The 144179-nt window shown below is 42.5% G+C and overlaps 1 protein-coding gene across 3 annotated transcripts; it reads right to left on the bottom strand.

The window, feature by feature from the left end:
- Positions 1-78915: 78915 nt before the first annotated feature.
- Positions 78916-143875, bottom strand: MPPED1 (metallophosphoesterase domain containing 1). 3 transcript variants are annotated; one of them, XM_074825577.1, is made up of 7 exons: positions 143739-143875; positions 129300-129565; positions 123893-124074; positions 108200-108425; positions 89967-90082; positions 85225-85338; positions 78916-81676 (listed from the first exon to the last, which is right to left on the bottom strand). In XM_074825577.1, the coding sequence occupies exons 2-7, from the start codon at positions 129449-129451 to the stop codon at positions 81558-81560; spliced, it is 909 nt and encodes a 302-aa protein (XP_074681678.1). In that variant the 5' UTR covers positions 129452-129565; positions 143739-143875; the 3' UTR covers positions 78916-81557. The 3 variants fall into 3 exon arrangements, with proteins under 3 accessions (XP_074681678.1, XP_074681681.1, XP_074681680.1); XM_074825580.1 differs by lacking the exons at positions 85225-85338; positions 89967-90082; XM_074825579.1 differs by lacking the exons at positions 78916-81676; positions 85225-85338; positions 89967-90082 and adding an exon at positions 107654-107728.
- Positions 143876-144179: the final 304 nt, after the last annotated feature.

Below are 144179 nucleotides of genomic sequence, written 5' to 3'. Positions count from 1 at the left end.
TCCTAATTTTTTTGTTATTGTTCCAAAGCCTTTATTCCACTCTTTTTTTCTTCCCCCCTACCCCCCCATTATATTTCCTAGGGCTTCTTTAGAGAAAAGAAACAATTAAAAAAGAAAGCAAAAGTTCAGGAACAAATGTAAAACTATAAAATGCAATAGACAGTCGTAGAAGAGTTGGTACAAACCCGTATTTAAAACTCTCCTACATAAATTATGGATATTACTTGTCATGGGAACAGAGAGAAAAACTATGCCTTAAGTGTAGCAAAATAAGAGTATTCTGAATCTGTCGCTTGAAGACATCCCTTGCCTCTTACCTTACAGTCCAGGTGAGTATTCACTGGCATGACAATGTGACTGGGCATCAGGCCCTGGATAAAGACTCTCCCTGAGAGCTGACTCACCCTCAGTAGCCAGGTCAAGAATGCCAGTAGACCCAGCCCAGCAACACAGCTGATTTAAAGGATGCAGAAAAAGATGCAAAGGAAGCCTGAGAAAAGAAAGAGAAGATCCAGCAGCAGTAGGTCTCAAATGCTTTGGATTAACGCACCACTGTCAACAGTCAGAATTTCTCAAGATTCACCATGTACTTATAATTTCATCTTTAACTGAAATATCTGTAATGACCCAAGTGTTTGCATTTACTCTGGCCTTACGGACCATCATGGCCATGGACAACATCTGGAAACTGCAGCCCTAGAAAAATCTGTGCTCAAACAGAAAATGTTTAGTTGAGTTTTTGGTGGTTGTTCTGAAGATAATCATGAAGAAAATCTGCCACAGATGAGTGAGCACTGATAAATTTAGGCTCACGTGCTGTCTGTGAATATGCTGAGAGCTCTATTAGGGTCTAATAACAGGCATCGCTTGATGGACTTTTGTGTGGACTCAAGGCAATGGTTGGGGTACGTGGTAACAGCAACTTAGACTCAACTGAGTCAAGTTCACTCAGATCCAACAACTATTCGGTCAGATGCAACTTTGTGTGGCTGTTGATTCCAGAGCAGCTAAGGCATGAAATGCAGCTGATAAACTACCTGAATGTGAGCTGCTCTGTGCAAAGCAAGTTTGCATTTCCATTTGCTTGTGGCACAGTTTACCAGCAACCTAAATAATCTACCCCAAGGTAATGGAAACGTCACTGTAGTTTCATTCCCATAGCTTTAGTCTTCCATCCAGTGAAAATTCCAGTTGTATGTTCACTGGGAACTGGAGTATATGCAGGCTACTGAAACAGCTACAGAGCTCTCCATTACTGTAGGTCAGGATTATCTAGCAGTGCCGAATGGCCTGTTTGCATCAGCATTGCTTTAGTAAATGTTTGCATCTTTTTATTTCTTTTTTTTTTTTTTTTTTGTCTCAGAAACAAATGGAAAGAACACAAGAAATGACCTTCGTCGTGTTTTACATAACTTGGTATTTCAGCTGAGAGATAAAGACTCCCAGGAGATAATTGAGATAATTGATCCAGAACAGACTGGATACCTTGACTACCATGAATTTTTAGACTTGTTTGAAGAAAAAGAATCAGTAATAAGTGTTTACTTTTAGTTCTCTAGTCATAACCTCTTTTATAACGGCTGTGGCAAAATGCTGGATTGTGTTTTGGTAAAATTTTATGCTCTGCATACAGTGTTTATCTTAGTATGTTTGCATTCATTCCAGCAATGGAATGATCATAATCAGTACTTCCAGACTGTTTTTTTCTGAAGCATCAATTGGAAAGCTGTCTCATGGTTACTGGAGGTTTTTGAAAACTCCATCAGAATCCCTAGCTCATGCATGTGTGTACAGCAGCGGAGGAGCAGTAGTAGTAGTACTTCTTCACTTTCACTTGTCAGATCTTTTTGCTGATATTTTGCTGTTTCTTGTTTTATCTACTATTCTCTATAATATACACTGGGTACAGGTTTGACACCTCCTGAATTTGCAGTCATTTTATAACATTTTCCTTTAGAACCATTCACCGAAAGTACAGAGGTTATATGCTGAAACCCACAGTCAATACTTCTGTGCACTATGTCTGTTCCCTTCAACAGAAATAAGTCACTATTTTTTTGCTTACTGAATTATTCTAAGAAATATCCTAAACTGCAGTTTGCAAATCTACTTCCTAATATTAAGAAGCTGTTAATAATTTTCAACACCCATTCTCTTTTAGGTTTGCATTAATATGTCAACTGACTTAACTCCATATTTAGCTTTCTCTGGGGTAGTCTGGACAGTGGTTTTGAGAGGTGTCAAAGGAGCACAGTAGCGTCAAGATAGGTACAAGAAGCACAAAAAGAAGGTCCCATTGAAGGGCCCTGAATGGTGTGCATTGCTTTGAAACGCTTTGATGTTAGGAGCTGAAACAGGCTGCCTTTCCACTCCGATGGCTCCAACAATAGCAACATTTGATGCAGCAGCTCAAGTCCCTTCCAGCTGGTTTTGAGTAGAATAATGGTCTGGCTGAAATTCTGGGGCAAACTTTTTAGTAGCTGTAAAACTAGCATGCTGGGGAAAATGCAAATGCTGACAGTGCCTACAAGCGCAACTGATGCGCACACTACGTGGGATTTACCAACTAAGCTGGATAGACTCAAATTAGAGACGTACACAGACAACTACCCATTTTTTGTCATTTAAAATAAGCATTCCAAATGAAGTACATGCCAGCATGAGGGCAGGCAGGTGAAGGAAATGTTAAACATCATAGAACATTGTCACCTTGGGATGAAATGCCACCAGGGGTATCGCAGTAGCCACGCGTGACCCTGGCAGCTGTGGTTTCACACTCGGAGGGTGATTCTGCCCAGAGGAGTAGGTCTGTTCTGCACTCTGGGGCTGGGTTTGAACCCAGCTCTTGGTGAAGAGCAGCTGCAAGGAAGCCCGAGTGTTTGAGAATCTTTTGTTTTGTGTCCTGAGTGGTGATGCCAGCTCCATCAATATGGCTCATCCTGTAGAAAAGGCAGATTACAGGATGTACAAATAAAAGAGGACAGCTTTTTCAAGAAATCTTAGTTTTTATCATTCCTCTAGGAAATAATTTTGTCAGAGGAATCTTAAAAGCAGCAATGGGCAGAACCAGAACCTAGAACCAGTCTAGGTCCTCAGCCAGCTAAGACAAGCCAAGGGCCATCTCACCCTCCTTCCTTTCACCTGAAATTTTGCATAGTACAGTGTGTGGTCAGATCTGCAATTATGCTGAGATTTTTTGTCAAAATGTGATTCTGGTTTTGTTTCTTCTCAGAACTTTCTGTTTTTAATGTACTCAGTTTAGAAGTGAAAAACACTTTTATTCTAACTGCTAGTGCTACAGACAGATCATAAAGCAGGTTCAGTAAGCCAGATTTTGTCATTATTTTCCCATGTGCAAGCCCATTTTCTTCAAACTATGCCATAAGTTGAGTGCCACTTGCAATTCGTTCAGTCCTAGTGGATTTTGGTTTACAGGACTGAGGGGAGAACAGACAGCAAAAGCTCGGTGGTGTTGTCACTCAGTAGGCATGTCTCTTCGGACACCTAAAGAAGCAGACCTGTGAAGTGAGAGATACGCTTTCTTGTAGTCCCTTTTCAGTCAGTTTTCAGAACAAACATTTTCAAGGGTAAATTTTGGACCTGATGTTGCATCGTGCTTTGAAATTAGTACACTAAAATTGTTTTAGTTGAACATAACTTTGTTTTAAATTAGATGGTTCGTGAATAGCTTAATGGAACAAACCAGATAAAGAAGCCTGCTCTTCATGTTTTAGCTTGTAATACTGTAACTGATAACACAGTTGATTTTCAGTATGAGTTGGTCTTCCAACAACAGATTTGTCATTTTAGGACATTTTTTCATGTGGTAACACTATCATAGTTTAACCTCAGGGACACTTTTTTTTAAATTTCCTGCATTGCTAATTAATTCAGTTGTTAGGTGGAGGAGATCCTTTCAGATAAAATCGCAGAAAATTGAAAATATTTTCATAAGGTTTTGCAGTCCTGTGATCCTAAGGGTACTGGCACTGTTACTAAAAGTCATCTAAGAAAAGTCCTACAGCTGTGTTGTCCGTCTTTGTCAGATGAACAATTTATGAAGTAAGTTGATGATGTGTGAGTTGTAACAGATTTAATGTAATTTTTTTTCTTACCATATCTTTCTTCGTGTCTTTTCATATGACAGCTATAGCTGGAGGCATTAAGTATTTTGGATTCCCTTAACCCTAATGAAAAGTTCGGTGGAAGAGATGCCCCATTCCTCATGGGATCGGCTTGTAAATCCCTTATTTATTTTCATAACAATTCCATGTTGGAAACTCTTCTGAGTTTGACATTATTTCAGCATTTCAAAGGTAAGACAATCCTTTTTGACAAAGGAACAACTGATGTGCTGGAAATCCAAGACATTATCGGACATTATTTAGTATTTCCAAACACAGTGTAATGCAAAATTAATTAAATTAATGTTATGTCTTCCCTCAGTAGACTATTGTTGTAAAGAATGAGGAATTGAAATTTAATATTGTCAACATGAAATCTCATTTTCAATACAAGCAGGCTCCCGAAAGTGGGGAGTCAAAAGACCTACAAGCATGGGGAGCATGGGGTCAAAATATCTACGTCCAAAGAAGAGGGAATTGTATGAGGCATTTTATTGCAGTAACATTTCAGTCAGGTTATAATCGGGTCTAATCTACTCTCTCAGGAGCTCTAGTTTTCTCTGCTTACAGCCAGTGACTTTCAGAAAGATGTGGAATTCTTTCCTACCTTTGAAAACATAATAGGAAAATCAAAGAAATCAGTTCCAGTCTGACCCTTACAACCCAGTGTCCTGCTGATCATTGTGTGTGAGGAGCAAACACAACAGCATCAATAGGAAATGGCTTTTGGAAAATAATCTTTGATCCTGAAATATGAATGAGCATGAGCGTGATCAGTAAAACCAATTCTACTGTATGCATTTTCCTTTCTATAAACGTCTTAGAGAAAACTTTGGGTGCTATGCATTCGGTTCATAAAAGTCATGTTCCCAGAACAGTGTGCTATAACTATATGCTTTCATCATCTGTCAGTTTTATAGCTCTGTGTTGTGTAGTATATAATTAGTGGTCATTGATCATGAACAAGTAATTATCCTTTGAATTACCTGGGACTCAGCAGTTATACAATTTTCTGAATAATGTTTCTACCATTATTTGTGTCAATGAGAGAGATTTGTACTATAAGAAATGTCAGGAATTACAGCTACTTTGAATTGGAAAGTGGTCTTTACTTGAAATTCTAAACATTCCCTATAAGAAAATAATATAGAGTAAGGGAATGGGAGGCAAACTGTTAAGGTTTAATTCATTCATCATTGTGGTCAATGGCTGTTTTGCTTTTGTTTTAAAAGGATGCAAGATGAGCCTTGTGAGACCAGCCTAGCAAAATGCTGAACACTGAGGTTGTGTTCTAGCAAGGCCCAGGAAGAAGCAGGTACAATACTTTTAGGGGTTCTGTTACGGTGAACATGAGCACATTTGCGTATTTGCATTACTGAACTGTGGCACTCTTGAAAAGTGAGGTATCTGTGATTAGCAAAACGAGGTGTGCAACACCATAAATGGGGTGAGTTTGGATTCTTTTTATAGGAATAGCATCTGAAACACATCTAAAAGAGAAGGTTTGGATTCCATTGTCGAGACATTCAGGGACATGCAGTCTTGCACTGGCCATGTTCAGTCCATGAAAACAGGGTGTCATTCACCCCATATTATTAGTTCTTCTCTAGTAAACGTTTCTAAAGGCACCTGTTCTTAGCAGCATCATTCATCAGGTTGATGTTCTAGAGTTGATGACTGCACTGGAGAAGAAATACAATTCTTCTAAAAAGATGAAGAGAGAAATTGTACTCAGCAATGCAATAGATGGCCTACTCGATTGGAGAAGTATTTGGCTTTAGGATAAATGAGTAACAATATAGCTAATGAATTTAAAATGGCTCATCCACAGGTGAGGAGATATTTTGAAAAATTCCCTTTGTTTTAATCTACTGTTCGAGTTGTCATTCTATGATTTAGCCTGATCCCTTAAAAATACGTTCTGACTCGCATCTTTTTACCAATCTATGTTTCTTTGTTTCAAATGTGTCATTAATCTTTATGTTAAATCTTATTTAAGACTATCCTAGGAAAATGTTGTGGATTATGCAGAGAAACAGTGGATGGCACTGTTCATTCGCTGCTCTAAAGTGGTAAGAAATGCCAGGTTTTAAAAGGCTGTATTTTAAAATAATAAGCAAAAAAAAAAAAGTAATTGACTCCTCTAAATGCATACACACTGGTCTTAAGACTCTCACATCTGTGCTGGGAATGTCATAACCAGATTGGGGATTTAGCACGGGTGCTTTAAGGGATGCGGGGTTTTTGAGCGAAAGGTGATGAAGTGACTGAATTACATTCTGAATTCCAGTGGTTCAGCTACATCAGTCTTATTTATTTGAAATGGTACTTCTGCTTTGGGGGGCTTCTACTATAATTGGACTTTTGCATTGATGTGACTCATCCTGAGGCACTTGAGGACAATACTGCTATCGCTGCAGCAGAATAGCTGGCATGCTTGTCCCAGATGGCTTCCTGTGAGATGACATTCAGACTGGGGAAAAGAGGGAACAATTTTTAAGGGCATTTGGAAGCCTTTTATGGATTACACTCACAAAGCAGATGTTGCTCTGTTGTGTTCACAGCCATTTTCTGTGTGAAGGCTACACTTGTTTTAGCTGAGCAGAGCTTCACAATTACTAGAAAATGGAGACTCTTTCCCCTCCCTCTCACCCCCCTGACACTTTCTCCCCTGCAGTGTATATGGTGTGGATTAGGTTTCTCAAAAGAAATGAAAGCCTTGATTTCTTCTTTTGTTTTTTCTTTTTTTTTTTTTTTTTTTTTCCCCAGAAGGCAGGCATTGAGTCACTTACTATGTTAAGTTACAAGTGTTTTTTGCCACAGGTATTTTTTTTTTTTAGTGTCATTCTAGATAGGACGGGCACTTGGAATAAGAGGAGTGCAGGGAATGCCATGCGTCCCCAGTGCAAGGACAGGAGCCTTCTGCTTTCATCCAGGAATGCCCCAAAGCTTTATGAACATGAATGAAATCCTGGAAGGCTGAACTGCTCGGTGAAGCAGCGACACAGTGATGACAAGGGCTCTGATTCATGAGCTCTGCTAATTTATACAGGAATGATTTAAGAGGGTAATTTAACAGTCCCAGGGAACTACCGACTCGACCTCTTCACTGGAAGTTACCCTCAGAATAACAGAAGGGGCTGAACAAACAGTGTGTCTGCTCCTGGGCTGCTAAGGTTCACATCCAGCAGTATTAACTTAGGCCACTAGTGATTTCATTTCATATTCATGTGCCAGGCTGCAAGTTAAGGTAAACAAGGGCTTTCATTCATGACTTCTGACAGATTTAGCTGTGCAGTGGCTGTGATCTTAGCTCCCTCTTCCACCAGTGCAGGTGAATTTGACAGGTCAGTGTCGGGTGAGCTGAGTTACTTCCAAGTGTCCACCATATAATCCAAGCATTAATTACACGGGGTATTCACGAAGGGTGACTGTAGGTAGGGAAGGCTTGTGTCCTTAGGCTCCTTCTAGAGTTGATGGAGCTCTTCCAGGCAATGACGCAATGTTTAAGGTGGGTTCTTGCTTTCTCTGTAGGCTACAGAAGGAGCCTGGGAAGGCTAGTTCCCAGTGCCTGAGGAGAGCCTTCTGAGTAATGCCCTTAACTCTAGATGGAAAGGAAATGTGTTACTTTGATCATCTTTGCCTTAAGATATTTGTATTATGCATTGTTCTCAACCTCCCAAATTATTTTAAATTCTTATTTTATCCAGGTTATGCTATAAATACAAGGATAACTCTTCTGATGGAATCTTTTACAAGATGCTTTTGGATAACTTAAAAGTTGCTATTCTTTCTGGTGACTTAAATGGTATCAGCCCACATATTTCAAAGGAAAAACAACAGAGAGAAGAAAAAAGGCAAACAGAGCTTTCAAAAAGGTACTGTTATTACAGACAATTTTCTATTTAATGTAAAGAAAAAATATGTATAGAAAGGAGACTTTCAGATAGACTCAGGATACATGCTGTTTTTCTAATGGTAAGTACTGTCCTGGGCTGATCTCTCATTTCAGAGATATATTCAAAATTGTACAACACTCAAAGCATTGCATCAGGAGAGCAAACACACGTGGATCAGTCATCAAAGACTCTAGGATTCAGGTAAAAATGGCTGAGCTCACTTTACAGGGTCCACAAGGATTATATCTCACTGCATCATTCAAAAATTGGGGTTTTGCCCTCTAGATAACATCTGAAGGGTAAGCCTGTGATTTTCTGTAGAATCAGTGCAGCTCATTATTCAGGAACTGGATTTGAACATCCTCAGAGGATCAGGAACTCTGGCACGCAGCTGTGACTACTGCAGCCCATGGCTACAGCCTCCAGCTGAACCAGCATCACTGATATTGGCATCCAGGTTGCAAAGATGTATCAGCTATTGATTCTCCTCTTTCTTACTTGTGAATGTATGTGAATGTCTGCATAATCGGGGGGGCGGGGAACAACAAACTTTCCATTGTAATGGGATGAGCTTCTCTTAAAAATATTTTTTTTCTTATATTTGCATGATCTACATGTACGGTCAGACCTGGAACACATCACTTGAACCCAGATGTCGCTTTACTCTGATATGTCCATGGAGGCCTGCTCGCTGCCTCTCTTCCCTCATTGTTAGGCTGGTATTCCATAAAACAGAATGCCCTATGCATTGCCCTAGATTCTCCTCAGACTTCTTTGTTTCCTGTTCAACAATCTGACCTTTTTGTGTTTAAGCCCCCATCTGAATCCCCTTCAGAGCAGCTTTATGGATTGCCTTGTCTGTGCATTCACATGTCGGAACTGGCAGCTTATTCCTATGGCTCAAAAAGTGCATTTCTGTTGTCTCAGAGCTTTGCCACAGGATCTCCACACACTTTTCAAAGGAGGCCAAACGTTGCAGAGACACCAAACACAGGTATAAACAACGGTCTCCGAGCTCTGACCCTGAATACCAGTTTCGGTGCCACTCGGTGCAACCTGCAGCAAAGCTCTCCCAAAATGGCTTGGAGGCCCACCAGGACCTTCATGTTTCTGTCATGAACATAGAGAAATTTGCAGAGGATATTTGGCATTCGAATCAGCAATATGAGGAATCAAATGCTTGCCAAAGGACCCTGCTGAAGGACAGCTTGCACTCACCAGAATTCACTTACCGCTCTTTGCCAAGCCCTGCTGCAGAAAGGCAGAGCAGAGGAGGAGCATGCTATCCATCTTCTGAAGGCCTCTCAGGCACTGGGACAGCCTTCTGTCTCTCCTAGAAAGGTCTTGGGATGATACAAGCCTTCTGGGATATTTTTAAAAAGACAACAATCTCCTTTACCTTCTTGCCAAAGTGACTGTTGGCTGTGAGGCCTCTGAGCTGCTTTGTGCAGTGCAGCCATCACTAGCTCTTGGGAGGATGTCAACTGTTCGGAAGAGTTACCTGGCTACCTGCCAGCAGTTCATGTGAGACGAGTTCTCAGGTACATGGCTTGAGTCATTTCACTGTGCCAGGCCCGCACAGGAGCGAGTCAATCCCTTGCGCAGAAAGCTGGGACCATGCGGCAAACGTGCCAAGTCTGACCTTTTATTTATGATGTTGACAAGAACTGTTGGTTTAGGCATTCTGACAAGTTTAAAATGGAACCTTTGGATGTTCGGTTCCTGAATTGGTCAGTGTCTTGGAGCTATGTCAGATGAGTTGCTCCCTCTGTAAGTATAAGCAGTGGTTTGCATCTTCCCTTCAGTTCCTCTTGTCCCAGTGATGTTCTGTGGTGGCCAAGTTAATTCTGGTACCAACACCTTCTAAGCTTTCTAGACTGGAGTTCAAGGCTTCTGTCCTTCCTCCTAATCGCTGAACTGAAACTTCAGTATCCTTATGAATCTTAATGTTACCTCCTTCCTTGTTATATAATGGGCACTATTTGCCAGTTGATGTCTGCTCCTCTCTCTAGTGACAGTTCACAACCAGGAATGGAAAAGAAATATTACATGAATAGGAAAGCAAGTCTGGCCTCTTTCCTACCAAAATGGTGATTTTTTGGACCAATGGTCTGCAATGGGTAGAATCTTGATATTTCCACATCTTTCCACCTATAAGTGCTTTAACACACTAGGGTGGTTAAGGTGTCCCTATCTGTTAAAGATCCTGTTCCACAATGGCCTTTGTCTTAATCCTCAGGACTTTTAGCAGACTGCCTCTGTCTCTGAAATTCTTTCCTAATTTGCTTTTGCGAGACATTAGGAAATATCCAAGACCTTATGGTTGGCTCCTTCTATGTAATATTTTTGGTAACAGAGCGTTCCTGCAGACGCATTCCAAGATTGTCCCCAAAGCAGAATATGAGCTGTACTTCAATGAAGAAATCAACCGGCTTGTTTTCTTCAAGCTGAGTTTGTCCCTCCTGTTCTCGAGGTCAAAAAATCTTTCAGAGATTCCCCAAAGTTATTTTTACTGAGGTCCAATGCCATTTCTACTGAAAGGCTGTCAAAGCAGAGAGCTGGCAAGATAAGAAAAATGCAGATGACTCACCAACATGGAATACGGTTCTGTCAATAGGACACAGTACGCTAAACTCAAGATAAATCAGTGGCCTCACTAATAAATATCTCTGTCCCTAACTTCTGCTGAGCCACCATCTGGAGCCTTACCCATACCTTCAGCAAGCATTCTGGCACCCAGAACTGAGTAGAGGAATAGTAGAGAACCATTAGAGTAGACGGTTAGGTTGGGTTTTTCAGGCCTGACTGAAGAACTTTGAGACCCAGCCCCAGTGAGACGGGAATGTGCAGGGAGTAGGGTTTGGTGTCTCACACAGCTGGTGAACGTACTTGTGGCTTACCACTTGAAGGTAGAAAAAGAATAGACTCCTCGCTGAGTGCTTCAGGCTGGCAGCTGGGCAAGAGGCAGTACGTGGCTAGCCCAGAGAAGCACATATGCTGATTGCTTGGCTAGCTGCTAACAAATGGAAGAGAGAACGTCCCTGCCTTCCAAACTAGGAGGCTGAAGAGTGTCTCTTTTTCATGACCATCAATTTCACAAAACTTGTAACCGTGCTATCTGAAGACCCATGCACCCCTCAAGTCTGACTGAAATAGGTAGATGGACTCCAAATTTAGGGAAAAGGCTGACAGATGTGGATGAAAAGGCTGATTGCATTATTCTTATTTCCTGAGGAAACCGAGGTAAAAGTGGTGCTGGTTGGAGGAGAGTAAAATTTAAAATATAAGCTTGCCTGAAATCAGGGTAGATCTCAAGGATCCCTAGTGACTCTTGTGTCTCTTAACAGGCTTTGAACTCTTTGTGACTTTGTAATTATTGCCTGAAAGCAGGAATAGATTTCTTAGAAATATGTCAGTAACTCTTCACTTCTTCTCCTTCCCTGTTTTTTAAACCTAGGTAGCGTGTTTGCTTTTCTGCATAAATTTGGGAGACAATTTTAGCCAGTTCTTTAAGAACCAATATGAATACACGGCAATATTCTGTAATTTGTTCTTTCCTTATTTGTTATTTAGTATTGATTGTTCAAGCAGCCTGCTTGTATTTGACTCTTTATTGAAGACTGATACAAAAAGAGGCTTTAAGTGCTTCATCCCCTTAATGCAATCTGTTGGTAGTTTTCTTTCTGTGTTGAATAGAAAGACATTTTTTTTTTTTCTTGATCCCTCTTATATTACTGAAGCATTTATGGAGTGAGTTCTCATTACTCTTGATATTTTTGATATTGAATCTCACATTGTGTTGTGGCCTTTCAGATTTTGTTCGTATGTACTCATGCTTCTCTCCTATACTGTGATGGCATGTTTCACTGATGCCCTGCCAGCTCTCCTTAAATTATTTTCCCTTTAGACCCATTTCCCATGAGACTTCACTTCCTTGAAAAGGTAGAAATCTACTTTTTTTTCCGCTATTCTTCTGCCTTCCTTTTACAAGTGTCATAAACTCTGTCATTCCACCATCATTCTTGCCTAAGCTGTATTTCACCTTTTCAAGCAGTTTGTCTGTGTTAATTAGGATAAAATTTAGAAATACTTTCCCGCCACTAGATTTTGCAGCACCAACAGGATGTCACTGACACATTCTGATAATCTGCTGGACAACCTGTGTTCTGCTGTAATCATTGCCCAACCAATTACAACCAGCTCTTTTAACCTGGATGATTTTTGCCCTTTTTTTTTTTTTTTTCCTCAGAAAAAAAATCTCTAAGAGCTTCAAATCCAAATCCTGTTTTCCCTGTTGGTGATGTATAGTAGACATCCTACCACTGTAGCACTCATATTCTCATAGGTTTTTATCAGTAGAACTCTAAATGAGGTTTAATTTAATGAGCTGTAGATTAGGTTAATGGTTGGACCAGATGATCTTCAAGGTCTCTTCCAACCTAGATGCTTCTGTGGTTCTAGGATCTTCCACGAACCATAAGGACTTTCAGGTCCCTTTCTTTATACCACATTTCTTATGTTCATGTACTGACCACCAGCATGCTTGAGCCATTCTGTCTGGTTTTGTCTCTTCTATGACCCTGTAATGTATAACCCTACTGCAAGCAATTTTAGGTCCTCAGCTAAGTGGCTGTGGTTAATACCTTCCTGTGAGCTTTTATGTCCGCTCCTTTCTTCAATCTAGTCTAAAGCTTCCCTACTAGGTCATAAAGCTAGTAGATAAAGAGAGCTCTTTGTGAATAAGCCCTTTTAGATGACATTCTGGAAGTAATCATTCATTTATTTCCAGGACACATCCAGCCTCTGCCTCAGTCTTGAACTTCAGTAAGGAGGAAGGGTATAAAGAACGTTGGAGTTTACCTTCATCACCTGTCCTGTAATTACTTTTTAATTTTCTCAGGGTCTTTCACGGCAAGGCCTATGCTGATAGGCAGGAGAATATAATAATCAGAGGGATGGGTCAGGTAACGTTCATAATGTTTTGGCAACCTCTTGGATTCAGGCAAGATAGCAGATATCTTGGCAGACTAGGTGCCTTCAGCAGATGAGTCCATCTAAGATCCTCATGAGGGAGCCACCAGTCACTGTCATCTTTTGATCCCTTTTGGGAGGCTTAGAGTTAATCTTCTGCGTGCTGCTTAGATCAAAGTAAAACTCTTTTCATTAGCATATTTTTAGAATAAGAGTTAAAATGTTAAGATTATCTTCAAGTTTAGGGAATACTATAAAACACAGTTAATAAATCTGTAAAATAAGACTGCTGAATATTTCTGCATTTTGCTTATATGGAAATACATGCTCTAAAATTCAACAAAAATAATTGTTCTAACTTTCCTTTTCATGGGTTATAGTAAATCCATAATGGATGTAAAATAAGTACAAGTGGGACACATTACATACCCTTTAATTTAATTTCTTTTCTGTCTTTAAAAGTTATTAAATATTTAATTGTTATTTATTTTAATGGCTTATTGATGAAGGTTGTGGTATTTCAGCAAGGAGAGTATATAGTCCATATCTATGGACTTTCTATGGGGCTTGAGAAAGAAAGGTGTTCTGGCCATTCCTCCAAAGGGAAAAAGCTTGGAAGTGATTTACTTGGGATCCAGGAAGACAGAAAATGTCAAAAGAGATATATTTTTCCTTTTAAAACCAATGGAAAGATTTTCATTAACTTCTTTCATGTTAGCTTAGCCATCTCACGTTAACTGAAGAGGTATTAAAGGATAAAGGTGGCTCCTTAGTTGATGTGGAAACTTGGGCTCATTGGAAGCCTGTGATTTGCAGGTCTAGGATCTCCATTTGCAAAAGAAATACTTCAGAGCAGCATCAGTCAATGTTTGTTTTGATTTTTTTTTTTTCTTTTCTGTAAAGCAAGCTATACGTAAGAAATATTTGCACAATATAGGCCTTGGAATCAATGTGTGCTCTAACTTGATCAACCTATAATTTCATTTTGCATCAAAGAAGCTTCTTCCATGGCTATGTCTTGTCATTAAAGCTGTCTTGTTCATTATTGCTGAATCAAATGTTTGAAACTACAAAAAATAGGCGACTCGTCTTCACGCACAATCTTTCACTTTTAGAATCAAGCAGATTGAAGATCAAGCTAACAAAAATGCCCAGAATAGAGCTGTTGATGAAGTAATTAAAAGGCTGAAGGACAGAGAGATACAACAGGCAGCAACTATTAATGGCAGCTTTTCTGCCTGCAACAAGCTATCACATGGGAAAACTAATAAAGCTGGCTTGTGGAAGGTAGGAAAAATGTTAGCTATTTTTTTCTCTCTCCTGTGCTTCTCCCAGAAAGATACTGTCTTAGCAATGTGCCTGCTCACGCAGCTAGAGTTAAATCCTCCAGGACTGTTTCAGTTACTGATGAGCTAAACGGGTCTCATGCAGGTTACTGTGTGAGAAAGAATCTCAACTTGTCTTTAAAGACATAAAATTGTCATCCTGTAGCAGCACTACACCTTGAAAGCTTCAACTGCTGCCAGCTGTCAAAAAGAACATGTATGGATTGGGACTGGCAAGACACAGTTGGGACCTGGAGGTCTAATGTCAACTAACACCACGCTTGCGCAAAGTGAGTGGGCACACCTTAATCACCGAAGGCTTCACTCAGAGTCCTCGAGCCATCTGCAGCTCCACACTGGTAGCTGGCAGGAACTGGATATAGGTAGGTGAAGAATAAGAATCTTAACAGATATGGCATGACACTTCAGGGAGAATGACCTAAGCTAATTTTATACCATCGTTCAGATTTCTGGGCCTCAGCTTCCTCTGAACCATCTTGGTCTGTGATGTGGCTTGGAACCGTGCTGGGACAAGGGGGCACCCCCTGGGGTCCCCAGCTCTCTTCCTTGCTCGCTCTTGGTCTACTTTCAAAGGAGCTTGCAGTGACTGTGTCAGGGAAATCTCCTCCAGACCTCTAGTAGCATTTTGGGGCATAGACTGGTCCCCAGCAGGAGAGGAGAACCTTTCTGTAGCTCCTATTTGAATTCAGCAGATTTGATCATGTTGTAAATTTCCAATGTGATTATTTGATGTCGGGTGGCTCTCGATACTGGGTTAGCTGGTTGGGATAGAGCATCTCAGCACTGTGAGAATCCACAATAATACAAATGTATTGAAATTGTATAGTTTTTACTTGCCAAGACTTCCAGGTGAATTTTGTAGGAGTCTTTTTGAGGTGGGGTTTTCTCTGGTGTTCCCAGGGCCCACGGCAGCCTCGATGGCTTTATCTGACTGCATGTTGTGCTCTGGACAGACTTGTGAGGTCGTGGATTTGGGATGTAGCTGTGATGCTGATGGCACCCAGCTGTACAGCTCTTTCTCTTTGCATTTCAGAGCAAAATGCTTTGCTGAAAGTTGAGACTGGGGAGGAAAAGAGACATCATAGCAATAATGTTCCCCTAGTCTTACCTAAGTTTAAGCAAGACCTGCTGAATAGTGTTATGACAGAAATGCATGCTCTGCCCTTTGTCCAGTTCAGTAATATGCATCATCTTCCCATGGACTCTACGCGCTTTCACCAGCTGCTGTTGCAGGGCCAAAGGTACTGACTGACTGTGAGGGGGTGACAAGCTGATGCTTCCCTTCCTCCCCTTCTCAACACAGACCCATGAGGCGTGTGCTCCACGTCACAGGGCAGGGTGAGGGCTCTTACTGTCGAGCCTTCCCCTGTGAAGCTGCATTCAGCTGCACATCTTCTTACCCTCAGGTGGATATCCTCCTGCAATTGCATGCAGGAAGTGACTTTGCTTTGAAATGAAGGGGAGGGAAAGAGGGAGGACAAAACACGTAACATTTTTTCCACTTTTCTCAATATTTTCTTGTTAATAATACACTTATTAAAAACCTGTTAAGCTGTAACCCTTCCTCCCAAATCTGACATCTGTGGCACATACCTTTGGGACATTGGCTTTGGTTGTTGTGATTTACGCTACAATGTGATACCTTAGAGGCTTATACATTGCCTGCAGCTAATGCAGCGACGTGGGTTTTGTTACTGTTAGGCAGAACAAACTCATTCTACCTGCTGCTTTTTCTTCTGTGCTGGCTGTCTGTGTACAACTCACATTTAAGGTATTTGTGTAGCACCAGAAGCTATTGAACAGTTAGTCTTTGTGACTTCATTGTTCTTTTATTACACTATGGGTGATGCATTTCTCAAGTTCTGGCAATGTGCAAAGGATAAAAAATCACTGTCTACCTGCAGCCAGGTGTACACATCATCCAGGTGGACCCTGGAAGCTCAGCAGAGTCCAGCTGGGTGGAATAGTGCCCAGGAGCTCTGCTTCCCTGCTGCTGCTTATGACCATTCAGAAGGGACACGTTTACCTGCAGTGGTCCTGTTCTGCCCTGCCCTGTGCTGAGAGAAATAAGCCCACCCTGGAATGAATGGGGATGAGAGCTCTGTGCAAATAAGGGTGACTAAAAAGGACTCCTCATCAGGACTGAAGTGAGAGACAACCTTCTATCTCTGGGAACTGCCTGGGCACAGGTGTTTTCAGGTGAAATGCAGACTGAAACCGATTATCCGTTACTTGTGGTCTTTAAAGATCTCTGCACCTTTTGCAAAAGAAAAGGTTTTTCCACCTCATTGTCTAGGTAGAATTCCAACTGGGAGTTTTTGCTTTCTTCCTGCTTTAATTTCCCTGCCAGTTCTCCCAAGATGTTCAATCCCTGCCCTGGGAGCACAGCTGCTTTTCATCCCAGAGCTCGTGGAGTTTCAGTGGTAGGTAAAGAACATCTAGAAACGGGTGTCTAGCACCATTGTAGATGTTGTGGGGAATCGCCCCTGGCCTCCCACTGCTGCTTCAGAAGGATGTAGGACTCCCAGTATCCCATCTGCCAGCTGCGTGTAGATGTTTTGGACACATTAGGGTATTGCAGATGGTGTAGGCAATACAACATGTCCCAGGGGCATTTAGGTGGGTAGGTTGTGAGGCATTTTGGGGTGCCACTGAAGTTAGTGATCTACAGTGGTGTGCTGTTCTTTGACCGGATCCTGACTCTGTAGCTGGGCAGGAGTGCCAACGCCGTTGCCCACCTTATCAGCACGTTTGGAACTGCTCCTCTGATCTACAGCTCCACGCAGAGCAGCCAGGCAGCTGGTACAGCTGGGCAGCATTGCTTGTCCTCAGAGCTGGAACAGGTTACTCAAACAGTCGTAGTGTAGTGTGGCCGTGGTACGCATAAAAGCATACTTGTTTTCTGAGTTGTTATTCCAGGCCAAGCCATAGAAGTGGGCAAAAGCTGTCTGTCCAACTTGGAAGTGGATAAGCTCTGTTTATTTGTATAACATTATGCTACAGCGGCATTAAGGGAGTGGGCAGAATGTACCCTTACATTCCTCTGAGGGGTAATTGATCTTGGTATGCCTGAACAACCCAAAAATGCAGACATAGAATCACCAGTTAACCTCTGCAGGGTTATACCAACATTGTCAGTTTTCTGTGGTTTTCTTTATAGCTGACAGCACAAGGACACATTTAGTTGCTTGCCTGTGGAGTATGAAAGTTGTGAGGTGGGTTAGTGAAGGGAGATGCTGAGTTCCACCTCCTTTACCAAAGAGGAGAATAGCACCTCTGGCTTTACTGGCCCGGGTCTCCTAGGAACTGGGCAAGTAGGCACAGAACGTGCCTTTGCACCTTTGGACTTGTCCAATTTTTAATACAGCTCAAAATCAGGAAGATGGTAACAAGCTCTGTCAGGGGTCCTGGGGTAACATCCACAATTTGTGTGACTCCTTCTGTGAAGGATTACAGTATCTCCTCCCCATAAGTTTGTCATCAAACATCTTCCTTTAAATAAAACTTAGAAAATATGTCTTTTGTGAGCCATTCGGCACAGGACAATGACCTAGTCGTGCAATTTCATATAACTTAATGTTGTATGCTGTTTTGGCAGAGTTTTATCACTTTTTTCCCTCTAGATGAAAGTGCTAATAGTTGAGGCTGTAGTCACCAACATTACTATTGTGACTGATTCTCTCCAGCTTTGATTGGATTTGTGCCGCCAGATTTCCTTATCGCTACTATTAAGCATTTGATCTGATGGTAAATACTTGTTCAACTGAACATAAAATGTGCTTGCTTATCCAGAAGCTTTACATTCACAGAATGGAATGATAATTTGCTAATTATTCTCACTTTTTTAACACTTCTTATGCTGTTCAGCTATTTAATGAATTTTTTCTTTTAATCTGTACAATTAAATATAATGGCAAGAGTAATCACTGTAGGAACACTTGGAAAGTCAGGACAGAGTTGTGCAGGATAGTTATAAAGAAATACACCCAAATCAGGAGTTACAAAGCAGCTGAAGAAAATAAAAGGTTTTGGAGAAAGCCCTCACCAGCAGCAGGGGCTGCAACTACAACTTTTCAGGGAAACAGGAGGTGGGAGTGGGAAAAGCAGAAGAAAACCAGGGACCCCTCCACAGTTACCTGCCAGGTAACATTGAGGGGCGCAGTGGGAGACTGCTGCACCTCTTAAATGCAGACAGGTAGAGGGTCTGCAAAAAAAAAAGAAGGGACATGGGAGGAACATAGGAAGATCGGAAAGTTCCTTGCCAAAATAGATCACCTAAAATGGATCCCCAAATCTGCTTTGAAGAGCAGCAATACAGAAGGAAATGTGCCTTCCACCTCACTGCAGCTGTATGTGGTTCAGGGCCCTGAATCCATCCTGCAGCATTTCTTGCCCAGGAGGTAGTTGTGGCAGGCTTGTGGGGAAAAGTGGTAGCAGCAAATTCTGCAAATGACAGTTTTCCTCCAGTCTGCTCAATGAGCTAACGTCATTTTTTCTGGCACTTTTTACTTTCCAGGTGAAGTTTAATCTTAGCCTGTCACTCGGTGCTTTTGCTTAAAATGCCATCTCAAAAAATATAGTCAGATTTTGCTTTCTGTCTCTTTCTGTATAGAATTGAAGTTGTACAGAATTGATCTGTATTTAAATGGCTTTGTAAATGTAAGGAAGAGATCAATTTTCAGAGTAATTTCAAGTTGAGCCATAGGATAAAACACCCAGATATTTAGTATTCAATATGGCATATTAAGCAAGAAAATAGGCCATTATATAACTTTATTTCTCTTCTAACAGGTGTTGGAAGATCATGGCCTGCCAATGGATGACAGTCAATTCAATCTACTAACAGAAAAGCTAGGGTTACCAGATGGAGGGTTGAGTTATCTGGATTTTGTGGCAATACTGGAAGGTAAAGGAATTTTAACAGCAATCAAGCATGAAACAAACCTTTCCTGGAAGATCTAGAATTTTTCTCTTTTGAGGAAAGGCTATTGGTGCAATTAGGAAGAGACCAGTGGTATGAATTTTTAGCACACAGATGACCTTCCTGTCTGTAGTTCTTTGACTCCTGATCCAGCTAAGCTGCTGAGTACCTAACTCAGGACAAGAGGGAAACTGGAACACGTGGGATGTGAACTAACTACAGGCCTGCAGCTAGATGCCACGGAGTGGTCACTAACAGATTGCAAACAGTAGCAGACCGATTGCTCTGCCTTGAGGAGATCCTTGTCCTCAGCATTTCTAACTCTTATTCCCAGTCTTGGAATTACATTGCATCCTAAATTACAGGAGATGATTTTATAGTAGTGATGTCCACGAACTTTTTCTATTCTGTGTAAAAAGCCAGAAGACAGTAACTAGTTCTTTCAGGCAAGAAAGATCTGTTAGCAGGCCATTAGTGATGAGTTTTAGTGGCAGTATATACAACTGGAGCTCTGTGGTGTGATCTGGTTACTTGCTGGTTTATGGGTTTAATTTAAAATGCTGGTTTTGAATGTTAAAGCTGTTAAGGAATGTTGCTACTAGAGAATGCTGAAATGGTAGGGAATGCTGAAATGGGGTTATCTGTAACGTAATTGATAGTTTTATTAGAGTATCAAGAATCCCAGTGAGAGGGCAAGGTTTAGTGTTTGGGTAGGTACAGATGTACTGCCCACCCATATAATGAAGATGTGTCAGTGTATGTAAATCTTTCAAAAAGAAAATAAATATTTCTTTAGAACAGACCATTAACAGCATTTTTCTTATCAATCAGGAGTAGGGTGTAGAGAAATGTCAGTGTGTACACTTTTCTTTGCAAGTTTTTCCCATTTTTAAGTCTGACTTAAATTACTTTCCTCTATATGGCTCATATGTTGCAGAAAAATTCTAAAATGCCCAAGCGGCTACAAAAGATGCTTAGTCTTTTTTTCCCCCAAAACAAGGCAAAAATAGGTTCCTAGAGTATCACTGCACAATGAGCAGAAGGAATCAGATCTGAAACGGTGACCCAAATAGCTTTTCTATGGCCTTAGAGTGCCTTAGCCCTTCAGGACTGGAAGCACATGGGTGCCCTGCTGGGAAGCTGGCGCTTTCCTGAGCCTGCTGGGTGCAGGATTATAAACGTGTGACAATATGAAGCTGCTGCTTGTGCAGGACTGAGTCTTGCCAGAACAGAACATCAGGTGAAATAGTTTCAGGAGTGATGCTCTGTAAAGTCAGGAGTGTTTTGATGGCAGATCTCCTGAAATAGCTCACGTCGGTTCAAACCAGAGGAGGCTTAGCTAGGATGGAATTGCTCCGGGGGAGATGCTCTAGCGTGCAGCCGTTGTGCTACACAGTCACAGATGTAACAAATGACTTTCTCTGACACTGTCTGAGCTCCCGTGTTCCCTCACTGAGACAGAGAGGCGGTATGACAGCAAGTCATGGCTTTCACAGGGCTCCTTTTCTCCTCCTCCAGTCTGATACTTCTCTGCCTCAAAGCAGCTGGGCACCAGAGAAAGCAAAAGAAAAAGACCCGGTCTCAGCTGTGCTTTCTTCAGCTGAGATCATCTTCTTCACCTTGTGCTGGGAAAGCTGTAGCAGCCGAGGCCAGTAAATCGGGTGAACACCACTAACACTGCATACAGCTATTGGACTTGGTCATTCTTGGGCTGTAAAGAATGAGATTGCAGGGTTTCTTGGTTTGTTTATGTTATATTACTGTGGTATTTATCCGATGTGTTTAACACCATCTTTTCAATGTTTGCTGTACTTTGATTTCATTATTGCAGATGCCAGATTGAATGGGCCAGGAGCTGTGTTATGTAACAGCCCAAACCACAGAGTAAATGATGCTAAATATCACTACATGACTGCTGAAGAATGTCCCAATCAACTTAATGATAAGCTGAGGGAAGTCTATGGGGTAAATACATGAAGCCATGGTTTACTTTTGGCAGTGAAGCTGGTTGTTATTCTGATACAAACATTTGTTTTAAAAGTTGGTTTGGAGGAGCTGTCAGGAAAGTGACTCTAAAAATTACGTTGGATTTCATGTCTTCTGTGTTCTCAGAAACTTCAGTTCAAATACATTCAGTTTTCAAGGCAAAAACTTTTCTTTTTCCCCCCCCTAATTGTCTTCTCTGCAGCCTCTCCCAGGAAAAGAAGATCTGAGTTATTTTTTCCCATCCTTTTGTGAACATAGCTATTAAAGATTCTGCAGTTAGAAAATAATAACTCTGTACTACTCATTCACGGAACAGTCCATCTATTCATGAGAATGATCTTTCAAGAAGATGTTCTTAGTCCCTAAAGTTTGCAACACAGTGATCTTAATCAAGAATTGTTTTCCTTCTTTTCTGCATTTGTTTATTTTCTGTAATTACTATTAGAATGTACTCCTTGAATTCCCACCATGGACATGCACAGAGCACGAGAGAGCACATTTTGCAAAGGAGAGAAGCTGTAGTCATTACCCTTTTGCTGAGCCCATCCCATCCCATCCCATCCCATCCCATCCCATCCCTGTTCCCTTGGGAAAGATCAGCATTCAGAAAAGGGATCCTCTGTTCCAACCAACTTGGACACACCTAGCAAAGCTGATCATATTGATCAACACTATTTCAGATTTCTGAAAAACTGCACCATTTTAAAGGTGTTGGAACATTTTACATCTATTTTAATGGGAGAAGCTGTTAAGCTGGTAGATAAATTGCTGTAAAGTCTCTCTTCGTTACAGGTTTTCTAAGGGTGTGCCTGGGTACAAATGAGGTACCTGTCAGTACAGGTGGAAAGTGGAGGTTAATTAGTAAATTTGTAGGGGGGTGGCTTTTTGCTGCTCCCTACTTTTGCTCAGTTCTGTACATGCTGGATATGAAAGCAGTGAGGCTGCAGCTTACTGCAGACTATCCCGAGTGTTTAGTAAGGCACTACTATAAATGCTTCGTATTCTCAAACTGCGTTAAAATATTTGCCTGTTGTCAAAACAAATCTAGAGCAAACATTTGTTATTTATGTTTAAAAATATGTAGTTGAGGTGTTAAATACATTTAGTTAAATATTCCTTGTCAGGACACCTATTCTGCCTTCCGTGAAACAGACAGTAACCACGACAGTATCATCAACATGCTTGACTTTCGGCTGTTCTTGGACAGCTTTCTGCTTTGTCTTAGAGATGAGGAAATCCTGCGCCTGCTTGCTTTATTGGGAATGAACCTGACCTCCGCTTTAAAATACCAAGAATTCTGTCAACTGTTCCACACCCAGGAAGCTAGGGAGGTACCTCCTCGGCTCATGCCATCTCACAAGTAAGAAAGAAAAAGTTGTGTAGTACCTACAGTAATCTGATGTGTTTACAGAAATGAATATGCTGTGTGAAAAATCGTATTAAGTATAATTGAAAAAAAGATAATATTAAAATAGGTCTTTATCAAGCTGAAGTTGGGTAGCTTTACCAAATTCTCAGTGATTTGTGACTCCATTAAATCAGATATTGAATCCACCGCTACGTTAAAATGCCAGAACTACCCCGGGGACTGCTTAAATCTGTAGGGTCAAACATATGTACTGGTGCCTGAGTTGGAGCCTTAGAGCTGAGCCAGCCTCCAAACTGGGCAGCTGTGCTGCAGCTTCCAAGCATGCAGCACGGGGATGTGGTTTGGGAATCAGATGTTGGTTTGGATTGAGGAGCAGCCAGGGTGTTATTACCTGTCTGGCACAGTGTCTGTCAGTGCTGAGACTAACGCTGTTGTCAGTGTGTGTTACAGCAGCCCGAAGCCTCGTGCTCCAGACCTTGCCAGGGCACTGAGAGTAGGAAAGATCAGGTGAGGTGCACGGAAGCGCTGAGGCCCCGTGGAGTGGGTGGAGAAGAGTGCTGGGGCCTCCCTTCCTGCGAGAAGTGGTGCTGCTTACAATGTCTGGAATTTCCATGTTTGAGTCTTAACAAATAAAGTCTGAGCTTAACTTTAATGATAAATAGCATTTAGGCACTAAAAAAATCCATTCTAAAAACTCAGTGTGAAACTCTGTTTAACCATGCAAACAGAGATAAATTCATAAAAATAATGACAAGATAAAGCAGGACTGAAAAAGCTCCTGATCAGCAACTCATCTCCGCGGTGGCAGTGAAGATGTGATATATACACATAGGCTTATTTCCCAGTTTTTATTTGTCTCTTACAGCATTACTGTTGGCTCTGATGTTAGTAATATTTATCTGCTTGGTTTGTTTTTCTTTTTTCCTGAATTGGACAACTGAGTGAATCAAGGGTATCAGTCTAAAACAAGGAAGGAAACTGATGATGGTTGAGTCTCGCTAACAGTCGGAGTCTGAGACCATTTACTCTCGTGCTCTCATTTCTGTTTCAGTTTGGACTTAGCTAGAAATTGAAACATTTTGAATTTAGCTCTGGCATTTCCTTGTTTCAAATACTGTTTCACAAGTCCAGCAAAGAAAATCCAGTGATTGAAAGCCTTCGGGCACTTGCGCTTTCCCAGCTGAGTTTTTAGACTATTTTTGTTGGATGATTGTTCAACAGGCTGATGGAATCTTCGCTCAAGCAATGGCAGTAGGGAGAACCCAGAAGGTTCCCAGGCACCTAAAATCGATTAATGTGGCATTGCTGTTTCTAAACCCAAAGGGAGCTCTCAGCAAAGGCTGTCAAGGCCCAGAGTCCCGGGAGCTCAGAAGTGGCTGAGTGTGCAGAGCTGCACTTCTCCAGGACCTGTGTTCGGGTCTGCACGTGCTGTGGGTGGTGGAGGAACGTCGTGGTAGGTCAGATGTAGTTACCACATCTCGCCTGGTCTGCAGAGCCGATATTCCTCTGCCTCTCCTTTGAGAACCTTGGTGCAGGGAGCGGATGGCTGGAGCGCGGCTCTGAAGCCACGTGTCTGCAGCGTTTCCTTACACAGCGATAGCCGGAGGAGGGACGGGTGCTAGGACAGAGCATGAGGCAGGCAGCTGTGTGTTAAGAGAAGGGACCAGCCTTTCCTTGGTTTTCTAACTGCAAGTGCTTAGAAAAGCTAAAGAGAATTGGGCACCGAAAGAGGGGCTGCTCTTCTCAGGCGAAGGAAGGCGCACGATTTCAAAGCATGGTGAGACGTAGGGTCCCCTCAATTCTCGGGTAGGTGTGTCCTCGTGTAGCACGCGGATTCGATCCATGTGTAGTGAGACAGCTGTGCTGGATCCTGGTCTGAGGCTCCCATATTCCTCTGCACGCTGGGATTCAACCAGGAGCAGCAGGCCCCAGAAGTCGGGCACTTGTAACAGCAGCTGCATTTGCAAATGTGGGTCTTACTCCCTAGACTTACTAGCCATGCCTGGGTGACTCACAAAGATAGTTTTGATCTATGTTATTGATGTAAATCAAGGATAATCTTCCTGGAGTCACTCCAGGATATAATTGTTTCTGAGATAATTAACATTTCCTTCTATGTGTATAAATGATCCATGCTGGCTCCTGAGTTTGTGGGAGAATTGAACAACATTGATTTGAAAATAAATAGGGAATTACAAAATTTAAAACATCTTCGCTAACCTGCAGCTAGGGAAATAAGGCAGTATTTAAAGAATTAAGTTTACACAGATGTGAAGTAACGGTCTTTAATGGGTATCTTAGAAACTAGGAGACAAAACCACTACCGTGAAGAACAACAAAAGGAAAGGAAACTGGTGGGGATTAAAGATCCCACTAATGTAAAACATAGCTAGTTGTTATTTTATTTTTTTTCTTTTCTGAGAAAAAAAACAGATGATAACGGATGCAGAGCTAGCTTGTGATCACGCTCATTACTACCTTGTTATCAAAGCAAGAACCAGATGGCATGACCTAGCAAGGGTAAGAAGAATGTTTTCTTTAAATAAATAAGCAGCACTAATAGATTTCAGAACATTATGCAATGTTGATCTTCAGATTCTATAAATATTCAAAGAGCCCCTTGCAAAATAGCTCACTAATGATAAAAACTTACTATGCGATTAAAAGAAAAAATCAACAGCTGAATAATATTCGATTTTTGTAACATTATTTAGTAGATGCTATTACAGTTATTTCTAAAAATTTCTTCATATTTCACTATTTTTGGTTTAATTTAATGTTTCTGTTGTAAGAGTAGTAATGGGCTTCATCTGAGGCTGCGTGCTGTACAGAAACACAGCCCTACTCCTGTGCTGACACCCAGTGTTGCCCAGCACGTTGGCTTACACCATCCAAAGAGACTCTCACAAAACTGTCCTAGAAAAACTATATCCACCTTTTTACCTTTTAAAACTTGTTGAATAGTTGCAATATTCGGACAACGGTGTATCACCAGGAAAAATGAATATAATTTTTTCATTAAATTTTTGTATAAATCAGACAACAGTACTAGTAGTCTCAGTTGGCAAGATGAATGATAAAAACCCAACCAACCAAAACCCAAAGCAAAATCTAATTCATATTTGGTGGAACAAACTGGGGAAAAAATCTGCAGGTCTGCCATTTTCCAGTGCCTTCATCTTCCACTGGTGTGCTTCACAGTGGGCATACCCACAGCTGCCTGCGTGCTTCTCGTGCTCATATCCCCTGTGTTTGCCATCAGTAAGAAACTTTCCACACAGCGTACATCACCTAAACACCTGCGATGTCAATCCTCATTCAAGCTTTTGAGAGTTGCACATCCATAGCAGAAAGTACAAAACAGTAAAAATCAAATGCAAAAGCACTAAAAGATTAAATTCAGATGTGCATAATTTTCCATTTCTTTCTCAATTCCCATTATTCATTAAGCTTATAGAGAGATCAAACATTTCGTCAAGCTTGTTGGTTCTTGTTAGTGTTGATTTCTTTTACATTCCGGAATTTTCAGGAATTTGACAGTGAAGGAAATGGTATTATACAGCCAAGGGACTTGAAGAAAGTCTTGTTCAGTTTTGGCATTCCAATCACCCCAGAAGAATTTAAGCAGCTTTGGGCAAGGTGTGACAACTCTAAATGATTAGTCGTTGCAATAATGCATCTTCTATAGGCTTCCAGAGCCTTTGGTAGCACAGGGAATGACCATAGATTACGCTGCACAGGAAATCTCTGATTTTGTTCCGATTGTGACCTCAGATCATGACACTGCATTACAGGAGGCTACGGCTTAGCATCCTGAGCTCAACAATACAATTAGATCCACCAGTTTCCAAAGAATTCAAAGACAGGACTTTCTCTTGGCTTTGATATTACTGATCCCTTTAATTTAACATGCATTTTCTTCTTGGGCGACACCTTAGATCACTGGTTAAATTAACCGGGTTTTCATCAATGTTGTTTATGCACACGGATGCCTCCCTCAGTTTGTGACGGGTGAGTCAGTCCCAGGTGTCTGAGGCCGGGTGGGAGCTGCAGACAAAGCGTCTTCCCTCGGGGAGGTCTGTGGAGTCTGCAGGGCTGACGGCAGCACTCGCAGCCTCTCCTCTGCAGAGCACTAGATTTACTCACAGTATTTCAACCCAAATAAAAGTGACTCTGTCAAAAGAAAAAAATGCTACATACCAAATACGTAACAAAAGAAAGTAAGGTAATTTCATGCTGTGTAAAGTTGGCAAGTAATATCACGAAATGTTTTTATAGACAAGTAATTTGTTGTGGGGGGAAATACTTGTCTGCCTTCAACAAAGAGAAGCTGTGCTATAAACTGGGTTTGAAACGGCGTTGGTGTCAGCTCTATGTGACGTTATATTAAAAGCTACCTTCATTACAGGTCTATTTAAAAAAATAATCACTTTCTCTAACATATAGAACCTGAGTGTATTGCATTTTGGTTACAAACTGCATTAACTATATAGATTTTTCTTAGCACTGATTCATCTCTGAATTATTTTCTACTCCATTAGATTTTACTTTCCATTCTTATTCCTTACGGATGCCATGGCACATTGAAGAGTATCCTTTTCATGCAGTTATCTGCTGCACAACTTCACTCCCATCAGCCACTCCTTTTATAGAATAGCTGAAATCTCTTACGTGCCTGATATGTCTGTAACTTGAATAAAGGAATTAGAGTGAAGCTGAGGCTAAATGAGGCATTACCACGCATCGGAGCACTAGCAGGGGGAGACACTGCAGGGGAAAAAGCCTGTGGAAGGGTTTATACCTAAGAAAATATGAAAAGTGTTTATGAAGCCAAACCTATGTTTCTGAAGGATGATTACAATTCTGAGCATCTCAGACTTGTGTGACCAGTTTGAGACAGTCGAGACTGGGTTTTCAGGAGCCCAGCTCTCTGCGTCACAAGCCAGACACTGAAAGGCCACAGTTCTGAGAGCTGGAGAGCACTCCTGGCAATTTAGTCCTTGGGGTAGTATTTTCAGCATTGACTCTGTGATTACAATGCATAAGCTCTACCTTTTGGGTCTCACTCTCGGTGTGGTATGGCACCGCCATAAGGAAGGGAAGTCAGTGAGATTTCAGCTGTTAAGTCACTTAAGGACATCTGTAATGCCTTTCTATGAGGAACCCATGAATATTTAAAAAGAAAATCTCTTTTCCAAGGTATGATACAGATGCAAAAGGATATCTTGCTCACCAAGAATTTTTACAGAAACTGGGGATAGAGTTTGCACCCACTGACACAGGGCTCAGCAGACCCATCATGGAAGACAGCTATGCACATATACAAGCACATTATAATAATCAACAAAAGAAGCATTCAAAGCTGGAAGAGCAACAGAAACAGCAAAGTAAAGCTCTGCATGTAAGAGAAATTAAAAAGCAGATCAAGTTAGTTATTTATGAGCTTAGCATACAACTTTCTATGTTTGTGTTTAGTTTGTTAAGATGACACTGTGCACAATATAAATGTAATTTTACCAAAAAAGAACTGAAAAGAAGTCTCAAAAGGTACAGGACCAAGCTTATCCATAGTGTTATTCCCTTGATTTGCTGGAGATCAGCGTAGCTCAGAGTCCACTGAGGCCTTTTAATAGATATTCTCCATGGCTTATATTACTTATTTTACAGACTTTATGGCAGCATCTCTACTGACAAATCAGAATGTCCAGAGACATTCCCAGACTCTGTTGTCCACGCTGCCAGACTGCCAAACCAGCCCTCATCATGCTTTGGCCTGTGTCAGCTGAGGTTTTCCCTGATGGCTCCCAGCACCGTTTGGGAGGAAGATGCTTCGAGGACCATTCCTAACAGGCAGTTTGCAGGCAGCTGCTCCCTCTCGGCGGCTGAGAAGGTTCACTAGCAGAGATGTGCCAGCTGGCCTCTGTGCCCAGAGCACTCCCTGGCCTGTTTATTGGTATCATCTCAGCTTGCAATGCCAGTCTTAACACTGCTGTCAGCTCAGATGGAGGGAAAAGAGCAAGTGCTCTCACCCTGCAGGTCTCTTCTCAGACTGCTTCAGCCTCAACAGGGGCTTTTCTTGCAGCTGGACTGGGTGGGCGTGTAGGACACTGTGGTCCCATATCCTGCCCTGTCCCTTGGGTGAGAGCCAAGCAGTGGTCACAGTTGGTTTCCCATCCCTCCAGCAGCTAGTTAAATTTTTAGTAAACGGCTTTGTAGTTGCAGCAAAAACTGGCCTTGATAAGGATGGACCCTGGCTCCATATGACAGAAATAAGCATCTTGTCTCCAAGCAAGAGGATTTTCTGCCTCAAACAAAATCAACACTCACAGAGTTAATAGGTCGCTGCTCCTGAGAAGAGCATTTGACAAACAAATGACAAAATTATATCCTACTCAGAGTGGAGTCTAATGATCCGTGCTTGCCCTAGTGAGTCAGCAGTGATTAGCCTGCTGCTGCTATAGGATTCCTGCACCTGCCAGCAGATTGAGGCAGCAGGAGAATCCTCTGCCCCAGTACAGTGCTGTTAAAACTTTATGTTTTCAGGTTGTGGATAGACACCACCTGGATGCTTATCGTGTTTTCTGCTTGTGCTTTCACTCTTCTCCTGAAGTGTTTTCATTTATTTATTTATTTATTTAGGAGTATAAACCCTCAGGAGCAAAAAACATGTAAAAATATACCCCCCAGAGCACAGATTTGCTTTTTTTTTTTTGAGGTTGGAAAGTGTCTGGAAGTTGTAGGAACTAATAAATTATTATTGATAAGAATAATTCCCCCTGACATTGTTGGTGAAGGTGATACACTCATAAACAAAGAAGAGCAGCCTTGTCTTGCAGATAAAGAGGCAGCTTGGGAAATCATTAGACAAAAAAAAAAAAAAAAACACACCACAAAACACAGAGATAAATCTGTAAGTTAAGGCTTTTGTCTTTTTACCCTGCTTTTTAAAATTCTGTTTTTCAGTATCCCAAATAGGCTGAAGGAATCAAGGGCATAACTGTCCTTTCTTTTCAGCATCACAACTCGCCCACCTGCATTGCAGCTCTCTGGCATAAACTGCACTATGACACCCACAGGTATCAACGAGCATTCCACCTGTAAAAAATTGCATAATCCACAACAGAGATGGTTGGGCAGCTGCTCTGTTGCAGGCATTGCTTGTTACTGTATTTGTAACTGTCTGATGTCAAACTTGGGCCCTAACCATCTCGTCCCGGGCTCTTCCGCTCCATTTGTTGTACCAGCCAGTTGTGTCTAGTCTTACACTTGGATGAAGAGTTCTTTTGGTCAGGAACCTTCTATTTCTCTCCTGTTAGCGCGATGCCAAGTGCAAGGCGGCCCTGCCTCCAATGCTATAAATAAGAAGTGGCTCTGCAAGTAGGGAAGACGCTGTGCCGCAAGCAGAAATTATGCAGTGTGGCTCAAAGATGCAAATACTCATCCTGAAGCAGCTGGAGAGTAATTAAATCAATGGGGAAGACATGCCGGGTAAAAATAAAATAGTCATGATGTGACATGCTGGCAGGTCCACATCATTTAGAATTATTTACTTTTGAGAACCGACCATAACGACAGCTATGTACAGAGCTATGTATATGGCAACTATACACACAAATACATACAGGGGAGTGCATAACCACTGCTTAACCCTACTTTGGAGGAAAGCAGAAATTGGCAGACTGGCTCAAGTGTACCTGGATTCAGTTACCTGCTAGCAACCGAAGCCAGATGTTTCTGCTTGAGGTGGAGCAGCCTTCCAATAGATGGATGTGGAATATTCTGCCCCCTGCACTGGGGCTGTCTCACCCTGGGCAATGACAGAGTTTGGTTTAAGCCTGCAGATGGGACTTTTATATCCCTTTCAAAAATTATGTTCTAATTATTTGTTAGATTCTGGCTTTTCTTGATTTACATACATAGGACATCCAGTTCTGTCCTTAATCTTTTGAAATTCCTGACATCTGTAGCTTCGTCTGGGAATGAGTTCACAGCTTAATTGCTTGTGGTCTGCAAGAGTATGTCTCGTTATTGATTATTGCCACCTTTCATTTCCGCTGAATGTTCTCCTTTGTCTCCCATGCTTCCTCAGCCACCCCCTGGCCGGTGGGAGCAGTCCCTGTCTGGTTTTCTCTCAGAAAGCGGGAGGCACAAGAGGAGTTGAATCCAGGCCTCTGAACTCGGATTTCATGTAAGGTCCTGGAAAGCCATCAGTGTCTGTCGGATGAAATCCACCCGTGTGGTGGCTGAGAAGGCGGTGATCCTGTCAGCCTTCCACTCCAGGACCACGTAGGAGATAGAGGAAGCCCAGGTGGGCACCGTGCCCTCCTGCTATAAAGCTCAGCCTAAGGAGATCTGCTCTGGGTCAAGAGAACAGGCACGGTGGCTGCAAAACTTAACCATGGGGATCCATGAGGGTCTCAGCCCCCAGTTCATTCTCAATGAGCTGGAAAACTGATTCCTTTCACCTCTCAAACTCGGACCAGGAGGAGGCATTTGCCTGAGGTGTGAATCTGCTGGTGGTAGGACTCACTTCAGCAGCACTGGGAGCAGCACCCACTCCTCCTCCTGTGATCTTGCGTAAGCCCACTCATTTCTGTTTGCACAGGGGCTGCATCCAACCCGTGTCCTTTCTTCTGGCTTTCTGCAAGGACTGTGAACTTCGCCCTGACAGCTTTGGAGCCATTTCAGTGCCCTGTGATTACACACTGTGAGGCAGACAAAAACTCTGGACATCTTACAATTCCAAACATACTGCTGTGCACTTTTTTTTTCCCTTTTGCTTTTGTTGTAACTCACAGGAACAAATCGCCCAAATTAGAAACAGCCATTGAACAGTGGCTCTCCGGCTCTTCAAGAAAAATACAAAACATTTGCAAGAAAATATTATTTTTTGGCATTGTAGCTTGAGCTATGGTTTTAATCCTCATTTTCTCCATGCGCATATTTACTGCTGTGAGTGGAGTAATTACTGCTTGGAAATCTTTTATCAGTCCAAAAATGTTGAATGCCTCAATTTTCCAAAAATATGAATCTCAAAAACTGTTTTGATTTTACTTCAGCCTTTACTTTCATTGGGAAGATTTAAGTGGAAGATGGTAATGGTGATGAAGAGTGGCACTGAAAGTACCATACAGTTGAAAAGGATTCCAGAATTTTTCTGCAATGAGGGTACAACGTGGACCACATCACCCCTTCAAAGCACACCCTTGCAAGATGGAAGGAGCAGCATTAAATAGTCTTCCAGGGCTGGAGGAGATCAATCTCTCACTGAAATCACAAACTGACCTTAGGGTGGTCAGCTGGTTTTGGCTTTTAGGCTGCTGTATCCAGCTTCTTGTGGCCTCCCGCCGGGCCTCTCGCCCATCCTCCTCCACCGTTGCTCCTTTGCAATCACTGTAAAGTTACGGTTTTTAGACTGTGGCACATTACAGTAACTCAAAAAAAGCAAACCCTCTGTCAGGAGATTTTAGCTTTCTGTCTCTGCTGCAGAGTCTGTAGGCTTCTGAACAGAAAAAAAGTTAAAACTCAGAGATGTAATTAGCAAATGCGGGATCTCTAGGGTCTCATATCTAAGAGGAGGTTGAACGAGTCTAAGCTGGTTAGTCAGTAATTAGATACGTGGAGATCCAAGACAGTAAAGCCAGCTTGAGTGCAACGCAAGTGCACTCTGGTGCACACCCTCAGCACCACACTTCTGTGCTCTTTCCAATACAAGTCTTGCTTTGAGTGTAAACCAAGTACCACACGGTAATGGGAGCAGAATGTGAAAAAGAGGAAGGAATTAACTAGAAAAAAGACATCTGAAAGTGAGAGAAAAGGTGATAGCTCTTTAGGGGCTTTTAGAGACTCTAAACCACACTGGCAATATTGCAGTTTCCTTGAAAAGATTCACATCATGCTTTGAAACCTATATACAGTGGCTAGATTAATCATAAGGAAGCTCACAACTATTTTCTGGAATATTACAGGAGTAGGAGCTATCAAAGTTTTTAATGGCACGAAACTAAGCCAGGGTGAGAAGGCAATCCATACAGCTACAGAAAGTAAGTTGAAGGAATATTGCACTCCCAAGGAAACTTGAACTTTTGAAAGACACGGGTTTCATATGAGAATGCAGAAGGAGGAATCCTTTGAAGAATTTTTAGCTGATCTTAAAATAATGGATCAGTCAAGTAGCTATGACGTTTGCATAGATTCCATTTTAAGGGATCAGATAGTGATGGGCATCTAAGATCCAAAGAAACAGAAAAGATCTCGGGGAGGTAGGATGTAAAAAAAAAAAAAAAAAAAAAAAGTAGAAAAGATAAGAAAGTCTGTTTAGTTAAGCTAGGACAGTCATAAGGCAGTATGGAAATATCAGAAGGGGAGCAGGACATGCTGTCTGCCAGGAAAGGAAACCAGGAGAGTCTCGAAGAGACTCTTCAGAGCTATCTGCAAGAAGTATCCAAAGTGAAATATATGAAAATTCACAGATTCACATTATGTCCATGAGTTTAAAAATTCTGAAGCAGCTATTAAAAAATACTGTTATTTTGTGAGACCTTGCAACTGGAACAACAGAAGCCAAAGAGAATACCCTCCATATCCCCAGATCTACACAATGGTGCACAAACAAAATACCACATAGAGATTCTGTGCAAAGGCTGCAGACGAAGAATAAACACCTTTAAATTCAAAACTGGTGCTCAGTCAATGTTACCTCCAAACACCCTGTAAAAAATCTGGCTCAGTAATCTCTACATATGAAGAGAGACTGTTGAAACTGAGGGTGTCTACCAAGAATCTAATTCCTTCTGAAAAATTGTATGAATTTAAATTGAAAAGTGAAGATAAACACAGTAGTTTAAGTTTATAGGCAGAAAGACCTAATATTTGGTCTAAGATATGCCTAGCCCTGGGCCTGGTTAAAGCAGTGAGTCTGATGAAGGGACCATAAACACAGGAGATCCGTACCCAGAAATCTTTAGTGTCAGAGATAAAGTAGACACAGAATATAGAGCTGTATTTTCATAACAGTGTGTGCTGCCAGAAACATTCCTCTGGTTGTGAGAGAGAAGCTCTTAAAGGAGCTATGTTATGTAGGAGTAATGGTGGGAAGTTTAAAAATGGAAGAGCCAATTAGCAACAAAAGACAAGTCACCGAGATTGTTCTTACATCCAATGGGGCTAAGTATATGTTTCGGGACAGACACTGTCCTACAAAGGATATTTTCAGGTAAAAGGACTGCATATGTTTTTACAAATGTGAATACGTTTTTACAAAAATTACAAATTAAAATTCTTCTGCTGGATCCAAACAAACTTCCTTGTGTGACAGGAGTTTAACACTATGCATTTTTAGACCACTGTACAGGAGATTCTGCTTTCAAAGACTTCCTTTAGGCTTAAAGTCCATTCTTGAGTTTTCACAGGAAGGCGTAGGAAAAGCCTTTCACTTGAAGCAACTGTGGCTGCTTAAATAGATACTGAAGATGTCAAGTAGAGAGAAAACCAGTAGGGAATCTGAAAAAGGTATCCAAGAGGGCCTGAAAAGTAGGATTGGACAGAAATGCAAATGTAGGGGCAGAGAAATAACATAAAAGATTAACTGTCAACAAGATAAAAAAGTTGTTACAAATATGCCATCCACAAAGATCAGAAGGGTGTCCAGAGGCCTCTTAGATGTGAATGTTACATGAGAGTTCATATCACACGGGCCGTCTGTGCAAAGCAGCTTTTGAGTTACTACACAAAATGGACATACTGGGCTGTAACTCTGGGAAAATAAATCCCAAATTAAAGGCATTAATAAAGACAACTCCTTGCCTTAGGTATATTGTCACTAGAAGACAGACGAAGTCTTCAAAAGATGGCTTACAGGCAGTGTTATCAAAAAAAACCCCAAAAACACGGAAACGTGTGGCCTGTGTTTCTAGGGTGCTTGTCAACGTTACCTCCATTCGAGGCACCGACCGAGGAGCAGAGCTCTGTCTCTGCTTGCTCTAAGAAATGTCACATATTTGTACATCGATCTGTTATGGGTAGAGCTGAGACAAACCACTATGCAGGCAAAGGAAAGATCAGCTTCCAGAATATAAAAATAGTGTGACTTTCAGTGGTTTTATTTTTAGGTAAAACCATTCAATTTGAGAATAAAGTTTAAGTTGGAGAAATAATTACTGATCAAAGACATGCTTTCTAGAGCATTCAAGGTGTCTGCTCTTGAAAACAACACAGAGAACGACGTAACACCTGGAAATACAATTTTTAAAAGTATTATCCTATTTCAGAAGAAAGTGGGCTAGGTTTGGTGAGGCTGCCCAGACGATGACACAATGCAGAAAGTCAGGGAATTACGGCGTGCTGGGTGGCGAGGGCGTTGCATGCCAGGCCCGTATGACCAAGGAGGTCAGAGATTTCTGTGTTTGGCAGCACGCGCTTCAGAGGCACCAGCACAGCAGTGTCCATGTGTCATGACCTGCCGTGCCTCACAGAGCACAGGACACTCACAAGGCTGCTGAAAAAGCTGAAAGAAAAGACCATATGCTGCTACATCTGAATCCATTGTAAGTACCTGACTCAGGCATTAGTCTGAAATTGCATTTGGATTGAATTTAACATCAGAATATGTTACGGCATACATTAATGCTCTATTTGTTTGGGTATGGAGTCCCAGAAATTTTGTCCAGCAATGGTCCCCTGTTAGCAGCTCAGGCCTGAAGTGCTCTGTAAGGAATGAAGGATATCCAGATATCCTGAATACAATGGTGAGATGAGTTAAAACTGTTAAAAGACAGTTCAAGCAAGCTGTGAAGCTGAGAAGTGATCCACGCTTTCACTGAACTTGAGAGAAATAGCAATGAAAAATGGTTTCTTGCCAGCTGAAACTTGGTTAAGCAGAGTGTCCTGGTACTCCCAATTTAGTCCATATAACAGTGGAAGGCACAGTGGGTCTGAAGCATACAATAAATTGCTAACAACCCACCTAAGTCATATCATAATTCAGATTTTTAAGGTAGGTGATGCTGTTTGCATACACAATGGTGTTTCCTGCACCCTGAGGGCTGTGGAGAAATTACTCTTTGTTCATACGAAGTGTAAACTCCAAAAGGACAGATTCTTAGGAGAAACAGTTGGCAAGGAAAATTTATTGTTCTTGTAAAGGCTGTACTGAACTTACAGCTTCTTGAAAACAAACGGAAACCCAAGGATTCTGTGATGCTCTGAGAGGACAGACAGCACCAGTAACTGGAGCTGGGACCAGACGCCTCCGAAAAGATCCGGGAGGGTTTGCAGAGCTCTGAAAAGACTTACTGAGTATTGCTAAAAGCATATGAAAATTAGCATGTCCCATGTTAGCCTTATAACAACCGATTGCCTGGTATTTATATGAAGGAGGAAACGTAAGGCTCGGGTGCTGGTGGACTGACGGGGGCTTAACAAGGAGTGAACTGGTCTGGGCTCTTAGACCTGCAGACAGGCTCGGTGGGAGCCTGAGGCAATGAATCGTGCCTGGTTATGTGGGTGACACTTGAACTGTGCTATCACTGCAATAAGCCTTTTATACTACAAATTCTGACGCTCTAACGAAGCCAGCCTCCACACTCAGTACCCTAGGGCTGTCAGAAGGAGCAATCCCAAAGCAAATGGAGCGCAGCTGTAGGTATTAACCCAGATCCAGACTTGTCATTTTTGCCATAGGGGTAGCATCCCGTGAGCGCTGAATATATGTAGATACTTTATGTATACCTGGTAATCTACGTCAGGATGTAATTCACAACTATTTTAACTTAATCTTAAACCACTTTCTAGTTGAAGAGAGGCAGTAATGAGAGATGTTTGTGCCTGCCTTGGCCTCTTGAGCCAAAAGGTGGAGAGGCTTTGGTTGAATCAAGAGGCAGAGAGGCATATTGCTTGGGTTTCTTTCCCAAGTTTGAGGTCCCTGATGTCAGTGAAATACAAGTGACAAAATAAAGCGGGAGGAAGAGTCAAGATTTTGAGGCCTGAATTCAATCACGCGTAAGAAATGATAAAGGTGCTGGTCCAAGGTCCACGTGAGTTGGCAGAACTCGGCATTTCCTCCCTCGGGCACGGATCAGGCCCTGCGCTACTCCAGGTTTTGGTCAGGTTTAACTGTTCTTGTTGAAATGGTTGTTCTCACTGTGTCAAAGTTCCAGGAGCCTCAAATTGCAGAACGTATGCTGCCAAACCTTACCACTTCAATGGCTGTCTTAAACATTTTGTCACTCCGATCGGGACAGACTTTAATGGAGAGCGCTGTGTTTCATCTGCAGTTCTGAACGGGGCGAGTAGCCAGTTAATCACCCCAGTAGCATTTCTTTACCACGGGAGGCTGAAGCCTTGCAATCACATGTGCAAATTAAATGGGTGGGGGCTGTTGAGGTTTATTTGTGAACAACTTGGCAGTCTTTGAATAAATTTTATGAACTTACCACACACAAATAAGCTCAAAATCTTTCTCTGCCCCTCCACCCCTGTTTTGTATATTTGTTTGTATCCTTTTTATCTGATGCAACAAAGGAGCTAAAATAAACATCTGCTCTCTTTCAGGGATAAATTTAGGGATTACTTCCAAGATTTCAATAAGGCCTTTCATAAAGTGGATAAAAATAGAGATGGCTATGTAACAGTATGTGACCTGCACAGGATACAACAAGAATTCAACTACTACCTTGATCACAATCAGTTCATTAGTCTTCTAGCAGGTTTGTATGATTAACTCCTGAGGACCTCCTTGGCCACACCCAGCAAAGCCTGTAAGCTTCTGCTTAGTGATAAGCATATCAGAGACTCTGTTAAAATTAGCAGAGATACCCACATGCTTAAAACTGCATATGCATCAGAAATCTTTTTAGGTAACGTATTGATTCTGCAGGTAAAGAGAGTGAAATGGCTTCTTACATAAAAAAGTATGATTTGAGTATGTGTACTTGTTTGTCAGTTTGTTTTATTTATTTAATTTCAATTTAATTGAGCAAGTGTGTGAAACAGATCTTGTTCAAAATAGAAACAGAATTAAATCAGGTTATAAAATAGGAATAATTTCCAAATGATCCAGTGCTGCTGCCATGCAAAACTATGCTTTTAATACTCTATGTTAATATGAGTGAGAAGAAAAATCTCTTTTGTAGAGGCTGAAGAACACAAAGGACCTGCTCCAACACTAGGTACCGCAGTTCTCTGCACCAAACAGTTCCCCAAAGGTCATATGCCTGGCAGCACTGGGTTTTGTTCTCCAGAGCCTGACAGACCAGACTCTTTTTTGAAATAAAATTAACAAAGTCTTTTCACAGTTCACCTTTAATTGGGTGATCAACTTTTTGTGAATTGAAACCTTAATAGGAATCTGCTGCTTGTTTCTTTCTCAAAGACCTCTTGATGATAAACACCTCCATTCATTGTAATTTTGTGCAGATTATTCGTTTCTTGATCCAAAATAGTCTTTTCTAAATAATACAGAGTAGATTAGCATATGCATTTAGTTTTATTACTAAAATTTTAATGCCCACTTGGCAATTTATTTCTCTGCTGAAATGGTGTTGATTATTTCCTTTTCCACACACTGTCTCCAATATTGGAGCCAGCTTGACACGGGTAGTATGTGGGAGTGCTGTGCAGCTGCAAGATGCAAAATCAGGGCTCTTGAATATTTTTTTTTCTTACTAGCAGATATGGGGTCTATAGTTAATTTCTTTTCCAGCCTGTTTTATAAAGCTTCCTCTTTGTTTTACTGGCTCTCCCCATTAATTAGACATTCTTGTAACTGGATATTCTGGTGATTGGTAGCTGAGGCATTGGTCCCCAGTGATTTACTCTGGAAACAGATGATAAAAGTACGTTACAGTAATTCAGTTTTAAACAAGAAAATCAGGGTTGTGTAGTGGGGCCATCTTCTCTGTCGAGTCTTGGCTCTCTAGGACTTGCCTTGGCCTTGTCTACCTAATACGTGTATGTAAAGAATCTATAGTTCTGGTAATTTGCTATAAAATTATTAAAGTCTATTAAACAACCCTCCATCGATGGTAACTCTGAGGTCAAGCTGGAATAATTCTATGGGAGCCAATGGATCTGCATCAAACCCACCTAATGCCTGTTGTAGTCTGGAGACTCTCTGATCATCTTTCAAGGGTAGGAAATTCCACAGACTGACTGCAGTGGCTTTATACTGGGTAAGCGAGAGCAGAGCGAGCCCCTGCCATCGTATCCCTTGGGGTAATGAACTCTGCAGCCTCATTAGACAGGTTGGACGCCCGTGTCTGAAATATACCAGGTGTCTTTTCATTGAGTGGTCACAGGACATGGGAGGAAAGTAGCTCTTCATGTAATGGTTAGTGCTATTCATCTTGCCTTTATGCTAAATAACTTTTATATTCACATATTTTCTGCATATGTGAAGCTTGCCTTAATTCCAGTCTTTTTATGGTAAAACATTTTTGAATAAAAATTAATTTAGTTTGGTAACAAATTCCTCTGCAAAAAAAAAAAATTCCCACATCATATGCAAGAGCTCATCTTTCCCCATGCTGATATTTGATGCAAAAATGTATTCACTGTTGTTACCTGGAGCTATCTGTAGTCAGCTCTGTAACCCACTGAATTTCCGATGTGACAGAACATGAAATCCCCCAGTGCCTGTGATCCAGCAGATGTTTCAGCTGACAGGCAGAAACTCGGCAAATTGTGAGTGCAGCCTGCAGAGCCCGTGGGCTGGGCTCCCAGGCACAGCCTGACCACGAGCCATCTGAAGAGAAGCCCTCCCTGGACGCAGCGTGCCAGGAGCCAATGCAGTGGCCGCTGGGCCAAATGGACCAGCCAGCTTCCAGCGAAGGAGGGAGGGCCAGGGCCTGAGGCAGTGGGGCTGAGTCCTGCCCAGAACATGTGAAATAATTCTCTAGTGGCCTGACAAGCCATGTAGAGTGAAGCGCAGGTTGAGAGGGAAGGTCAGCCCTTCTGTCACAAGCGTGAGGAGAAGCATCGTATGGAACCTGGTTTGGTTTCCTCCCATGTGGTAGAGAAATGGTGAGTGAGTATAGACCCGTGCTGGTACATTCATGAAACCTGTCACGGAGTGGTTCTGGATGTCCTTGCTTGTGTCTGGCAACACCTTGCCAGGCTGTATGTGGTTCTGCTTCTTCTCTCAGAATTGTAATCATCATGATATATCAGGAGGCTTAAGCAGCACTTCAGCATCGGTGAGTCAAAGGTATTTTTGTAAAGTGGAAAGTCCAGGGGAAGTACCAGCACTCAGCACAATAAACACCTACTCCTCAACAGAATCTATCAGACTGCGTTCCTGGTGATGTGAAAAGGAGACTCAAGGACAAGGTTGGGAGCCTACATGTCCTCCAGCCACACTGGGGATGGTAAGCTCAGCAGTAGGTTGTAATCAAAATACTGTGCTGTGTTTAAAGAGCACAAAGTTAATGCTGATGGACTGGAAGGTTGTGCGCTTGGGCAGGTCTCCTCTTGAGCATCTGGAGATTGGTCTGGATCTGCATCTGAGAGTGTGGTTGCATTTAAATTACTGGATTGATGGCTTAGACCCGAGAAAGAGCTTGGGCTGGAACTAACCGGATTTATACACTGACAGCACAAACATATCCTGAAGTGCTGCTGCAGTACAAATAATACATCATAATAATTAATCAGTACAGACAACAGCGAGATAATTATTTAAAATCATTGATATCTCATTCTGTGTTTTTCCCTTAGCTTAGGAATCAGCATTCATGTCAGCAAGCTCTCTTATTTTGATTTCCTGAGAGCAATTGATGATGGCAGAGCATCTAAATACCAACAGAGACAAAAGCAGGCTGCACCACCTGCAAGCTTTGCAGCACTCAGCTTAGAACAGACCCTAATTAAGATAAAAGAAATAGTTGCATCATCTTATGATTTGTTGTACAAGGTAAGTTTCATGTGGTCACCACATCTTATTTAATGTCTATCTTTTTCTGCCTGGCTGGGGACTAACCCAAAGACTTCAAAACTTTTCTGCTATTAATTGGCTGCTACCAACAACCTCAGCCTATGTAGAAATAGCATCTTCTGACAAGTGCAGACTTCTTAATTGATTGTGTTCTGGTAACTCCACAAAACAAGCATATCAAATCAAGCCTAGAGGTTTTGTGAAGGTAACGATTGGAAAGGAAAAAGCAAATAGCAAATTATCGGGACCTTCCTCTCTTCCCCAAACCCCCTTTCCTCCTCCAGTTGTCTGTAAATTGTGTCCCAAGCATGTAAATACCACGCCTTTCAAATAGCTCTGTCGAGCTTCCTAAGCCGAGACTTATTATAAGTAGATATAACGTGCTACTGCAGGCAGGCGTTATGGTTTTATTAGATGAAAGGATCATGTAGCAACTGAGGATAAAGACATACGATCAGATGTGAGCATGTTATAGCGGCTGCAGAAGTTAGCACCCGTCAGCTGGGGCTCTGCAACTGTTTGCATTTATGCTCTTGGCCACTTCTGATTCTGACACAGACAGATAAGGTGCATTAGCTGTCGAGCTGCAAGCTTCCTGGTTTTCCCACCTGTAAAATGAGAACAATAAAAATAACCACTTCTCTCCAGAATTTTGAAAGCCCTGAATGAAAAAATGCTGTATATTAAGTAGTCTTAGACTGTTGTGTCGGAGTCTACTGAAATGCAGCAGCCTCTAGAGTAAATAATTCTTGATGCCACAGTAAGATTGTTTTCAAGCTCGTGAAAGAATAATCAAAAAGACCTTGAAGGAAACACTGCTGTCACAAAGAACTGTAGAGCCATCTCACCTGCACCTGCAGTTTCAGGTCCAGTTTAAGCTCATGGCTTTAGAGGTGGACTCATGCCTGCGAAGATGGTCTTGCTACCCCTGTGAGCCCAACAGTGTGGTCCTCCCGCCTGCCGTGTGCCAAAACCAGTGCTCATCTTCCTGCCCAATTCCCTCCACGGGTCAGGGACCTTCAGCCTGATCTGTTGTGCGTAGCCATGGGAGAGCTGCTGCCCGCACGAGGGAGGGGAAGGGAACAGGGGCCGGGACGACGATGGGGGAAGAAATTCCTGTCATCAGTGGCTACATTTCTGAAATCTCAATCTGTGGACTCTGTCCCAAAGTTCAAAATAATACAGGCTTCCAACAAAGACGTCACTAGTGATGCTGCTGGTACAAGCACCCAAAAAAGTAGTACCATGGGAGATGCTGATTCTTCACAGAAATCTCTTTTCACGCTATTTGGAGTCTCCTGTGGCGTTTGTAAACTTGTTGGGGCCACGTTGCGATTTTTGGCCAGATAGGCTAACTATTGAAGAGAACACTGGAATATTCATAATCACTTGACATTTTTCACACTAAGGAGAAAAAAAATCCTTCCTGTACTCTGCAATATTGAAATAAGAAATAGATAAAGTCAATCGCACAGGTTAGTGTTCGTTAAATTTTAATAGAAGACAGTATCTGTCCTCTCATCCCTGTCCTCTCCTCCATCTTGGGAATGGAGAAGGTCACAACTTTGTCTGCTGAGGCTGTGATTTGAAAATTACTTTTGGCATGAACAAATCATCCATTTAGCCTTTTAGGATACCATTTGGTGGTTAATATAACCTCGGGGACCAAGGGATTTTCTCCATGGAGAGCCAGACTTTGTCCACCGTGCTATGGAAAAGCAGAACTTTTTCTCATTTCCCTTACATGAGAAAATAAGGAAGTTCTCAATTTTCTTCTGAGCCATTTTCGAGTAATAGTTGCTGTCACCTATGTGATGGGGCCCTCAAACGACATAAGCTTATAACAAAATGTTTTGTTAGAAAGAGGCAGATCTGAAAGCACAGTTCCTAGAGTCCAGCTAGTTGAAAAAAAAACCCATCACATCCCATCCACGACATTTCTACAACTGAATACAGACCTCTGAAGTTTCATAACAACTAGTTTAAGAGTTCAGGTGGGTCCTCTCTGTCAGTATAATCATTTCCCATGCATTTTCACCTACTCAGTGCAATGCATACTATATACTCAGTGCCTGGTTTTTCCCATAAGACTTTCAGTATGTAAGCAAAGATCAAAGTTTCATATTAAGAAATTACAGAATCCTCTTTAGCATTCAGAGGATTCCTTTCCAATGTCCTTTGGATATGGTAACATTTGTTTTGCCAGTAGACATAGCTCATGTACATTAAATGCACATTTTTAAGCCCATTATTTAGCACAGTTCCAATGGTAAAACTAAAATTCTGTATTACATCAATAGGCTGAAGTGTTAGCAGACTAATGGGACTTTAACCTGAAGTTTTGAAAGGTGAAATATTCATTTTTATTTATGGAATCAGTGACTTGCATGTGCAGCATCACAAATAAGGGGCAGAATGAAACAAGGGCACACGGTAAGTTAGTAGCAGCCAGGTAGAATGAGAGTGTGGATATGACCCACAACTTTTCTAGACCTTGGTATTTCTGCCACTCATTTGAACTACTCTCTTGCATGCCTCCTGCTGCAGCTGTGCTAAGCCTAACCTGTTTCACCTGGGAAACCTTTGGAAACCTCCCACAAAGAACAGGCTGAGCTTTTTGTACAAGGGATTATGAGAAGACAGCAAGTAAGCCTTTGGGATGAGCTGAAGCTAATGAGGATGAAGAACCATCGAGTCCTTTACAGAGTAGAAAACAAACTCGCCCCTCTCGGGACAATTGTTTGGGGGGGGGGGGGGGGGGGAACAAAAGACAAATGAAATATTGTTCAGGTTAGTTTAATTCAAAATGTTTAAATTTAAATTATTTAAGGCAGTCCTCAAATACTTTTGTTTGTTTCCTCTCTTGTCTTAACCAGTACCTTTTCTGGAATGTTTGGATACTTGATATAATGCTTTTTTTGCTTTTACTGCAGATTGTTTTTAATTTCCATATTTATATTTACATGTGGTGAAGAAATGCAGGCTATTTTTGGCTTATTTCAACAATTGCATCTCATTTTTAAAAGAAAGGAAAGCTTCAAAGTAAGTAAGGTTCTGAGAAACGTGTTTTGTTTCTTCATGTATAAAATACCTGTAAGTAAAATGCATACGGGTCTCAGGTATTTCCATGTGAACTGCTAAATGGTTGCTAAAAAAAGACTTCTCTAGGTTTGCTTAAATAATGTGAATTCTTGCTTCTCAGGCATTTTCTCTATTTGATAAAGAAGACACTGGAGTAATTAAAACACTGGAATTTTGGCAAGTTCTTGACCATTTCTGCTTTAATTATCAGACAAGCAGTTCAGGCACCTTCTCAAGAACCTCTGGAAAGTTTTCCTGAATAACATAAACCACCTCACAGAGGTAAGAAGAGCTACCAAGCTATAATATATTTCTTTAGAAGATACGATCTGATGTGTTAGAATTGACTGACTAACAAACATGTGAAATTCACACAGATTTCTGCTGATTTCTGCCTATGAAGCCCTTATCTCCCTACAAACAGCTCTAAGAAGTTAAGTCTTACACAGATTTAGGTCTGTACATGTGGCAAGCTGCAAGCACAACCATGGGTGCAGCCAGATTGCCCCAAGTGGGCAATGTAGGACAAGGGATATCCAAATATGCCCAGTGATCCCTGGATGGACTGGCAGGGGCTGGACAGAAAAATGAGTGGAGTGGGAAGCCCACCAGGTCCTTGGTGCCCAAGAGTAATAGCAGTGTAGATGTAGCAGGAAGGTCAAGTACAGAGAAAATCTTGACTGTGGTCATGGCCAGAGTTTTCTGATGCTCTGAATATGCATGTTGCAACGACTCAAATTAAATTAGAGTTGCTGTTTCTCTGTGACAGAGGTTTGTGTCCACAGTGCCCTGCTTGGAGTTGTTCACTCTGTGCAGGATCAGATCCGTTAGTTCACAATCACATCCTTTGATCAGTGCAGCACCGAGCAAACACTTGCCGTGTTTGTAAATAACAGGAACGTTATCAAAAGGTGTAAGTAAAAGATGTCTCTGTCCTATTTTAATTTCACAGTCCTTCCCTTTCCTCTGACCTTTCCCCTCTTAGTCTGCCTTACTCAGCGGGAAGTGGGTGTAAGTAGATCTGAGGGTGCAGGAGCCCAAATGACATTACCTTACAGCTCATTTCTGAACTTGGCTAAGGATGTGAAAGCTGTTTACTAACGGGATAAAGAGCAGTTCTAAAAAAAAAAAAAAAAAAAAAAAAAAAAAAAAAAGTAAGTATTAACTTGCATCTTATGTTCTAAGAAGTAACTATATTTCATTTTCAAAAGTATATGCTCGAAGCACAAATAAAATGAGAAAAATAATAATCATCACCCAATGGAAAACCATATAAAAAGCCTACCACTTTATTGCCATGGCGATAATAGAATGTTGTGCTAAACAAATCCGTGTAGAGCCATACAGTGATGAAATCTTGTGTCATAAAGTAGAAGCTGGAAAACCAGAGATCTGTCTCAGCCTCTTCACGTCCTGAGTCAAAGTCTGTCAGGCTTCAAATAATTGCAGGGCTTGAACAATTCACTAGAGGAGGAGGAGGAGGGACCACAGGTTTCGAATGAAGGAGGACCCATAAACAGCTCCAAACGTTTGTAATGTGGCTTTGTAGCAGGTTAGAGAATTTATCTATGCGTGTCAGTTACCAACAGGCATGGCTTTGCTAAAGTGCTTATTGTAAGTGGAGCTTTATTCAAAATTTTATAAGGTTGCTTAAATTTATTTTATTCTCTGTAAATTTAGCATTAATATTTATAGTAGTGCAACTGTTACTTTGTCCTTAGTGGCAGGACTACATTTAATTATAGTTTTTTAAAAAATAGTTGGGGATTTTTAAATATTTATATTTTCTGCTTATTAAAATTAAAATACAGCCTTAACAGATATAATAGATTACATGGTTCTCAAGTGTAAAACAGTGGCATACTTTGTATAGCTTCGAAAAAGCCTCATTTCCCCCTTTCCTGCTTTTATGCACATACAAATTCAGTAAGTTTCAACTGAGTCATATCAGCATAAAGACCAGTTGTATGAAATATAACATATCTGTGTAATTATTTTAAGAATCATTTGTGCGCTGTCATATTGACCCCCTTTGGTGTTAACCGTAGAATAGGTAGCTGCTTTTGTTAGGGAAGGGTTTGCTGTAATGTCTTCTCATCCTCCAAGTAGGTGCTAAGCCTCCTAAACAGCTTGACAAGCTGCACAGTTCCCGGGACCAGCCTCTGCAAGAGGTACCTTTTAACGCGAATTCTCTTTAACAGTTAGTCCTCCAAGACCCTGAGTCCTTTCCACCTCAACTTAGCTAAAAAACAAGCTGCCTCCACATCTCCCAGGAGGTACTCAGTCCATGGCAGCACTGGAGCCTGTGCTGCTTTTTTCAAGGTTAAGCGTTCACCTTAAACAGGTTTTTTGTGCTATGTTAGGGGTAGAAGGGATAAATCCATCATTAAAATCCCAAATTAATCCACCAGGGAACATTTTGAAAAGACAAAAAAATACGAACCAGGCTCACAAGTGCTGGTTCAGCTTCCAGATGCTCTCAAATCTCATGTTTTCATTTTGGGTTCAACCCAAAATTTCCCACGCCTTTGCAATTTCATCCCACCCTGGGTTCACACGTATTCCTGGGCTCCTGTGCAGGTTCTGAGAGAAGGCTGGTTGTTAAATTATTCACTTCATCCAAACATGCTACAATTTTGGCCTGTAAAGTATGTATCTAAATTAATGAGGTATGCAACTCATTCAGGCACGTTAGGAAAACTGATCATTACGCTATACAATTTGATCACTGAAGTATATTAAAAAGTAACAAGTAAAGTATGCAGCTTGATCATTAAAGTATGGAAAATTTACTGAACTAGTAAAATATGAGTCTGGGATGACTTTTGTCTCAAATGGCACCTCATAAATAAAACCCACAACCACAAAGGCAAACATTCACAAACCCAAAAAGCCGTACAGGTTTAAGTTGTATTTTTTCCTAGAAAACAGCTGAATAAGGGGACATGAAAAAACTCTTGTGGAAATTATTTCTAAATGTGTTATGTGTCACGTGGATCTCTTGATGGCTTTGATGTACGTTGATGAGCTTTACGTTCTGATTAACTCTCTAGAATACACTCCACAGACAGCTGTATCTCCCTTTCCTTCTCTGTTCTGAGTAATGAAGAAAAGGGTCTAATGGAATGTTTAAAAGGTGAATTGTTCCTTGGGATGGAAGCCTTTCGCTCTGTATTTACTAAGAGTAGAGGAAAAGGAGAAAGTGGGGAACATAGTATTAGCCCATCAGGCTGGGGAGGCAGAGGAGCAGGGAAGCCTCACTGTGGCTCCTGCTTCTTTACCCACTTCTGCCTAGGCTTAATATTTCATAGTTATTTAATACAGTAGTTATTTTAATTACATTCAGAGCACTGTGGCTTTTTTCTAGACAAGGCATAGATTGGCACGTGGGCCACCTTTGACTCATCGTGTCAAACCATCGTATACCATTACATATTCTAAACACTACTGTGAGTGTTTTATCCTGCAAATGTGACCTCAGAACTTGAATCTGTCTGTTGCAAACAGTTGGCCAAAAGGAAAACGGTACATTACAGAATGGCCCTCAGTGGAGTTTTCATCTTTTATTTATAATTGGGTTTATTATTGCAAGCTCCTGTTGCACACCAGCTATCAAATCCTCAGCAGGCGTAAATCAGCACTCAGGTTAATGGAGCTAGACTGATCACTGCCAGATGAGGGTCCAGCTCTGCTTGTAACCTGGGGATGAAATACAAGCTTCTGTACAGTGCTGAGACTCCGAGAGCTACAACAGGCTGGCTGCTGAGCTGCTGGTTATCTGAACATGAGAAGAAAATGCATTTCCACCCCAATCCATGCTCAAGCATCTAACTGCTGCTTCCACACATCTTTAGGGAAGAGCTTTTATGGAAAACAACTTGAAGCTACGTGTTGTCAGGGTAGAGGAGGGCCCATGGGCTAAGCACAGAAGCCTCTAAAACTGTGTAAACTGTCAAAACGATGATTACTTCTGGCAAAGGTCATTCTCACGTACAAAGAGGAAAATGTATCCTTTTTCAGGGGAAGATACAAGGGCTGCCTTGTGTAAGCTGTTTCCCAAGACCTTTGCTTTCTGAGCCTCCCCAGAAAGGGAGGGAGGTCAGACTTGTGACAGGGCAGGGAACAGGACCAAAGAAATGGTAATTTATCTTGATGTACCGATTTACTTCTAATTAAGAATGCCTCTTAATAGAAAAATCTTCCAGAAACAGGAAGGAGCTGCAGGAATGGAGCTTCACTGAGCAGGTGTGGGTGGAAGAGCCTTCTTTTATTACTAATCAGCATAGTTATGCCATTTATAGAAAAGGACATGAGGCTGTGCGAGGAACTTTCTAAGGAAGAAAAATACAGCCCTGCTTCGAATGGCAGAGCGCTACATAGTGTGGCCCGTAAGAAAAGCCTCATCATAACACCTCCCCTCTCTTGGTGAGAGCAGGAGGTGGAAGCGGATTCACGTGGTCCTCCCAAGGTGCTCTCCAGTGCTGCTGGGAAGGGCAAGAAAGCCTGTGAGGAGCTGAGCGGGGCACTCAGGTAACCTGGACCTCCCAGCCCCTGCGGAGTCCTGGCCCCTGGGTCCTGAGGTGGCACACGGACAGAGCGGAGGGGACGAGCGGAGCATGTGGCAGCGAGTATCCAGAAAGCACTGAAAGAGGCGGAACCCCTTTTGTCTCCAACAGAAGCTCTTCTAGAAATGATCTGTAAGCACTGCTAGGGCATACGCTGCACGGCGCCGAGGCCGCTTCCCTCCTGTTGCTCCCTTTCGAGGTTAAAGTGAGACACAGCAAAGCTGAGAAATGCACCCGCGCTGTCTATAAGGTTAGTTTCAAATGCAGAAATGGCACTTAAGTGTCCAGATGGCCGGTGCAAAGTCTGAGATTTCAGGCTCCAGCTCCATTATTTCAGCTAAAGGTGATTATTTTAGCTGCGGATGATAGTCATAGATACCCACTGAACGTGTAACTGCATGTGGTAGATGAATGTAATGCCATAACTGAATAGAAAAGGTTTTCTAGTTTGCAAGAGGAACAAGTAATTTAATTTTTTATTGGCCCTCTAACCATTTTAAGATCAAAGTGCATTAGGTCTTATGAAATAAACAAAAAAGCTCTTGAAATTAAACAAATTAGGAAAACTTGCACTCACAAAATATGTTTCTTTAAAAGGTTGCAGGGCACTAGCGCTTTCCCTAAGTCTTTGGCTTCATTAGAGTAATTAAAAGCAGCGGTACAGTGCTTTTTAGTCGCAGTAATGTCAGGCGGGCAGAAGGTGTGCCCTGCGCTGGACCGTGCCCGGCACCTTCATTTCCTGACCACGGCACAGACCGGCCGCTGTGTCTGCTCACACAGTTCCACTTCTCACAGTTCTGCTCATAATAATAATAATAATAACAATAATAATAATAATAATACGTGCAGCCGTAATGCCTGTCCCACACGTATGTTTTATGTAAAGCATGGTTAATACTGGAAAGTGTTATTTACATCTGAAGATAGTGGAGTCTTTTCTCATTAGGAGGCAGGTTTCTTGCAGTTCTCTAAGAAACATATTTTCTTTTCCATCCAGTTATAATGATCATGTGAGACGTGACAAGGAAACAGGAGCGCAGGACCAAAAGCCATCTGTTTCTTTTTTGGTATTTCATATTGCATGGAGCAAGAAGGTGGCAAAGCTTATACGCTTAAACATGGGGGTATAAAATATGATAGTAACATTCAACATGCTGAAAGAAATGTCTTTGAAGCAAAACCAGATTTTTTAAATTTTTTTTTTTTTTTTTTTACCAGGACCTCTTACCACAGCTATAGGAAAACTGACTGCCACTTGTGTTTGTTAAAACTTTGTTTTCAAGTTATTTTATATATTTAGTTTAGACAGTGCAGTGGGTGGAAAGCCGGCTTCCATTCCTGAAAATAAGTAGTTTCTTCTTCAAAATTCTGATACTGCTTTTTTTTTGTTTGTTTAGTATTATTTCACTTTGTGTCATTCCTGAGACTAATTTTATAAGTTAAATTTGGTTCCATTCTAAAAAAACTGAAGTTTACTGCTCATTCTGGAGGTAGAATGTAAATGTTGAATAGATTTCACTGATATTTAACTTTATGAAATGTGGCCTTTTGCACGCACAGTTAGACTGCTGGCATCCTCAGGTATGCCCCTACAAAGCCTAGCAGTGCTTTACTCTGCAGTTTATTCCAACCAACTGTATTCTGCCCTTTTTATTTCTGCTTGCCCTGTGACCTTCTGCTGTATTTACCCAAAGTGTGGCTCTGCACCCTGCAGAATGCATAATGGGAGTTGGGGCAGTAATAAGATCCAGCAGGAGATTTTAAAGCTGTGCTCCTGTGTTAGATGTGAAAGCAGCACCCTGAAAAAAAGGGGTTTGTGCACATCTTGTGCTGGCATTGACACGCTTGTAGCCAGCCCCTTCTCTGCTCTCTCCTCACACATTCTGTACCTTTGCAGCCTTCAACTGCATCATTTCGCTGCAGTATCCCTACTGTGGATGACCAGATTAAAAAGCACCGCCGTAAATATACCTGGAACTTAGAAAGGAAAGGGACGTAATTGCCCTCTCTTTCATCTCAGGACTGAAGTGCCTTTTCAATCAGAGATTTCCACTGCTTGCTAAAGACTATTCAGATGAGAAGAATACCTTTGGGATATTTGGGCTAGTTAGCACTCACTTCCCTTTTTTCTGCGTTAACAGAATAGACCTCTTTGTAAGATCACCCAATTTTTTAGACCTTTGTAAAAGTTTAGGTCAGTCTTGGAATCCTGTGCTTTTGTTGGCCTGTCACCAGTTGGATCACGTTTATAGAGAGTCTATTTTTTCCCTTAACTACTTGCATAGCCCCTTTTCTCTTTTGTGGTGCAAGCCAGAATTCCTGGAAGCAGGTTTTACTGCCTGCGGGATCTCGCTGGCTGCCTTCTCCATGGACGTCTCCCTCTTCCACTGGCTGAATGCCACACTGCGATTTATAATTTATTCAGTGGATCCATTACTGATTCTGTGTGTATGTTTTTTGTCTAGACTGAGGAAGGGCAAAAAGTCATTCTGCCTAAATCTGCTTGGGAGCTGTCAGAGAGAGGCATCCTCTCGCAGATAGAAGAAGTAGTGACGGTTGACTTCAAGACACTTGCACCAGAGTTTAAAGATATTTACTCTTCAAAAGATAATACACTATCAAAAGAGGAGTTCTGGGATATATGTAAGTGACATTTTCAGCAGCTGACTGAAGAACAAGTAAGAAAACTATATTATTTTGTCTTGTTAATTTAAGTGTACAATTGGGTAAATTGGCTATGGCTAGAGACATGTGTTTGCATACTGCTGTGTATAGTCAAGTAGTTTAAAAATTTGGATGAAATGAAAATGTTTTAAGACTATCATTCCATGAACATTTGTTGCTACATTTGTGGGAGATTATTTTTTTCCTTATCTCTGAGTATGGTTATGAACTATAATAATCGCAGGCTTTCTAAAGCAAAGTCACGGAGATGCTATTGCTAATAGCGAAGGTGTGAATTTAAAGCACAGTAGTTCTCTTTCACTAGCTCTTTATCTGTACATTTGCTATTTTAAAAGTTTCTTTTTTTAATTTTAAATTAATCCACTTCCAGTTGATGGGGGAAAAAATGCCTTCTCAGCATGGAATTAAAAGTATTTCCATAGGGAGCTAATGCAAATTCCTTTTTCTCAGTAGCTATTTTGTCCTGCCCTCCTTGGACAAAGAAAGGGGCAAGCATTTGACATTTCCCGGCCACCTCTCAGCTACTTTTCTGGGTTAAAGATTCCACCAGATTAGCATTAGCAGAGTTTATGTAACCTTGAATTTAGCTGGAGTGACTGAAGTCATGGCATGAATCTGGCAGTACAAACCATCTGATTAGCCCAGTGCTAATCTCAGGGGAACCTGAGAGGCCAGTCTTTCATAAAATTCTGCTTCTGCTGAACTTAAAACGAAAAGAGCCATTTTTTACTCTTTGCTGATTCTGGTTCAAAGTGATTTTTCCTAGTCCAAAGACTAGGTGAATAATAAAACAGAGGGACCCTTGACTAAAAGATTTCAGGTTTTACTTAACAGCACTCCAACCTTCATGCTCACAATTGCATCAATGCCATTTGGCAGCAGACTGAAAGACAAGACACAGAACCCCCAAACTCGTACGCATGTCTGCACTACAGAAAATTATTTTGTGCTTTGCTCATTGCAGATATAACCTCTGAGTTCTTGGCCCAGCATTTTTGACTATAATTTGCAGACAAGAGCAGGGCCTGCTTGTAATTACAGCAAAGAGATTGCACAGTCTGCCACGTTATCAGGCGCTGCTACACACGTGTAAAGCTGCAAATGAAAGCACTGAAAAAAATAAAAATATTTTCTACTTCCCCCTTGAAAATAGCAGAAAAAAATCCCAGAATGATGTGTGTGATTTGTTCCTAGTAGCCACACTTCTGGTGAGATGCCAAGTGCAAGTGTCAGATCTGAACCTGGAGCCTCACCACCAGGTGAAAGCAAAGGTGAAAATGTGGTGATAGTCCTTCTTCATCCCCATGAACCACTGAGCAGAAGCACCAGGGTGAGCTCACGGCTGAGCCCTGGCCGAGGCAGGAGGAGCACATCCCCCCAGCTGTGAAAAATCTCTTGGGTTGTTTGGAAGCAGTAAGGCAGGCATCTCCAACTGAAGAGTCCTCCAGACTAGTTCCTGTCTACTTTACACTCAAGAAGAGGCGAAGGGACACAGGAGCTATTTTATACTTAAAAGAACCTCAGACAAGTGAGGAAAAAAAATCTTGATAGAAACTGTCATCCATAATAGCAACGAGAAGCAGGCCTGAGGAGCGTCATTTATATAAGCAGCAGCCTCAGTGTGAGTGAGACTCAAGCCCTGTATCTCCAGAGATATTTTGATTTTGACAGGCCTCTCAAAGATATGCCTACGTATATCTATATGAAGAAGCCCCAGGAGAGCCTTCCAATCTGGGTACAGGTTTTGCCACCGCTAATCCAAACCCCTGCCGTTCTGGCTGTTGTTGCTGCTCAGAGTTGTTACAGAAGTGTTACTAATAGTCATAGTTTGGATGACTTCACAGAAAATGTCTTTTATCCTTTTCTGGATGATGGCCACTTACTGTTTGCTATTAGCAAGGCTCAGCTGGAGTCTGTATCAAGTAATGGATGAAGAATTTCTGCCTGAAATTTGGCTGCTTGGTCTTCTGAATTTCTGATACTGTGACCTTTTTCATAAAAGGCTAAGGATGGTAAACACGCTGCAAGCAAGGTGTTGATTAATATCTTGCCAACTGACATCCCCCTTTGTATCACAGGCACTTTTCTCCTCTCTGCTTGAGCTCCCTTGACTTGCTTGAACTCCCTGCAATCCCCCAAACAGCTAGACTTTGCTGGGTGTTGAAGTCGTTTCTAACTATAGCTACCCCAGCTCATCAGGGTATTGTTCTGTTTAATTGAGGTTTGTAATACACTTTGAGATCCTCGTATGAAGTGTGAAGTATAATCACAAGCGCAAAATAGAATTGTTTATAATTCATAATGTGGTAGCAGCCAGGCCAATGGGGGAAAGTTGAAAGGAAATTCAAAATGTATCCTTTGCCCTTTGAAGTTTGACTGCAACTTGGCACATGCATCAAAGAGGTGACTGGTTTCCTTTAGGGTTTAAGTCTCTGCCGAAAAAGATCAAATCAAAAGGCATCTGAGGTTCCCAATTAGATTTATATTAAAAATCAATAATGAAGACCCTAAAAAGGCATACTGATGACTCTTGAAACACTCGCAAAATGAGTGCAGCTCATTTAAGGGCAGGCTGTGATAATCCTCGCTTTGATTAGCAGCTTACATCATGAGTAGTCCCATTTAATTCAGTGCAGCCACTTACAGAATAAAGTGCTGTTCAGCGGGAAATCAGCCCAGCCTCATCCTTACGATTCCATAGGTAGCCCAGAGGGTGGGCTACCTGCCCCGTGTCGGGCCAAGCCTCCACACCGACCTCCATGAGCAGCAGAAGCGAGGGCATCAGCACCTGCCCCGGGTCTTCTGGAGGCTGGCTGTGCTGTGGAGGCACAGTTCCCAGCCGTACACCGTAACTAGATGTGAGACTAAAGGCTCTAAAGATTTCCTGCCATGCTCTTTCATGCTGATTCATTTTTGTCCTCAGGGTGAAATAATCTGTTGATGCAAATACAATAACTGAGGAACCTTAATGGCCTCCCGAGGTGGTGGTGTAACTTAGGTGCACCTGATAGCATGAGAGACTCGCCTCAGTGGTACTTAGCCAGGATACAGGTGCACCATGTATTTGATTTACATCTCATGTTAAAGCGTTATTCTTCTATACTGCAGCTCCATCACTGTGTCTAATCACAGGGTTTAGTAGTTTAAACAGCACACTAAGGGCCCCATTCAATTAAAAAATGTCCTGCAGAAATCCTTTTTTCATTGTTTTCCCAGCCTTGTGCAGGTTTCTGCAGAGAAGCTGCAATTTTTTTTTTAATAAGATGGGCCCTAGGATTCCTTCTATTCCAAGGCATCCTCTCCCTGTCTTTTTGATAGATTTTGTCATATCCTTAGTACATAAGGGGATTCTGTGGTTGTCAAACCAACATTTACAAAAGTCAGCTTTTGCTTCTTCATTAGTTTGAAAATCTTTGGAACACGGTGGATGTCAGCGCTGGTGGACAGTTGAAGTATCAGGACTTTTTGAAGAAGTTCAGCCCAGAACTTGTAACGATGCCATCAAGTACTCCCAGTGCAACTGGTTCTGCAGCTTCTACCAAGCCAGCTGCCCGCGCCGTGCAGGACCCACGCGCGTCTTCTCAGCCTGAACGTCCCAAGACATCATCTTCTCTAGTAGGGCAAAAAAGTGTAAGTCTGGTTGTTTCACGAATCTTCTGGATTTTAGTTTCTGTGCATAGGCTGAAAATAATACCTGTGGAACTCGGTGAAGGTCTTCCTATTGACGCCCATGAAATCAGACACAACCACTTGCCAATAAGCAAACGAGGTAATTTGCAAAAGTGTTATAACGACAAAAATCAGGCCAGATAGTAACTCCACTAAAGTCAAAGGATATATATGGATTTAAACCAATAACATTCCCTGCTGTTATCCGTCAGAGCTGTACGGCAAAGAACACTTCTGTGTTTAAGCACAATCAGAGTTCTGAAAACAAAGAAAACAGCCCAAATTACAGAGGCCCAATAGTTGCAAAAGCAACATAAGAACATATAGATGGCTTATCTGTGGTCATCTGACAAAGCTAGGCAGGATTGGCAGTTGCCATTTTCCAATAGGTGTTTGCTGGTCTGTCCTACAACATTTTGGTGGTCTTGCCTGCTTTCTGGTGGATGCCAGATTACAGCTGTTAATGCCTGACTGTCTAACTGATAGACGTGCCATGAAGGCCAGTGATCTGAGAGAGGTAAGAAAAGTGGATTAGGAATGCAGTAGTTTTGCTTCATTTTTGATCCATACCTATACAACATGTCAAAAATGCACTTTGGTCCTCTGCACTGCTGTGCTGGCCTCTTACCCTAGTGCTAGAATTCACAGAAAGGTGGGGAAATCATTACAGGCAGAACAATTAAATATCCTCCTTGTGGAACTGCACCTACCTATTCCACATTCCTCAGCTACAACCAAACCTACAACTGAAAAACAAAATATTTAGAATTATTCAGTGCCTGGTACATGCTTGGATTTTCTGACTACTTCTACACGGAGATGTTTAGCTACTGAAAAAGAAATAACAGATTGAGCAAATTAAAGATGCAAACAACTTGTCAGGGCTGGTAAATCTAAACATTGGCCCATTGCTAGCTGAATTATTGCATTAACTATAGGTTCTTCCTTGAAAAGCCCAGACAATTAGCTACATGCATCCTTCGTGCATTAATCCAGTTCCCAGAGAAAGCAACAGAAAACTCCTTGTTACTGTCTGCGAATGCTAGATTGGGCAGTATAAGACAATAGGAAGGGAACTTAAGCCTCCCCAAACTTCTGGCTGTTGGAAGGACCCCAGCCAGCCTGAACACCGAGCAGAAGGAATGTTCCTGCAGCATTCATTGCACGGAAATGTGTGCAAGGCCTCAGCAAGTCTGCACCAGTGAGACCCTCGAGAGAGCGCTGGGAAGCCTCACTAGATACGAGACTAGACCTTGGATCTAGAAACATAAATACCGCTTGTGCACGTATCGTGCAGTGGTACTTTGCTCCCAGCTCACCCACAGTAGGGCCGAGGCAGCAATCAAAAAGACACTGAGCACTGGGATCCTCTCACGTTGCTCCTTCTGTGGCTCCGCACAGGACCACTGCAGAACTGGTCCTCCCAGGAACAAATCAAAGCAACGTTATTTTGCAATTCAGGGACTTTGCACTGGTTTGTGTTTGGTCTAAGATGGTACTGCATAGCTTTTTTTGAACACAGTATCTGCTGTTTGATAAGAGACAGCTTGGAGAAACTATAAATGATTTACAGATTAAGCTAAATTAAGAAAAAATGGTCAAGGCCCATTAAATGAATAATGTCATTTTGATTCTCGCATTTTTACCTACAGTTTTGCAGACCAAATTCAAATCAGACTTAGAAGTGGCTCAAATGGTACCTTAATCTCGAGTCTGGAAGACCAGAAACTGGATTTGTCATCTGGTGGTTTGTCTACACAACTGTAAAACTCAATAGAAAAAAAAAATACCATTATCTCTTGCTTTTAGACACCAGCATCCAGTCGTCCTCAGACAACAACAGCTCATTCTGTGCCTGTCCTTAACTGCGAAACAATAGAAAAGAAGATAAGAAAGAACATCCAACACTCCTGGAGAGGCATATTGAAAGCGTGCACAGAGAAGGATGTCAGCAAGCGAGGAGAAATCCCAGTGTCAGACTTCCTCGGTTTGTTACCATCTGAAAAGTGCTTTTCTCAGTCTCAGATGCGTTCTGTTCTCTTTCTGGTGTCCCAGCCATAGGAACATCTGGCCTCAAGTGGCACCCACTGCATGATTGCTCCAGGCCCCGCCCTGCTGTGGCAGAGCAGAACAGCCTTGGGTGCAATTCATTCACGTTCCTATTCCCAGTGAGCTCCTCCTTGGAAAAGGAGTGCGTGGCCTTGCTTGTGGGTACTTAGAGCACGTGTACAGGTTTCTCCTCACCGTCCCAACACACCACCCTTTCCGTGCCAGGGGATATCTCTGTAAATAGATTCACCTTTTCCTTCTGAGCCCTGTGTGTGCTTCTGGTTGCACTGGTCTCGATGGCTGAACACCTGCTCATTCGAAAGGACCCTGGATTTTATTCTTCGAAGAAGTGGGCTACGCTGCTCTTCTGGGGTGTTCTGGAGAGAGGATTTTCCATGGCTTTGTTAGAACATACGCGTGTGTGATAAGATAGTGCACACCTGTATAATCAAATGTAAAGTCCTGGCTATAAGAACATGTTAGCTTATCAGATCTTGCATCTCAGTTAACGTCAAGGATCACCTCTTGTGCATTTAAAATCAAAATGACATGTTATCAGTCCCCTGGAACCCCATAAAAATGTGAATGCCACCCCATAAGTACGGGCACGTGCATACACCTGCGTATAGCGAGGTCTGCATAACACACTTAGGCAGCAGTCGCTGCAACCGATGACCTGTCAGCATATCCCTGGTGAAACACAGGACAGTGACTGGCTGTTTTTAAGAACGACAAAATGAATATTCTTTCTTTGCATTTCAGATATAGCAGAGAAGTTCAATTTGGATTTAAGTGAAGGGGAAATCAACCAAATAACCACAAAATATGATTTAAAGAAAAACGGAAAATTTGCATACTATGACTTCCTTCAGAGCAGTATCTTGTTGTTAAAACCACTTGAAAGCTCACTGCTACAGAGGGTGATTATACAGAAGCCACAAAAGCCGGTAGGTACAAAGCTTACAAAAATCAAAATGACAATATTTTTTTGTTTCTGCTGTTCTGACAGGATATTTTGTGGCCTGTTTCTATAGTCACTTTATGCAGGGACTTTCTGTTATTTAATCCCATGATACTAATTGCCTAGTATTCCTTTGGCATCTCTTTCAGTTGGAGGATTTAACTCCTTGGGATCATGCTCTGTGTATCCAGGTTATAAAGTAAATCGGCCAAATTTACTGAAATTTGGATAATAATTCCCAGCAGAAAATATAGGAGCTGACAGTTTAAGAGCTTTTGTTGAACTAAATAAAAATCAAGCTAGAAATAAAAAGTGTCTGGGATGTGCCTTAGGATGGCCCTGACGTGTCAGCAAGCTGTGCCTCTGCTCCACACCCAGCCCTGTAAAACAGCCCAGAGGAAGCTCTCCCTCGCGCTGCTGTTAACGGTCACTAAAAACATCGCGTAGCCAGGACTGGTCAGCACCTATCGCGCCCTTGCAGCTCTCCCTGCCACACAAAACAGCTCCCAAGCTGCGATGAAGAGGCAAAGGAGTCCCAGCAAAACAGCTACACACAGGCTGTTCCCCTCTGCCCGCAGTACCGCTCCAGGGCAGAAAAGATCAGAGGAGACACAGAAATCTGGCTCTGGTGGCCCAGAAAGGAAGGCGTCAGTAATAGCATCCCAATCAAGTTATGTAGTAGGAACAGTGCCAAATTCCAAATCTGCTCATTCAGCGAGCCTGCTACATTTTTAGGCTGTTTCTGACTGTGCCTAATTAGTTTAGATATGGTTAGTAGCAGCATTTTATAGAGAAATTACATTACCGAACTGTTTTCAGATGTGGAACGAACAGATTGCTACCAAGGTATGAAGAGAGTATCATTAGGAATTATCAAGTATTCACTACCAGTAGGGAGAGTAAGGTAAAACTATTAAGTTTTGCATCAAAGAACTTCATTATCTTACATAAGGTTTCCTTTATACACGAACTTGATGCTGTAAAATTCCATCCCAGTATTCTGGAGTGGATAAAGCAGTAATTTTTAAGTCCCTATGTAGTTGTCTCAAATAATTTTTATTTTATTTATCCTATTCAGAAAAAATAATGAATGTCTCAGTCCATGTTCTGAGCACCTTTATATAGGTAATATTCAGAGTGAAATTTCCTCATAGATTGCTCAGTCTATTTTACCTAGTAAGTGCACAGAAAGGAATAATTAAAAGAACTCAAATAAAATGCTTTTCTTTTGGTGGCAGGCACAACTCCTTCCCATTCTCAAAAGCCTGAGAGAATCAGCAGCCCAGGGCTTCTTGGAAGCATCCAGGCTCTGAGCAGTGAAAGCAACCCAAGCTGCAGTCACCATAAATGCTCTTTCCCTCCCTTCAGCCCACAGGGTACTCAGTACTTTGGGTTGGAAAAACTGCATTATTCATGTACCCACTCTCCTTAGCTACACAGTCTGTCGGAGGGATACCCCACGAGCACAGAACCACCGTGCAGCTGCCCCCCAGGCCTCTTCCAACACCCATGGGTGCAGCATAGCAGGTGTATAAAGTCAACTACACAATCCCTTCACAAGGAGATGCTGTGGGGACTCCAGCAAGGTGTGCAGCTGGCACCTGATCACAATAATAAATAACAGGAGTGTGGGGGGAAGCCAAAATGGAGGTGTACTTTTTTAAAAAAAAAAAAAAAAAGGTACTAGAGGAGATCCAGAGCCTGCAGGTGGATTGGGGCTTACTCATCACTCCAGTGTTAAAGCTTTGTACAAGTAGAATTAATTTTGCCTTAATGAATAGTCCTGCAGTTCAGGTGTGTTCAGGGTACACCAATGTAAGAAGTTCAGGCAGGCTAAAACAACAGGCCATAACATGTCCCAAGGAAAATCAACCCTACGCCCAGCAGTGGAACCCTAGACAGGTTCAAAAGCTGGTTACAAGGTATTTTATGTACCGGGAAAAGTGTACAGTAGGGGTTTATTTTTTATTAAATACCATACCACTCCCACCACTGGCTTATGCATTCAGTGACTTCTACGCAAAAAATTCATTCTGAAAAATGAACACTGCAGAGAATTAAAAGTGACTGAAAGGGAGTTGAAACAAGGCAAGCACGAAACATGTGAAAACACTGAGATCTTGAGCAGAAGTAACACTGACTTCAGAATCAGTTTCAAATAATGAAAAGTTAAGGCTGTGACAGTGATTAAGTAAATATACCATCTGCACTTCCCAAGAATATCAAAATGTTATAGGTTAAAATCATCTTGTGTAAACAGTATCCTGCAATAATTTGTAAACAAGTGTTCAGCAGCTAGGCGCAGATTAAGGCAGTATTACAGTCCAACATCTTTTCGTTCTGCATGATAGTTCTGCCCAGTTGTGTTCATGAGGCTGTTGGTAAATGCGAGTCTTTCTCATCCAACTTTGTTAGCTGAGTCCTGGACCACAAACCACGTCATTCTTCAGTGCAATGCTCAGAATTCAGCCCCAGATCCTGCACTGCTGGAGACCAATGAAGCGAACTTTCCAATCCTGTGATGAAAGTTGTACTGGACTGTTAAATACTGCAGATTTCAGACAAGTATGTTGCGTTTAGCAAATAATAGTCAGAAAATTACAGTCATCTAATCTAAGCTTCCTGATTGAAAAATTTCTGAAAAACGGTACTGAACTAGAGCGTAGAAACTCATCCTGGCCCCTTTCTGTGACTTTAGCTCTGACCATTACTCACGGGAATCTTTATCAACATGTGATTACACTTTCTCGATGTCTGAGGTCTTGGTGGGGTCCTGACTAGATAAAGCAGAGAAAAACCTTAGTCCCTACACAAAGATTAAATGTGGATCTTTCACCAACACACGGGAAGGGAATAGAAGCAGACCTTTGGACAGGTCTCCCTGCAGGATCCTGTGACCCGTCAACTGGTGCGGTCCCTTCTAAATGTGAAATGGGCTCAAGCAATCCCCATTCAAGAGCTTCTGTTTCTGGTTTCTCTCTTTGCTCTCCTGTGTGCAGCGTAATTTTGTACTAGGCAAGGGATCAGTATCCTCTGCAAATATTTAGGTATCTTGTATCTGCTCAAAGGGCAAATACACACCTGTGTATTCTGGACACCAGCGATTCTTCATCTAGATCCATAGGGAGTTTGATTTTTGCTTAGCTTTACTGATTTCAGAATCTTTGACATTGTTTTAAATGGAAACAATAATCACTATCTGTTCTGGAGTAATTCTGAATATTTACTATTCAATTGCAAGAAAAAAGAGTGGGGCCCTGAACCCATTTAGTGCTGCATGCATTGGGACACCCCTTGGCATCTTTACTTCAGAAAACTGATCAACTAGCAGCCAGGATGCTCAAGCGCAGTAAGCAAATGCTTGGCTGCAGTAAGGAATAGATAAGGTGTGCTTCTGACACTCCCCTTCCCCTGGAGCTGTGGGAAGCCGGCTTGTTGCCTGCTAGATATAAAACTGTTCAATTATACCAGTCACAGAAATGCTCTTTTAAGTCTTCACTTATTTAGGACTGGTGGGAACGTGATACGTTCTGGCACTGCCACACAGCTGAAACCTGAGTCCCTCCTGCTCCTCCACGAAGGCTGAGGAGCAAGATGCATCGGTGCAGCCGTATCAGCTTCATGCCCGAGGCTCCCTGTCTGTCACTGCAGCTTTCTGACTGCTTGGGCACTGCCTCGGCAGACCGGGCTCCGGGGAGGAGGAGTGAAGATCAGGCTCCTTCGCATTCCATTTTAATTCGTCATGTTCCTCTAGGACGTGTGATGATTACCATTTATAGTTAAAGCAATGTCAACAACTTTCAAATCAAGCTTCCTGACATAATATAAGCTAAGCAAAACCACAACCAAAGAATGAACTCTTCATTGATCTAGATCAAGAAGCCATCCTCAATTCCAAAATCCTACTACAAAGGTGTTAATCTGCTGTTTGACAAGATATCAAACCATTTGTGGAGGTACAGATCCTTTTGTCTCCTAGGTAACTTAATTTACTGAAACGGGGAAATTAGCTCTCCACTAACTTCAGTAACACTGCTATTTATGGCTGTACTATCTGCAAGGGGTCATCAACGATTTCTGATGCTAGGCCCTTAAGAGGGAAAGGGGCAGACTAATCCAAGTTTGCCAGAAGACAAATGACAACTGGCCTAGCACCCAAGGACACACCGTGTTGCTGGTCACTTTCAGGGTTTAAATTCCCAAGTGCATGTAAACCCAGAGGTAATCCTCAGAAATGAGTGCGTTATTTTCTTTCATGTCAGGGCAACGAGAACATTTGAAACTGCTGAAGCCCTGAAAAATGCACCAGGGGGAGGTATTTGAAAGATGCAGGTATCTAACCTGGCTTTTAGCCTCAGCTGCACCAACTGCGTCCTGTTCCAGCTGGGTCCTCACTGAAGTGGGTGCTTCCAGGCTCAGCATTTCTCCCATGGAAATTAAAAGCACTGTGTACGTCATGGGTGTTATCACACACACAGCTTGAGTGACTGGATCGTTTCTTCTGTTTCTCTGGATGCAAAGGCTGCAGATCACCCAAGAAGGATAGAAAGGAAGACATTCCACCCCTTCATCTCATCTCCAGATAATAGTGGAAACCTTTTAAACATGTACTTTTTCTAAATTAGCTTCTATGCACATGGGTGCTACCCCTTTCCCCATGCTCCCTCAGGCAAGTGCTAGTTGAGCAAGTGCACAAAACCCTGCGTATGCAGGTTTTCAGATACCCCAGGGAGCCAGCACTGGCATGGGAAGAGTAAGAGATAATAAAGGAACATTTGATTTTTCTAATATTATGAGAAATAAGAATTTACTCTAAGACAGAGTAGAGCTGAATCATCAAGTTATTTTGTAAAGAAATTTTAGGAAGATAAGTGAATGTTTTTACTTCTTGCACACCCAAAGCGCTGAAATAAATTTTAAAGTTGTCTCTGTCTTTTGTAGGTTCTTCATGAATGCCACATCAACCTAACTGAAGAGGAGTTATTCAACATTTTGGAATATTATGATAAAACTTTGTCTTCAAAAATATCCTATAATGATTTTCTCGGAGCATTTGTACAGTAGGATTTTGTCAAATGCAGGAAAGTGTAGATAAAGACGGTGACTGATTTATAATTTCAAATTTGAAACTAATAAATTAATTGAGTATGGCTTTTTTGTATCTATTCATTAGAAAACTCAAAATACTTTAAAATCCTGACAGTGGTCCTGTGTTGTGGATTAAATCTACATAGTGAGGGAATTAATTTTGCATAATCCATTTATCAAAAAAGACGACGACAACAATTAACATTGTCAAAATAATGCTTCCTAAGACATCTCCAAAAGCAATTGATTTAAGGAATTTTTTTTTAATTTCACGCATTTTATTAATGACATACTCTTAACTTCAGTAAAAAGGTTTACAAGACATACTATTGAATTTCCTCAATTGTCGTTTTCCAAACACATTACTTTTAATATGTTAGCTTTCGTTTTTCAGAAAAAATCATCCTATTTTTCAGCCCATCTTTTCCTCTATTTGCAGAGCCATATGTGTATTGTCAAAGAGCTGTTGATATGGACCGGCCGCTGAATCTGAGCGGATGCCAACTGTGTGTGGACACCACACCTTTCCCTGTTAAAACTATTCTTCTACACCCTTCAGCACAGTTTAGAAAAGAAGTTATTTTACCAATAAGCACTGGCTTTTTAACTTCAGAGAAATATTCCCAGTGTTAGCCGTGAGGTTTTGGTTGGGGTTTTTTTTGGGTTTGTTTTTTTTTTTAAGGACTCTCTCTCTAGATATACACACACACACATTCAATAGTCAGTTGCAAGTAAAACCTCTGGTTAGATTTCCCAGTTCTAGAAAAATTCTGCTTGAGGGTCTTGCAAGGTACTTAGGTCTTGGCAAGGAAATTAAAAGATAGTTGTTTGTCTGTTGAACTCTTGTGATAATTAAAGGATAGTATGATCATCAGAGCTCACTTCCTGGGATTATATCAACAGTTAAAACACTTACATGCTCTGAAGAATTGTTAGATAAATATTTCACTGTCTGGTTCCTGAATTAGTTCTCATCTGTACACTGAAGAGCCCTGTCCTCATCACCTGAACTGATTTGGTATCTTTCTTTCTCCCAGGTAACATACAAGTTAACAAAAATTAATAAAACAAAAGAAGACAGCAAGTTATGCATGGACAAAGATACATGTGCGCACACACACATCTATGTATATCAAGGGAAGTCTTTGGAACGGGAAAGGGTAGAGGAACATAACTGTGTTTTTCTTATTATTTCTGGTGAATATGTGAACCATTGTGATGAATCTGAAAGATTCCCAGTGCAGAACACTTTAATGCATGTTTTTCTCTGAGAAAATGTTTCTTTGCATTTGGAGCTTCTCAGGAGATATTTTGAAGCTTTTGAGTAAAAAGCATTGGGGAGGTTTCAGGTTGGATGTTCAGTATTGTTTCTCTTTTAGCTCCTAAGATTTGTGTCATTTGTATTCTACTATAAAATAAATACATTTGGAATGGGATATATTTGAAATAGTAACACAAAAAATTCTTGCTAGACTTTTCTCCAAAACCGATGGCTGTGTCTAAGTCCCTGAAATTGCTGCTTAGCTATTTGATTAACAGAGGAAACTGAAACTACTGTTATTTAAGGATGTTCTCCCGTAGTAAATCAATACAAAAATTCCTAGTTCCATTAACAGAATACAATAGGTTTTAAGAATGCACATACATACGCCAGCAAGTGAGTGGAAAGGGCTGGTCCCAGTTCAGGTGCCTGAGCAGAGGCGAGGCAGCTCTTCCCCCTGGGCCACCCCGGCCTTGGCACCCGCCAGCCCCACCGGGATGTCCCCAGCATCCGAGGGCATCGCAGACGGCAACAGGTCACTCTGCTCCAGCAGCTGAGCTGAGCCCAAGGGGCCTTCAGTTTAGCTCCATTTAAGAGCCAATTAGCCTATTTTTGTTTAATTTTATCCTTGTAACTGGTGTGAAGCCTCAAACTGCTCTCTTCCTTAATAGCAACTTCTTTCCTCCTCCCCAGGCAGGTGCAACATGCCTGATTTAATTTCTGTTATTATTTCATACAGTTTATGTACTGAATTAATCATTTGTATTCATTAAAGAAATAACTGCTATTTTGGAATATCTAAAATTATAACACAAATATTACATTAATTATTTTTAAAATAGTGGATGTCACTGTACTGATCTAACTGAGGAGAAAAAAATAAACTACTTAAGTGATTATTGTGTAGTGTTGTTTAGGGTTTTGTAGGCCTTTTTGGTTTTTTGTTGGTTTGTTGTTTTTTTTTTTTCCCCCCCCAGAACCTCCTATACCTTCTGTTTGATAACTGGGTCCAATTTTATATCAAATACAAGAAGACTTCCATCCCTGTGCTGCTTTCTGGCACAGAGCACCGTGTTTCACAAAGGGATACAGGGAGTTGTGTCCCTTGCTCCACCATTTTCAAGACACCCTCCATCTTCGGGAGAGGCGATGTGGCAAGGGGATGGATGTCTGGGTTTCCTGACACATCCTGCCAGAGGATTTTTCATTAGTTCGACTGGCAGGAGTACCAAATCCAACAACTCTGAAGGGATTAAAGAACAATCTTTTCACTGTACAAACAAATCAAATCCTGCTGGTTTTTTTAGTGAGTTCTTAAAGGCAGGGATGGCACTTACCAACTGTTTATCCAACCTCAAAAAAAACCCAAACTGAATTTCAGCTGCCAGCATTTTGAAATAACTGAGGTAATTTTTCATATTAAAATCACAAACTGCTGGATGGATAAACTTAGTAATAGAAGAGGGCTTTATTTTTTTGCAGCTGCTCTGCCTAACCCAGGGTCAGCCCCCCAGGCAGGAGAGGCTGGCAGAGCTCCCCTGTGCGGTGGGTGATGTCAGCGGGATTGAGCGTTATCCCAGGGTAATGGGCTCCCACCGCTGTATGTCAATGCTGCGGCAAAGCTGAGGCAGTTACGAGACTAAAAACACCAACTTAAAACTCAGAAATGTCACTTCCAAGTGGAGGACAGCGAAGCCATGTCTGCTCTGGCCGGATCGCCTTCGCTCCGCCGTCCCCGCGGGCACAGGCTGGGCCCAGCCCTCGGCCTCGCAGCAGGCAGCCATCGAGCTCCTGGCTGGGCTGACCATGATGGGGTGTCCCACAGGGCACGAGGGGCGGCCACGCACACAGTCAGGGGAGCCGTCTGCCCGCGGCGGCCTCTCCAGCACAGCGGGAGAAGAGCGGCCGCGGGGGTAACTCAGCTGCGGACACCAACCCACTCCCTGTGAAGGGAACAGGCCAGGCCCTGCCGCCCGGCCCCGCCATTTCCTGGCTGCTCCGTCCCCACAGCCAGCAGTCCTGGGGGGGCTTCGGTGCCTCTGCTGAGCTGGAGACAAAGGCTTGCTAAGGCTAAAGGAAAAGGGCTCCTTCAGCAGCGCTTTAGCAATACTGTAAGTTTAATTTCCTCCACTCCAGAACTAATTGAAGGAGACTGAAGTCACTATCAAACCTGCTGCTGCACCGGAGCCTCACATCACTGCCAGGCCTCCCACCCACCCACCAGACCCCTCGTGTTTCCCCACCTGCACAACCAAGTTTTCTGCTCATTGCTACATCCCTCAGCAAAGCATCTGCTCTCACGTGGTACCTCTAACAGGGGGAGCAGGCATCTCCAGCTCACCACTGCCAAATTACATACTCCGACTGCTCAGAAAACCCTTTTCCAGGAAGAAAACAAAGAGACACTGGCCACCAGCACAGGGAGAAGCCCCCCAGAGCTGCAGCCTGCCCAGAGGGACCAGGTCACCACTAGCACCAGCCATTGTAACCCTGCACTGCAAGAAAGCCCACACCAGCCAAACATCATAGGGCTTCCAGACAATTAAAATGCAATAGAAATATCTCTCACCACACAGAAAGTGAACTCCGTGTAGAAGCAGGCTATAGAAGACAAGGCAGTATCTGTCCCTGGGTTTTCTTTCTCCCCCATCTTGCTGCTCAGGTTTTTCTCACTTGGAAGCCCCTGTAAATATGGACTCACCAGCAACATGTGCTGCTCATTAGCACATCCTCAAGCCCACCTGAGCTACTTGGCCTCTTCAGATCCCCTGCCCTGAGGCCAGCTTGCTGCTTTTGCCAAGAAACGGCTGGTTTGGGGGGGTGGGGGAAGCTCCAGGAGATCTTTTGGAGCAGGGTAGAAAGGCCTGGCACAAAAGCTGTTCGCTAGAAGTGTGAGGAAGCAGGACAAGGGAAAAGAAAGATGGGAATCAGACAGAGGAGGGAAGGAGGAAAATGTCTGTAGACTCTGTACCAGCTATTTCCATCCTAGGGCTTGATGTGGAGCCTGCGAGAGCAGAAATAGAGTCTCTGTGCTCGAAGGATGAAGGAGTAGGGAAGGGCAGAGAGAGGGCTGGGGCTAGGCAAAGGGACAGAGCAGAACAAAAAGAAGGAAGAGATTCATAGGGGCCATCTTCTACATCAGCAACGGGCATAAAGCCTGCGAGGCTAGAAATAGCGTGTGCTTCAGAAAAAAAAATCAAACTTCTTCCAAATGCAGTCATTTGTTTGATTAAGGCATTACTGTGTGAAGTGCCTATATCTCTGTGCAATTACTGTTTTTATCTGGATGATATGCAGCAGGTCATGAGCAGTAAGGGATGCTCCAAACATGGGAAAATGAAAATCAGATTTTTAAAAAAATCCATTTTCTAAAAAATAATTTTCTTCTGTTTTTGAATTTTTCTATGCTAAAGGCTGTCACGCAATGGAAAGAGCATTATTATGCTGTGAAAAGAGTCATAAAAAGAATTTTGTATTATATCAATACTTAAAATATGCAAATATGATATCTTCACAACGCCCCAAAATTATGCTTGGCATGAATTCTTAGCAACAATACAAATATCATCATCTTCAAATAAGCAGGTATAACATGCTGCTCAAATAGCTGTAAAAACAACCTCATCACAGCTCTGGGAGCATCCAGATTTCATCTTTGATGTAGGTAGATTTTAAGTAGGAAAGGGAAGAAAGTTGTCTTAAACATCAGGGTGTATTGGGATGAGCCTTAGTGGAGCAACTGCATATTTAATGTGGAAAGAAGCCCTGCCGGCGTGCATTTACAGAGCTATTGCCGTTATAAAAACCCAATTCTGGTACTGTGGGGGCTGAGCGCCGTGGCACAGCCTCCTCCTTCCCTCCCAAATCCCCACTGAAACCAGGTTATCCCCCGGCTGCCGTCCAGCGCGTGTGAGCCTTACCTTAGTTAGTGTCTGTCTTTATCATTATACAGTAAATTGGCTGTGATTTGAAAAAAAAGACGGGGCAGGGGGGGAAACAGTAAAAATAGTGTAACACAGACATTTCATTGTGGGGTGGGTACCCTTTCGCACCTTCTTTCAGTGTAAGTATTTTTACAGGGCTTGAGCCTGGTCTCGTTAAATCAACAACATACTGTGACTCCCCTGGCTTCTGTGGATTTATCCCAGCGTTTGAGATCAGGATTATACCTTGGCACTTTATTTTCTTTTTTTTTCTTTTTTCCCCCTGCAATCAGATTTTCAAGAAAGTAGCAGCTATTTCTGCTCGGCTCACTCCAGGGCAAGAGTGGCGGGAGGGTTTTGCCCGAGGAACAATGCATCTTTCTCCATACACTGTACAGAATTCCCATCTTGTGCATTAGAATAGATGTTGAAACAGTTCTAATTAACATTTTTAATTTGCATTTTAATTGCCTGCCAGGGTGTGAAATGACATGTCTGGGCAAAGGAGCATTTTCTTGGTTCCAGTGGTTTGCACAGTCCCAGCGAGGCAACAGTCATAGAAGTACCCTGGCCACTGGTCATTTTGCAGAATTCCCCATAATTAGGCAGGGCCTGATCCAAAGTCCAATAAATTAAGCGGAAAGTGTTCACATGGGGGGGGGGGGGTGTGTGGGGTGTGTGTTTGTTTGTTTGTTTTTAATGAATGGGACTCCCATAATTAATTTTTGTCTGAAGATACACATCACATCTTGATTTTAAAATTGTCAGTTGCAAAGAATCAGCGCAATCATTCGAAGGTTGTTTTAGTGGCTAATTACTCTCTTTGTATAGAAAACACCATATACATACATACGAATATATATGTATTTTTAAGGTTATATTATTTCAGATATGAATTTGCCTCTGTGCAGCTTCCAGCTTGTGCACCCTGCAGCTACGTAAAAGTCACAGTGAAATCATCCTGAAGCTCTTCTTTTTCCATCAAGACAGTGAGCTCCCCGGATTTCACCTCTTAGGGAAAACTTTCTAGCCCTTTTCCCATTCCATGGGTCCTCCTGGTGTCGATTCCAACTTCTCAAAATCATGCTAGAGCTGGAGATGTCCAAACCAGGACATTTTCAAATCTCAGCTGTAGGGATGCCAAATGCAGAGGACACGTAACCTCCTTCTGCCAGCTTTGCCCACTCAGCTGCTTCATTCTCTCTTCTGGCCGTGGCACCGACTGGGCACTCCAGGCACTTTCTGCCAGCCAGACCCGTAGCCAAGTCCTCTTTTTCAGAGCTCTTCTACTCGAGGCAAAGTCACTCTGGCCCATGTCCTTGTGTTTAGGGATACAACTTCATACATGGCCATACTGACATGTAGACCAATTTGTTGTACCTCATTTTCTAAAAACCATCTAGATCAGAGTGTACCTTTGAGTCGTCCTATTCAGTATTTCCTGAAGTTTGACACTTGGTTCATCTGCAAAAAGTTTCAGTAACACCCTTTTTTTGGGGGGGAGGCAGGTTTCCCGGTCACGATCTAGCAGTTAAATCATGTCAGGACAGGAACCACCACCTGGAGGACCCTACAAAACGGATAGCCTCTTAAAGATGATTCCTCATTTAATTACATCGGTTAGGTGGGTTCTAATCCATTTAACATGTGCCATGTCGAAGTTATATCATTCCCGTTTCCTCCTCAAAATACTAGGCAATGGTGCCAAGTCATGTGCCTTACAGAAGTCTATTACCTTAACGCTATTTCATTTGTCATCCAAACTTGTAATCTCATAAAAAGATATCAAATTAGTTTGAGAAGATCCATTTTACTTAAACCCACCTTGATTAGCATTTAATTTTATTAGCCCCTTTTAATTCTTTATTACTGAAGCCTTGCACAATCAATCCCATCACTGCTTTTTTCCGGGGATCAAAGTCAGGCTAACGCTCTCTCACTTTGGCCATCCTCTTTCCCTTTTTAAAATATTGGCACAATTTCAGCTTTCTCTGGACTGCTGAGACTTCTCTCATGTCCTTATGTGTCTGAAAATTCATTATTAGCAGTTTAAAAAGCTCCTCCACCAACTTCTCAGACACAAAGTTCTGATTCAAGATTTGGTAATTGCTGTTTAAGGTGCTGTTTAAGGACTGCAAGGCTTAAAAGTACTTGATCACCAGCAGTGTGTAATGTCCCACTACCACCTGGCCATTGTGTCTGCACATAGCAAAGATATTTAAAAATTCCACCTCTTTAATAATACTGTTGGTGAATCTCTCATTCCCATTTGCTTTTGTATTCTTATCATTTCAAGCCATTGATACTCCCTGTGCATGTTTGCTTTCCTCATCACTTTTTGACACAAATTTCTCCCTTCATCAGTTTGGATTACATCTTTATTTTTCTTTTTCTTTTTTTTTTTTTTTTTTCTCCCCCCAGCCTGCTTCTGTTTACCCTCAAAAACAGTATGGGGTGGTTTTTGTAATTAGTTCGGGTCTTTCTGGATTCTGGGACTGTTCTTTGGCAAACTCGATTAAACAGTTTGCAAATACCATCTATATTTTCCTGCTTCCATGTTTTTCCTCCTAACAGATGTGTTAGTATTCGGCTTTGTGAAATCGCCCTTTTGAAAGACAAAGAGTTTATATCTGACACGTTCTATCTCCTTATTTTACATTCATACAGTGGGTGTGATCAAAGTCATGGCTGCTGATACCTCAAGCTGCTTCAGCATCCTTGTTCAGTGAACCAGTTCTCCTTGTTCATAAGATGAGACATGATGGGGATGTTTTCCTGCTGGAAGTAGCCTTTTGGTCAGAAAATTGTCATCCAGGGGCTTTAGAAGTTCTGGCAGACTGGAATCTCCACTTTAGAACATTCCCATTCAGAATGAACTGTCTCCCGACGAGTGTGGGTATGTTGCAGCCATTATTGATTGGTGTTTAAGTAGTAATAGTAGTCATCCTCTATAGAGATGATTGATAAAGCTCAACCAAATTTAATGGTGTCAACTGCCCATCACCTGGAGGGACACCACAAGCTTTACTTCTTGGGTCCAGTGGGTGAATAAACATTCCCGCCAACCGACTCCATAGTTGCCAGCATCACCATTTTATACTGTGAGCCAGTTTTATTTTCCTTTTGACGAGTTGATCTTCTCTAAAGAGATTATAAACAACTTAATCAACATTCCTGTCGTGTGTCATCCTATTAGGCTTCATTAATATCAGCTAGTTCAAATGCATGTTTCTAAACAAGCAGTTCCTAGTCCTTGCATTTATTACCTGGGCTTTTAGTCTTGATACATAATCAATTTATGAATTTCTGCACAGCATAGTCTTTGTCTCTCATTGCCAACACAAAGATCTTGTACAGTCTGAGGGTTTGGTGGTCCCTTCTTCTCGCACACTTCTGTTAATTGAAACCCCTCCTTGCTGCTCCGGACAGCCTGCTCTTCTGGAACTCTTCCGGACGGTGCAGGTTTTCTGGTGCCCTAAAAACCCAAATTCTTTAACTTATACCTCCTAGTTAAGCAGCAATTTCACTGTCACGTCCATGCATCTTCTGATTTCTCACATTTACTGCCAAGAGGATACCTCAGACATCCCTCTCCCTCAGCTCCTTTTGGAGTGTATCCTTTACTAAGCTGCACCAGGAATCAGCACAGCGGTGTCTTTTGATTTCGTGAAGGATTGTCTTTTGTGCTCTGAGTCTGTGTCAGTTCATGACTCTGGTGCCAGCCTGGCCCTTGGAGAATATTTCTTCCTCCTCTTCTCCGTGCAACAGTTGTTCTGCCTCCCTGGTTTTGTCCTTTTCTGCTTCTTCCCAGTACCCAGAGAGGGGATGCTGTCTCTGCATTTCACTGTCCCAGCACACAAAATTTCTTAGACTTTTCTTGTGGAAATAGTAAAGACTGTGCATCGTATTTACTTATCAAAGGCAATCATCAATTGAACAACTTCTAAAGCAAAATCCTTCCCCAAAGAATTAACCTTTTTGCTTGCTATAGCTCAAGTTCCTGCATTTGAAGTCTCATATCCCAGCTAAACCTGAACTAAACTGCCATGGTTTGCAATAACTACATAGCCCAGCACCCTGAGCCTCTGCCTCTTACAGGGGTAAAACTCCGGTGACGCAGGGGCACCTACCTTCCACTTTGAAGATGTGTTCCCTTGAAAAGCTGAAATGTCCCTTGAAAAACAGTCACAAAAATGAAGTGCAAGTCTGAATAAAATTCAGATGAAGTGAGCACGATCTGCCATTAAAACATGATCAGAGGGTTTCCCCTGGAAAGGAGGCTGCTCTCACTCAGCCAGGAGAAGTGAAGGTCCAGCACAGCGGATCTCTCAACTACTCCAGCTCGGCTAGAAAAGGGCACAGAGCAGAGATAAACACAGCAGCTCTTGAAAACATCCCGAAAAAGTGCATAAGCCTTAGGGTGCAGTCATATGAGGCTGCTCTTGGCTCAAACTCATTTAGATGCTTGTTTTGCTGAGGTCAGTGCTCATACTTCTGCTGACTTCGATATGACCAAGACATTTCCCAGCACACATCCCTTCAGAGTAGGTTTTCCTCCTGCTGTCCCAAAACAACCAAAGCAAATCATGTTGTTGCACTGAAGGCATCAGGGCAGAAGGAAGAAAAACAGCAGGTTCCGGGGTTTTGCTGTGGCTCCCCATGTATGTTAAGTTTTGGAGGGGCTGGGGCAGTCAGATGGACGTGCCGGGTGCCTGGAGGCTGCGTGGCAGCTCTGAGCCAGTCACCACGCAGGACATCACCATGCAGGATGTCACCACACAGGATGTCACCACGCAGGACATCACCATGCAGGACATCACCATGCAGGACATCACCATGCAGGATGTCACCACGCAGGATGTCACCACGCAGGATGTCACCATGCAGGACATCACCATGCAGGACATCACCATGCAGGATGTCACCACGCAGGACATCACCATGCAGGATGTCACCACACAGGATGTCACCACGCAGGACATCACCACGAAGGACATCACCATGCAGGATGTCACTCATAGCCACACAGGCTGGGGGACACTGGGGACGGGGAGCATTGCAGGTGGCTTCCCCTCCTACAAGGAGGAGCATTTTACACCACGAGGGTGGTCAAACACCGGCAGAGATGCCTGGGCGGGTGATGAGCTCTCCATCTTTGGAGATACTCCGAACTCAGCTGGAGGAGCCCTGAGCAGCCTGCCTGGCTGGCTGTGCTCAGAGCGGGAGGTTGGGCTGGGTGCCGCCAGGACCTGAGCGACTGGGAAACCAGGCTTGGGTCATTTTGCTCCTCACGGAGTAAGTTGGTTTCCAGATTCAATGGGCCTTGGGCTTCTGACAGAGTGTTGCATGGATTTGGCTCAGCTTTGCACTCGCACTGCTACCAGCACCCTCTTCGTGGGGGAACAACTTTGCAGCCCTCTGCAGCCATGTACACAAGAGAGGAAAAGCCAGGGAAGCCACCGAGGAGGCAAGAGAAGTAACTGTCTTTTACATCTCTAAGAAACTTTTTTAAAGAATAAAACCAGTCTTTTTTTCTTTATTAAAAAATAAAAAGCCCACATACCACCTTCCTGTTTCAACTCTACATGTGGGTTGTGAGTTCCTGATGATTTTTAGACCAACACCACAATTGCTGAACACAACCACTGTTAATAATGCCAGCGCAGAGACTACTGAGACAACACTGTTCTTTGAAGGACACTCTCTGTTTTTGCTCAGAAACAGAAATGAAGCCAATAGGGAGCACAAAACGTCACCGTCACTTCTGAGAGCCCCATTCAAGTCATTTGCTTTCATACGTTTTGTTGCTTTCCATCTCCCAGCTTTGAGTTCCTTTTGTTGTTTCTAATAGATAACACCAGCTTCAAAGTTTGGAGGAGCCGTTCCTCTTCTGCTGCTGTTGTCCTTTTTCCTTTTATTCCTTTAGCAAATGTTGATTTTTTTTTTGCAAGTTAAAAGGAGCTGCTTTAACAAAGCACACCCAGGACCCAGGAGAGCCAGGTGTCTCTTGCTGTGGCATCCTGCACTGGTGGAGGGTGGAAGGACCCTTTCCTAACCAGCAAAGGCAGCTGCACCCTTTTCCCCTCCATCCACCCGGCCTTGTGGGCTAGGTGTAGAAAGTCCTACTCTTCAGATTAAAATCTCTGCCCTGTACCTTTATTTCAAGGGACAGCATCTGCTCGGTAGCAGGTGGATTAAAAGCAATTAAGAAATCCTCTGCTTTTAACTTAGAAGAGAGGACAGTGTTCCCAAGTTTACCCTGGTGTTGGTTACAGCTGTTGTGCAACCAGCTCGGCCAGTGCCAACTCCAGTGCAACACACCGACGCAGAGCTGAAGGCGGCTGATGAAGTGTCTTCATCATAGTTTGCTGAGTGCCTTGTCTCTATTTTCATGATTTATTACTTCCCTGACTTTCTTAGGTGTTGGGAGGAACAATGAATCAATCCAAGTGTTTTCAGAGCGGGGACTGCTAATTGCGTGAGCTCTGTTTACTGCTCGAAAGCTCCAGTTTTGACAGGTCTCTTGACCGCGTGTTAATACGTGTGATTAATTGTTGTTACGGGCATCCGCAGAAACAAACCCGATAGGTAATACTTCAGAGCTATTATTTCTTTTTGAACAAGCAATAAATGTAATTATGTACACAGTCTGTTACGAGCGTAACAGGCGGGGAAAGAAGGTGCTTTGGAGGAGTGTGGGTAAACCATCACTCCCCAGTGATGGGTACCCAGAGGGCACAGGATGAAACGATGGCGCGGCAGGTTCGAAGCGGTTACTTCTCTTGACTCCTTGGTGGCTTCACAGCAGCTTTTCCTTTCTGTGTACATGGCAGCAGAGGACTGCAAAGCTGTTCCCAGAGCAGAGGGTGGTGCATCACCTGGTGCATGAAGGAGGGGCGGAAATCCCGGTCAGAGCGCCACAGGCAGGCCATGAGGTTATCAGTTCACAAACAAATTCTGATGCTGGGGGGCTGGGGGACCCTGCTGGGCATTCGTCTCTGGAGGCTTGCCCTGCTCTGCCACGCTGCGCCTCAGCCGCCCTGCTGAAGAGCTGCCTTTGCTCTGACTGGAGTTGGCATTTGTTCCCCCCTGAGCAAGGCTCTTCCCTCCCCACAGAGGCAAACCTACCCCATATGTGGGTACCCGCTGACCCGGAGAGGCTCAGGGTGATGCCAGGAGATGTCCCCAGGCTCACGCACCCCCTTGTCCTACACCATGTTCAGCTTGTTGCGGGTGCTCGGTTTGTCTGTGGGCTCAGAAGCAAGACCAGGATGGGTTAAGGCTGACACATCATCCCTGGGGACACCACAGAGGTATCCGTAGCAGGGGTGACCATGGCGAGAAGCTGCTTAGGGACCCCCACCATGTGTGGCATGAAGTGGCAGGGACCAACCCTGGGAAGCAGAGGAGTCGGCAACAAAGGAAAAGTAATCAGCAGCCGCCACACGTCCGTATGAAGCAGCTCTCTGTCCATTTTAAAATATCAGGTAACAGATGCAATCAGAATGGCTGCGCCATGCAACAGCCTTATAAAACAGTAGAAGAAATATAAATACGGGCTTAATTGCCCACTCCACTAAAATTGCTTCATCCTGTGTAACTTCATTATTTCCAGAAAATTTGGCCCAGGCCGTTATGGTGGGAGGTAAAGTTTGCAGGAGGCTGTGAGATTCCCCACTGCAGCAGCAGCCGCCTGCCAGGGTGGGTTATTACCTGGCGCAGATGAGGGTATTTCTGGTTGCCCAAAGCCCCCCGTGGCATGGCACCATGCAGCTGGGAACCCAGCCATCGCTCCTTCGGGTCCCTGGTGTCTCGGTGGAAGGGCAGCGCCGCCAGCCTGAAATGGAAACCCAAAAGGGCAGAGGCTGCAGAATCCACCGCACCCAGCAGTGGGGCCGCCTGGCTCCGCGCCGTGCAGAGGTGCAGGTGGAGGCACCTACCCCCCTTTGGCCCCATGCACCTGCAGGCAGGGTCCCTGCTGCGGCATCCCCAGCCACCCCCCCGAACAAGGGGGCACTTGTTGGGGGAAAGTACCCCAGGACCCTCTGTGACCCCTTTCCCACTGCTCCGGTGGCCTCTGTGGAAAGCTTCATACCACCAACCCCAATAGCCTCTAATATCCCCAATTTTCAGTCGTCAGGGAGCGGGGCTGTCCAGCCCGGACCCGCAGTGAGCCCGCAGCCAGGCTCAAATCGCAGTGGGGAATGCGGAGTTGGGGCTGGGCTGGTGGGAGGGTGCCTCAGTGTCACCTCTGGCTCTCCCTGGAGATACTCTCTGTCCTGGGTATTGGGTAGCTCAGCTGGTGGGACAGAGCATTTTCCTTACCCTGATTTTGCAGTTTAACACTACCATGAGCCATAGCATCATGTTTATAACATCCAGCATTTCCCCATCTGGCCCTTCCCAGGCTGCTCATCCCGTTCAGAAAGCAGAAAGCATTAGGGGAAAAATGTAATGAGAGTAAGCGAAATGGCCAACCCGTGTGGGTCGTTGTTTCCTACGCTGTCCCCCCCTCTCCTGGGGCTCGCCGTGCCACGCTGCTCCCCGGGCAAAACCAGGGGTTTGCTCTGAGCAAGCGAACGGCTTCTTCTCCAGAGGAGGGGAGGGATTTGCCCACTCCTCGGGCCCGGATCGCACCGAATTGGAGCAAACAGCACGAGTGCGAGGGCGTGTTGAGCGCTGGCCCAGTGGCAGGGAGTGAGGTTAATTACTCTGCTCAGTTTTAGCCCACTGTGCTCTGAGAGGGAATACACTTCACTGGGCCGGAGGGGGGGGAACAAAGCCAACCGGTTTGTGGAAAAGAAAAACCTGTTCCTTTAATCTATTTGAAAGCTTTTGGTACATCAAAGTCCTGGCAAGAAGAGGTATCTCTGATATAATTGGTGTGGACACTTGCAAAGGTTTTGATAAAGGCCTTTGTGAAAGAGCTTTACACGGGAGGCAAAGAAGGGTCATGGGTTAGGCACTAGCCAAGAAACAATAACCCCCAAAGCAGGATGAGGACTGGGCAAACATCACACGGCTCCGTGCCCCACCCAGCAGCACCCCCAGCCCCGGGGCTGCTCACCCCACACAGCAGACGAGGTGCCCCCGACAGCAAAGCCCAACGGGGGTGACGAGGCTCGCCAAGGGCACCACCAACCCAGGGGAACGGGCCAGAGCAGGGGAAAAGGATCCCCCCACGGACACAGCCTGGTAGGAAGGGGATGATGGTTGTGAAAACCAGGGAAGACCAGCTCAGCTGTCACTGCTCAAAGACAAAACCTAGCTGGGGCCATGGGCAGCTCACCACAGTCCTCCACGGGGGGTTGCAAATATATATTATTACCCAAAAATATCCTACACAAATGAAGAACAGCACTGGATAAAGATCAGGAGAGAAAGTAGTAGGGAACTGTGTCCAAATGCTCGGATAGGAAGGAAGAGGAGGGTCCTCTCTGGCATCGCTGCTTCTCACTAACCCCCAAAGGACACATCAAGAGGAGAGGAGGAGACTGTTTCCGAGACGGGAAGGTAAGAGGGTTAGAAATAGAGTCTAGCTAGAATTGAAATGATTTTAATTTCTAGACGAAGTGAGTAAAAAGCAACATAATGGCAGTATACAAAATAACAAATGGCACAAAGAAGGTACATATAAGTACTCCTATTTACACTTTTCACATCAAAAGAGAACAAAGGGACAGTCAATAAACCCGAACGGCAGCACACGTTCAAGGATAAGCGAAATACTGTTGTTCTAATGCACTGTGCATAATCACCCGGGGAGCTCACTGTTCCAAAATATCACTAAAATCACAGATGCAGAGAGACTTGCAAGAAAGGGACGGGAACGTACCTGGAAGAAAAGAACATTTGCAGTTATATTCACTATATGTGAATTACATTAGCAGTGAGCAATAATATGGGGTTTTAAGGGAGAAATTCTCATACAAACAAGAATAAATGGGAGGGGGGCAAAGATCCCCATGGGCAGATTATTCCAAAAATTGCCTTCTAAGGAATGTCTTGTTCCTCTCTCCTCTGAAGCATTTACATCGGCTACTGGCAGCAATCAGCGACTGGAGGAGATGAACTACTCCTTCTCCCCTCTGGCTCCCTCCTGCAGCAAGGCCAGAGCACCTGCCCACCCGCTCCGCCCCATCCGTCGCCCGCAGACAGGTTTTCACCTTCCCTCCCCGCAGACCCCCGCCAGTGGAGCACCCGGCAGGGCCAGCCAGCGTGCTGCTGCCGCCGGCCTCGCTTCCTGTGGCAACCTCCTTGAAGACCGTCGTAGTTTTGGAGTCTCTGGCTTCAGGGGCTACCAAACAGCATCATCTGAAAGCCCAGACCCAAGGCTGGGGTGCGGCTGCGGCAGGGGGGGGCTGCCTGGCAAGAGGCAGCTGCTCCGGCGGGTGCCGAGTCCCAGCTTGCTCGTGCCTTGTAGCCAAGGAACATTTCACATCCTCAGCCGTACGCGACTGAGGGAGGTAAAAATAATCTTTTTTTTTTTTTTTCATTGACATGCAGCGATATCTCCCCTATTCGTCATCGAAACGAACTGAAATTAATCTCGGTAACAATTCTGCCTGGTGATGGGAACACACATATTAGCGCCACACATCAGCACGCCGTCGGGAGCGAAGCTCCTGGGTAAGTGTCAGTGAAGGTCAGCAGGGCGAGGTGGGTGGGAAATGGCTTGAGAGAACATCCCTGACCCTTCCACTCATCTCAGAGCACGAGCCATCCTTCCCCTGACCCCGAGGACGGCATCGGGCTTCCGCTGCCTCCCCGCGCCGCTGCAGCACTCCCTCGCTCGCCTCTCCCCGCCTCGCATCTGGTGCCTTCCCCCACCAGAACTCACCCCTTCCAGGCAGCCGTTGCCGTCCCCCTGTCCCTGCAGCCCCAACTCCCATCTGCCGCCTTCGACAGGAGACGGGGCGGCCCGAAGCCGTCGGACGCAGCCCCTCTGCCAGCCGAGCCCCCGCCGACCCGCCCCCTCCGCCGCACCACCCGCGTCCCGCCGGCTGGCTCCCACACCTGCAGGAGCCTTTCCCACGGGGAGCTGAACGCATGAGGTGGAGAAAAGAGCCTTATTTTGGGGGTTGGTGGTTGGGGTTTTTTTTTAAGACTTTATTTGTCTAACATGCTTTGACCAAAAATTACAACAACAATCAAGTTATGCCAAAATGATTAAATAATCTTTAAGCTTTCATACCTCAAGTACTTTAAATGATATTTTGAAGTAACAGCTGCTTTTGTATCCTTTCCACATAAAAATACACAGTATTTTGAAGATACCTTAGGAAAAATTATTTTTAAGAGAATAGTTTATGGTTGACATAGAAATTTTGTTGAGGCTAATAAAAGGACCTCTTCCCCCCACTTTAACATTTTAGTCTCTCAAGTGCCGTGAGCGAATGTAAACATTTCAGACCTTAACATACAGCCAATTTCCTGCCACATTTGTTGTAAACCGCTTGAATTGTGACGAGCTAAGACACTTTTATTCTAACTACACGCTATTGCTCATCTTCCCGATGATGGCGGGAGTTCATATTCAACTATGAATTTCAGTCCTTGCTGATTTAGGAGCTGATCCTGCAATTTCTATACCAATAGTTTTGACAAAAGTGGCCCCCTCTGAATTCATGGCAGATTGCTCATGCGCTTGTGAACTATTCACCCAAAAACCAGTTGCAGGCGTCACCAGTTGGTTTGGGTTTCATTTCAGGAAAAGGCAGCACATTAGTTTAGACCCCAAGTCACCCAACAGCTTACAAGAAATGACAGACCTGTGACCTGTCGTGTTTTCTGACAGTCTGGTGGCTTCGGCTGGGTCCACAGCCCAGGTGCCACTGGGCTCGCGTGTCCCTGCTCCCAGCAGCAGCTGGAAGAGCTGCTGCCCCTGGGACGCCAGCGAAATGCAACATTTGTGCCCACCTTGCGTAGAGCCGAGGCTGACACAGCGTGGTTTTGCGACACAGGAATTTTAAATTGTGTATGCACATAGTGTACACGCAGCTGCTACAGGAAACTCACATTTACATCCATAGATCAGGCAAAAAGTAACATACACAATTATCCAGTGCGTGTGCGCGGAGGTGGGCTACGCACGGAGCCGCAAACCCTGCGCTGGTCGTGCCATCGTCTGCCTGATGAGTGCGGGCAAGATTAACGTCTAGATGCCGTCAGCCACCAGTTCAGTCAATGTTCGGAATACAGCAGTTAAATTATCTCCATCAAGGCAAAAAGGCTCCTCTTTGAGCACGGAGATGTTTGCTAGTTCAAGGCAGAAACCCACTTCTTGTAGGGCACATTTGAAGCACCTTTTTTTTTGGCGGTGGGTTTGTGATCAATTCTCAAGCTCGTGCCGAGGCTGGGACTGAGGTCCCCGCACGTCGGCCGCTCTGCTGAGCTGCCGGGAAGCCGCAGGGGCAGCGCCGTGGCAGCGGCCGCCCCAGCCCGCCCCCGACACGGGCCCTGCTCTGCCTGGCGTCACATGCAACACGACAGACGGATTTCAGCTCGGCTGTCCGGGGCCTCTCTCAGCAGTGTCCGGGAGCGGGCACGCACCAGGCGGGGCTGTGAGGTGACCCCTGCTCCGTACCCACTGGGGTGCGCGTCACTCGCCCCACTGACGCTACGATGGAGCTACCCAGAAGTGAGTGCCCAAACTCCACCTCGGGGTGAGCCCTTCCCCTTGACAGCCGTAACGCTCCCCACGGACAAATTGGTCACAAAGACATTTAATCACTTCTGGCTGGGGCCAAAGTCACACCAGTAATCTCATCATTGGCTGCATGTCCCATTAACAGGTTTTAAACAAACAGTCCCAGTGGGTTTTATTTAACACACCACTACTGAACATTAGGTGTGGGGTTTGTGGTGGTTTTTTTGCTTTTTACATACAATCACATATCGCCTTACCGTATGAAAACACAGCTATGTTTTTTCTTCTTTTTTTTTTTTTTTAAGGGAAACATCATCCTTTTTTTCACAGGCGAGGCCAGGTTACAAATTCCTGAGTTTATACTGCACTTAACACAGTCTCCCTTCTTGAATGTTGAGCTGTTTACAGCACGCCGGCAATATGCACCATTTCCCTTACCATCTGTAATGCCAGATGTAGTAAAACTTCATTTCCGTACAGTGACTTAGGGCCTCTATTGCATTGGTTTTGAATAGATGCAAAGACTTAGACCTGGAGGACTTGAAGTAATAGCTTTCCTCCTGTGACCGGCCATTCATGCGCCATCTCTTGTATTTGCCATGTTAATTAAGGGAAAACATCTTTACCATCATTTTTCTTTTACCAAGAGCTCACTGGGAAACATCTGAAATGAGGAAATCCTAGTCTAAACACTTAAGTTTAAACTGCAAACTTTCTTAAAGAAACACTCCTTTGAAAGACATTGTTCTTTTAATAAGTCCAATATAATGTACGGTATATACAAAAGTCCCTACTTGAGAGAGATATATATGTATATGTATATATATATATGTGGAATGCATTCACTTTCTGCGTTCACAAATATTTTAATGGTGAAATGTTAAAGTCTTTAATCTGTTTCTGGCACCAAAATGTCTTTGTTCCTCATCCACTTGTGTCACTCAAAATTTATCTGTGAAGAGCTAGCAGGGAAAAAAGAAGAAGGTTTTTGCGTTTTTGTTGAATGGTTCCCTACTGGGATTCTCAGCCAGCAATATAAAGTTGCTAATGTGTTGGGTACAACTTTAAATCCTCATTATAATCATGTGTTCCTTGGAGTAGGCAAGTCAATAACTATAGGTGGATTAAGTGGCTGGTAATTCACAGTGCACACAGATGCATTCACATAGGTAGTAGTTCCATCAGCCATGACACCATAACCTACAAAGAAAGAAAAATTCTCATTACTCTCATTATTCACTATGATCTTTTTTTTAATTATTCACCTTTATCACACAACGGTGAGTGCCACGTTTATTACTCAGAAGGAATTTAAAAATCCTCTTCATGCAAAACATAAAGGTCTCCCGAATTAATAATACCATCTTCGTCCTACAGCAGAACCTTTTGCCATCTTTTGATTTGTGTAAGAACAGCAAAACAGACCCTCACCAGCCAGTGGCTATAATCTCCGGCAGCGAACTCGCCAAACCTCCTTACAAAGACAGCTATTTTTCTCTGTAAAGCTTTTTTCTTAAAACCTTCTCTATTTCAGAAAGGATGAGAAGATGGAGCTTAGACAATCGCAGCATTGAAAAAAAATATTTCTTATCATTTAGGTTTGCAGTCATCAGCGCAGCAAACTTTGGGCAAATTTCATCTTTCCACCTCTTCTTCTGTCCTTTATTGTACATCTTTTAAGCAACCAATGAAGAAAAAACATTGCTTGGCCAAGGGGAGTGTGTGTGCATGTGCCCCTGGGCAGGACCTCTCTAGTAGGAACCTCTTCTTCCTCTGTGTTTGAACTTGACCAATTTCCACCCAATTTGATGGAAAGACACTAAAATGCCTGCCCAGGCAGAGAAAAAAATGGGTTTATTAATGCATTCTCTGACAGACAAGGTGAGTTCACACCCTAAGACACCATAACATTTCCACGGGAGAAAACACCCTTCTGTATGTCTCACCAGTGGCGAAAAAGCTTTAACCACGTCTCGTGTCTGACCAGACACCACAGCCAAACAATTCCAGAGGTAAATGTGCAGAAACTCAAGCTCCCAGCCCTACTGCTGCAGAGATACAGTGAGATGCTGTAGCAGCACTTTAACTGCCCTGGCGTTATGAAAAAGTAGACACACCACATTGTCAAAAATCTTTTCATGAATGACTAGGAAAAAACATAAGCTTCATTACACTAAAACTAAAAGCTTAATGTTGGAAACTTGCATTGGAATATCATGATCAATATGAAGAAATGCATATACAATCAGAAATACATGATTTGGGGGAAATCACCTGGTAGAAAGCATTTGTACTAAGATTCAGTCTCACCATTAATGAAGTTAATAGTGAAACATATTCCTTGCTACCTACACTCAGTTCCAGCTATTCAAACCCTAGGTACCTTGGATCCTACAGTTTTGCTGAGTGAAATTTCGTGTCTTACAGAAGCATTGATAGTTGCATAATTTAAAACAAAGAAACGGTAGCCAAATTCCTTTCTTTTTTGTTCCTTAAAATACCCTGAATAATGCAAGGCCTCCTGGACTCCCCATGGAAAAACCACATTATAATTAGGGACTAGGGAGGGAAGAAAACTCTTGTCAGGTTCCTGTCACAGACATTTCTTTCAATCAGTTGCTGTTTGCCACAGAACAATTGTTCTGTATAAAACACAAACTGCACGGAGGACAGTCAGCATTGCTGCTGGGACTTCCCGTCTCCTCGGCTACACCTTTGGAGGGAACAGAAGCAGCTTGCTGATACACTCTTTTTGCTGGAAGATTCCTAATGCTACAGTTTTCACTCCTACCCTGCTGCCAACAGTTTCCTTGGCCGTGACCTCAGCCAAGTACTGGCTGTAACGGGCAAACCAGGATTGCAGCCGGAGTCCCTGCCACGCTGCCTGTCGCCCCAGGGGTCGATCACAGCAAGCCCACGTGTGGAGGGATTTTTTGGCAGCGACAGCAGTGCAGAGGGGGAATAGGGAAGAAACATCTCTTCTAAGCATCTCTTCCTCCTGGATGTTCAGTAAATGACTGCTGCAGATGTAGCCAGGCTCAGTCAGGGGAAGAACTCATCTGTTCACATCATGCATTCTCTCTACAAAGAGCAGCTTCGTTTGCACAGACTGTCTGCAATGGGAATTCTCCTCTGCAGAGATTCAGCCTCCCACTGCAAAACAGGCTAGGCAGTTCCCCATTTGTTTTCTCTAAATCATGATAGTTAACAAAAAGAGTACCTCGTTTCTGTGTTCTGATGCCTACTGTGCCAACTATATTAATTCACAAGATTTACCATTCGGTGGAGGTGCCGCTCTTTTCCCTTGGGAGCCAAAGTTGGGCTTGGTCTTAGCAGATGTGATTTTGTTTACCTGCCTGAAGCTTCATGGCTTGCTAACTGCTTATATCCCTGCAACCCACTTGGCTTACGATTTCTGAAAAGACAATGAGTTTGAACTGTATTCACCAGCTCTCTCGTACGGAATCTCAAAGACTGCTCTAACAGCAAAGGGTTACGAAAAAATACTGCCTACGCGTTGTTTGTTTACTCTGTGATCTAACTGCACTTTGGACATTAACTAGGCATTAATAGGTCACCAAAGATGAGACACAGGAGGAGAATGGGCTTAATCTCTGAGCTGTAAAATAATCTGAATGTCTTCCCCATCAATTTTACACCAGCACACCTCTCAGCAGTGCCACTCCTCACTTAGCATGGTGAAAGCCCCCAGCAACAAGTCAGAGAGTGGGATTTCTTGGGAAGGGTAATGGATCTTCACAAAAACACGAATGCCAGCTACGCCGGTTTTTCCACTTGTTCATTTCGACAGTGGTGAGACCCACAGAGATCCTACCTCAGAGGCTGGAGCAGTCCCAGAAGCAGAAAACTGGCAGTTGTGGAGCACCTTTCCCTGCCAGTAAGTGAACATTGCCAAGAAGCTGGTAACACAGGCTCACGTTCCAACGGGCACACTTCTGCACAGCCCAGAGGTTTCTTTTGGTGGGGCTGCAGCTTGAAGCCTTGCTGCCATGAAATGTGAACAGCACAGACCTCTCCATGGCAGACAGCTTCTACCCTTCCCTTTGCCTGGAGATGAACTCAGTGGAGCACATTCGTCACCATTTACTGACTTACGTGAACTCATCTTTTTCCAGTTAAAAATCAAATAGGCAAGGGAACCACTTTGTTCTGTCTGGGTGCAAAATGTTTCCCCTACCAAAGCAAATAAATAGATGAATAAGTATCTTGAACTTCTACACAAGTCAGTGGTGACATCCCTCTTGATTTCAACTTCATATATGCACTGATGGGGAGAGACAACCTTTATTGTACAATCTTGAAGATTAAGCCTTAGAAGCACCCCCCAAAGCACTCTGACCCATTTTACAAATGCAGAAACAGAGACACAGAGAGCTTACATGAATTATCTTAAGTCACAGAGATTCAGCAGAGGAAAATACCATTCACCAATCCTAATATTTAGCCACTTTCTGTAACTACTGGACTCGTGTTCTTGTTTTAAAATTCACAGTAATCCTCTCTGTGAAGGAGGCATCACCCTGTTTTGTAGATGTAGAAACTGAAAGAGAAGCTGAAGTACAAATATTGAAATGTATCAGCCAATTCCATCCCTATATACGCAGTTACGTAAGTATCTGAATTCCAGAAGTGCTTCAGTTCAGTTCAAGTTTGAAAAAGCTAAGTTAAACCAGACAACTTCTGTGTTTGTGGTTTCTAAATATAGATAGAAGGAAACGTGTTCTGACCTTCATGGATATGTCCAAAAACGTGAAGCCTTGGCTGTATTCGTCTCTGGACTGTGTTCAGCAGCTCAACACATCCTACCCGTTGCATTTTCTTAGGAACCCAGTCTAGAAAACCTTTGGAAAAGAAAGGAAAGCTTTGAAAGAAGACAGGTTATCTGCAAAGCTGTACTGCTATACAGCGCTTCCGAGATTTCACGTCTCATGGCTTTTCGTAAGCAGTCACCGAAGGACTGACGTGGAAAAAACAGTGTTTGCCTTGGTAAGTAGAAGAGGAAGGAAGGAAAAATACTTGAGGAAAACTGTAAAAGCTCATCTGAAGAAAAAGCACTATGATAACTCTTGCTAGTTTTTCAAGAAAAGAAAATCACTGCAAATAAAGCATTTTTTCACTGCTGTTAATGGGGAAATGCAATGCTTTATCCATTCTTCTTCCTTTAAGAGAGGGAGGTGTAAAGAGCAGTATGTCCAAAGTGAGTCTCTAAAGAATCTAAATCAACATTTAGCTATTTAAATCTACTCCTGGGATCTAATTTTTTTAATTGAATACTTTAACTGACGTAATGGAATTTGTGTTGCTAATAATAAAACTGTACTGCTACCACATTGAATCCTACAGTGGCGGAACTCAGGTGAGGAACCCACGGCACGCCTAAACCCAACATCCTCAAGTAAAGCTGATCTAAGCACTTCATGACACAGCAAGCCCTCAGATAGGAAGAGCAGCTCAGCCCTTCTGCAGTAGATGTTTTTTAGTGCTATATTTATTTGCACGGTTTGTATAAAAATGCATTTTTTAGCAATACAGACAAAAATGTACACCAATTTGCTTATATGTGTCTAAAAACACACTGCAGGGGGATGCTTACTGCCAAATGAAGTCTCATGTTTCTTTCGAAGTAGCAGTATAAGGATGCTGTTGTATTAGAGGGTTTGCAGTAACTGATCTTGTTTTCATCAGGCTCGAATTTGAAAACCTAAAAGATATAACCATTCTGCTCTTCTTTCTTTGCTCTGGTACTTTCCCTGTGGGCCTGTCATAGCTTTGTATCTCTTAGACTGCTGCAACAGCGTGAATATATTGTGCCTTTAGAGAACAGTAGTCAGGCAGAGAGGTACAGAGGCTGGACCTAGTTTTCATATGTTTACTTTTGATGTCCGCTCAAGCATGGCTAAACAGCAGCCAACCAATTGGCTTAAAAGACCAGAACGATGGTATTCAAGCTCTTGGAAAAGCTCTCAGATTTGCTAGAGCTTCAGGGTAGGTTCACACATTGAGAAATACACCTCTTTAGATGCCAGTGCCTGAAAACTGGGCTCACTATACTGTGGGGTTTTATGAAAAAGGTAAAAATTTGCCCTTGTATCACAGTTTCTCACAGAGCTAAATCCAATTTTCAGAAATGCGTTGGGAATGCGGCACCCTAAGTGTCAAAAAGAGGAAGTTCTGATAACGGCCACAGGCTCCTAATTCATTCAGATGCCTCAGAAGACGCTGCTTGGATCCTGCTGGGGGATGTACAAAGAGAAAGCCTCACTGCATTACAGAGCGAGCAGAGCAGGGCTCCGTTCTGGTAACTGATTTTATCAGTCACTCTTGGTATGCAATGCAGGTCAAAATTTGCTGTAGGAAATAAGTATTTAAGATACCAAAGTGAGGCCAGCAACTCCTCTGGAATCCAGAGCAAACGTGTTATAACCACAGGTTTTGTTACTTCAGTGACTTGAAAGAGTTAATTGTCAAAATGTCTGTGGTGAACATAAAGCCAAAAGTATTTCCACTTCAAAAACTTCACAAACAAAAATCCATAAAATTAACTTCTCCATTAAATTAAGCATTATTTATGTTGAACATGTTTTTGTTTACATGCATTATCACCCTTCTGAAGCTTTCCCATATGTTTGCAGCTTATTATGTACACCTGACTACACAAACTAAGAATAATTGATTACACCTAGCTAACAATTAGAGTTCATCTTAGGGGTTTTTTAATGTTTGGTTACTTGAAACAGGTTTCTGCAGCTGTCAGGGAAGTATAAATCTTTGTCACAGACAATCAAGCAGACAGCTACAAATGAAGACTTAAAGGTGAAATTAAATTAAAAACAAACAAAGAAAAGTGAACTTTTTGAAGAGAAATAAAAGAATCATAAATGAAGATCTTTAGGGATCAGGGAAAAGACTTAAAAAGTTATGCTATACATAAAAGTAACAAAAATATGCTGATATAGAAATGAGCATTAGCACCGATCCCGTAATACTGAATATTGTATTTCATAAGCTATGACACAGATGTGTATCTTTATTAATAATAAACAGGTCACTAATGAAATGGTCAGTAACAGCTTTTTTAACCTTTGTTTTCTTATCCTGTGTGAACCTCCTGTGTATCCCTGCCCTGGCTCCATCCCAAAGCACTACTCTAAAACAGACAAGCAAAATTACTCAGATTTTCGTTACGTGCCTAACTTGACTTAGAAAACCAAAGTGCATTAACTCTTAAGGGTACTTCTGCATCTAAATCATGCAGGCAATTTTAAATCTATCTAACAATGTAGTATTAATTATTTTAGGAGGATGCGTGCTCTTTTGAAGTGAGGGAACGAGAAAGCAGCACAGCAAATGGATGATGGACAGAATTTAGGCAGCCATGCTGGAGAAAAAAGAGGAATTTGCAAGAGCACTGATTGCTATTTATGATCATTAGGAACAGCTCTAGTGATGCTGTCCAAGATCAGAACAACAGTAATCAGCCTTCTGGTTAAAATAATTGGCTGGGAGGGTCAAGGAGGATCCTGTCTCCCAAAATGTCTGCGGACAGAGCTACACAATAAGGAGGTTCTGTAAGTTAAGCAGAGTGCTCATTTCTTTTGAAGCATCACAGATTTGTTGCCATGGGTGTCAGGGAGACCAACAGCTGATGCCCTCAGGCAGAGAGTCCTGTGCCCCAGCCACCTATTAACGCACCAATAAGAAAAAGACAAAGAAACGGGAACTTTTAAAAGAGAAAATCATCGGAGGACGGTTGAAGCTTGAGAATTAAAAAAAAAGAGAACAAACACTGAGACATGGAGACAGGGAGAATTCACGTTATCCCATCACAGTCAGTGGAGATGGGCGGCTCTTCTGCAGAATTACTACAATTATTAAATTACTTTTCAATTATTAAATTTACTATGAAATTTATTATTGAAGCACGTCTGTTGCGTGCCCGCTCTGCAGTGCTCTCTAGGGGTTCTCCTCCCTCTGCTGATCCCAGAGGCTGCCTGGAGGGGCCTGGTGGCTACATTAGCAAGGTGGCTGGAGCTGGGTGGTGCGAGCCCCTTTCTCCACTTTACAACACTGGATTTCAAGTGCTAGATACAGGGATATTCTTTGGATCAACTGAGGCTGGATTTCTTTACAGCTGGTCTTAAAAAATGGCTATAAAATTGCTGAAAAACCTTCTGAAAAAGTTTTAAATGAGACTTATAAATAAAGCTGTATCAAAGACCCAGTGCCATGCCTTGGATCCTAGCAGGGATGACCCCCTGTACGAACCGTTTGGAGCCGATATCTCAAGGTCTAAACAATTAATTTCTGCCATCCACTTTTACGATGCAGGTTCATATTAAAACCAGTCTGTGGCATGGCATGAGACTCCACTTAGGTGAAGTATCAAAATACACGTCCTCACTGTGAGAAACCGCACTCACAAAGCAGCCCTTTCCCCCAGGATTAGTGAGCAGCGGAATGCAAACAGGTCTTTCTAAAGAAAACAACAAAACACAAACCCTTTAGATACTTTCTCCTCCAAGGTCTGAAAGAGAGGAAGAAAGGGTGGAAGACAAGAGGGTTTTAGCTTCAGGAAATTGGGGAATCTAAAGGTTTAAAGAAACCAACGCCTTCATTTCACACAAAGCGCTCCCCCACAGTGAGACTCAGCTGAACACTTAAGTACGTGCTTCACGTTTGTGTCCATTTATTAAATTAGTGAGAGCTAAACACATAGTTGCATTAAATATAGCTTGCTATATGTTAAATACATTGAAAAACATGTTAAAAGCCTCAAGCCTTTACTGAATCTGGACAAGTTTCTGTGATTATATTATTACCCTAACACAGGTAATTTCACTATTATCTAGGAATACAAGAAATCTCTCCTGGCTTTTTTATCACCTTTATGAATATTTGTAAAACACAAAACTATTTCTTGTTGGTCTGTTAGTGTTGCCAGATTGCATTACAGCTAGGCAATTCACCCACGCTGTCCAAACAACAGGCAAACAATGGCAGCATCTGGGTTTGTGAGGCAGAGGATGCACCAAGTCAGCGTGATGAGGAAAAATACAGACCCTGGGCACTTGTTGGTGGAGGAATGCTACTGCACGTAAGGGAGAAAGGGCTAAAAAGGTAAGATCCCAATCCTGCATTTCTCTTCAAGCAGGCTGCATGCTTTAAATCAACTAATTTCACCAGCGGCAGAATGGACAGATGCACAGGAAAACTAGACCTTGCTTATTTATAAAGCTCATTAAGGCTTTATGTGTTAAGGTTTTATTTTTTAAGCCGTTATTTAATTCCCTACCATGGAGCACAGGTAACCATGAAACATAAACCTGAGCTGAAGTCCTGGTGCTGCTGAAATCAGTACAGATGTTACTTTTGACCTCTGTAAGTCAGGATTGCACTCTTTGTCTAAGGACAGCCATCAGTTACTGTAATCATCTGAAATACACAGCTAAGAGCACTAGTATTTTCTTACCGAGAGGTGGTCCATGTGTTATAAGAATATCTATCCCATCTGGAATAAGGTTCCATTTCTCTAATAGTGCTTGGCCTCGTGGAAGATTAAAGCCCCAGCCATAAAACCAAGGTTGCCTGCCAAGAGAGGAGGAGAATGTCTTCAGTGCTACTTCCATGTACTGGTTATCTAATTAAAATACGGAGATTGATCTCTACTAGCACAGAACTTGGAGACACAAACACCATTCATTTTCTTCTTTGTGTGCACAGTAAAACCCTCTTTCCATACAACCAGTGTTACTTAACTTGGGTGGCAAATCAGTGCAGTCCTTACCACTTTCAGTAGGCAGCATTCAGTAAAATATCCACAGTGCTCCCCTAACGAGGTGAAAAGTAACTCTTTATAAGACCTGGATACCAAGATCTCCAGGTGTGGATTAGCACGCTGGACTCCCACAACACCTCGAAGAGCACCTGTCTGGGTACCTAGGTGTGGATAGATGGTTCACACTGGCTCCCGTCACGTTTGGCCCGTAGCCTGTGACCAGCTGGGCAAGGACAGATCCTGGCACAATGACAGAGCCCGCTCCCAAGTTGGACACATCCTCTATGCTGCTTTGTTTCCCTAATTGGAAGTATCCCATCAGAACAAGAATACTGCTTCTTTTCTTACACATGATTTTCTTCTGTCCTCTGGTGTGTTGACTTGCCTTTAAGTAAGACTTTCCATATTCAGGATTTCTTATCAGATGGGCATTTATATTTTTTAAAACAAGCTCATCACGGAGCAGTGGGACTGTAACACTGCCAGTCAAAACACAATTTAGCCGTATCTTGCTATCCCATTGATTAAAAAACTGTATTTCACAGCAATTGTATCACAGTGGTAAATTATGTCTTGCTGACTATGCTCTAATTCTAGGTCATAAAACTGAAGGGTTAGTTTTAGGTTGGAATTTTTTTATCATTTTTTGACTGATGTCTTCTGGCCCTATCCTTATTTGGAGAATAACAAATAGGCTGCTGTGATTTAATAAGGTTTATGATAATTGCAGCCTTAGTGTTTATAAATACATACACATCAACCAGAGTTCCCTTTGAGATGTTACTTTGTTGAAGAAAGCTTTACACTCCCTCACCGCATCAAAAGACAGAAAGAATTCTTTCAAACATATTCTCTGAACTCCACTTTACATCATGTATGGCAAAGACAAAAGAAAATGCCCATAAAGCTATTATTCATCCTCTTCCATTACTGATGCTTGACTAACATTTCAAAAATTAGCACGTCTTCATGATGATATATTTTCCACTTTTCCTTTCGGAATGCTGTAAAGCACATGCCTATTGAAAACAGCTTTAAAAATACACAGCTTGCGAAAATATAAAGGGATGTGGCTTACCCGAGGGAAGAAAATAAAATTCTGGGAAAAGGGAAGGAAGAAGGGGGCTTTGCAGAAGGTTTCCTGCCCTTCTTCCACAGACAAAAAGAGCCTTAACTATTCTAGGCAGATGACTCTAAGGCTTTCTGTGTCCACGGCCAAGAGCTCGCCTCCTAGCTCGTCATCACACACCCTGGAAAACCAGGGTCTGGATAAACAGGTGTCCCAGGCTAAAAAAAAAAAAAAAAAAAAAAAAGGTGAAACTTTGTACATCTGCCATTGGGACCAGAAATATATCCCAGCCTCCAAAAGCTGTGATGAGGGAGCTGAGGAAGGTGTGTGAAGAAGAGATGCTAATAGTAGTGATGAAGTGGAAACCTTGTTCTGAGTCAGGCTGCTCAGACCAGGGCAGCTGGGTAAGAAACAAAACATATCCCTGTATCCGGGACAAGAAATCACACTTCTCTGGTTACCTCTTCATCTCCTAGGAGCCCTTCCTCGTAGGAAGCACAGCACCTGGCTCACAGGTATGTGACTTCTCACCTTCCAACTGCTGGGGTGGTAACTCAGGGTCTAGTGAGGAGGCTGAGGGGAGACCTTGCTGCTCTCTACAGAAAGGAGGTCGTAGCGAGGTGGGTGTCGGTCTCTTCCAAGTAACAAGTGATAGGACAAGAAGAAACAGCCACAAGTTGCACCAGGGGAGGTTCAGGTTGGATATTAGCAAAAATTTCTTCATGAAAAGGGTTGTCAAGCGTTGGAACAGCTGCCCAGGGAAGTGGTTGGGTCACCATCCCTGGAGGTATTTCAAGGACGTGTAGACGTAGGGACATGGTGTAGTGGTGGACTTGGCAGTGTGAGGTTTGCAGTTGGACTTGATCATCTTAAAGGTCTTTTCCAACCTAAATGATTCTAGTTCCTGGGTTATCCTGCATTAAGCTACCAGTCACACAGAACCAAATCCCAGTCTGTGGAACTTGATCAGCCTGTCTTTACGTTCAGCTCACCATCGACAGAATGGGACCACTTTTAGCTCGCAGGAATGCCCTGAAAATAAACAAACTAAAGTCTGCAAGGTGCTTGGCTATTACAGAAGTGGGAGGCTTTATAAAAATATACAGAGGTTAGGCTTTTTCTAAACCCTCCATCCGTTCCTGCCTTGGGATTGAGTTCCACGCCTTACATGCCAAGTACCTTTCTTCACCAAGATGAAAATACTCAGCTGTTTGGCAAATTGTCTTTAGGCCCAGAGAGAGTTTTCCAGGAGCAAAACCTCACCGACAGAAAATACTTGCAGGGGCAAACAGGAGGCAAACGCAGTGTCAGCACAGTAAATCATGCGTTCAAAGCCCCGGACAGATTCAGGGAATACAGGCCCCTGCTCCCACCCATCGCTGGCCACGGAGAGGATCATCCCGGGTGGGAAGCGAGGCGAGGCACCGTCCTGCCCCCCCTCCTGCCCCCCGTGGGCCAGACACGGCTGAAGGGGCCGTGGCCGCCCCGCGCCCCAGGAAAGAAACCAAGGGGAAAGATCAGTATCTGGCCAAGAAGAAAAGGTCAAAAACCTACTGATTTATTATTTTAAGGATACAATGAAGCATTTATAAAGAGAAATAATTGTGACTGTCACAGGTCTCGCCAGAAGTCAGCTTAAATCGTGCTGAAATCCAAATGACCACGAATAGCACACGCAGCTATGAGGGTCTCTGCCCGCCTCTACTAGGGCTGGCCTGTACACGGCCACTTTTTTAAAAAGCCCGTTTCTCCTTATGAATAGGCATGATCTGCTTATTAAGACAAGAAGCACTTTCCCCCATCCCTCCCTCCCTCCTCCCTCCCTCCCTTTGTGGTGACTGCAGCGCGGAGCTGCCTGAGCGCAGGGCTGGTAAGTTATGCATGCTGGAGCTGTTCTTTTGTGAAGGGGAGATGTTACAACTTGTGTGATTTGCCATCATGCTGTCTTTTGTGACAATCCCGAGATCGAGAGAAATGTCTGGAATATTTCTGGCAAAAAAAAAATATCTGAAGTCCAAGAAAGGATTCAGCGGAGGATGTTGGTGTGCTATACATCTGAGAGAAGAAAGACAAATCATACACTTCAGTGCCCCCACCCCCAAAGCAAAACCATCTTTATACGCACACAGGGATTTTATAAATCCCCAAGTCCCTTCTTCTGAAAATTTATTGCAAAACAGCCATCAAAGTTTCTGAGTAGGGAAAAAAAAAAATCTTCCCTAATACCCACTAACAAGTCTGTGACCTGGATATCATGCAGAGACAACTTTGTCCAAAATTTCCATTTAAGATGGAACCTGAAAGCAAAGTTAAAGTCTTTATATCAAGCACCAAATTTCTGGTTCCCCAGTTACTGCTTGCTCAGGAAAAGTGTAATTTTTTTAATGAATTATTTTAAATAATATTTTACATTTTACAAAGAAAATACTGTCATGTATGTTCTAGAAGAGAAAATTCCGCTGTTCTCAAACCCAAGAAAAATATATTTGGCAATTAAAGACACATCATGGCTGTATTTCACCTCTGAAGTGAAGCGCTCCTGTAGAAATGTACTTTGATTTAGGTCTTATCTTCTTAAAGTGAACAGTTTGAGTCTCTCCACATACTACTGAAATTCAGCGGTATTATTATTATGATAAGAATAATGATTGTCTACATATAAGACTCTAGGGGGAAAATATATTGGAAGTGAATTTGTTTACAGCACAATTAACCTTATGTTAAAAACATATGAACAAGTTTTGCAGGTCAAATAATCTACCATACAAAAAGGGCTGAATTATCAGAATTTGTGCTAGCAATCGGATGTTGCTTTATGTACTGAATTTCTATCTTTCTGTTCTAAAGTAACCATTGGAATAATTTTCTTACAGAATGATAGTTGCTATGACAACCATAGCAAATTTTCCTTTTCTGAAACAGATGTCTCATTTAGTTGAAAATTAGAATGTGAAAAACCCATGGGAAAAATTAATTCAAACTTTAACAGAACACTGACTACAATGTAATCTCTTATAGGTTAACCCCTTAACATCTTTCTGCACTCTTACAGTAACCTTCTCATAAATTCTAATTAAACCAGTTTAACCTCCTAGGAACGACCTTCTTAGCTATCATTAGCACTTTAGTTGCCTTTGAAAGGAGCATTTCTGTTACAATAATAACAGAAAAAAGTCATACTAAAAAGAAGTGGTCAAACATATTACTGCCTTAATTATTTATTAGTTTTTCTTCTTTTATTCAGCTACTACTGGGAAGAGCTGCCATGTAGTCCAAGAATTCTTTTGTCATTTAAATGGAGCATAACTTAGTTTTACATGTGATTTACTGTAAAGGGTGGTGATGCACTACACACATTTGACCTGTGATTTACGTGAAAATTGAAGGTTTTCAATTTTCAAACCACCACTACCCTCCTCAATCTGCTCAGCAGACACACGAAAAGGGGACACAAAAAAAGGGCACTTGACTGGGGAAAACTATCCATGTGCATGGATTTTTCTATCACAAGGAATGAGAGAGTGAAATCTGATTCTCCATTACCTTGACTCGGTTTAAACATTTTAACTGAAAGAAGGGATTCCCTCCTCTCTGAACACCTCCCAGCTCAAGGGGACCCTCCACAGCACCTGCTCATTGGCTCCAGACGAGCGCAGCAGGCAGCCAGCGGGCACTCAAACAACTCCCCTCACGGCACCGCCCGTAGTGCTGCGGGGTGTCGGCTACCACCAGAACTCCAGGGCTGCAGGATTTACTGAAGCAGCTGCATCTAGGTTGTCCAGCTGAGTAACACAACTCCTGCCAGCAGCAGGCACGCAGTTACTCTCTGACCTCAAGGGAAAGCTCCCGTGCATCGCCCAGTCCCCGCGGGGACCAGGGCTGGTAACTGGCTGAAGAGCCGTCACCCTACCCAAGGGATGACTGGTGGGCAGCATCGTGCAAACGCCCGAGCAGCAAAAAATACAGCACTAAAACACAACGTGCAGATCATTGTACCTCCTCATTTCCAGAAAGTTTCCTACAGAAATCTTTTTTGCAGCTGAAACGCAAGTTCTCTCGCTAGGATTCCTTGGTTTACAAATAAATTTCAAAGGTTCACAAACACATGTAACCTGCTCCAGTCTTTCCTCCACAACTGTTGTCATTTTTCTCCTATTGGAAAACAAACAGACAGTGGCTGGTGACTGTAAAGAAGCTCAGTGGGAAAAGAATGGACCAAATCAGTCTTCTCATCCCTGCTCCCCCCTCACAATTGCAGAGCTCCACATGTTCAACATTTATACTGAACAACAGTTACACTGTACAACAACATTTATACTGAACAACAGTTACACTGTACAACACTCACACCATACAACATTCATACTGTACTACAGACTACACAGACTATACCTGCTGAAAGTCACGGGGTAAAAGTGACGGGTCCAGCGCCACAGAGCACCACAAAGCAGTTAGATTCAGCAGTGGCAATCCCAGGCAAAACTCCCAACACATCCCGATTCCCAGCCCAAGAAACCTCAGTTGGACATTTAAGTCTATTTTTTCCTGGTCTTAATTTAACCTTACTACGATAACTAGCTACAGTCCTGTGCACACAGGTGTACAGTACCATACACACTGTATATCCCCCTTGTCTGCTGGGTGTTCACATCCTTCAGGTGTTCATATTTTTACACTCCCCATCACTGTGTTAGCTGAATTTACCCGGTCTCTGCAATTGCTTTTTCAGCCTTCCCTCAGTAAGTAACCAACCAGTTGACTGACTCTTTCTACTGCTTTTCACTCAATTTTCTCTCCAAGTAAGGATTCATAAAAGTCTGCCTTTTTTTTTTTTTTTTTGGTGGGGTATGGGCTGTTTCAACATCTAAAGGAGTTGTGAAATAACACTCCTCTTTCTGTCTGTTCTTCCTCACATTCAAGAGGACTGTCCAAAGCAGGCAGGGACAAAACTAGCTCTTGGGCCATTAGTGTTGAGAAGGACTGGCAGGGCACTGCTTGTGTACAGGCTTTGAAATACCGTTCAACATCTTGGCATCCGAGCATTTTAACAGCATAACCGAGATTTAAAGAAAAACAGGTTTCAGAAGTTTTGAGGAGTATGAGTAGACTTATGACTAACTTCCACGTGAGAGAGACAAGGGTGGTATGATTCTAGAGAAGAGGTACGAAAGCAGCGCACAAAAAGAAGTACACTTCGCAAAAATCAAACTTAGATCCACTCATTCATAATACTGGAACCAGGGCTTTTTTAATGAAAGCTAAGGCCTTATACTTAAAACTAATAAATGCAAATGATGGTTAATCTCATATAAGATTATCCCCTGGAACACATGGCCACGAAGTACAGCTCAGCAGGTGGAAAGGAGACAGGACAGGGGGGAATGGAGGTGCTAAGACAGGAGATGGCTTGCACAGCGTTAGTTCGGGAGGCCGTAGCGAGCAGCAGACTGAACTCAGACCCTCTATCGGGCTGCTGGCCACAACACTTCTTCCGTGGGGAAGTTTGCTGTGGTCTTGTTTTTTTGCCTTACTTGTTTTGCATCCAAGGTTGTCATTCTTGAAACTCTGAATCAAATTAAATTATTGTTTTCATAAAAGGAAAGGAGGGTAAAAATCAGAATATGGCCCTTTGTCAGTAATTATTTCTTTTGCAATTTGAGTTACACATGAAATCATTCATCTTTTGTTTAGTAAAGGATTTCATACATCCCTGACTGGAAAGAAGAAAGAATGAGCTGTGACTAATAGGAACTGATCATTTCTAAACATTAATCTGTTATAAAACAATGAAAAATAAAATGAAATCTACTTTATCTTCATAAAAAGAAAACAAAAGATAACAGGTAAGAGAAAAATTAATGAAAGACTGAATTTAAAACATGCCAACACCAAATGCAAATAGTTTATTTCCTTCTGCTGGGAGGCAAATGATAATATCCCATCTGATATTTTTTAAAAATAATAAAATAAACCCAACAAACAAACATAAAAGCTGATTTGGAATAATTAGCCAAGAGATTCAACGCCGAGGGTACAGATGTAGAACGGTACAGACTTTCAGTACAGTCTTACTGATTTAATGCAGGGCTGAAGTTTTGAGTTCCCGAGTCTGTTCCATCAGTCTCTCTGATTCTCAGTATGTAAAAACACAGGTACAGCCAGGCTATCCAGCCTGTACTTCAGGTACTGATAGCTGATTGTCATCCGAAGAAGAGACTTAAGAGAGAGGAGTTAACAGCCCCTCTGTCCACAGTACAGTCACCACCTCATTTTAAATGTCAAACTTGCCATTAATGGGTCAATCTGTAAGGAAAAATAATTTGAGGCCCATCTATGCCTGGCATCCTTGGAGTTTTTCACTATCAGATGACCAGAAAGCTAAAGAAAAAGAACATTCTCCCACACATCCAGCCAGTCAGCGTTTACTGTGGTCCTCTAAGGCTCTGCAGAAGTCTGCTAACCGAGGAGATGGAATATCCCTTCCAAATGCTGTACTTGTGGGCTTTTTTACGATGCAGCTCCTGGCAGGACTCTCCTGCATGAAACACAACCAAAACACCTCGGATGTGCAATAGGTGCACTGAGAACGGACAAAAGAGGCCCTCACAGACACTTCTCAGTTTAGTAACTCACCAGGTTTACATTCTTTTCTCAAAATTCCAGGAGTAATTAGGCCATATGGACTAACTGTCTGCCAGTTCTTTTCTGGTTTTCCTTCCTTTTTGTTGTTTTTTTTACCTTCTTTTCCTTAGAAAATTCAAAGCCATTTTGAGTTAAACAAGCATGAAAACACTTCCAAAACTAATAAATTAATACAGCACGTGTGCATATATGCATAAAGTGCATTATTTTTAACATATTCAATTTAGCAACAGATGACCTTACCTCTTGTTTAAAAAAGCACATACTGATACCTCATATGCCATGTTTCTACCTGAAGTGAACAACATCCAAGCAATCCTAAATTCCAAATTCATGTTTTCCTGCAGTCCTAAATTCACCCCACAGTACAGTGGTGGAAACCAACCGCTGCAATGTGACTTTCTATACCAAAAAGGTACAGCTTTAACACCTGGATGCTCATTCAGCTAGCTAGGAATTCGGAGAGAACCTTAAAAAAACCAACCATACACTTATCTGATATAAACTACATAATTAGAAATATTTGACACACACAGGTGCAGCCCTGTGTTGTAATATTGGTTCCAATTTACTTATTGGGAGAGAAAATCCTCATATTAATTAATAATAAACTATGCTAATTTATTTATTTAAATAAATTTATTTAAATTAAATAATTTTATTTATGAACAACAAATCCAAAGGAAGTGTTTGGATGTTAAACAGCTTCACAACAAGTGGCAAATTACTTTTCTCCTTAAAATCTGCTCAGGGAAAAGAGGAAGAACTCAGCTAACTGTGTTACAATTAGTTCCTGTGATGGTGGCTCTATTTACAGCTCCTCACGCAGAGCCCAGTGTAAAGTCACCATCTACTTCTTGATGTGGTAACGCATGCGCTGTGTAGAAACCTACCAAACGCACACATAGGAGCTACCGTGAAAGCAGGGAGGCTGATTCTCACCAGGTGTAAACGTCTCAAAAGCTGGTGGAGCCGTGCCAGTTTACTCCAGCTGAGAATCAGCCCCGCGTAGATCCGCTCCAAACTAGTTCGCTATTTGTGTTTCTCTTGGAACATCGCCAAAGGGCTCATTGCAGTACCCAACTGTGTTTACATCTTTGAAACATCCTGAAATTGCTGCTGTCTGAGACTACAGCCCAGACTACAGATAGAGCTGGTAGTCCTTTTGTTCAAGAAAAAATGGGGGGAAAAAAGCACCAAAACAACAACAAAAAAAGCACTTTAAACTTTAAAATCAGCTCTGTTTCATAAAATTAAACTTTCAAGCAAATGTGAAAAATAAAGAGAAAACTGCTGGGGGGGATTGCAATTTCACTCTTGTGGTTTATGAACTGCAGGAAAGTGAAGCCAATTCCCTGTAGTGAGATTACAGGTCTCCTCTTCTATAGGTCTTAAATTAAAAACCAGCTGAATCCAAAGTGAGCTAGTTTACTGGATCAGAAGATTCAATTATTTCTGCTAAGTAACTGAATGTGAACTACTTTCTTTTAATAATATACAACTAATAATTACTGCCCAAGAAAGGACTTTTTTCTACTGAGCTAATTAAACCAAAGCAAGATATTTTTCGACTGCTCTCACATTTAACTAAAGCTAGGAACATTGCAGCAAAACAAGTAAAGGCAAATCCGCACTCAAAACCAGAAGTCCAAAGCCACGCCGAGCGTTCAGACGTTACAGGACGCCGGCCTTGCCCAACACCGTGCTGTGAAATCAACGTCACTCTGGTGAGCATCCAGCACACGCACACACGCGCTGGGCAACGTCCTGCGCACCTGTACGGGCACAGCGGGAGCCCCGCTGCCACATCCCCAACACACAAACAGGTACAAGCAAGCAGCATGCAAAGGGTTCACTTACTGCTTTCCCTCCTCTGTGACTACTCTAGGACTGAACTGCTCCAGGCCCCTCAGCCCTGGGCAATGTTGGGAGGAAATTTTACTTGAGAGAAAACATTTTCTGGAACGTTCGTTAACAAGAAAAGAAAAAAAAAAAAAAGAGAGATGCTAAACTGCTGTGACTTTAAAAAAATCTTGTGGGAAACGGAAAAATTAAATTTCTCAGGAGCACATAGTAAGTAGAATTTATCACATTGGTCTGACTGATGGGATTTATGGGCTACAGTAGATGTAGATCAGTTTACATTTTCATTCGCTCACATACCTATGGCAGAGTTTGATTAGTTAATAACAACTCTGTCCCTTTAACATGCTATGGAAAATTCACTTGGAGTCTGAGAAATTTTTATTTTGTTCCACACACCTTTTTTTTTTTTTCAGCAATGTTAATGATTCTTGCTAACTCATTTCAGCCACTTCATTTGTACTGCAGTGTTCATTAAAAAGACCTCTCCTGATTTCAGTCCGATTGCTCACATGAGCAGCAGCACCTGTACACCTCAGTGGTGTCTACTGAAGGAGACTCACATTTCCTGTATTTCCAAGTCATGTAAAAAAAACCACTTTCTGAGACATGTTTATCACATGAAATGCACCATTTTTAGCAAAGTGCCGTTGGTAAAAAAAAAAAAAAAAAAGAAAAAATGAGGAGAAAAAACAATCCAGTGATCTGCTTCTGATGTTAAAACAGCCAGAATGCACTCTTAAGTCTCACTTTCCGCCACTGAAAAACCTTTCACACTTCAGGAGTTCAATATCTTACATTTCTCCCCACCACCTTCCCTGAACAGCTGAATTTAATAGATCAAAAGCATTTTGCAGGAAAAACCATTCTTATGATCTTCCATATGCTGCAAACTAAACTACAGTGTATTGTGGTTTTAAGTGTTTTTAGGAGCAGCACTTTCCAAAATGGAAAATGGTTTCTGATAAGTATGGAAGAGGAAATAAAAATATCACTCCAGCATTCTATTAAAATACAATTAAACCTGTATCTATGTGCCTCAGACTGTTAATTAATATATTTTAACAGGATGATGAATTTTCCTTTCTCTCTTCTAAACACGTTGCTATTTCTTACACATCTGTCACATCTTACCTACCACCTTTTACTGAATGCCTGACATAAAACATCTTCAGCATTTTAACCACAGTAATGCAGCCACATCAGGCAGGCTTAGATGCCAACCTTCTCCCCAAAATTTCTGAATTGCCTCAATTCTAAATAACAAGTGGAGCCTATTATTCCCACTCATGATTCTCATTTTCTTCAAGCACCATGTCAGTCTACCTAAATTATTCACTTATATTTCCTACCTCAAACTCACTAATTGAAAAAGCTCCGAATAGTTCCCAACTTCAAAAATCAGGGAACATCTACCATTTTTACAACATACTTCTGAGCAGCCAAAGCCCAGCACTCCGGAATACATCCACATCCAGCACCTCCACATCCGTCCATACAGAACGGTAGCACTGACAAAGCTAGACATGAAAACAAGCCACCTGCTCAAAAATCTACTTAATCTGAGGTTTGCAAGAATTTTAGAGTGGTATTTTATTGCTTTAGAAAACAGTACAGAAGCAATTGCACTTCAGTTATTTGTATTTTTATCTTTTGACCAAGTGAGGGTGCAGAAAGAAGAGAACATAGGAGGATCAGCTATTTTACTTAGAAAAACTTCTAGTATGGTTTCATCCAATAACACAGATTTTTGAGTCCCTATATACTTCAGTCATGTGCAAGGTCCTGAATAGTTTTTTTGCAGATCTGGAAGGGGGCATAAGGCCTAAGAATCAGAGTGGTCACTCTGAGGCAGAAGTTACTATTTTCTGTGATTTTTACAGGGAGTGAAACCTGCAATATAACATCTTGCACTGCTGCTGCTGCTGCTCTATCTGGAAGCCACACACCCAGCTTGGGAGGTATATTATGTTAAATGAAGTCAATATTTTATTTTAATACAGTTTCATTTTAATTGATGTTCACCTCAATGACTGTAAAGATTTGTACAAGGTCTGGGAAAGTAAACATTAGATGATTCATCACTGGCAAAATGAAAGCGTGTCCCTCTCATGAAATGAATCTATAAATCTTTGCTACATTATTTTACTGATGGAAACTGAGTTCAGTGAGGAATGAAAGAGACTATTATAGCTGTTCTTGAAAAGATGGAGGAGCAAGGCACTGGAACGGAGACCTAGGGTATGGGTGGCCTGGAGTCTGCGAGAACAAAAATAAGTCTGCCTGATCTTACCCTCTGCCTGCTCGTTGAAACTACCCCAGTTACACGTGGAAGTCACCAGTCTGTCTATCCAAAGCACGCACGCGCACACACACAAAGACGAGAGAACGTTTGAGGAGTATAAAGTCACCTACTTTGTAATGAAAAAACAAATCAGACAAGAAAACAGACGAGAGTTCCACCTCCTGATCACGCTGGACAATACAGCTTGAGTAAAGACGCTGGGCTGCATACTGGAATAGCACAGACTGCTGCAATGCACCAAGAGAAGGGCCATCGAGGAACAGATTTCCAGCCTTCACATTAAAGTGGGATGGTGATTTGGAGAATAAGCCTCCTGTCAAGGGTGCTTTGGGCTGAGCTGGTGGCAGACACTCACTAATGCAACCTACAGGTTGATGCCTTGTACACTGGAAGGAATTCATCCTCTCTGACACAGCCAGAGCTCACTGGATGGCCGTCACCCAGAGCACTAAGCTTAGTAAAAACAAACGAACAGAACAAAACCACCCCCCACATACACACCCCTAACTTTCTTCACTCAGTTCCCATTATCTGAACAAAAACGCTGTACAAGAGCTGTTAGCCCACATGTAAACATGCGGGGGCCAGATCTCATCAACGTCCCATTGGAGAGAAGCTACAAAAAACCCAGGAGTCCAGCCCGGGTGCCTGTCACTTCAGGAAAAACGGTCACAAATGTCTTTCTAGGCTGGTATTAATCTTTGCTCTCCCATTTTCCCTGACTGGGAAATGAAAGTTTCTGAAGTTCCAGATGGCCTATAACAAAAGAATGAAGAGGAAATGAGAATACATAGACACTAGAAAAAACTGTAATTCTGTAAAAAGAAAAATGAGGTTCTGTTTCACAGGAATAGATCCCTCCAGATAATCAAAGCCAAGCAAAAATCTACTCTCTGGATAATGAGTCTGGAGGCAATCTTATCCTAAAGGGCTTCTTTAAGCTATCCAGGCCAATATGTCATTTAGAATAATGAAATTGTCACATGTTTGGCAAGAAGGCTTTGATTGTCCCTTCCTTTCCCACACTGTGGAAAATGAAAAAAGCACTGACAGAGATAAAATGCTCTCCTGCCACCTTGTATGCCTGTCTGAAAGCGGGAGGACCAAAGTTTCTCCTGCAGTTGTGTACAGTGGCATTATGGAAATTCAGTAGCTAGGAAGAAGACGTTTTCCTTCTCCCACTTGCGTGTCAAGTAAGATGTGTACTCTTACCCTGTCCTTAATGCACAATAATCCACCTTTTAACAGAAAATGCCATGGAATTCCTGCCATTTTGCCCAAGATCAGAGCATACACACAGAATACCTGTTCTTCTGCAGATGCACGTCTCTTCTGTAAATCTGAAGCAGGGGTGCAGTATTAAGACATCAGGGAAACAGCCAGTATAACCTTTGCCAGACAAACAGCTTCTGATTATTGATCAGGAGTCAATTCATTAGTCTTCAGGTCTTATCATTATTTATTGCATGCAACAGGAGAACAGAGAGACGAGCTACTTACACACTGAGCTGCAAAAAACTCAGCGGAAAAAAACATGTAGTAGGGCAGAGTCCATGAGGGAAACCTTGTGCAGCAGAGAAGCAGAGGCAGCAACACTCAGGATCACACGTGCAAGTATGAACCTCAGAGAAGTGTTCTCATGTTGATACAAGAATGTACGTGCACCTTCGCAGGCATTTATTTTTACATGGCAATTCTGAATAATGACAATAAAAGGAATAATATATAGTTGACTCATTTGGCAGGCACAGCAGATCCTGTGCACTGACTGTATCAGGGGTTTTTGTGCAAACACAGTGTGTAATTGTGCAATTAAAATCTTTAGCAGTGCAGAGGCACAAGTAGACTGTATAGCCTATCTTCATTCCAGCTGTAGCTAACACTGAAACTCTTACCTGCAAAATAATAACACATTGTGGGGGTAATTAATTATAATAGAAGGCTGAAAATCTATATTGATTGAAAATCTGCAATACTCACTAATCATTTATTAAAATGGTTCCAAGAACGATGTTGTCATAGAGATAATACCCAGTCTGATGACACAGAAAAGACCTCCTGCTTCAAATCCAAAGTCAGATTTTTGCTACTGGCCTCCTGACTTCCAAACCACCTGCCGGGACCATCTACTGCTTGTAGGGAGTTTGATACCGACAGCAAAGCTCCCTATCGTAAGGACTTCGTTGATACCTGTTCATTTCAGGTGTCTGCAATGGACCTTTGCAGACCTTCAGTCCAACCTCCCACTCCCTACCGTAGCTCACCACCGCAGATCTGGTCAGCCACGACTGTCTTGAAAACACCTAAGGATGGATTCTCTGCCACCCCGCCAGTGTTCCTGCTTGCTGTATTACTTAGAATTATTTGGGTTATTCTATCTGCCAGTCTGACTTTTCTCATAGCAGTCCAGAATAAATCAGGGTACTTTCCAACCAGAAAGACTACTTCCAGGTCTGTGAATATGTTCTGGCTATGTTCTGGGTTTTGGTGAGATGAAACCAGATTGCATCTTCCTGTACCTAGCTTTTTATGAGGGGGAAAAAAAAAAAAAAGAAAAAAAAAAGAAAAAAAAAAAGGTGTCCAGGCTTTATACGGGAAAAAACCCCAATGGTTCCCAGTGTCTGGGCTACACTAGAGGGAAGCACGTTGCATTCTTACTGGTGCCCTGCTCCTCCAGGTCTGGCAGCCAGCTCTGTATGGTGCACTGCCAAAAGCATCAACCCCCTAGGCCACACACGGCCACCCTTAAAATTCAAGACTGCTCTGGACACATTTCACATCTTGGTATTCCCGTTTCTCACGAAGCATCTAATGTTTTTATACTCCTTTCCCTCATCATCTATACTGATAATTCATAGTCCAAGATACTGGTGTTGCAAATACTAATTCCTAAAGAGCAGCTTTTGTGCTTTGCAGCTTGCATTTCAAAATGGCTGCTCCCCGCTTGATGATAATACTAGCGTAATTAACATTTAAGGCAGTTAAATTTTCGTGAGTGAGTAGAGGCTCAATCTGGCACTTGAAATCTTGCCCTTGGAGCCCAGGAGAGTTAGAGCACTGGTTTCTGAAACAAAACAGTGCCCCATTTCTTCCATGCAATTAAAAATAGCCACTGAGTTTTAGATAATAACAGAGGTCAAAATACCCAAGTGCTATTGAAAATGTTTAACCACACACCAATGGTACATATTTAAAAGGCCTTAGAGACCGGCATGTTACGCAAACCAATCAAGCTCTCATGGTTTACCCTGCAACTAAAACATCTTAAGCAGAAGTACAATCTAATTGTGTGCAGGTCACATACAAACCCACAGACTGCTACAGGTAAGCACACTAAGTTAATACTGGTTGGCACTCGCACAGACCTTACTCCAGCATTCTCAAAGCACTCTGCAACTATTGATTAACCTGTTTTATAAAGGAGGGATATCTCCAGCTTGTACTTATTTTTACACAGGGGAAAGTAAGACAGAAGGTCAGGGCTGTAACCAGAAATGGAAAGGCAGGATCTGGGGCCCCAGTCTTTCCATTTCTAGATAGCTCACCTTCTCCTTAGACAGAGTCACGTATGGACAACAAACATAAATTGTGAGTTCCCCGATTGAACAAATCCATTCAAAAAGCTAGATGCATATTTTCAAGGCTGGAAAAGAAAATTATTTTAGGATACTGAACAAGCAACTGCATGAAATTCAGCTTTCTTACTGAGTTCTGAGATCTTAAAGAACTCTGCATTTTGAAGTCTTGATTAGGTTCATAAGCATTTTCTGAAGGACTGGCTTCATGATGCAAGGGGAAAAAAAGATTCACCATGGAAAGTTCTCCAAAGTTCTGTAGTTTTTTAGAGATTACATTACTATGATGTAGAAAGAAACAGATTGATTCCCCAGAGAGGCTATGACAAACCTCTCTTTTCAGGGTGAATGAAATCCAGAAACAAAAAGAAATGCTAAAGAACAGTAGTGATCAGTAGGCACAGACTTGTACTACAGCCTTCAATCTAGCAGGCAGCTAGTTTAACCCACACAAAATAGCTGCTTCTCTTCTGAAGTTTTCTGACTGGTGGGCTGGCTGATGCGACTTTGTTACTTCTGCATCTGCTGTTCTGATAGACTAATGAAGAGCAACTTATTACTGCTATTATTGTCGGTGTTGCTGCTTCCACTGGACATGACACCCATCAGCATGGAAACTTCATTCAGCATTGCATAATGACAAGCAGAAACCCAGTTTGGCTGGAAGACTTTCATCAAGACTTTCTCCCATATGGAGTAAGCAAAGATCTTCGAAGGACCTTACAACACTCATCTTCCTGGACCATAAGGGGGTGGGAGATGAGTTAGCAACACTGTGAAACATGTAGTGTGGAAGTTGAGATATAACCTGGAGATGCATAGAAGATGTAAATCAATCTTTTCTCATGCAGAATAGGTCATGCCAGATAGCTTAGACAACTTGTGCAAAATGACAGGATTAGCGCACAAAGGGAATGCAGCAGATCTGATTTTACAGAAACATTATTTATGGGTTAGTGGGTGGACAAAAGTTTTCTCAACAGATTTTTACAGATCTAATCATACACAGAAAGTTCAAATGGTTTCCTTTAGCCTCCACTTTGTGCTACTTTATAGATAGTGTTTTGCTTTAATTTAATTTATCTAGACTTTAATGAGACTCTTGGAACTTTACTGCCTGGAAAATTATTACTGACACTGGAAATATGGTGCCTGGTTACGAATATTGCAATGAAGATATGAAGTTGCCAGACATATTGTAAACAGAGCATAATTACAGTATTTACAGTTGAACATCAAAATGGGAAGAGATGCCAAGTGGCATTTCTCAGAAGTTAATATTGGGACTGATACCATCTAATATCTTCCCTAATAATTTGGAAAATAAAGTAAATTGTACATTGATTGAATACAAAGTAGACACGAGAGGAAGATGAACTACAACACAGCAGGTGGGTAGGTTGAAAAAAACCCAGAAAGATCTGGAGATTTAAGAGGGAGAGAGAGAAGGGTGCATTTAAGAGGGAAGCGATTTAATGTAGACAAATGTAGAATAATAAGCTCAGAGAAAATTAACACCCATCTCAAGTAACCAAATGGGAAAATGCCAATTTTCATTAAAAAAAAAATCCAAGAGATTTCACAGTTTATTCACACTGAAAATTCACATTGGGGTATATGCATCAGGTTTGACAACTTGTTTGCTACATTCCAGCCTGATGTGATCTTAAAAGGAAGAATAACAGATTCCCTGAAAAACCTGCCTTTTAAAAAATATTTTTACTTATTTTAAATGTATACTGAATGCTCATAAAAGACCCAATTTACAGTCCTGTTAGCAGAAATAACATAGCAGTAATGTAACATAAGTAAGAGGCACAGAAGCAGCACATACGAGGTCCAAGGTGGAGGTCAGGAAGCCAAAGCCCCTCTGTCTCCAAGACTGTCAAGGAGTTCTAAGTGTTCACTCTGTGCAGTAGAGCAAAATCCATGAAATACCAGGTTGCCACTGATTTGCTGACTTCAGTTTAGAAGCTCAACTATACCTGGAGGAAAGCTATTACTGTGTAAAAGAAAGTAAGATTCTGAGAGATATGTAAAAAAAACAATCCTAAACAAATACCGAAAGAAGCTTGCTGCGTTAAATGACTCAAATATTATCTGTAGGATGGAAATTGTCAGAAGAACGTACCCTTGCAATAAAATTAACCTGTAACCACATAAACTCACTAAGTACAGAAAACATCTTTTATGACACAAAAGCCCCCTGCATGGACTATGTTAGAGAACTGCTCCTGGCTGAGAGTTTAAAAAGCACGCTATCTTCCCCATCGTTATTTGGTTAACAATACCCATAGTACAAGTACATTACTTTGTCACAGGAATGATTCACAAGAAAATATAAAAACTTTACCAAACTGAGTATTACTTTTCTTCCTAGCACAGCAATCCAAATATAGCTGATGCATACGAAATGGCTGATGTGATAGCAATCAACAGTATTTTTTTTATGTATGCTTAAAAACCTGCTTACCAAGGGGAGCCATATATTCTGAATCCCCTCACCGTCACTTCAGAGTCTTGAAGATAGATGCAGTTTGTTAGAAGAGACTGTACATTTTCATAGCTCTCTGGCTTCAGCTTAGAAACAGAGGGGAAATAGTAAAAGTCCTGCTTGATTAAGTCAGCCATGAATTCCTGGTCAAAGGTCAATTCATGATTTCCTGCTATCACAATCTTGTATTCATAGGGCAGGCTACCTAAAACAGTGAAAAACAAACAAATTACTTGTTTTATGGAAAATGTGATAAAAGAAAACAGACAAACTCACAAACTATTATCAGTTCCTATAATATGCTCACATATTTGAAACCATCAAGCACATCCCTGCGACGTGTTACTGTAATTCCTGGTGATTCCAGGTAAATGACATTACTGTCTTTTTCAGGGCACGCTAGGATTTAGCACGCTTAGCGTTAATGTGTTGAAACTACTTTCAACTCATCAACCTTAAAAACCAGTCTGCAGACTTCTGCTCTGCTATTTACTTCTAGTTAATTGCCATTTGTGCTGCAAGTATCACTTACTGTGACAGTGATGGTAGCCCTCTGACAGAAATTAGGGTTCAAAGAAGATCGGCCGTAACGCTCCATGAGCTAACGTCGGCTCTCTTCTCCCAGAGCTGTGGTCTTTAGCAGCTTGTACTGAGGAGGTCTTACAGACTCGGCTCTTGGGTCAGCCAGAGGGGTCTGCTGCCCGCTTTGCCCTGACATTAAGATCAAGCCTTCAAGCAAGACAGGGATTGGGTTTAGCTGTCAAAACTCCACATCCCACAGAAAAGTCTCGCAGTTTGCCTCTATCCCATGTTTTTTCCTGCTCCATTTGCTCAGTGACTTCCTTAGATCCATGGACTATAATTTAAAGTGACTCATGTTCAAGAATATTTTACAACCCGTATTTAGTGAAAAACCTTACAACAACCTCCTGCTGAAGGCAAGAATATATATGCCCACACACGTGGGTTCTTCCTGAGAGCAGCACTGCAGCAGCAACTTTCCACCTGACTCCGTGTTTGGTTATCAACTGGATTCTGCCCTTGCGAGCACGCACCACCTCTCTCAAAAAGCTCAACAGAAACCTTCTAAGTATATCCGAGAGGAAACAAAGACAGAAACTGCGTAAAGCTGCATTCATTGGCTTTGCTTCTGCACTATTAATTTACATCAGGATGAAGACAGAACAGGAGATTGGGATCAGAAAGAAATATTTTGCTGAAAATGAGACCCACCTTGCATGGCAGCAGTCTTGTCATTTTTTATTTTAAAAATGTATTGTTGATAACGTAGAAACCTTTAGTGATGACCCCAAGACTAACCTAGAGAAGGATATTTAGGGAATGTAGAACACCAGTCCGTATGCAGTGGCAAAAGTTGGCACGAGTAGGACTTCAGAATAAAATGCAACAGCGTGATTCAGAGTTACAGAAACAGAAGAGAGAGAACAGGGCTAGCCCAGAGGAGATGCCACATGGCTGAACTCATTATTTGCCAAACGAAAAGATCTGGGTAACTGAAGTGTAAGTTTCGGACACTTGTAACAGCTGTATTAGTAAAGTTGATTGTACAGGTTCCAGTCTTTCCTGTGGACCCAATACACATGGGCCTTTAGAATATTTATTAACAGGAACTCTTTTCAGGTGTTTATAATTACACCTTGAATGTTGGAGATTCAATTACTGACCTGAAAGACTACTCGACATGTAAATTTTGTCATTTTTGCTTCAGAAATGCTTCGCATTTTGCAGATGTGTACTCACCCTCCACAAGTCTTCCGCGTGTGTGCACACATACACACAAAGTTAAAACGTTACTTACATCTACAGTATGTATGGGCATCTACAGGCCTTAAAGCATTCTTGGGAAACAGGAAAATAAAGAAATCCCGTATACTGCAATATTGTTAACAATTCCATTTGTATTCTGTTTTGTAAATCTTTTCCAGCTCATCTGATCCATCCATCTAGCAGCCAAGAACCTGTGCGAGCTGGTTATAGTTGTTGCTTCCACTAATGTATTTATGTCATGTTGCTGTCTGTGGGTGTTACTTAGGCAAATTAGCAAATTACTCTAAATGTACAGTTACATTTATTATAGTGGCGGCCAGAAGCGCTGCTGTAGTTACAGGTCTGTCAGCTTTTCAATTAGCAACTGTGTTTTTGATGAGTTTGCAGCTCAGGTTTTCTTCTTTCATTCCATACCAGGCGGCAGCTTGCTAAACCTATTTCCCTCTCTTTGTCTCCTCAAGGCCTCTCTACCCTTTATATCTTAATTTTTTATCTAACAGCTATTTTTTTTCTGCTTGCAGATAAATTTAACAATATTTTGTTTAAACTTTGTTCCTTGGAAGACCTCAGAACATGCTTCACTTTTTAGAGCAAGTGCTCTCAAAGTGCAAAGTCAACCTTAGGTACAAATCCTTGCAAGCTTGTTCTTGACTGGGCACCGCTGTCACGAACTCTACGTGAGAGACCCCAGTGGAGCGGCTGCAGATGAAGACCCTCAGCTATCAGACCACAACACTGATTACACATTTCCCACCTTCCCTGCTTGCAGTGGATCCACACTCTAGTCCGCACGCAGAAATGGACACCAAATGGAAAACACCTTTGCACTAAAGCATCATCCTGCTACCCCTGACCTCAGAGGGACCGACACCACCTTACTGCAGCAAGGCCACAATCAGGGGTGTGTCAGCACAGTCCTGAGAAATGCTGAATGTTTCAAGTGCATTTACAGCATCAGCATCCACCAAACATTTGCAATATCTGACCAATATTTATCTGAAAACTACCTTAAAGCAGGCACACCTTCCAACTTCTGACCTACAACTTCTTACTTTTCCTTTTTTTATACTTTCTTATTCCATTATGTTCTTCCCTCCCTCGGCACAATTTGTAGCCTTGGACCAAGACCTCCCCAAGGCCACACAGCCTAATAGCAGATCTAGAGCTGTTTCTACATGTGTCCATAGCTTTAGAACAACCACTTCTCCATCTATTATTTTGTGTGCCACCAGCTCTCCATCAGAGATAATTCAAACACTTCCAGGCTGACCAGTTTACTCCCACACCTGCTAGTGGGTAGAAAAGACACCAGGCGTATTTCCTGTCCCTTGTTAACCAAACGGAGCTGAGAAAGCTGAATTCCCACTCATGCAGGTTTTCATGGCTTCTTCTAATAATTGCATTTTGCTAAGAAGGATTCCTACCAAAGACAGCAGCAGCTACAACGTACTCAATGCAGCGGGTTCCTTTCGTCTTCCATTTACAAACTCCATGAAAACAAGCCTTAGTAAAGGCACTGGCTAACATTTTCATTTGCTAAGCTGTTTTCCTTTTTTTTGTTTTCTTCTTCTTCTCCTTTTCTAAAATAGCCATATGCTAAACATTAAGCTCCTGGACTGCTCATCTGTGTGGGCACCAATGGTACCACTACAGCGACCTTGAGCGTGCCAAGGGTGACCGACAGCCCTGAGGTAATGCTTGAGGGGGATGCAACCCTGGTGGTACCTCCTCAATCCTCCCAGCAAGGGAGGTCCCTGCATCCCACAGGCAACAGGACGCTGTGTGGCTGGTGCTGCAAGCAGGGCTCCAGCCCCGATGACCACAGGACCCTTTCTGAAGAACAAGGACTGCCACGTAGGGATGGCACGGCCCGGGCAAACCGGGGCAAGGCTGCCTCTGCCAGCAGGTTCACTGATACAGTGGGAAGAGTTCTCAGTTCAGTGTGTTGAGGAAGGGTTGTCATGCTGTGAAGTGAAGGCAGGGAGGCAGTCGGGGAGCAGCTGAGGGACAACAGGATGGCGAAGGCTCTTGCGCTACCCTTGTAAAAGCGGCCTCGCACGCACACACGGCATGGGGTACAACCAGAAGGAAGAAGTCCTGGCATAGTGCAGAGCTGTGACATCTCTGAGATTATGGAGACGTGGTGGGATAGCTCACCTGACTGGCATGCTGCAGTGGATGGGCACGTGCCTATTGCCCGTCTACCAATCACCTTTGAAAAGGCAGAGGGATTGGAAAAGTTCCCAATGGCTGGAAAAAGGCAAATGTCCCACCTATCCTCAAGAAAGGCAAGAAGGGGAGTCTGGGGAACTACAGGCCATCAAGCCTCACATCAGACCTGAGAAAATCATGGAACAAATCCCCCACAGGGCAATTTTCCAAGCACGTGAAGGTCAGGAAAGTGACTGGGAACAGCCATCATTGATTTAACATGGGTAAACCATACCTGACTAACCCAACTGCCTTCTACGAGGAGATGACTGGCTCTGTGGGTGAGGGAAAGCACTGGATGTCATTCACCTTGGTTTTAGTCTTTGACCCAATCTCCCATAGCATCCTTATAGCCAAATTGGTGAGATAAGGATGGATGATAAGGTGGGTCGAGTACCACCTGGAATACTGGGCTCAAAGGGCCACAATCAGTGGTGCCAAGTCCATCTGGCAGTCAGTCACCAGAGGTGTCCCTCAGCTAGAGATGCTGGGGCCAGCACTGCTTCCCTTCTTTACCAACAGGCTGGATGATCCGATGGGCTGCACTTTCCTCGGGTTTACAAACACCACCAAATTAGGAGTGGGGATCTGCCAACCCACTCTGGAGGGCATGTCTGCTCTTCAGAGAAACCTCCAAAGGCTGGAAAAATGGGCTGACAGAAGCCTTATAAACTTCATCAAAAGCAAATGTCCTCCACCTCGGATGGAGTAACTTCATTCAACAAGACTCAGCAGTGTGTCTTTGGCAAAGACAGCCAACCGCACCCTGGCCTATATTAGTAACACTGAAATCAGCTGAACAAAGTGATCTTTCTCCTCTGTTGAGCACTTGTGAGACCACGTCTGAAGTGTGGCGTCCAGTTCTGGGTTCCTCAGTAAAAGGACAAACTGAAGCAAGTCCAGCACAGGGCTGCCAAGATGGTTGAGGAATGTGGCATACAGGGAGAGGCTGAGACCAGAGTCTGTTGAGCGTGGAGAAGATGAAGGGAAGAACTCGCTGCCATCTGCGGCTACCTGATGTCAGGGTAAAGAGAAGGCATAGCTAGGTTCTTCTCAGAGGTGCACGCAGATACAAGAGGCAACAGACACAAGTGGGAACATGATATAAGGAAAGAGTTTTACCATAAGGATGGTCAAAAAGTGGAATAGGTACCCACAGCAGCTGCGAAGTCTCCACTCTTGGAGATACTAAAACTTCAACTGGACAAGGTTCTGAGCAGCCTGCTCCAACCAGGCCTGCTCTGAACAGGAGGTTGGACTCAATGACCTCCAGAGTCCCCTCCATCCCGTGTGATTCTAGGTTGAGTCTACACTGGAAAACAAACAAGAATTGTAAAGAGCCTGCAATGCTGAAAGAAATTAAAAACTCATTTCGTGTTGTGATTCTAATGGAACAAATCTATGGTAGACAAGCAATTTAACAGGACTAGAGAGTATGTTCCATTAACTTTGGTATAAGTTTCTCGTACTATCCATTTAGCAGATGAGTAGGACTAAATACCCAACTGATAGCCAATTAACATTTGATGCTAGCATATGGTTTTGCTGGTGGGCAGGTAGCAAACTTGGTATTAATACAGAAGCTCTACGTATACAAAGATATTAAAGAAAATTTATGGCTGTCACAGGAATTCTGCACACATATCCAGGACAAAATTCATTCCCCAGTAAAATTAAGGCAGCAAGCATGTAAGAAATAAATCTGCCCTTCAGGAGTGCCAAGAAACACATGCAAGAACATATGCTGTGGGAGTCAAAGATGTATTTTCAAACCAAAAAGAAGGAAAAGTTATGAATCTGGGGGGAAGTTACATTTTCTTCCTGATCTCTTGTTTTGACTAGCCAAAACAAGAGAAGCGGCTTTGCCCAAAGACCAGGGATCCCACTGTTCTTGGCACCTGAGAAGCTTCTGCTAAAACAGCCCTATAACCTGGAGACGAACTACAACTAGAATGGATTGGAAAAATTTTAACTAAACAGTTTTCTGTATTAAAATTATTAAAATACCACTTGGATGGAATGGGATATATTTGGAAATTCATGTAGTGATTCTGACATTACCAAGGAAACAAAATGAAGCAAAATGCCAGTTTAAAATATTTTGGGGTGAATAAAAATTTCATTTCTAAGCAAAATTTCACCATTTTTTTTCTAAAATAAGGTTTTTTTTCCCTCCCATAATGTATAACTTGCAAGAAATTAAAATTACTTTCCTTCATAATCAACCTCTAGCCACTTCATCCTATCTGGATTTGGAATCAACAGAATCATTTACACATCAAAATGCTGTCAGAAACACACTGGCTCCAGTTCAGTCCCAGGCTTGAGGGCTTTCTCATTCAGGCCACATCCAATTTTTGCCTTCTGCCAGTTTGGAGTGGGGCTCCGAGCCACCATCCACTCTTTCAGTCTCTATCTTAACATGGGATGAGAGATTTTTCCCTTCCTTTCCCTCTCTGCTACATCATTCCTGCCTCATTTTCCCCTCTCCTTTGCTTTTTTTAATCTCCCCCTGTATGCAGAAAAACGGTGGAGACACATTATCTTGCACTTAATTTAGCAGGTTTAGCAAAGGGTATCTTTTTCTTACAGAATCAAAACTTGCAGAACTATGATGCTTTAGACTTCTGTAGGCTTGTCTCTCAATATCCCTCTGAAAATGCCCAACAGATTCAAAAGTCATTTATTATATTCAGCAGAGGAGTAAAGGCCTCAAAGACAATTATGTTCCCTCTGAGCTTCCTGAAAGTAAGTGTCTAAGCAGACTAATGCCCGGTCTGAAGGAGAGCCTTCAGAGGAATGAGACCCCTTAGGTCTCCTCTTATGAGACACCAAAGAACCCACAGAAGGTCTACGAGACAAAATCCAAGAAGTCAGGCAGCAGTGGTTCTGCTCCCAGAACAACTCATCACACAAAAAATTCTGCCCTAAATCTCCTAAATCAATGTAATTTATTATTCTTTGAGATTATTTTACTATCAAAAAGCCTAGGATGTCATACTTATCTTATATATAGCCAGATGGTATTATCATCTTACTAACTTCTTAGCTACATGCAGGGAGTTTTTGTCAGTTAAGGCAAGCCCTCCTCAGAAAGCTTCTTAGTCTTTGTTTGCTTAGTATAAGAATTTGATAGTAGTTCTGGCAATATAACATGTATAAGAATATATATATTGTTTAGCTAGTAACATCTTTGTTTCTTCCTTTCATTACTGTAGATTACTAATTAAGAAAATCAACTGAACTTGTAATTTTTTGCATGTTTATGTACCAATTACAAAATTATTACAGCAATTCTTAACTTCTAAACTACAGTAGGTCCTTTTTATGGTGAACATAATTTTTACAAAATAACTTGAAATGCTGGGGAACCATTACTTGAACTACAAACTGCATAATGCAGAGCACGGAACAGGGTGCCTTTGTTTGCTATTTCTCTGCATCTGAGTTTGTTCACAGTAGAATTCTGTGTGCTTAAAGGTTTGTCCCATTCTATCCGAAAGTTTTCTCCCTAAATTAGATCAACGCTGCAAATAATTCAAAAGCAAATGCATGATGTTTATACTCCAGGCTCCTCTTGTAGTAAGAGGTTCAACATCTTTATCAACCGGTGACCTCCGTTGCAGCTCACAATTGTCATCAACTTGCAACTTCACCAAGATAAATGCAAACTTGTACAAGCAGATGTGCTTTGCTTCTCTTCTGGTATTGTACTGAGCAGAATTTTTAGTATTCATTAAAAGCAGTGACAATCATATAAGTGCCCACTTAATGCTTTTTCCCTCTCATTTCAACCTTTCAGAATACAGCAGTGAGTGATATAGTAAAAAGACTGCATAACTGTCTCAGATTGCTTTTTACCATCTCTTTGACAGTTCTGTGTTTAAACAGTGGGGCTGATGTCTGGGAAATTCACATTAACATACTTTTTGTATGGTGTGTAATCTGGAATAACATTGTAAATGAACACTCCCTCTTAAGTCATCTGTAACCTGCTAGCTCGAGACATTCTTGCATTGTAAAAGGCAGTAATTATATCAAACACTAAAACAGCAAACACATACAATACTGCTCACATTTGCAAAACAGGATTTCTTAAAATATATAGATGAAGGCAAATCAAACTAAAAAATATCTGATAATAGTCCAACTTAGGCTCTTTGATATACTGTGTTTTATACACACCCACACACAGGTACAATAATTGGCAAAAATTACTTCTAAAGGAAAAGTGGCTTCCTTTTACCCTGGTTTATTTAATTACCCTATAATTATGCAGAACCAACCCAAGGCATGCTGCAAACTAGGCCATTAGAGTAGCTGTAGTGAGCCAAGCCCAAAGATTACGTAGATCTGTACCTCCTGTCCACTAGTGGTCAGTAACAGACGCCTGGAAAATTGTACGACTGCAAGGTTTGCCTAGACTGAACCTTCCTTTCATACATCCCCTTAGATGGTGGCAATCGATGGTTTGAGAACCCCCAGCTACGTAAGCCACAGGGTCCATTTTCATAGATATTTTTTCTTTTTTACTTCCTGGAATAGTTATAGTCTTAAATAATGTACCTTTCTGAGGAGATAAATTTCTGCAACAGCTTTTCTGCCCTTTAGAATATTCTAATTTTGGTTTGCAACATGTATCTAGGGACAATGAAAGCAAAGGAGATAGAGAACTGTGTTAAAAAGTAGCAATTAAAAATATTGTAGACTTCCTACATGGATCTCTCTGCATGCTGATACAGATTCCTACCCAGATCTTCAGATCCCACCAAGGTGGTTTCAGTATCTCCCAGCTGTCATCTTCTGGAAGAGAAGACTACGAAGAGCTGTGTGTCATGTCACCATACGAGATGCACGGCACTAATAACGGTGTTTAATGTTTGTGTGTAGGGCTTTGCAATAGGTGTTCAAAGTGCTGTACTGAGAATAATTAATCCTCCCAACACATTCATGTGGTAGGTGGATCAAGCATCATTTTCACAATTTTACACGGGGGAACAATAAAGAGGCTGTCAAATCTGAAGAGGACTAACCAGAATTTGGTTGCCTGTCTTCCTCAGGCTCTTTCAAACATCTCCAGAGGCAATGACAGTTCACAGAATCTGTTCCAGATCTCTGAGTTCCCTGGTTGCTCTCCGCACTTCTGGGCCACAGTGTCTCCCTAAAGCCACATTTGTGTGCTACTCTGGAAGAAGGCTGGGTATTCTTACTCACACGCTTATTTTGGGGGCCTGGGATCTCAAGATTTGTGAAAATCACAAGACACTTTTAGGTGAGTCAACCCAGAGACTCAGAATCTTGAGGTCTGGCTACTTTGCACTCCATCGGTGGCAAGAAGCAACCTCGGTATTAGTACAAGGTGCAAGAAATCCCCCAAAAGCATATGTGTGTTTGGAAGGAAGGAAGGAACAAAAAATCCTTTAGCACCTACCACTGCCAGAGCTTCTACAGCTTCTCACTGCTAGCACAGGAGGCGTCCCCGGGAAACAGCTGCTCTGGGTCATCTTCCCAATACAGGGACGTTCCCCGAGAGTCCCAGCAGGCAGTTTCACGTTCAGAAGTCTTCAGGACATACCAACTCCCCAGAGCTGGAGAAATACTGGAAGGGCGTGTTGCAGTGTGCTTCCCTGTGCTGTACTGTCTGAGCCTTAGATGTACAGACAGATCTGAGCCATCACACATTTCAGAAATGCAATATAAACCAACACTTTTTTTAGTATGCCCAGTCTTTTAAAAATGACATCTGTTCTAAATCCCTACACAGCTCAGTGTTTTTCACTGCATTTCCAAAGCCATTCTTTTGTAAATAGATAATTAGTGCTTAAATACTTCTTTCAAGGGGTTTCTACATTAACATAAAAATAGTGTAATTACCGATGGTCAAAATGGCATGACTACAATTTATAAATTCTAATTTCTTTTGCTGCTCTGAAGCTGATTTTCTTTCTTCTTCAACACAATTTTAATCTGTTTTAAATGTATTATTGAACCTAAAAATATAAAATACCTGTTAAGAGAGGAAGAAAAATAACTACCATCGTTTTGCAAGATTGAACAGTAAAGCAGAAGTAAAGCTAAGCCTACTGTTTCAGGTTTTTCTGGAGATCTTTTCTATCAAGAACTTAAAAGTAGGGATATGTCTGACCAAAATTAGCTGATTTTGTTCTACAATCTAATACTAGAAACAGGTGATTCTAGTAGTGATAGTTACTATAGCTGGGAAGGAATCTTCATTCTGAAATACTTTTTAGTCTGAAATAATAATGTTATCTTTTGAGCTGAATCTGCCCAGGCCAATTTCTGAAGTGCATGTCAAATAATTTAACCCATTTTTTGTATGTGTGTACGACATGCAAGTAAGATTAACATTTTCAGGAAAATGTTCTGAAGAGCTAATTATTGTTTTCCACTACAATGCAAAGCAACCTTCTGTTTTTTTATTTCAACTTTAGCTTGAACTTGAATTTCAACTAGGAAGACTGTCTTTGACATTGGAAAATCTCAAGCAAACACACTGAAACAACAGATATTGTAAAATGTGTTAGCTTAAGTAACCTTTCTAATCCATGCACAGAAGATAATTCTCAAGAGAGAGTATGGAAGCATGTGTTGCAGCTTATATCACAGATCAGCTATTTAGTTAAATTTCCAGGGAAGTAACCCACAAGCTCAAGTGACAGTGGGTCCTGGAGCATACACGATTTGGAAATGATATTACAGACTTGAGCAAAGGGAATTACAAGAGCAAGTGAGCCAAGCAGGAAATTTCCAGTGCCAACAATATAGGAGATAAAAAATAGAGATGGATTTGGAGTCGTTATTTGATGAATGCACTAAAGCAGGACACAGGTCTTTGTCCTACACATTTGATTTATATGCAGGTAGGGAACACATAACAAAACCAAAAATAATTAAAAAGCTGAGGACAAGGATAGCTACAGTACATAGTAAGCTTGATATATCTTATGATGCAATCTACCTTATCTAGCCTCGCTTACCCAGAATCATAGAATAGTTTGGGTTGGAAGGGACCTTTAAAGGCTTGTCTAGTCTGACCCCCCTCCCAGGGGCAGGGACATTTTTTACTAGACCCGGTTGCTCAAAGCCCCACCCAACCTGACTACGAACATTTTCAGTGATGGGACAACCACAACCTCTCTGGGCAACCTGTTCCAGTGTCTCGCCACCCTCACTGTAAAAAAATTATTTCCTTATATCCAAGCTAAATCTACCCTCCTTCAGTTTAAAACTGCTCTCCCGTGACCTGTCACTACAGGCCCTGGTAAAAAGTCTTCATCTTTCTTATCAGCCACCTTTACATATTGCAAGGCCACAGGAAGGTCTCCCTGGAGCCTGCTCTTCTCCAGGTTGAACACCCCCAAGGCTCCCAGGCTGTCTTCACAGCAGAGGTGTTCCAGCCCTCTGATTGTTTCCGTGGCCTCCTCTGGACCCGCTCCAACAGGTCCATGCATCTAGAAACAATTCCCCTGAACTATTTTCAGCTATTTCAAGTGATGTCATTAAAATCTCCTGGATGTACTGGAAAATTAGCATATGTTCAAAGCTGTCATACCATGCATCCTTGCAATAGCATTAGAAGGTTTCACTGGCCTCACGGCCTTCCAGAATACGTATTTTGTACTTTGTTTTTCCTGATTCTCCAAAACTGGATTTTCAAATTTGGAAGAAAAATAGAGAAGAAACTAGGTAAAAAAATGAAAATATGAAACATAAAAACAGGAGAAAGGTCAATTCAGGAAAGGAATAGAAGGAAATGGACAGGTTGGCACCACTGGGAAGCTTGGTAAACTGAGTATTCATCCCTTTTTCCCCTTCTTTTTCTAAGCTACCCTGAATAAGGGTAGCAAAATAGAAATCTGACTTGCAAAAGCACATTATGATACTGCATGACTGGGCAATAAGAGGACAGATGAAACTGAATATAAATTTATGCAGAATAATTCAAGTACTGGAAAAAAATATACCGACTATAGATACACACTGATGGGTTCTGAACTAGACATTACCATTCAGGAAAGAGTTCATAGTTATAATAAATGATTTTATGAAAATGCCATCTCATTGTTCAGTCACAGTCAAAAATGAAAACAGAATAATCCACAATACTAGAAAGGAAACGAGAACAAACTAGGAAATTTCATTATGCCAGGGGATAAACCTGTGGTGTGCTCAGATCATGTGTGGTTCTGGTCTCACCATTTTTAAAGGGATAGAGACAAAGAGGTACAAAGAGTGACACAGATGATCAAAGGCATTTAAGGACTTCTAAACAGTCTTCAGCCTGAAAAATATCTTAAGGGCAGACAGGGGAAGAGCCTATAAATTCTTAAGCAGAATGAAGAATGAAACTGTTCACTTGCCTCTTCCAGTATTAGGAAACACCGAATGGAACTAGTAGGCGACAGGTTCAAAATAAGGAAAGTTCTTAACAAAATCCACATCACACTGTGGAACTCTGATGCGAGATTGTGTGAGCACTCAAAATTTGTAGAGAGGCAATTAAAAAACTTGAGAGAAGAAAAATCTATATATTAAATATAAAGTAATGTTGTGGCTCAAGAAGTCCTTGGACTGCCTACCAGAGAAAGCTGAGAAAATATGCACACCCAGTTATTACCAGCATTTACTCTCCTCCATAGAGTTAGGCATCAACCTCGCCCTAGTAAAACCTCAAATCCCTCCCTGGGAAGGGGGGAGGGGGCTTTGAGGAAAAGAAAATTGAAAGAAAACAACTAATTACTAAAAAGAACGAGGTGAAATGAAATGGAGGGCTGTAGGGGTCAAAGGATAAAAAGTCTAAAACTGGGTGCCTAAGGGGCAGACAAAGCAGAGCATCTTGGCTGCTAGCCACAGTCAAAGACGACGCTGGGCAAGAGAGACATATTATCAGAGCTGGTACAGGCCTTCCTGTGTACCCACATACAGTTAGCCTAAAAAAGAGAGAACATATTTTAGGGTATGACTCAGCAAGCCAACGTGCCTCTATTAGCACAACACTTGAGCATGTGCTCAATATAACCATAAGGTCCATGGAAGTTAATGATGGTAATGTAAAATACACTTGCATCAGACAGGCACAGAAATTTTATGTAGAGCAGAAAGATAAAATCTGAACTTGCTGAAGGGCCTCTGAAAAGATGAAATAGGCTGATAGATGGGAGCGGCACAGAGCCCAGGGGCTACGGCGGCACCGACGGCTGAAAGGTGGGAATCAGCGCTGCACATAAAGATCAGCGCAAGAGCAGGAGCAGGGAGGAAGTCGAGATCACGGGAAGGGGCAACAAACAAATAGTCTGGTGTTTACTCCAAGTCACAAACAAAGCTATAGTCTAATGATGGCAGAAGACAGATTGGACACAGAACAAAATCACGAAGCGGGGAGGCGAGCCCTGTGCTACGGGATGGAGGAACAGACAGGGAGATTCTGCGGCAGCGTAAGAACGACGGTGGAGGTCAAAGTCCGTGCCAGAGCCTGTCAATTACTCTCTCAAGAAACTAGTGAAATGTTAAGACGAGGAAGAAGGAGACCGTTGGGTAATCTGTGGGAGCTGCAAAATCATGGCAGGTACTGGCAACAGCTGTCTAGAAAAACCAAAACTGCTGGAAGCTAGTCCCCTTCACAACACCACGGACAACCAGCAAAAACCTGACATTTCTTCTTTTCAAAGAGAACTCTTTTAACCATTCTACCATCTCCTATAGATTTTGCAAACACTCAAGATATTCAAGAGTTGATAAATTGTTCATTTAAACAAACAAAAAACAAACCTTTCAAAACAAGCTAAAGGTTCCATTTTGAAATCTGACTGTAATTTAAAAAGAAGATTACCATTTCAAACTGGAACAAAACTTTAAAAGCTAGCTGAATGAAACCCATGTAGCAATGCCATATTATTTTTCTATTTGATTTTCCAGAATGCATTAAAAAATTAAGTTGGATTTTCCTTTTTTTCAAATTGCCAGGAAACTAGGAAAAAAAAAAAAAATATCTTTAACTTGATAAATTTGCATATCTCAAAGATGCTCTTGCAAAAGTGTAGCTTAAACCACCAAGATCACCTTTTCCCAAACCACACACTACCATGAAATTGGAAGCATGCCTGAGAAGTCAGAAAATTAAGCCTTCGTTTGGAATAAAAATAATGAAGAGACCATCACAGAAATGCCTTGGGAAACCTCCCTACCATACTGAGAGGATTTCAGCTTAAGGACTTCTTCAGAACACCGCACAGCTGTGAGAGGGAGGCAGATGGAGAACCAGGGAGACCAAAACTGTGCAGCAAGTGATGTGTGTAGCCCCCATCCTTGCTCGCTAGCAATATCCCAAAGCACTTCTCTTCCCACACCAGCAGATAAATAAAATGGGTATTATTTAGAGGGGATGACCATATGGTTTGTATAATCTTCATTTGCTATTTCCAGTGTATTATTATCATACATGGTAGACCTACAAAACAGGATTAAAATTTGCTTCCTTTTTTAGAACCAACCTGTCCCATTTGGGTACAGAGAGGTGAGGGCATTCTAACAGGGTGTTACTTCCACAAGCTGTCCCTACCTTAATACTCACAGAACAATCTAACTGTTCCATGTGGGGCATATTATTGGGTTCCCAAGCACAAATAAATATTTCTCATCCTTGCTCATAATTATTTGCTAGTAAATATTTGTTTAAATTGTGAAGTCCTGACTTTTTTTTTTTTATATTCCATCTCAGCCTACATGCATCTGTCTGCTTTGTGCCTTCCCAGTGTGGAATGCTGCAATATGTAGCAAAAAAGACAGGAAAAATGCAAAAATGTCAACTATAGGAAAGAAAATCAACCTAAAACCTGAAATCCATTACCCTTAAACTGTGTCCTTCCTCTCTGCAACTCCTTCATTTCTTCTCAGCTTTTTTTTGGATAATGAAGTATCAGAATCCAGAATCCATTTTTATTCTAAATTAAGGTACCCGCACTGCTGCAGGAACAATACCGGTCAGGGTTTTTGTCTGGATACAGTGTATGCTTTCCAATTTTCACTGTCATTTTTTTTTTTGCATATACAAAACATTGCAGAAGCACATGTAAATCACCACTCTCTTGCCCAGTGGAACAGAATTTCAGTTACCAATGCCAACAGTTGCCTACAGAAGGCATCTACATCTGGTCTGCTACATCCAAGACAGCAACCACAGGCACACGTTTTGCTTTGTTTGGAATTCATCACTGTGGTGCAGCTGAGCCTCGGATTAAAAAAAACTATGAGCCTCCAGGGTTAAACAGACAAATGTTTTCAGTCACAACAACTTTTTTTGCGAGGAAGCAAAGCCATAACAATGTATGTAAGAGGGTTTATGTAAATCATTAAAGGCCTACTGACTTAAATTGTTGCTAACACCAAGAAGTTGCTTAATGTACACTTGAGAGTGTGAAGGCAGAACAGATGAATAGTCTCACAAATCTTATTTGCTCAGTTGGAAAAATGCAAAAATATTTGTTAAAAAAAAAAGAAAAAAAATCTGATTCCTGCTCACTGCCATTCAAATTTAAAAGTCAAATTAATATTCATCATTTCTGAGTGCATGATGGTTTTTACTGGGAGGCAGAAGGGGCAGATACAATCAGTAAACAAATTTACTTTCAAATCCACACAGAATTCAATACCTACCTAGCCACTCGTTGAATTTTTTTACTTCACTAGGAAGTCCCAGCTCAGTAAAATCACCAGCATGTATTAACACATCTCCATATGGCATTTGGATGGGATCAGTTCTTGAGTGAGTATCAGAAATACAGACAAATCGTGTATATCCTGGAGGTTTGGGAGCATCATGGGGCACCGGATCAACCCTGTAGGAAATGCACCATAACAAGGTTATAAAGTACTTGTGTACTTCTTAGCATCTACTTTGCAATTCTAATACTATTTTTTACCTTTACAAAAGATTACAGAGACTTCTGGATCTGTCTGATGGAAGGGATTTATTAAAACAAACCTAACACTAATGGGAGGTGTAAAAATTCTTGATGTTCACATCACAACATTTTCAGTATTTGTTGGGTAGATGGATTAATTTAAAGAGATTAAGGAAAAGAGATTGAACTATGGCAGTAACTCTGAAACAAATACTTACAAATAAATCAAAGGCATCGCCAGTTTCAAAGGAATAGTACTATCCCATTTCATTGTTTAAATATGATTACACAGTACACAGGGAGAAGATTTATTTTAGATACGCAAATACATTTAAATGCATTTTTTCTAATTATAACTTTTTTCTGCAAGTTATATAATGCCAGCAAATTTAATTAACACATTTTGGAGATATGTTTCAGTGTGCTAATGCAAAGATAAGAACTCTCCTGACAACAGCTGTAAACGTACGTTCAAGCCTGACTATTGTCAGGACAAATGTGGCAACTTTCTGGGCTTAATTATACTAAATGAAATCAGATGCTGTGAGGGGTGAGGCTGTATTGTTCAGAGCCCAATCTCAATATTCAAAACTGAGGAAACGAAAAGATCTGACCCAGTTTGATGAGACTTATTTATGATTTAGAAGAGGAAAGCAGAGAACACCTCTCTGCTATATGAGGAATACTTATTTTCAACTCGGTCTTTTTACCCTCAATCCATATTTTGTTACAATTACATAGAAGCAAATGTATCTATATGCAGCTATAGCCTATCTACTATTCCAGTTAGGGAATTCTGGTGGAATAAAATCAAAAAGCCAGAGATGCAAGAGTTATATTTATGTCACTAGAAATCAGAGAGATATACAGAACTGTTATGAATTATTTTACTTTTAAAACATTTATTTTGAAAGGACAAATAAAATTAGTTTTGTTCACTGCTGCAGTATGTAATCCATATTCCTATCCCTTGCTGGTTGTGGTTCAATTCAGGAGCTTACTTTTATATAATAAACTCAGAAAAAAAGTTAAGAGATCTTTGCTATTAATAATACTACCCCTGTTTACTGGGTAAATTTTCAAAAGGCATTTTACTGCTTGAAAGACATAAGATAATAATCTTTAATCACACCATCTTTTCTCTAAGTCAAAGAATTCTATGAAATTTATAGGTGGGTAAACTGAGGCGGTTTTGACAACTTCGCAAGATCAGTGAGAGTGAGAAATAAATCTAACACATTAAAATCTTCATAAATATAGGGAAAGTTCTTAGCATTTTCTACAATATAACTACAAAACTAGAGTATGAACAAATTGTTTTGTACCTGTCTTTCCTATACCTTTTTAGGAAGAAGAGATGTTGGGTTTTTTACAGCAGTAGTAGAGAAACAGCCTTTTAGTACGAGTACCTGGTGGTCATCTTTTTGAAGTGCCCGTTTTTGAGCAGAAAGGAACCAAGTGTGAGGTAAGGAGTAAAACCAGCTGGGATCAAATCAAACCCAGCGAGTACCCAGCAGCATGTACATGCCAGTGGGATACGTCAGCAAGCACGCTGGGAACTGTAAAACCTGGCTGACAAGAGTGGAACGTTTGGACCCGGAGAGGGAGCAGCTGCAAACGCTGCGCGTGGGGCGGAGGCTCGAGCGTGCGCTGCCAGAGGGCCACGGGCAGGGGACAGAGAGAGAGATGGGGGGAATGAGGCACGGGAGGTCACAGCCTCAAAGAGCGCAGCCAGGGCACAGTGAAAACGCCTCCCTTTTGGAGGGGAGAGAGCTGCCGTGGAGCGAGCTCCACGGGGTGAGTGGAGGCAGCACACGGACAGAGGCGTACGGAGGGTGGATGGGGGGTTCAGTGAGGCAGCACACGGACAGAGGCGTACGGAGGGTGGATGGGGGGTTCAGTGAGGCAGCACATGGACACAGGCGTACGGAGGGTGGATGGGGGGTTCAGTGAGCAAGGCACGAGCTGCGTGAAGGGCAATGCGCTCAGTTCATGGAGCTCCCCACAAAATGCACTGGGACAGCTGGATAAAAACGACAAGGAGCCGACCCTCGTTGTCACTGCAGCCGTTCAAGCTAAAAAGATTAAGCATCAGTTCAGTAAACAAATTTCTGATTACTGCTTTCCCTGCCCAGCACTTCCCAAAGTGAGTTACAGGTCGTGTTAGTAAACCCGCTTTAAATGATGTGTACTACCCTGGCACAACATAAGGAGATGGACTGGTCTAAAATACCACTTTCTGACTTTTCATGGTAGGGCAGCCTTTAAAGCAGGTACTTCTTCTCCTTCAGAAATCTTTTAAAGCTCAGCACAGCAGTAAGTTGGGTGTTGGGAAGCAGCATGCATTTCACATGTTGCTCCTCTGAAGCTGAATGGAAGAAACAACAGACTTACCATGGCAACCCATGCAGCACATAATACACATGCTTTTTCTTATAGTTTGGATGGGGACGGGGAAGATGTGGACAGCATTTTCCTGGTTGCTGAGGTATGTGTAACTTTGAAATCCTGTGCAATGGGCCAGAGAATTTTCATGGGGAAAAAGGAATCAATATAAAAAAACCACAAATAAATGAGATGCAGATTTTTCACGCTGAAGTGATATGCACACACTGAGGCCGTATATAGGTAAAAACATATGTCAAGTTTCACAAATGCATCAAAGTTGTATTACTGGAAATAATTTCTGAAGGCTCAATCCCCATATTCTTGTGTAACACATTCCCACAGCAGCTGTCACACCAACACCCAATGCACTGCTTGCAGCGTGAGCAGAGGAATAAAGATCTGCTGATTATTTTTGTGCAAATGCTTTTGTTTTTCTTTAAACCAGTATGAAAACTTGCAGAGAAACTGAAAAGCAAGGTTAAAAAAAATCTCAGAGCAAAAACACTGCCAGAGGTTCGTTTATACACTAGATTTCAGTGGTTTCACAAAGGAGCAAGACAGGAACTTTCCAGAAACGGCTGATGGACTTGGAAACACTGGCAGAATTTCCCACCCTTCTTGTCAGTGTCATCTCACAAGCACAGGGATGCCAGACTAAGACAGGGCTAGGAAAGGGCTGTCAGCATGTTACGGGTGCTAAAAAGTGAAGCAAGAAACATAAAACTGCCCAGAGGACCAAGGAAGAGCTGCAAGATTGAATTCAGAAGAACAGGAGCACAAAAAACCTCTGTGGTTAAAGTAGTTTACCATGAGTTCAGATGTTAACAGGTCTATGTGAAATCTTTTTATGATTGCCTGCAACATCACTAATCTAGGTATTTTGAACAATACACAAAGACATGGCAAAGTCCTCACCTCCCTGAAGTTAATGACAAAACTTGCATGGACTGAGCAGAGCTAAGATTTCACCCGTAACAATCATCTGAATAAAAGGTGCTTTTGTTACACTTTTTATGTCTACTTTTCCTTTCTTTGTTACTATTCTATTCATTGGTAGGAAGCAAAAGCAATCCTGCTGGTATTCAGAAACATTATTTACAATTTCTGTACCAAGAGAAAGAGTAGGTCAGATTGTGGTAAATGTTTCAATTGATTTAGCTGGTTTTTCTATTTGCACACGCTTCTTCAATAGTATTAATCATTCAGGAGAGATTGCTAAACTCTTCTGAGGAGCCATTTTCTAAGGACAGCTTATTTTCAACTACTTGCTTAGGTGCTGAACTTCTATCATGCAGTTGATTGTCTAAGCCCTCCAGTAATATGATTTGGTACTGGTTAGAAGTTTAAACAGCATATTGTTGAGTACCAAGTGGATGCTAATAAATAACTTATTTTCAGCCCCGTACAAAACATTCAGCTTTTAAGACCAGTGAACAAATTCATTAGCGCCCAGGAACTGTCTGAATATTCACAAAGAATAGCTAAGCCTTGACAAATAAAGCAACCCGCATTTGGCATTTTCCTTTGCAAAAGTATTTCTGAACCCACATTTGTTTGTTTGTACTTTTGCTACCATTTGCCAGCTCTATAAACAAAAGATGTTTCCCAGTGCTAACACTCAATTCATTTTACTGTTTGCATTTCAGTAGTACCTAAAATACCTCAACACAGACCATAGGCTAATACACTGCCCCCAAAAACTGTTTGCTCACCACCCTGGTATCTATGTTAGTCTTCAGATTTTTTTTAATATAATATCTAATATATGCCAAAGAATGTACATAAGCATTCATTAAACAGACACATAGCATTCGATGAGTCTAATTGCTGAGTTTTTTAACTGCAGAAGTCATGGCCTGTGTTTGTGAATTAACAGATCATATTAAATACCAAAAATGTGAATGAGGTGATTATTTATTCAGTCTTCCTAAAGGAAAGTTTCCCCTAAAAAAATGAAAACCAGCCTTCTGATCTGAAGATAAGGCTGCTTCTCTCTTTAATAAACACAATAAAATGGTTGAGACATTTTTATTCCCTATAAAAATATTTTACAGTAGAATTTTATACTTAATTTATTTGTAATAGCTTTACTGTTTTGCTCTTCCTTCTGGCTTTAAACTTTATGGCAGGTTTCATTTTGTAATTATAATTCTCCACTTTACATTACAAGTAAATCATTTAGAGTAGTTAATTTTACTGATGTCGTCATTATATAAGAAGTCAGAAACAAACACATTATTTTAATTACTCTTTAAGCACTTGGCATCTTCGGCACATCAGTATGAAAGTAAGTTGTCAGATGGGTACCCACACTATTTTATTTATTGATGTGATTCTTCCCTTGAATGTAGCTGTAATATAACTAACCAAACAGTATGTGTGTTGTACAGATACAGGCTTGGTATTTTCAGCAGCTATTTACATCAATAAGCGAGTGCACAATGCAAACAAACATTATGAAGATTGCAGAAAGTATCATCCTTGTAGCATCTCTTATTTTATTACCACTGCTTGTTGTTTATTTCTCTCCTTAATACGCAAGGATTATGTATTAAAGTTACGCTAGTGGAGTGATCTTCCTCCCATCCTTTAACAAAGTACTTATACCTTCCAAATGGACTGATTTTGTATCATTATAGTAATTATTATTAGAAAGGCAGCAAAACAGAGTTCTTTGAATTCTTTCTGACTGGTCCATCAAATACCACATCGACAAGGCAATAACAATTCAGAAGGCTGTGCTAGAGCAATAACAAAACTATAATACTTACATTTGCACATGTGGGGGCTGAAAACGTCCCTGGTTAATGTTGTAGAACGTGAAAGCCTGTGTGGGGTTGGAGCTGTACTCATCCACTTCAATGATGAGTCTACTGTGCTGATGCCTCCTCGCTGCCATGATGTGCGACTGGGCGAAAGCCATGCTGGCACCGGGGCGCTGGGCTGCTTCAGGCGATCATGTCTGCTATCTGCCTACATCGACGGAGGGAGACCAGGACATCTCCTCACCGAACCAGCACGCTCCCCTCGGAAAAACCTAGAAGCAGATTGAAGAGATGGAGTGTAACTGTTGGACAGTTGGTCTGTCTGGAACTGGCTTTATTGAATAGGAGATGAAGATGAAGGGGGGATATGGAGGGACGAAGATGCACCGCCCAAAACTCATCACAAACCTCTCCAACTCACCTGTAGTTAGGGGCGGGAAGAAGGGAGTGGAAGTAAACTTTCTTTAGAAACACAGGGGCAACTTGCTCAAGTATTTCAGACATTTAATACAAATCTAAAAGACAAGGCAGTCATTCGGAATGGCACGTCAAACAACGTTTCTTCCAACACGATTATTTACTTTCTTTTTTTTATTGCATTGCTGAATGTTTATGCCCCATCCTCCTTCAAAAAAAACCCCACCAAACCTGAAACCAAATACACGGCTGTGCGTGGCTAAAATGCGAGTTAATTAAACAAGAATCAGGTTAACCAAGTCATCAGAAAGTCTGCGCCATTTATCACGGGGAAGCACTGCAAGTTGTTGTTCTTTACACCCGGAGGAACAGAGCAAACGGCCTTGTGTGCACTTGCTCCTGGATTTACAGTACCCCTGCAGGAACTCCTGACACACAGAGGAAGGGCTCCCCCCTTCAAACACATTCTCTTCTCAGTCAGCACCAACCCAACATTCTGCACTGACTGAAAAAGGAGCTGGCTCAAAGGCTAACACACAGTTAAATGTTATTAAATATTAAAAAAAGTAAAATCCATACAGGTTTTATGTTTGGGAATACATTTTTCCCTGAAGATTATGCACGTCTGGAACAGCAGCACCAAAAATGGGTAGAGGAACAGCAAAGTGAAACCAACTGGAATGCAGAGGGTATCCCCTAGAAACAGCAGAAAGTAATTCAAATGTGAATTTTACTTTTATTTCCCAGTTTTAATAAAAAATGGATTATAAGCTATAAAGGTGGGTATTTTTACAGTATAATTTTGCATCCTTTTTGAAAAGTTGTCTGTCTTAAATATTTACTTTCATGCAAGCGAGGTCTCTTTTCTTCTAGGGAATACAAGTAATCTGCTTCAGAAGATGTATTTCATGAAAAGCCCTGCTAGGATGCAGCAATTCACTTAATAGGTGCAGCTTGTGGAAAGCAGGACTACAAGTATTTTATGTGACCTTGGTGATGTGCCTTCCTGCCATTCTGAAGGGGCCACGGCCAAGAGTGATGGATGAGGGAGGTCCTCCTAGTCACTCAAATTTTTAAAGCTATTTACAGGTACTTAGGTCCAATTCAGTTCTAGTGGCAGTCAAGCACCTAAGCATCTTTTAAAATCTGGGCTTCAGTCCTTTGCTTAACTACTACAGATGTTAAGTGCTCCAAGAAGTGGTGGTGTATTTTTGTTTTGGGAAATCTTGTTCTTAGGAAACAGAAATGAGAGCTTCAGCTCAGTTTTGTTACTTGCTGAATGGCTGTAAAATGATGACAACTTGCTGTCACTAACAACCCGCAGGAAAACAGTCTGAGAATAAAAGAGCAGATTCCTTCATGCCCTCCCCTAGAATTGAGTGGTAAGAAAACGGTAGAATAACAACAAAGAAAATTTTGGATTTTAAACGCTCTCCGATGCCGCGTTCAGGCTACGGAACAAGCAGGAGCACAAAGGAACGTGCCAGAGCAGGGGGAGGGAAGGGAGGCACGATCCTTGTAAGAATAATCAAGTACAAATTGCTGCATTTAGGAAATAAGAAATTATGACGGCAGATGTGAAGAACACTCCCTGAGGGGCTTCCTGTATTAAATGATGCATTTGTAAAGAAGTTTGAATAGGCAAGGTCAGAGATTTTATAGGGGGCAAACTGTTCTAAGTGCACCTACTTCTGTTCGAAAGAAACTATTAGAACTGGTGACCTCTAGAAATATTCTCCTGTAAGATTAATAATTTATGATTCCACAGCTCTACGTAAGGATTTCAAACCACCTGGAAAACACAGCCTTTGTTTTATAATTCAGGGATTGTGTCCACTTTACACGCAACCAAATTGCAGTTACAAAGGAGTTAAGGCATCGCCTTAGGGCCCTAGAATCTCCCTTTGGCCTTAGTAAATTCTCAGAAGCTCACAGCAGCTGAGAAAACAGCTTCTGTCAGCCTCCTCTTTGGGTCCTGTCTTTCATGACTTCTCTCAAGTTATACATCAAACCTGCTGCAGAAACAGCAGATGTATGCAGGTACCCCATACCCACCCCGAAGCTCTGCTTCCTCTTTCTGGGTAAGTGGAAAATAGCACTTACCAACACAAACTAACTCAAAAGAACAAATCTGTTTGCAAACAGAAACCAACCACAGCCAGCACACCGCTGATATACCCTTTAGTGCTGAAGAGTTCTCTTAAGCAGGGAATCAATCCTTGCACATGGGAGAGTGTGTGAATCACACCATTAGGCCAGCTTGAGAGGATGCTAGTCACAGGCATTCAGCAAGAAGTTCACCATATAAACATGCAGAAAATGAGAAGACAACATATTTCACTTGAGGTAAGAAAAAAAAAAGGGGGGGGGGGGGGGGTAAGATATGCCAAAGTGCTGCTAAGCCTTCTGCCAAATGACAGTCACCCAACATCAACCCTGGACACATAAAAAGCATCCAGGACTGGAAAAGAAAGAGCCAGATCCTGCAATAAAAATAACTAGCAATCATATGAATAGCCCGTGCTAAACGAAAATCAGATATGTAACACACATAATCAGTAAGCATAATTCAATAGCAAGCTTAATTCAAGCTCATTTCAGAAACATACACAGATGTCTTTGAACCTTACCTTTCAGTCTACGGTTTTCTTCGTGCATAAGTGGTTGGCTGACTACTAACATTCTTGGTGTTCGACAGAACAAGCTGTCTCTTTCCAGCTTGACTGATAACCAGACTGACACCCATTACTCCCCTCTTTCTGTTTCCCTTTCCAATAGTCCCCCAAATCGTAACTTTTTCTTTAATATTCTGAAATTTCTTCCTTTCCCAAACCAGAGTATAAAATGCAGCAGGGAAATAATTATCTGCTTCTATAGCATGCAAGTTTTAAAATTATATGCCCAGCATTACCAACACAGCATTAAGACTCAAATCCCCACAGCAACAACATGCTAACCATCCTCTTCCCCCAGACTTATGGAGCTGCGGGATGTCTGCCAGGGAAAAACAGAGAAATGTAAAAAGGACTGCAAGAACATGAATACTAAAATAAATATCACAAACCTGGCTGTTAGAATCACAGACTGAGAAAAAGCTATTAAATCAGTTAAGCCATCTTCTTACTGATGGCAGGAATGTTCTCCATACATTATTTCCCTGCTGCCTTCTCCAGCATGTGTTCACATGTTGACAGAGCTCTGACCCAGAGCCCGCTCGAACAACAGATCCTGCTCCAGCATCTTCAGCAGGCTTTGCATCAGGCCACAGACCACGTGCACTGCAACACCTCTCCTGAGGAATCACGGGACTGGGCAGGTGCTGGAACCCAGACATATATTTAAGTCCTCTGATGACACCCTCAAATAAATCTTCGTATTAAGATTTTTTTTTTTTTTTTTACTTTTGCAGCCTGAAATTTCTGGTATTTTCATCTCACAGCCTTCCTGTATAGCTGGCATAATTATTTCCCTCTTTTACATGAATTTTCCAGCCTTTTTATGCATCCCATTTCTTTCTCCACTTCAAGCCAACGTTTTATTTCAATCTCACTTCTTCACTCACAGATTCTGCTTTATTCTGTGTTCATCCTTCAGTTCACTCTCGTGTCCAGTGTCTCTCACCATATCTCATTCCACCGTCCCCACTGTTCCCTCCATCATCTTCCCTTTGTCTCAAGCCTAAAAACAACACTAAGACTTCTTGAAAATCATTCCAGCCACACACAATATGAATCTGAACTTGAAAACACCATGGCTCAAGCAGATGTCACTGAAATAATAATTAGAAACCAAGATAAAATACTGATGATAATGATAATAAAAAAGAAGTTATAAATTAAGAGAGGAAACTGTGAAGGGAGTTATCTGTTGAGCGATGAACTTCACTACGTTACAAAAAACCTGGAGGTCAAGAAGCACAACATGGCCATAGCATCCACTGGCAAGAGTTGAAGAGGGCCAGCTGCCAGATTCTGCACTAATAACAGTGAGATAACAGAGAGAAAGAAGAGGATACTGGGACTCTCAGCAGTACCAAGATCAATGGCAAAGAAGCAGCTCCAGAAAACATGTTAGTTTTGTTCAGAGAGTCTGACAAGCTGGGATTTGGGGAGGCAATGAAGAAACAAAAAAAAAAGAAAGCGTTTCCATGCAGCTATAAAACATCAAAGCCATATTTTTTCAGGGAAAGCCAGTAAGACAATAGCAGTAAAATACCTTAAAGAAGCACATGAAAGTTTGCTTCTTGTGCAAATCTTGGATACTGTTAACCAAAAACCCTTCCAAGAGCTTCATCAAGGGTTCAGGTCTTCCCCTACTCTGCACTACAGTGTTCTTCATAAACTGTCAGGTCATCCTGCACACAGGGAAGTAGACCCTTGATTTAAACTCCAAAAATGCACTGCAGAGTATTCTGCAGCAATGGCCCCAATTGTCATAGTAACATTCCTATAACCGCTAGCGATTGGCTTCACTATCATAATTACTGGTTTTGTTTAGCCCCCCCCAAGAAAGCTTGGTATAGCCTGACCAGTAATAAATGAACATACTGGAACCAGTAAAGCAATCACTTACGATGAGAGACAGGCTGAAAATGCTAAAGGTTTTTTGCTGTCTAAAATACCAATTCCAATCAATGGAATTAGTCTGCTCTCTTTAGTTCCGCCATTGGGAAATGAATACTGAAATAATCCTAAAAAGGCATTATTCCGAGGGAAAGGATGAGCCAGGCAAATCACTCTGCAGATGAAAGCTTTTCCAAAGGGATACACTCTCCTCTTCCTCCTCTTCATTTTCTGAAACAGAATGCAAGTCCTGGCAAACCCAAACCACCGAGTCTCCCCTTAGCAGGCTGGTTTGGACTCACTCGACAAAGGAGGACTCTGAAGTGGAGGCAGCATAACCAGATGTCATCCAGACACTTGTAGATTTTAAGGGCGATCATGCATATTTCTGCTGATGGGAACATTGGGCTTTCTAAATGAATCGATTTGTTGTAGATAGAAACATTTCCCACTGCATTTAAAGAAGTAAACAAGCAAAACATTGAAGTGAAATACGCCCCTATAAGCCCTTTTCCCAAAGCAAAGGCTTTATGTACCCGCAATTTGTGTCGATGAGAACTCAACAACAGCGTTAAAAACCGAACAGGCTCCTCAAGAGTATCTGAACTACGGTCTCATCACTTGTGGTGCCATTTAAGGTGTTCACCACCCTTACAAACCACCCAGAGCTCCTCGTGGCGAACGGAGTGACCTAGAAATCCCGTTGGGAACAGAACCCCACTCCAGCTAGGGAAGCAGCAGGGCGCTGGAGAGCGCTGGGGTTCCTGAACGCCATCGCGGCTGGGGACAGCCTGCCCCGGCCAGCAGCACCTCCCCGACCCCGGCTGCCTCCCGCTGCGGGGCTGCCCCCACCGCATGGCCACGCAGGCTAAGACATCCCGGGTTTAAGCAGCAAATAAATGTACGAACGAGGGTGGGGCCTGTAACGCAGATTTCCCTCCGCGAAGAAAATGAAACGCGCTCCCCGATCCATTCTGCAACACGGCGAGATGCACCATCCGCTGCTCCACCCGCTCCTCGGGGCGTGACACGGGTGTATCACGGGGCAAGTCTGAGAAGTTCTCTTAAGGTCAAAAATGGGAATAGAACCTTCACAAATGCCTCTTTACCTGGCTTTTACCATGGATTTCACAATCCTCATCTGGTAACTAGAGCACATATGCTCCACTATGGTATTTTCAAAAACTTTTGCTTGTGGGTGTATCTTTAACTGAAAGAGGCATTAAGCACCCTGTTTTTCACTCTCTGCTCTCTTCAACGGCTTCTGCTGAAAGAAGTTACACCAAACCCAGGATTTATTAAGGCGGCTCTTTGGATGGTCTTGTTAAAACATGTCTGAGATGGTTTTCTGTGCCAGTGAATCTGAATTTGCTAACTGTTATCAGTCAAATAATACTCAGTTCTGTGGCCGTATCTTTTCCCAGGAAGTCAGAGCTATTCCCACCCATATCACCAAATCCAGGGGACCTGATTCTGAGTTACTTGTATGCCTCAAAATCCTACTGACTTGAATGAGAAGAAAGGCAAGATCTATCCTCTTCTGTTTAGAATCCCCTATTTCACTTGTCAATGAACACACCAGTGCCTCATCCTCTATATCACCTGTTAACTGCAGATCTACTGACAAATCTGGTTTGCAACATGAAAAAAATTCAGTGACTTAAGTAAGACCTCTTATTTCTCTGTAATTACAACTACCTTAACCTGCATTAGAAAAAAAAAAAAAAAAAAAAACACAAAACCAAAAACCAAACTCCTCCCAAGACATTTCTCACCATGCTAAAACACACATTGTTCTCCTTTGCTGATTACAATCACCTGTCAAATACGGTATGACAAAATTCTTCACTGAAATTAATTTTTTTCTTCAAATTAGTTTTCTCCCATTGGTCTCAAACACAAATATCATACATGTTTCTCTCATTATTTATAAAGAACATTAACATACTTTGCTTTAACAGTCATAAAAAGATTATATAGACACAGCAAGTAGGAAAGGAGATAAATTATTTTCTTTTGGAACTATGCCCTAACAACCACTTCTGTGGGGTTTCCTCCAAAAATACACTGCACCTACTACACGCCAAAGTTCTGACCAGGCATCCAGAAAAAGAGATAGATGAATGAGTTCAGAAAACACAAAAAATGCACATTTACTTATTAAATCTAGTTCTGTATTTATTTAAAGCAGTTACCACTTAGAAACCTTCTTAGCTAGTCTTATTTTGAATGATGATTGTATGATTTTAAATTACTTTTTCTCATTTCCCTACCTAGATTCCCAAAACTACAGTAACTGAATATTCTATTTATGAAGATTTAATTTTATTTTGGCTCATCAGCAGTATCATTTTCTGAATCAAATTCTCATCCATACAAATAACTGTTAATTTACTCAATTTAAAAAATAAACACAACCTAATAACATTGCTTTGTTTTTACCTTAAACTTCCACTTTACAATATATTTTAGATTTAAACACTGCAGTACTCTTAAGATTTACAAATAGATTGGACATTTGTCAAGGCTAAATGCATTACTGCAATACTACATACGATCTTGCCTGAATGTATAAAACATTATCATATTTGGATAAAATATTTAAATGGGTACATTTTTCTTAAGTAAAGCCAAATATTTTCCCTGAAAAATATACTGTTTTGGCTCAATGCTGGCTGTATTTATCCCAAAATACCTGCAGAGGTAGCTAATCTATTTAAGTAATTACCTCTAGGGAAGGAAATTTTAAATAAATATCTAAAAGCCACAAAACTCATTCCTCACTCTAAAAAAATTGCCTTCATCTCTGGCAGTATTTCAAAAGCTACTACATTACTGAAAATCATGAGTATACATTCATAAAAGACAAATTACAAGTCCCAAAATGATAATACTCATTCTAGGGAAAAATAGCTAAAAATACAGGTTACATGGGAAAATTATCAAGAATGGACATTCCAACAGGAATAAATTAGGGTTGTGGGGATTTGATTCTACATCTCAGTCTGCAATTTGGGCATGTCATCTCCCAAAATATTATTTACTGAGAAGACAACTACAGAAGTACTAAAACATTACACATTTAAGAAACAGTTTGGTTTAATTTTTAACCAAAGAATATTCTTTTCCTTCAGCCTTTCGTGACAAGTGGCCTCACACTCATTTCCCAGCCTTCACCTGTACAAGCCCTGCTGGGTTGACCCCCACTTGCCTGCAGCACATACTTTATGCAAACGGATTTCAATGGAAACTGTGTATAAATTTGAGCAGTTTGATCACTCACACGTATCTGAAGGCAGAAGACATCCCATCTGGTTTAGCACGTTTGCTCCGACACCAGAATTCCATGAGAGTATGTCAAAGGCCAATACTGAGTATCGACCTCTTTGAGCAGAGGGTGGGAGCGGTTCTCCTGTCAGCGCTCCCCACCAGCGCTGGTCCCCAGCGGCGGGAGGCTGCGGGTCAGCAGAGAGGAGCTGAGTGCCGGGGTGGCTCAAGGCAGAGGTGTGTGGACGGAGCACCCCTGGATGCCAGCAGCAGAGCCAGCAGCACCCCTGCTCCGAGCTCAGCTCCTACACACCGCTGGGAGGACAGGTCACAGGGTCTTCCCCTTCCGGGCAGCAGCACCTCTGGGCTGTGGATGAATTTCCATTGCCAATATTCTCGTCTGATTTCAGAAAGAAATCTAATACTAACAACTCTTGAGAGGTTGCTGATCTCTATGTCAATACACAAGAATGGAAAATTAAAGTGGCCAATCTATTCCTGTAGTTCAAGATGAATGAAATGCCAAAGTACCAGCACACAAATATATATAAGGTGGAATGTGGAACACAGCTCACATGTAAATATATTTATAGTGATACTACTTCTGAGATCAGTCTATCTTTTTCTATTAAAGCCTGGAGTTAAATTATTAAATTAATCAAACAAATCCTTAACAGCTACAGTTTTTTCTCTTGGACACAAAACTTTGAAGTATATTGGTTTTGTTGTTTCCACTTTTCACTCATTCAGCTGCATCCATCTCCCTGAAATTCTTCATGTCATCCAATTAACGTTCAGGGAGGGAGTCACTGGGTTTGTTCTGTTGATTTTTCCAGGTATCCTCCCCAGGACTGACATAAGGAAAAAGTACTCAACAGCTGTTTAAGGGCTACTCACTCCTCCTACCCATAAAGTCACATCCACAAAGAGCCCCCCTACGTGGTCCACTTGAATCTGAAACAAAGGCAACTAAACCCTTTCCTTCAAAGAAAAAAAGAGAGAGGCAAGACAGTATGGGGGAAGTCCCAGACACACAGTCCTGAGGGGGAGCATTTCGGGTCAAACACCTCTGGATACTCTTCAGACCTAAAATGGATCTTACTGATTAGGCAAGCATCCAGCCCCACCGTGCTTTTCTCACACAGGGATGCTTCAAATCACTGCTCTCCCTGAAGCTGAGGAGGCTGCCCATGAAAGAAGGAAGATTCAGGAGAAAAGCTCCTCTGAGAGTGCACTCAGGGTACCCCGCGGCAGCTGGGCCAGCCCAGGTGGAAGCCGTCACCCTGCAGAACAGCGCCCAGGCTGTGCCAGGGGCAGGAATAGCTGGTCACCGGCGGGACTGGCTGCCTCCGAACTGGGACTCCGAGCTGCAGGCACTGAACATCAGCGCATTCGCTGGCTGGCTGCTTGAAAAACTCTTGAAAATTTTCTTTGGACTGACTACAAATTTTCATGTGACGCAAAAGATGCTAAAACAAAGCCAAACAGTTTAGGGGTGAAAAGTAAAAGGAAATCAAAATGAAAAAATATTTAAGAGGAAAATATCAAAGTAGTGAAATGAACTCACTATACATTTTTTGATTTTCTCTTCCCTTCTCTCTTACCAGATCAACATGGCAAAATGTTGCCAAATCTGAAGTTTCCACCGCAGTGTGTTGAAGCTGACATTTTTTTGTTCAGCTTCCTGTTCAAGGTACTGGATTGCTAACTACTGGCAGTAGCTAAATTCTAATCCATCCTAGCTGCACTAGGCAAGGTACCTTGAGCTTTTACCAAAAGCTACTCATACTGGGGACAAAGTGTTGAGGGCTAAAACTGAGATACACCTCAGAACAGCAATACAGTAAAGATGAGCTCTGAGTAAGAAGTCTTCTGCTTTTCTACCACAGAAACAGAAGAAAGGCTGTCCCGCAAAGTCGAAATAATCCCAGTATTACTATGTGTTAGGTGTCCACAGACCAGGTGAAATCCAGCAGCAAACTATGCTAGACACATCCAGTAACAGAGAGTCTCTGCCCCAAACAGCTTAGTCTCCAGAAACTCAACAAAGGACACGGGAGAAAAATAATACAGCAACACAGAGAAATGATCAGTGCAATGGGAGAACACTACGTTCCTTTCATTTCTTTACAGAGAAGGAAAAAATAAGCAAGATTAGCGTCACAAAAGACAAAAGCAGAGAGAAGATGGGCTCTGATAGTGAGAGGAAGAAAAAGATGTTGAGAAATAAAGTGGCATGCAAGAGGTTTGAGCTATACAGCACGTTAAGCAAAGCGATGCGACTGGGAGAGCTGGCAAAAAGGGAGCTTGAGCAAAACAGCCAATTAGGAAAAGGCAGAGAAAAAACAGTCAAAAATATCAGTAACATCAGTCTCCTTCGTACGCTGCATCTACAGCTGCTCTGCTGCCTTCAGTCTTTGGCTGAATGGCAGGACCCTCACCTGCCATAAGAGAAGCTGGACTGGCAGAGGAACTGAATTTAAAAGGTCGAGAGGACATGCCACATAGAAAATAGCTTTCCAAAAAGTGGTATATGCTAAATACAGTAATCTTGGTTTTAGCAGAAATGTATAAATTAAAAATCTGTAACAAGTAAGGGCAAATACTTGCAATTGCAATGCATTACACCTCTGAATCTGAGTAAAAAAGAAGACGAGTCCTTATTACACTAATATTAGCAGGGCTCTCCGTAGTCACACACAATACAGCATATTTAAATGACATTACGAACCCAATCTTACTCCCATGGTAAATAATGGCATTTTAAATAGTGACTGAATGGAAAACGCTAAGCATTTTCTATTTAGGTTAGCGTAATGAATCCCAAATCAGTTATGACTGCAAGTTACTAGGTACACATCGTGACGGTTATTTGTTAATCCTAACACAATTTCCACTGTCTTATCGAATCACCGCAAAACTGTCACACTTGTTGATGGTTTCAGCAATGAGGTCAAGCAGCGAGCAGTCACAGAGGATGAACTGCTCTCCCCTCCGGAGGTGGTCACTGCAGAAGCAGGTGAATAGCCATTCCCAGAACAGCTCTGCTCCTTCTTGCAACAGATCTCACACCGGGCTGTCACTCTGCAGCCCTGCCCGAGAATTACATCCACGTGCTACTGCATTTGTAATAAGATCAGCCTGAAAAGATGACTCTCCAAGAGGAAGTCAAAGGGTAACAGTCCAGTGACCCTGAAGGCCTCTCTTACATTAATAACCTTGCTTGTATTTTGAAGCATAACATAGAATGTCCAGAATTTAAACAGAAGCCCTTATTTTAGGTTAGAAATGACAATTAGAGACCACCTTGCTCTCAGACACCCTCACACAGACCCAATTTACCTATGGACGATGACCACAGAATCCAAACCGGTGCATGATCCAGAACACCCAAGTTAAAGTCTCCAGCACTACGCTCAGTCTTACCCTGAGAGCTCACGCTGTACACAGTCATATTCTAACGTATCTTAATGCAACAGAACATGGGAAAAGGCTCTTCCTTCCCATTACCTCACACATCCTCTCCGAGTTCTTCAAAACAAGGTTCAGCAAGAATCCAAGGGACTGCATTGACTTATTTTTACTATGTTTGTTAATCACTTGAAAACAGTTTTCATGGACAAAAAATATCAAAATTCTCAATTATAAACACACTTTTTTTATTTACTATTTGATATGGCTTCCATACGTCTGAAAAAAGAAACTGCCTGGATAATTGACTAAGCAGTTACCTGGTTTCAGGGGATTTGAGTCTCCTTCCTTGTAATTCAGTGGCAGAACTCTAGCTGACTTAAAAACCAGGAACCTTTTTACACACCTCTACATGTTCTACCATATAGAAGAGCCCACTCCTTCCGGCGAGGAGCACTGCACCTGAAGCAGCAGATCTGATCATATTTGGTTCCTAAAAAGGACATAATCCAGACATTTTTTTCTAATTCCATATAATAAATTCAATTCAATAAACATGATCACAAACAACACTCCATTCTATGAACCATTAATTCAAGCAGCAGAAACATCAATGTCAGAACTGGTTACGTATGCCAAATCAGAACTCCAGTCCGCTTCGCATTCCTGCTGACAGTCCCCGTAATGAGCACGCAGCATTAAATAAAAACCATGACCTGTTTAAACAAAGATCAGAGCACCAGCTTTAGCTTTGCATTCTCCCGTGTTTGTTGTTTGGTGTCACAAACTAACACCAAAACGAGAATCTTATTCATACCAGCCCGGTAGGTTTTCGTACAGGGCACGAGGGGTTTGTTCTCGTCCACCAAGAAGATTTGTGTATCTTTAAAATGGGCATTTTTCTTCACACGAACATACACAGGTATTCTCAGCGGTTACTCTGCTTTAAATTAGACCGAAGGAAAGCAGGGAGAGAAGAGATAGAGGGAACAATGTACAAGCAAGAAATTTTAAGATTCTCTTGTCTCAGACAGCTTGAGACAATGAAACAAACCAGAAGAGCCAAGCTAGAACTGTTTAAACACACCATTAAAATTTCATGGGTAATAATTAGTATCAATCAATTCATGTATGTATCATACATGGGACAGCCATAACATTTCATCATTTCAAAAAAATCCATGTGTAAAATAGAAATTACCCCCCCATTTGTGTAGTACACTACCAGAAAACTGACAGTGCCTGGCATCATCAAACTGTTCATCACCAACGGGCGCAACGCAGATTCCCGTCAGATAATGACCCTTAACGGGTCTCCTCAAAGGATACACTCCTTTGGTACTCTCATTTCAGACATGCACGTTTAAGATGTACTCTTGTATTTTAAATATCTACTGATATTCTTTTGAAAAACTGAGAGTTCACTTCATCGGGAGCCAATCACAAAGTTTAATCATCTTGCCTAGTTATCAATTTATCCAGAATATCCGAACCCCCTTTCCACTGGTCTACATTACCTGTGAAATTCATTGAGCCTGAACTGAAGTTGAAACGGCTATCAATACCGTACATTATCAACAGATCTCTTAATTATGATACCGTCCATGTATAGATTGTGTAAGCAGAAATCCTCAACTATTGATCCTCCGCCAAACAGAACGGAATGTTTAAATCCGTCTCGTTTCTGCGTGTTTCCCGTCTCTCCCCCCGGAGTGATCCCCAGAGCAGTCTATGCGTTCAGAAATGTGCTCCCCGCTGCCCCTCTGACCGTGCAGAGCAGCAGGCGCCGGTGGGAAGGCACCAGTGTAAAAAGCAATGAAATCCCTTCCTAAACGCCCCTCAGCTTTTTTTCCGCTCCGCTGCCTGGAGCGTGCAGGATAGCAAACAACAGCGCGGTGAATTACATGAAAATCAGCGTGAATCCCCCCCAAAACTTATCGAGCGGTTTCCTCCCGGAACAAAACTTTGGAGGTCACTCAAGCCTCTCCTCCGACAAAGGGAAGTTCTCCCACCTCCACCGCCCCTTCCCCCGGCCGCACCAGGGGAAGCTGCCGGCGAAGGCGCGCTCGGATTCCCCCCGGGGCTTCCCTCCGGGAGCCCCCCGGGGACCCTCCGCTGGCGGCCGGTGCCACCCGACCGCGGGGGGCGGCGAGCGGGGCTCCGTGGCGAGCGGCCGGCGGTGCCGCTGGCCCGGGGGTCGCCGCCTCCAGCCTCCGCGGGAACTCCGCGAACAAAGTAACTTGGCGGCGGGGCCGGGGGCCGCTACCCCGCGGCACGGCCGGGCGGCGCGGGGCCAGCCCTTACCTTCGCACCCCGCTGACGCCCGGCGGCTGCCCGGGGGGGGCGGCGAGGCTCCCGGCGGCTGCCGCTGCTCGGAGGAGCCCTTCCCCCGGCCGCCGCACTCGCCTTGGGGCACGGACAGATACAGAGAGAGATAGATGGGGGGTTTTAAGGAGCGAGGAGAAGCCACGGGGAAGCTTGGTTGGGAGAAGCAAAGCCCTGACGCGCTTGGGGGTGGGTAGGTGAGGGGGGGCGGCTGGGGGGGTTTCAGACCCTCGCACGGCAGCACGGGCAGACCCATCCCCCCCGTCTCCTCGGTCCCCCGCCGGGGAAGGCAGCGCCGAGGCTTGGACCGAGCCCGCACCGGGGAACGGGCCCAGCGCGCCATCCCCCCCCCCCCCCCCGCCCCGAGCCGGCGGGGAGACCCCCCCCCCAGGCACCCCGACCCCCACCCCTGCAGGGGTGTGCCCGGGGGGGGTGGGGGGTGAGGCTCCCCCAAAACACTTACCCTGCCCGCCGGGGCTGCTCGGAAGACGCAGGATTTTGTGCGAGCGATCGTCTCCTTCTCCGGGAGCCCAGCCTCCCCGTCTCCCCTCCCCCGCCTCCCCCACCTCCTTTGGGGGGCCGGGAATCCCCCCCCGCCGGCCCTCCCCTCCCCTCCGCCCCGCCCGGCCGGGGAGCCCCCGCCGGAGCCCTGAGCTGCCGGGGCCGGGGCCCGCGGGGCTCCATGGCCCCCGGCCGGGGCCGGGACGCGCTGCGGCGGAGGCGGGGGTCGGCGGCCCCCCCCGCCCGGGTGGGGGTCGGCGGAGGGGAGGGGGGGCTGCGCCCGCCGGCCCCGGGCGGAGTTGAGGCGGCAGCCGGGGAGCCCGTGGCGGAGGAGGGGGGGGCTGGAACTCGGCGGCGGCCTTTTGTGGGGGGGTCGCGGCCTCCCGTGCCCCGCCGCCCGCCT

The sequence above is a fragment of the Strix aluco genome, chromosome 5 (genome assembly GCF_031877795.1).
Source record: "Strix aluco isolate bStrAlu1 chromosome 5, bStrAlu1.hap1, whole genome shotgun sequence".
Taxonomy (NCBI): Eukaryota; Metazoa; Chordata; class Aves; order Strigiformes; family Strigidae; genus Strix; species Strix aluco.
Note: the sequence above shows the minus strand (reverse complement) of the source record. Positions and strands in the feature narration are given on the sequence as shown.

Excerpts from the sequence above, each read along its gene's own strand:
- MPPED1 (XM_074825577.1), bottom strand. The coding sequence starts at position 129,451 with ATGGCTTTCGCCCAGTCGCACATCATGGCAGCGAGGAGGCATCAGCAC. Across the intron at positions 85,339-89,966 it reads AACACATGGACCACCTCTCG|GTTTTCTAGACTGGGTTCCT; the intron begins GTAAGAAAATAC and ends TCTTTTCCAAAG. Across the intron at positions 81,677-85,224 it reads TTTTGGACATATCCATGAAG|GTTATGGTGTCATGGCTGAT; the intron begins GTCAGAACACGT and ends CTTTCTTTGTAG.